General features: G+C 52.0%; 1 protein-coding gene and 1 long non-coding RNA gene across 5 annotated transcripts; one reads left to right on the plus strand and one right to left on the minus strand.

Annotated features, from left to right (window-relative positions):
• Nucleotides 1-18,781: 18,781 nt before the first annotated feature.
• Nucleotides 18,782-67,812, minus strand: SIGLEC1 (sialic acid binding Ig like lectin 1). Of its 4 annotated transcripts, none has more exons than XM_039542632.1 (22): nucleotides 67,690-67,733; nucleotides 55,836-55,917; nucleotides 53,914-54,273; nucleotides 53,370-53,666; nucleotides 50,778-51,044; nucleotides 49,276-49,530; nucleotides 46,436-46,735; nucleotides 42,796-43,050; nucleotides 41,293-41,595; nucleotides 39,263-39,517; nucleotides 37,523-37,822; nucleotides 35,838-36,098; nucleotides 32,368-32,670; nucleotides 31,448-31,702; nucleotides 28,660-28,965; nucleotides 27,948-28,199; nucleotides 25,794-26,102; nucleotides 24,104-24,358; nucleotides 22,912-23,214; nucleotides 21,355-21,454; nucleotides 20,235-20,307; nucleotides 18,782-19,128 (listed from the first exon to the last, which is right to left on the minus strand). In XM_039542632.1, exons 2-22 carry the CDS (start codon nucleotides 55,882-55,884, stop codon nucleotides 19,099-19,101), a joined length of 5,088 nt encoding a protein of 1,695 aa, XP_039398566.1. In that variant the 5' UTR covers nucleotides 55,885-55,917; nucleotides 67,690-67,733; the 3' UTR covers nucleotides 18,782-19,098. The 4 variants fall into 4 exon arrangements, with proteins under 4 accessions (XP_039398566.1, XP_039398565.1, XP_039398567.1 ...); XM_039542631.1 differs by lacking the exon at nucleotides 67,690-67,733 and adding an exon at nucleotides 66,205-66,350; XM_039542633.1 differs by lacking the exons at nucleotides 24,104-24,358; nucleotides 67,690-67,733 and adding an exon at nucleotides 66,205-66,350.
• Nucleotides 19,532-32,614, plus strand: LOC120407163. Its single transcript, XR_005599822.1, has 3 exons — nucleotides 19,532-19,661; nucleotides 31,600-31,720; nucleotides 32,458-32,614. It is a non-coding gene; the product is annotated as an uncharacterized LOC120407163 (long non-coding RNA).
• Nucleotides 67,813-110,699: the final 42,887 nt, after the last annotated feature.

The raw sequence follows: 110,699 nt of genomic DNA on the forward strand, positions 1-110,699 counted from the left end.
CGGAGGGTTGGGCTGCAGGAGCGGCAGCCCATTGAAGAACCAGAATGGCAGATAATCGAGGGTGCGAGAGGAGAAGGTGGCCTGTAATGCTGAGTCCCGGCATGAGGAGGTGGTGAGGCGTTACCCTTTATGGTCTTGTGAACATGGTTGGTTTTTTTTTTTTTGATGGAAAAACCGAAGTGGGGACTTGAAAAATCAAATCTCTGGCAAACGGATGGTTTTTGTTGTTTTCAGTTTTTTCTCCTCTCCCTCCCCCCCCATTTGTCCTTTCTCCTCCTTTGGAAACAGAGGAGAAATGTGTGTGTGTGGGGGGGTAACGAAAGGGGGAGGGAAAGCAAACAGGAAAAAAAATCAGGTTTGGTTTGATTTGTTCCTCAAACCGGAAAATTTCAAAAGAGAAAGTTTCATTGGGGCGGGGCGGGGGTCTGTTTTCAGTTGAGAAATATTTTTGATGGGGAAATTTTCTACCAGTTCCAGATTTGAAGTGAAATAGTCCTTAACTGGTACCAGTTAAACCCTCTGTTCCTGTCAGGCACAGTGTGCCCATGCCTGCTCAGCTCGTAGGGGGTAGACACTAACTCAGACAAGCGAAAACACCAGGAGAAGGGAACCAAGCCACAATCCCCACAGCTACCGCTAAAGCGTAAAGCGCAGTGTGTGCATCACGGCTTGCCACTGGGGGAATAGACAAAGGTTTCTAACCATCAGAGGCAGGGCCGCCCAGAGGATTCTGGGGGCCCGGGGTCTTCCGCGGCAGGGGGGCCCTTCCGTTCCGGGACCCGCTGCCGAAGTGCCCCGAAGACCCGCGGCGGGGGCCCCCCCGCCGCCGAATTACCGCCGAAGCGGGACCCGCCTCCGAAGTGCAGCCAGGTCTTCGGCGGTAATTTGGCGGAGGGGGGCCCCGCCGCGGGTCTTCGGGGCACTTCGGCGGCGGGTCCCGGAACGGAAGGCCCCCCCGCCGCCGAATTACCGCCGAAGACGGAGCTGAACTTCGGCGGCGGGTCCCGCTCCGTCTTCGGCGGTAATTCGCCAGCGGGGGGTCCTTCTGCCCTGGAGCGGAAGGACCCCCCCGCCGGCGAAGACCGGGAGCGAAGAAGCTCCTGCGCCCGGCCCCGCAAGAGTTTTCTGGGGCCCCCGGAGCGAGTGAGGGACCCCGCTCCAGGGGCCCCGGAAAACTCTCGTGGGGGCCCCTGTGGGGCTCGGGGCCTGGGGCAAATTGCCCCTCTTGCCCCCCCCTCTGGGCGGCCCTGATCAGAGGAAGGAGGTTCTGGATCAGCCTCCAAATAGGAGCAGTGCGGGGCAAACAACCTAACTAGATTGTAGATGAAGCTTGATACATTTATTAATGGAATTGTAGGACTGGGTTGCCTGTAATAGCAGGAGACGGGACTCAGGGGCACACGAGGTTCCTTCCAGTCCTATTTGCCTATGATCCCGTCTGTTCAACTCTGTGTCAAATGTCCTTTACTTGTAGGAATTACTGAAGAGTCTCCTTTAGCTCCAATGGTTCGAAGTCAGTGGGTCTCAGACTTTTGTACTGGTGACCCCTTTCACATAGCAAGCCTCTAAGTGCAACCCTCCCATATGAGTTAAAAACACTTTTTTGAAATATATTTAACACCATTACAAATGCTGGAGGCAAAGCAGGGTTTGAAGTGGACGCTGACAGCTCATGACCCCCATGTAATAACCTCATGACCCTCTGAGGGTTCCTGACCCCCTGTTCTAAGTTCTATGCTATTACCTTGCTATTGTAACTCACTGTGTCTAGTCCACTAGAGGATAACAGCCTACTAGTGCTACCAGCTGCTGCAGTTATGACTTTAGCTCCAGTAGCAGAGGTCTGAACTGTAGCACTGAAATTCCTGGGTTCAAACCCCATTGTGCCCCCTGCCCCAGTGCGGTGGGTTGTGGTAGCACCACTGACATCTTGAGGGCCGCAGTGAAGGGCTAGCAGAGGGAGATTCTATTAGTTCTACCAAACAGTGTTGTCTGCAAGGCATTCTCCTGCAGTTACCTCTCTGAGGCCAGGAAAAAAGCATCAGTCTGAAATGATAACTCTTAAAGGGCTGTGTTAAAGAGATGCCAACTAATTTTTATTTTCCCCAATGATGAAAGAAAATAACCATTAGTCATTGTTCTGCTGTTGGCTTCAGTCATTTGGAGTGAAGATGCATGTGACGGTCTGAATCTATATTAGGGCTTTTGTGCAGGCTTTGCTGTTGGTTGACAAAATTGGAGAGGGCTCACAGAAGAGCCATGAGAATGATTAAAGGGCTGGAAAACCTGCTTTGTAGTGACAGACTCCAGGAACTCAATCTATTTAACTGAACAAAGAGAAGGTTCAGGGGCGACTTGATCCCAGTCCATAAGTACCTACTTGGGGAACAGAAATTCGATAAGGGGCTTTTCAGTCTAGCAGAGGAAGGTCTAACATGATCCAATGGCTGGAAGTTGAAGTGACACAAATTCCGACTGGAAATGAAGGTAAATTGTTAAGTGAGGGGATTTAACCATGGGAAGGGTTTAATAAGGGGTGTGGATTTTCCACTACGGGCTGTTTTAAAATTGAGATGGGCTGTTTTCCTAAAATCTCCTCTAGCTCACACAGGGATGAATTCAGGGAAGTTCTCTGGCCTGGGCTGTGGCTGAAGCTTCCCCTGGGGGAGGCTAGCTCCCTGTCCCTCTCTTCCGCCCACAGCCCTGCCACTGCCCCCGGCTGCGCCCCAGGCCCTGCCTCTGCTCCCGATCAGCCCCCTCCCCGCGATCCTCTCTTCCACCCACCCCTCCCTCCACGAGCTCCCTCACCACCTGCAGGGACATGGTGAGTGGCGGGAGGCTCATGGGGGTGGTGGTAGAGGGGAAGAGGGGCATGGTGGGCGGGGGGCCTTTGGAGAGGGAGGAGTGGAGGAGAGGAGGAACTCAGCAAGGCAGCAGTGGGTGGCGGGAGCTTCTGAGAAGGGGCAGAGCAGGTAGACAGGTGTTGGAACTAGGGGTGCCGGGGGTGCTGCAGCCCCCTGGCTGGAAGTGGTTTCCATCACAGACAGGGGTTACAGTCTGGTACAATAACTCTGAGCAGCCTCCATACACATTGTTCGAGCCCCCCCCCTCCCCCCCGTGAGAAGAGGCGGAGTGCAGATGGGCTGCCCAGGGGGCCGGCAGTGGCTGCGCTGGGGAGAACATAAGAACGGCCGTACCGGGTCACACCAAAGGTCCATCTAGCCCAGTATCTGTCTACCGACAGTGGCCAATGCCAGGTGCCCCAGAGGGAGTGAACCTAACAGGCAATGATCAAGTGATCCCTCTCCTGCCATCCATCTCCATCCTCTGACGAACAGAGGCCAGGGACACCATTCTTACCCAGCCTGGCTAACAGCCATTTATGGACTTAGCCACCATGAATTTATCCAGTTCCCTTTTAAACATTGTTATAGTCCTATAGAGGCCTATGATACCCACTGCCTGTGTTCTCTGGCCTGCGCTAGGCGGGAGGCCTCACTAGATGATCATTGGGGTCCTTCTGGCCTTGTACCCTATGGCTCCAGTCTTTGCTTTGGGGGATGGGGTTAACCTTAAAACTAATCACCATAAATGGACTGCAGCCCATCCATGAGCGCGCCATAGCGAGCGGCCATTAAAGTGCAGCACTCGGGAGAGGTTTCACGCTGTTCCAGGCAGAAAGGGAGGAAGAATTCCATATTCAGTTGCACCAGCAAGGGAGACACCAGGAGCAGGATGTAATTACCCAGGACACCTACAAAGAGGGTGGTGGGACCTTTAAGGACCTAAACCACTCAGGAATGTGGCTTCATGTTTCACCTGAAAGGCCCTGCCTCCAGCAGCACAGTGCTCAGGCTGGGCCATTGCTACCCTAATAGTAATCAGGCAGGGGGTTGGAGCAGCACCCAGCCGCCCCGTTGAGCTGGGGGCTACCCACTCGGGAAGACATTCCTGCCCATAGGAGCAGACAGTCTAAGGAGACAAGCAGCATGCAGAGGTTGGAGGACAGGGCTCAATCATACCTACCTACCTCCCCCTCGACCTGCTCTTCCTAGGAGAGATCTGGAGGGTGAGTGTCGTGACTGGGGTTGTGGGAAAAGTGGCCAGATCCTGACAGTCCCAACTGGCACTGTGGAAGGTGTGGGGGGGGAAATGGGGGTTCTCCACAGACCCGGAGAGAAAGGTGTCACATGCCGATGACCCTGCCTGACATCCATGGGTCTCCCAGCCAAGCGCTGACCTGTCTCTAGATGAATTATCCCTGTTGCCATGTTAGGCAGGCCAGGATGATCTTCCCTGTTGGACGGACGAGGCCCAGAAAGATGAAGTGACATGCCCAGGGTGGGTGAGACCTTTGACTCAAGCCTTGATCACAAGAGCTTCCGTTCTTAGCACAGCCCGAGCTGGGAGGGCAGCAGGAGGGGAAACCCAGTTTGTCAGCTGTGCTATGATGATTGTATTGCTATTGAGTCTAGAGGCCCCGCTTGAGATCGCGGCTCCATTGTGTCGGGTGCCTTATGAACGCTCAGTGAGAGACAGTCCCGGCCCCAGCATGCTGACCATCGAAACAGACAAGACAGATGAATAATTCTCCTCACTTTACAGCTGAGGAACTGCACACAGAGAGGCCAGCTTCCCCTGGGCAGAGCAGGGGACTGAACTCAGATGGCTTAAGTTCCCATTGAGCATCCTAACCACAGCTCTCTTACATCCAGAGAGATGGAAATCTGCCAAACAATCAGTCAGGCCGCTGGATGGTGGAGGTGCCAAAGGAGCACTCAAGGAACAGAAGGCTGTTTTGGAGAAGCTAAACGAATCCTTTGCATCTGTCTTCACTGCGGAGAATGTGACGGAGATTCCCATACCTGAGCTATTCTTTTAAGGAGGCAAATCTGAGGAACTGTCCCTGATTGAGGTGTCATTAGAGGAGGTTTTGGAGCAAATTGGTAAATTAAACAGAAAGGAGTCACCAGGACCAGATGGTATTCACCCGAGTTCTGAAGGAACTCACATATGAACCCGCAGAACTACTAACCCTGGTATGTAACCCATCATTTCCATCAGCCTCTGGAACAGATGACTGGAGGGCTGCTAATGTGATGCTGATCTTTAAAAAAGGCTCCAGAGGCAATCCTGGGAATTACAGACTGGTGAGCCTAACTTCATTGTATTTTCAGCCAATTAGCCTAGTACTAATGAACAAAATGATAAGACACCTAGATGAACATGATATGCTGGGGAAGGGTCAGTTTTGGTGAGGCGTGATTTCCCTTTACAAATCTACTAGAATTCTTTGAGGGGGGTCAACAAGCCTGTGGATAAGAGTGATCCAGTGGATATAGCGTACTGGGACTTTCAGAAAGCCTTTGACAAGGCCCCTCACCAAAGGCTCTTAAGCAAAGTAAGGAGTCCTGGGATAAGAGGAAAGGTTCTCTTATGAATTGGTAGCTGGTCAAAGATAGAAAACAAAGAGGAGTAAGGGGTCAGTTTTCACAATGGGGAGAGGTAAATGGTGGGATCCCCCAAGGATCTTTGTTAGGACCGATGGTGTTCAACACATAAATGATCTGGGAAAAGGGATCAATAGTCAAGCTGCACATGTGGCAGAAGATACAAAGTGGCTCAAGATAGTTAAATCCAGACCTGACTGTCAACAGTTGCAAAGGGATCTCGCAAAACTGAGTCTTGGGACAAGAAAATTGCATTTATGAACATTGAATTTCATCTGCCAAGTAATGCACATTGTATGCATAGCTGGGATTATGTTTTCCAAAATGGTGGGGTCTAAATTAGCTGTTGCCACTCAAGAAATAGATCTTGGAGTTGTGGCTAGTTGTGGCAGTCCAAAAAGCTAGCAATGTTAGGAGACATTAGGAAAAGGCTAGAAAATAAAACAGAAAATGTCTTAATATAAATCCGGAGTATGCTCACACTTGAATCCTGTGTGCAGTTCTGGTAACCTCATCTCAAAAAAAGATACAAGTTAAAAAAGTACAAAGAAGGGCAACAAAACTGATTGGGGATTGGAACAGCTTCTGTATGAGGAGAGATTAAAAGGACTAGGACTTCTCAGTTTGGAAAAGAGATGACTAAGGGGGAATACGCTAGAAGTCTATACAGTCATGACTGGTGTGGAGAAAGTGAATAAGGAAGTGTTATTTACCCCTGCACATAACACAAGAACCAGGCGCCACCCAACCAAATTAACAGGCAGTAGGTTTAAAACAAACACAAGGAAGTACTACCTTACTCAATGCACAATCAACCTGTGGAACTTGTTGCCAGGGGATGTTGTGAAGGCCAAAAGTATCACTGGGTTCAAAAAAGAATTGGACAAGTTCATGGAGGACAGGTTCAGCAATGGCTATTAGCCAAGATGGTCAGGGATGCAACCCCATGCTTTGGGTGTCCCTAATCCTACTGCCTGAAGCTGGGAGTGGACAAACATGGATTGCTCACCAATTGCCCTGGTCTGTTAATTCCGTCGGAAGCACCTTGCACCAGCCACTGTCGGCAGGCAGGATACTGGGTTAAATTTGCCATTGGTCTGACCCAGGCTGGCCGTTCTGATGTTCTTACACTCTGCTTAGTTTGTATTTGCTGTGGGAGTCCGAGCACACAGGGCCCAAGGACTCTGAGAAGCGGTGGAGGGACTGGGGGAATGGGGAAGACACTGGGATGCTCCAGAGGGACTGGAGAGAAGCTAGATGAATGGCTGTAGCTTTTATAAGATTTTTCTGGTCTATATTATTGTGGCTGAGGTCTCTGTTGGGCAGGGGTCGGCAACCTTTCAGAAGAGCTGTGCCGAGTCTTCATTTATTCACTCTGATTTAAGGTTTCACGTGCCAGTCATACATGTTAACATTTGTAGAAGGTCTCTTTCTATAAGTCTATAATATATAACAAAACTATTGTTGTATGTAAAGTAGATAAGGTTTTTAAAATGTTTAAAAAGCTTCATTTAAAATTAAATTAAAACGCAGAGCCTCCAGACTGGTGGCCAGGACCCGGGCAGTGTGAGTGCCACTGAAAATCAGCTTGTGTGCGGGCGTCGGCCCACGTGCCATAGGTTGCCTACCTCTGGGCTAAGGTCTTTAACTGCAAATCTTAGCTCCACTGCTGCCATCTACAGGTGGGAACTGGATCAGCACTCTACGCTAAGGCAGCTGATTCTCTGTTCCACCTGGCCTCACTAGCCAGAAAAGGAGGAAAAAACATCCAGAGGCCACCGTGGGAAACCAAGGGAATGGATGTGATGGTCACCTTGAGGAGCTGGCAGGAAGGCAGTTACTTGCCAGAGTCAAGAACAACTGTTCCCGCTCTACAACTAGCCACTTGCAGGGGTAATAATCAGCTTGGGGGGAAATAGACTCTTTCTGAACAGCCAGGCTGGGATTGCACTGGGACCCCTGTGTCCAGACTAAGATTTATGTAGCTTGTAGGCCCTGCCCCAAGGCGCTTGTCTTTGTTCCATGGTTGTACAGCACCTGGCACTGTGGAGTCCCGGTCCAGTAGATCTTCTGTCCACCCTGTCTTTGTATTGCAGTTGTAATGATCAAGGACTGAGGAGGCAAGACTGAAAAAGCCTGGCTATGGGCAGGGGTGTGTGCCATGCCAACATCCTACAACTTTGTGAGCTCTCTGGAGGGACAGGGATGAGTCCCTTGACCCAAGGAGGGTGTAACTAGGGGTGCTGGCATAGAAGTAAGATAGTCGTAGGCTGAAGCTCAGGAGAAGTGTCCTGCCAATGGGATGAACTTAGCTGGCCACCGGTTTCCCGAAGGGAAGAGATGGTAATCACCCAGTGTGGGCTATTTAAAACCAGCCTGGACAAACACGAGGCAGTGTCTCACAGGCAGTGTCTCACAGGCAGTCCTGCACTGCCTGGCAAGGAGTGTATGGGGATCTCGTAACTCTATTCTGGCTCTGATCTCTGTTCTATAAAATACATAATGTGAAACTACGGGAATGGGCTTTATGATACTGGCATATTAATATTGGCCTGTTTTTTCATGACTATTTTACACCAGGCATAATTCCAATAACAAATTAGCATGAACAGCCCAGCTCCCGTTAACAACACAGCAACAGCGTGTTGCCCGATTCATTTATGGTTATTGATTTATTAGTGATTCCCAATTAATTCCGATTGAAATAGCTGGGGGACTGCAGGGTTCTAATCCCAGAATCAGGCACAACAGATTGAAGGTTTTTAAATGCAATATCTAGCTGGGTATCCCAGCGTGCACCGTGAAGACACTCTCTGAGGGGAAAGCAAAACTCTGCAATTGTATTAGCACAATTAATGAAGACACCAAAGCTCGGAACCACGTACAGCTATAGCAGTAATACAAAGTGAATGTTCTTGTGCACCATTCCTCACACACATCCGCACACCCATTCCTGGGGATCTGGGGTACGAGACAGACACAGCCCTGGCCTGGCATACCAAATGCATCCGCTGGTGCAGATCAAGGCAAAGCAACCCTTCTTACATGGAACCCTGGTCTAGTGTAGATTGAGTTCCTTGAGTCTCTCGCTACAAGGCAGTTTTCTGATCCCTTCATCATTCTCATGGCTCTTCTCTGAACCCTTCTCCAATGTATCCACATCCTTCTTCAATTGTGGGCAGCAGAACTGGACACAGGATTCCAGCAGCGGTTGCACCAGTGCCAGATACAGAGGTAAAATCACCGCCCTACTCTATTTGCGAGTCCTCTGTCTGTGCATCCCAGGATTGCATTAGCTCTTTCAGCCACCGTGTTGCACTGGGAGCTTGTGTTCAGCTAATAATTCCTATCTGAATGCTGCTGGGGCTGTGTTGTAGCATTAATTATGTGTTAGGGCTCCTAGACCCTTGGACTGGGGTCTTTTTAATTAGTATTTCACTTGAAACAAATATAATAAGCGTTATCCCCATTTTATTTTAGTTATCTACGGCCGGGGGGAGGCAGGGTTGTGAGCTTTAATTAATGTATTACGTGAGAGATCATTGCAAGGCATATTGAGATGCTATCCTAGGATGAAAGGCTCCACATAAGGCAAAACCCAATTACAGCAATAACAATAATTAATAACATACTGTAGCAAGCCTAAGTCAGCTCTTAGGAGCAGCCCTGTGACCTCAAACCCGTGCACTTTATGCAATGGTCAGGAGCAACCCAAAACTCTGCCTCCAACAAATCAATGTGCATTTCAAACATCCCAGGGATTAGTATAAACAGTGAGTCAAATAGAATACTCTAGTGGATTTATCTGAGGAGGAAGGCCTGGTGCTTTTTTAGAAGATACTTGGCCAGATGGTAAATCCCTGCCCTCCAGTTTACCTTCTGACCTAATGTCAGCTACTCGCGTTGCCTTTAAACCGTGTTAGAGAAGGATTTGGTGTAAGACGCTTTGCTCCAGCCTGAAAGGAAAAGGAGAGAGCGAAGACAAGCTGAGAAATAGACTGTTGCAGCTCGTCTCTGCAGACGCAGTCACAGGTTTGCTTTCCGGGTGCGATCTAGGAGTTAAGGCTCAAAAGTAGCTGTGAGGAGACCACGGTTCTGTTCCTGTCTCTGCCGGTGACCGGCGGGCAGAGCTTGTGCCTCTGTTTCTCTTTAGCTGGCCGAGGCCTTGTCTACACGCAGTAATTAGGGTCTAGAATGGGAAGGGAAGGCCTGGGCCATTAAGTCCAGTCTCTGCTAACACAGCCTTCCCCGTCATATCATCCTGTTCCTAAACGTAGCATGCTCGGTCTTCAGATGAGTTCAGTTGTTTTCCCGCCCCCTGGACCCATTGCGAGGCTGAGCCAGAACCTCCCTCCTCCGATGGTTAGAAACCTTCTTCTCATTTCCAGCCTCAGTTTATTCCTGGCTGGTTTCTCCCCCTAGGTGGCGGCTATAATAGGCCAAGGGAGGCTAAGCCTCTCCTGGTGCAGCCGCTGCCGACCCGCCGCTGGATGCCTGGGCCGGGGTGGCCCCACCTGTTCTTCACCTCCTCCCCTTCCACAAGGTCCCCACTGCCTGGGGAGCCCCTCCTCCCCTCCAGCCCCCGTCTCCTGAGGTCCCTGCTGCTCGCTGCATCCCCCCTCCTCCATGAGACCCCACCCGCTCGCCGCATCCCTCCTCACCCCCACCCCCGCTCCATGGGTGGAGAGGAGGGACACAGAGAGTGGGAGTGGCGGGCGCCTTGGGGGGGCGCAGCAGGGTGAAGGAGAGGAGGGACCTTGGGAAGCTGTGGGGGAGGGGGCTGAGTGGGGGAGGGGAAGGGGCAGGGCCTGGGGCAGAGTGGGGGTGGAGTGTGGGCGGGGCCTCAGGCAGAAGAGGCAGGACAGGGCGCTAGCCTCCCCTTGGGTAAGCTTCACTTGCTGCCCATGTTTCTCCCCATGTGTTGTGGGCCACCATCGCTCTTCTCCCGCCCTGAGGTATTTACGGGGACAGGCAGAGCCCCGCTCACCCTGCAGACGAGCCAGGCTCTGTCTTGGCTCCTCGCTTACGCTCGGAGCTGCACGTCAAGCTGTCTGCAGTGACCCGAGAGCTCAAGGACCAGCCTCCGGCGAGGCTGTTAGGAAGCAGGGCATCCCCCCCCCCATGGGCTGTGAGTTCTGTACTTCGACTTCATCCACCGAGCATCAAGTGTGAACTCCTTGGGTATCGTCGCAGCCAGTCCCTGGGGTTCTCCGATCTGTCTCGCTGCCCGGTGAGCTGCCTTTGCGATGGATGGTCCCTCACGGCACTATTCAGGTTACTCCCAGTCCCGAAGGCCCAGTCATTTAACCCAAGTCAGTGGCAACTTAGACCTCACAGCAAAGACCACGCTTGTAGTCAATCCTACAATAACATATACAGATTTATTACACAGGAAAGGAGAGCGTTACTTACACGGTTAAAGCAGGTGAACAGAGACACACACAGGCGAGTTCCACTCTTACATTTCAAAAAGTCATAGACGCTTCACTGAGAAGCAATGTCTTTATGCCCTGCAGAGCTAACCCAGGCTAAGCACTGGGGATCTTCTGCGTATGCTCGGTAAGTCTTGCTCCACACCGCACAAAGCTACAATTCCTTCTTGCTAGGGGGATTTTATCCCTTCCCTGCTTCTGCTTTATTGATTTACACAGGCTGAGGGCTGAGTCCCATCACTGATCTTTTCCCAAGTCTGTTTTCCTTTTCCTTGTGGTCCTAGTTTATCCTTGGGCCACCTGCTTTGAGCCAGGGGCTACTGGCTCCAGAGGACGCTGGGCTCCGCAAAGCCATGGGGAGGGGGACTGAAGACCCAGGCCCCAAGACCCAGAGCCCATTCTTTCTCTGCAGAGCAGGATGGCGAGTTGCCAACAGCTCTGGGGACAACATGGCATTAGGCAGCGCTTTGCATGACAATGGAGGGGGAAAATCAGGGTCCCGGATGCCAGCGATAGGAGTGTCTGTGTGGCAGCACCCGATTTGCATGTGACAGAGCTGTGGAATTATGTGGGGTGTCTCCATTGTGCAGTGTGACACTTCCTGACAGAGATTGCTGCCACCTCGCCCAAACACGCGGGCTGGGATTTCTATGCTTGCCTGACACTAAGTGGTACGTTTGGGAACTGATTGAACGCAGCACGGTAAACAGTATTCTAATGCCATCGTGTCTGATTGCGCCGGGGTTGCCGTGGAGATGCCGCACGGCTTTGGTCTGGCTCTGGCCCACCCCCTCCAAAGAGCCGGTGGTGCAGGTAGCCAGGTGACTCTCACACCCACCCACCCACCCACCCACCAGTTCTGGGGTTATGCAGCCCCGCAGCGCTTGTAGGGTAGTCCGCAATTCCTCCCACGCACCAGGACAGAGGGAGACCCCTTGGGGTGACACTAAGCAGAACAGGCTGTGAGCTAGGGAGCCAGAGGGAACGGCAGGGTGTGTCTGTGTCCAACCGCCTCAAGAAAGAATTCCTCTTGGATTTGTCATGGCCCAGTCCTGTCCCTTCTCTGCCAGGTTCTGCTCTCAGCCACACCAGCGTATACCCAGAGTCACGGCGCTGCTTTCAAGGGGGCAGCCTTGGACACAGTGCGAGGAGCCAGCCAAAGCTCAGCTGGCACCAGTGGCAGAGGAACACCCGCGCCCTCTAATACAGAGCCCCAGAAGGAGTCTCTATCCCTCTGTATGAGGACTGCAGGAGAGCCTTGGCATTTTCCTTCTGGTCAGTGAGCTACGTCTCTCCCAAAGTCCCCAGGCCTGCCCGGTCATCAGTGGAGCCTGGGATGAGGGGGAATCCATCCTGCCACAGCCCCTGAGGGGCTCAGAGACAGAGTAGATACCGCCTCCGCTGGGGTGAATTGGGGAACCATCAACAGCTGGGAGAAGAGTCTAGGGAGCAGGCAGAAGGTCATAGCTAGATATTTAAAGGAGGAAGAAAGGTGGGAAATGGCTCCAGGGACAAAGCCCAGGAAAGAAGTGTGCTGGGAAGCAGCCGTGAGTCTGAGCACGCAGACCTTAGCTGAATCCCTGGCTGGAGGGCCTGGGTCCCCCTCTTGTCACCAGAGAAATGGATGTGAGAGCCCCCTCCCAATGCATGGAGGCCAAAGACTATTGAGTCCGGGGTGGGGGCAAAGACCTGGCATAAGGCCATTAGACTTGTTTGTTGGAGCCTTGGCTACCCAGGAAAGGATGGGAACCATAAGCCACCTGGCCAGAAGGTTGAGTTGTGAGAAGGGGCAAAGCACTGCTGGCTTGAGGGGGCTGTCAGCAGTGGGTGCCAGAGTCAATGGAGCAATGGCTCCAGGCTTAGCCATGGTGTGTGGTATTTCAAGGAGGGTACTTCTTGAAGTCACATGAATAAGCATAACAAGCCCCAGCACAGAATTTCAGGAGGTTTGAACCTGAAACCTTTAGCACCACAGGAGACACAGCACCCACCTGCGCTATAGGAGTAACCCCACTAGAAAGCAGTAGTAGGCTGTTATCCTCTGCGTTGGTGTCTCTCGGCCATCTGAGGTTGGCGATCCCTTATTCGAAGTCAAACATTTTCATGACCCCCAAAAGTAAGAGGTTGGGCAGGGAGTGGTGGTGGTGGAAATCTATTGACAACAGCAATGCTAAGCCCATAAAACTGATCAGTGTGGTTTTTGAGAAGCTGACAGAGAACACGTGACCTTGATGGGTTGGGAAGTGGGGGAGTGAGATTTTCTTTGCCTCGTGTTGCAATAACATTTTCCCAACACCTCACACTGCCCCCCATTGCCTTTCATGATCCCCCTGGCAACCCACCAGTTGCAAAACGGACTCTGTGTGACAGCAGTGCCCTGTCTTGTTTTTGGGTCACCAAGAAGGGTTTTGCTCCTGGTGGACCCTTCCCCTGCAGTGTGGGGGCAGCTCAAGGCCCAGAGTGTGGGGCTAGCACGGGGCACTCTGGGAAGCACAGCGTGGCTGTTCGTGGTGAACCCATGGCAGGCAGGAGCCTTAGTGTGAAAAGTGAACAAGCGGCGTAATGCTCTTTCAGTTGTGACTTTTCACCCCTGGTTACCACGAGCTGGACCATTAAATCCATACTTGGGCACTTTTAATAAGTGACTTGATTTGTCAGGGGAGCCCAGGTCTAGCCGGGAGCTGCTGGGTGCTCAGCACCTTGGAATGATCAGACCCCTTAGCAAAGTAACTGAGTAAGGGTCTCGGTGCCTAAGGCTGTGAGAGGCCAGTTGTAGTTGTCTCCCTGGTGCTCTGCAGTGGTGTGGCGTGCCATGCTCACGTTCTCCAGCTGGCGACTTTCACCTTTGTGAAGGAGGCCGTGCCCATGGCATGCCAGGAATACGGACGGTCACTACCACGGAAGATCCTCTCACATGAGCCTGGGGTGGATGCCTCCTTTAACACACCAGCCAGCGGTACGTGACCATTTTTCACAGACACGGAGGGATCACTTTAACCCTTGCATGTCTAATCCCATTTATGGGTCAAGATGCTGAACCAGTGTTAACCAAGGCCAGGTCTATATTTTTGCTCGAATCCCAGCCAGGCGGAGTCGTCTGGGAATTTCTGGGACAGAGAAATATGAATGGCTCTTAGTCTCCAAGAAAAGAGCCTCTTTGTGTGAGTTAGTGTCGTGAGTATCAAAGTGCATTAGGAATAACATAGATTATAAAGACAGAAGGGAGCAGTATGATCATGTAATCTGACCTTCTGCATAACACAGAGAGATTAACATACTTTTCCTTTAGAACATTCCTCCCAGCAGGATAAGTGACGGTACATTATTTCAGGACAGTAAATAAGCAGGAGAAAATAGCAGCCATCTAGATCAAGACACGCTGTAAGGCCCATGCGAGCAAAACAAACCCATGGGGAAATTTCAATCTGGTTTAGAAAAGATCCCAACGTCCTTACACAAAATACAGCCCCTTTCTCCCACACAGTGCTGTGCAAGTTCAACCCCCCCACCCATGGGTGAATTCCTGCTGGCTCCGATTTCAATGGCAGCCGTGTTAGTCTGTATCAGCAAAAAAACCGAGGAGTCCTTGTGGCACCTTAGAGACTAACAAATTTATCTGGGCATAAGCTTTCATGGGCTAGAACCCGCTTCATCAGATGTATAAAGTAAAAGATACAGGAGCAGGTATAAATACATCAAAGGGTGGGGGTTGCGTTACCAAGTGTTGGGTCAGTCTAACGAGATACATCAATTAGCAGCAGGATACCAAGGGAGGAAAAATAACTTTTGAGGCGGTACGAGAGAGGCCCATTACAGGCAGTTGACAAGAAGGTGGGAGGAACAGTAGGGAGAAATTAGTGTTGGGGAAATTAAGTTTAGGTTTTGTGATGACGCAGCCTCACAGCGCCACCTATTGTTCATGCCGACGAAGGCTCGATCCAAGTAACCCTGGCGGGGGGCTGGGAGCACTTAGAAGACTTGAGCTTTAAACAGAAAGTTGGTCTAAACCTTAATGACAGCAGCCCTGGTGGGCCACTCGAATGGATTAGCTCACTGGGCATCTATGGGGATAGACAGATTCATAGAGAATCTCATTTTATGCTGTAAACTATGACAGATTATGCCATTTGGGGGGAGCAGTGGGAGTCAGGAGACTGGCCATGGGGGAATGCAGTCCCTCCCCTGGAGATCACGGGGTCCATGCTGGCCATGGCTGGCAGGGAACCAGAACTGTTGCCATTTGCTGGCTCATTAGCGACCTGCACGACACGGAGAGAGGGAATCTCAGCTGCTGTGAACAGGGGTCTGTTGCAGCAGCCACACATGTAATTAGCATCATCAGGAACATCTGTGTGGGGAGTGAATGGAAATAGTTCGGGGGAGGGGTGACTCTTACCACTAGGCAATGCAGCCCAATGGCCCAAGGTCCTTACGGCATCCAGCCCCTCCGGATACAAGCCCCCCTTGACTTCCACTGCAGCTCAGCATAAGTCAGGAACGTGTAACTGCCAAGTGTGGAGCTCAGGATTTGGCCGTAGGCCTGTGGCAGCCAAAGGAAGTTACCATCTGATGGCTCGTCAGTGGTCCGGTGCAAGATGAGTTTGCTAGGTCTGTGCAGCCAGGAACGCACGCTGCAGCCAGTAGCACCCGGCACCGCTCGACAGCCACCAAGGGCTGAAGCGGGCATAGACAATGGGCAGCCCTCTCCACATGCAGGCAGGCTGTGGGGCGGGGTGGGGGTGTGGAGCTTATCCCGCCACTGACCCTGCTCTGAGGACTCCAGGCCCTCCCCTTGGGAGCCTGATGATCTGTATTTGCAAGACTGGGAGCCTGGGATTATAAGCAATGGGATCAGCAGCAGAGAGGAGGCAGCACTTAAAGCCCCCAGCCGAGATCAGGCTCCATGGGCTAGGTGCTGTACATACCCCAACGAGAGACAGGCCCCGCCCCCAGGAGCTCACAGTAGAGACAGACAAAGTATGAGAAGGGAACAGAAGTACGGATGGGAGAAGTGACTTGCTCAAGGTCACACCGTAGCTCAGTGGCAGAGCCAGGAATGAAGCCCAGGTCTCCTGACTTCTGCCCACTGGGGCCCGCCGCCTCCCCGACCTAGCTGGCGAGCAGTGAGCGTTGTGTTTCCGGAAGGAGGCCCACTTTGGAAGTGGTCACATGATGAATAACTGCTGTGGGATCTGGCTGGGGAGCCAGAATCCCGCCGAGGTGGCAGGTGCGTCTACACTGCAGTGCGGGCGGGATTTGTGGCTCCCATCCACTAGCTGCGCTCTAGCGACCTTGCTAAAAATAGAAGTGAGAGTGCCGCCCTATGGGCTCCAGCACCGGCTGCACAAACGAGGACACACCGAGAGGGGCCTGGGGAGCTAGGATGACATGGGGAAGGGACTAGGAGAGGAGTTGCTGCCTATGGTGGTGGTGGGTGGAGCCAGGACAGGGAGATTGGAGGATCAAATTCTTGGAGAAGGGAGCCAAGAGGGGGGCTGGCTTTCTTAGGGGAGAGGTACCTCTCTGTGCCTGTCTCCTTGCTAGCTAAGCCCCCACCAAGCAGGCACATGAAATGGGCCTGGTCTATGCTGCAGAGTTAGCTCGACGCAAGGCAGCCCATGTCAACCTAACCAAGGAAGTGTCTACACTTCAATTTCACTCCCGCCGACGCGCCAGCTACCCCATTCTCCAGCTGGGCAGGGGCAAGGTTGCTGTCGTTAGGTCGACGCAGGGTCAGTGTGGACCCCACGGTGCTTATGTCGCCTGTTGCTGGCTTTCAGGAGCCTTCCCGCAATGCCCCGCACTGACAGTACAACCGATACAAGGGGAGGATGCACAGAGCCAACCCAAGGAGCGGCACAGGGGCGCGCACAAGCGAGGGAACCACTGTGGCGGCTGTCCGCCGCTATACATTTGTTGGGTTTAATTTTGTAGGGTAGACGTGTATGGACTATTTGTGCTGCGTGTTCGCCTTAAGGAATCTTCTGCGTCACTTGCCCACCCCGCCTCTCCGATCTGCCCCTGCCCTCTCTGCAGACTGTGGCTGACCCCCCTCGGATGCAGATGGGAGCAGCCTGCCCAGCTGTGGAGTTGAATCTCCCTGCAGGAGGCAGGTCTTTCTTCCGCTTTATCATCAGTCTGGTCAATCACAGGCCAGGAGTGTCGCAGGGAGAGGGGGGAGTGGAGCACCGGGCAGCTGGAATCAGAGCAGACGCTGCAGTTCTGATACCAGGCCCTGTGGTGAATTGGATTGTCCATGGGGCTGCAGGCAAAGGAGTCAGACCAGAGGGCTGGCTGCACAACTAGGGGGGAGCTGATGGGCGGGGAGTGAGTGGTTAAGGCAGGAGACCGGGATCACAGAAGTGTGGGGTCAGGTCCTAGCTCCTCCGCAGATGCTGTGTGTAGGAGCAGGCAAGTCACACTCTGTGCCCCAGTTCCAGGACCGCCCAGAGGATTCAGGGGGCCTGGGGCAAAGCAACGTTGGGGGCCGCTTCCATAAAAAAAAGTTGCAATACTATAGAATACTATATCCTTGTGGAGGGCCCTGTGGGGCCCGGGGCCTGGGGCAAATTGCCCCACTTGCCCCCCGGTCTGGGCGGCCCTGCTCAGTTCCCCAGCCGCTGCTGTGTGCTGTCTCTCACGGCTGTTTAGACTGTAATCTCTCTGGGGACGGGTTGGCCTTCAATGTGTCTGTGTGACACCCAGCACCAGGAGGCCCTGACTTGATGGTTTTTGTGGGCCTCGAATTGCAAGTGACCAGGCAGGAAGAGAAGGGTGGGGGAAGGAGATGAGGGGAGGGCCACAGGCTGAGAACCTCCACTGAAGTCAACCCTGAGAAACAAGCTGCTTCCCCTGCCCCCCCATGCTCAGGGCAGTGCCTGCTCCCAGCCCCATGGGACCCAGCAGACTGAGCTGTAGGACCCTAAGAGGAATCCTCTGCTAGGCAACTCCCCCTGCTCAGGAGCAGAGCCTCTTCAGAGGGACCAGTGGCTACTCCACCTCGTGGGGGAGGGATAGCTCAGTGGTTTGAGCATTGGCCTGCTAAACCCAGGGTTGTGAGTTCAGTCCTTGAGGGGGCTATTGAGGGATCTGGGGCAACAAATCTGTCAGGGATGGTACTTGGTCCTGCTGTGAATGCTGTGTCTGCTGCATGCATTTCCCTAACTTCACCACCAGGTGTCACCCTGGCCAATTCATGGACAGACCCTATAGTACAGAACAGGCCTTTGGCCCTTAGTGTTCTCCGGGGGGGGGATGCAGGCAGGGTATTCCCAGGGCGGGCGCGTAGCTCCTCAGAGATCTGCACAGGTCTGGGAAGATCACAAGTGGCCCAGGAGGTGTCTCCGCTGGGGGTCTCTTGCGGCTGCCTCCTAGGAGTGACAGTCGCTTGAAAGATGCTTCAGGACAAACATAGGAACAGCCATAGTGGGTCAGACCAAAGGTCCATCCAGCCCAGTGTCCTGTCTGCGGACAGTGGCCAGTGCCAGGTGCCCCAGAGGGAGTGAACAGAACAGGGAGTCATCAAGTGATCCAGCCCCCGTCGCCCATTCCCAGCTGTATAATCTACGAATTCCCATCCTGGGCACATGCGTAGGGCATTACACAGGTATGGACTCTCTCCCATAGCAGCCCTTGGATAAATCAGATACATGAGGGCTGAGTCTGTATTGCTGGGCACACCTCACCTGAGAGCCAAGATCCACCTGTAGCACCCCTCAATGGTTAGATACCGAGGGCTCCCCCAGCTTCCCCCCCAGGAAGGTTGAATAGGCTTTGAGAATGACTAGGGTTAAGGGCCTGATCCTGCATCTGTGCTATCAAGGGGGAGCTGATGCTCACACGGGATCAGGCCCAGAGGGGTTGTACTTTTCAACATTTGTGACATCACACTTTGGTTTATTTTGTGACTGATGAGATGCTCGGCAGCACGCCCGGAGGTTATTGCAAACGTGGGGGCTTGGCGGAGACACAGGGCGCAGATGAGGGTGCTCATGGAGGGTTTGTGGAGGGAGACAGCCTGGGATTTTTCACAGCCCGGGCTCAGTTCTGGGTATTGACAGCAGTCCTGCATTTGACACATGCGACGTACCAAGTATGGCGAGCACTAAAAATGTGCCACTGGGTGAGAACAACTTCGCTGCCCGGGTCCAGCCGGGTGGGAGGGGTCTCAGTGTGGCTGCCGTGCAGGCGGCTCTGGGTGCTGCCAGGCGGTGTGGTTAGCTGCTGGTCATGGAGGTGTCGTCAACCTGGAAAAGTTACACAATCCCTCCTGGTTGGAATTTGCTGGGAAAACCCCCAGAGCCCCAAATCAGCCCGTGGGAGAAGCCCCCAAGTGCACGATCCCTGGCCACGCACCAAACACGGGGCTCTGTTAACTTTGGTACCAGAAGCGGACCAGGGGCCATAGACAGTAGCACTGACTTGCTGAGCTAAAATCCTGCCCCCTGCCTATCTTTGACCCTCCTGCAGGGGTCGCTCCGCTCTTCTATTCTGAGCACTCCCTCTGCCCAGTGCCCGGCCCTGGACCCATCCGCCCTCAGCTCTGCCAGCCCAGGGAATGGGAGTGTGATTTCCCACCCTCGCCCAGCACTCTTCCTAGCCAGCGGGGTTAAATTATCAACATCCAGCTGGCGCCCGTCCGCAGAGCTCCATGGATGTCAGCAGGCTGGATCCCCAGCGATCGGCAGAGATCCACCACCGTCAACGGGCCAGTCAATGCCCACAGGTGCCCTGAAGCTAATGGAGCTAAGTCGAGTTGTACCAGCTGAGGATCTAGTCCGTAAGTAACCCCTGCACCCCAGCATGGATTGCATCTTCCCGTATGCGCCAGGCACAAAGAAGTACCCTCCTAGGTGAGGGGTGCGCGTAGCAGGGGGAAATGGGGAGACAGGCCCACAGAGAAGGTTCTCCATACCTCATCGGACCTGGAGGGTGAGAGAGAAGCTTGAAGGGGGAAGGACAGAGATGGGGGAGGCTGTGAGGAGCCTGCAGTTTTCATGCCCAGGCCTTTTTGATAGGCCAGCATATGCAGGGCAGGGTGGGCTGGAAAAAATTCAAGCCAGATCCTGTTTGATACCAACGCTGGCCCAGGATTTCAGCTCCTTACGCACCCCAGTGCATTAACCCCTCTTCCCGCTCCATCCCCATCAGTCCCACTCTCCTGAACTCATGTCCCCAGTATCCAACCCAAGGCCTGCTCTGTAGACAACAGCAAAGCAGCCAGAGCCTCCCAGTTCAGCTGGCCCCACTGTCTTTTACACCTTTGAGCAGCTGAGGGCCTGAGCTCCAGCTCTGGTGACCCCAGGCCAAACCCCAAACACGGCACCAACCCAGCCACACTGCGGAATCGCACCTGCGATTGGTCCCTTGTGCCGGTCAGTTCCATGGAGCTTTCGTCTTTTAGCGGCTTCACCAGCTTCATTATCCTAGGCAGGGGAGGAGGCGAGGGTGGTTAGCACTTAAGAGAAGATATTTTAGGAGCAGAAAAAGCCCAACGCGGCAGGCCCGCTATTCTGTCTGTCCGCCTACATCGCAAACCCTTGCTTGGATCACCAGCAGGATCTGAACCCAGAGCTGAAGAGCAGACCTCTGCTGCTTGAGTTAAAGGAACAATCCTGTTAGTAGTAGGCTGTTTTCCTGTGGTGGACCCACCACTAGTGAGGGGTCTGACACACAGTTTGCCAGTGTGTTATTCTCATGTGCCCATCATTGTGGTGTCTGATCACCAATGCCCCCCTCCATCAGCTACGACTCCTGAATACACATGCTCAATACAAGAGGGGCTGCCATTCTCTAGGGCCATTCAGTCATTGGCCTCTCCACTTAGACTGCCAGGGAGGGGTGTGACGAAGTGGGACTGGTCTTACTGGGGGCTGGGTACACATCCTAAGTATCTAGCAGCAAAAGTCCATGCAGCAAATGCCTGACACTCCGTCTCCTAGCAACTGATGGCCCGAGCACCTTCCCTGCAAAGGTGCTGGCTAAAGGTGTTGGAGACAAAGGGGTCAGGTGACCTCCTGGCCCGGGGAAAGAAGCTGAGCAGAGGGGAGGGGCCGGAGGGGGTTGGGCAGATTGGAGCTGGCTGGGAACAGAGGGGAAGCAGAGAGAGAGGGCTCTGATCCCCGAGGGGGGCTGTGGGGCCCCAAGATGGACCAAACTGGGGGGATCCTGTTATCTGTGCCTGCAAGACCTGTGTCGGACTGTATTTCTGTCGTCTAAATAAACCTTCTGCTTTACTGGCTGGCTGAGAGTCCTGGTGAATCGGCAGGGAGCCCGGGGGTGCAGGGCCTGACTCCCCCACACTCCGTGACAGGGGGCCAGTTGTGATGCCAACACCTGGAACTGGCCTGAGACCTGGCGAGGCATTGTGCACAAAGTGCTCAAAAACTCTCAAACTCCCAGCCCCTGTGAGCCAGCCCGATTGGACACCCCTAAGCTGCTTCTACGAACTAAAGCAGCAAGAGCCAAGTTACCTGGGCCACAACAGAACCACTGCAATGGCCAGAACAATAGCCCCCAGTGCGGCGATGAACATCCCGGCCAGGATCTTGTACAAGCGCAGGTCAGCGAGAGCTGAGGAGGGGAGAGGAGAGGAGGGTTATTCCGGCCAGTGTAAAAACCACAAACAGCTGCCCGCCCAGTAATTTTCCAGACACTGCTGTGACTCAAGTCACTCCAACAGGGGCAAAACATGGGTACGGGGCAGGAGGCGATGAATTTTGGAAAGGTGAAGTTGGCTCCCTGATGTATTGGATTTAAACTCTCCCTTGCCAGCCCCCTTCCTGGAGGGGCAGTGACGTGAGTTTGTCCGGTCTGACAATACACCCAGCACTCAAAGCCAGGAGGCTGTGTTCTTCTACCGCAACGTCCGAGTCTGCATGTCATCAATATGTTGTTTCAGTCATCGCATTGTGGCTATTGTCTGTGCTCCTTCACCTCCCGACGGACAGGGTCCGACCTGCGTGTGCGTCCCACTGCCCCCTGCTGGGTAGGATCAGAGCTCCAAGAGATCTCGGCGTTATTGTGGATGGTTCTCTGAAAACCTCCGCTCACTGTGCAGCGGCCGTCAAACGTGCGAACAGAATGTTGGGAACCATTAGGAAAGGGAGAGATACTAAGACAGTAAAAATCATATTGCCTCTATATAAATCCAGTTCTATATGCAGTTCTGGTCGCCCCATCTCAAAAAAGCTACATTAGAATTGGAAAAGATACAGAGAAGGGCAACAAAAATGATGAGGGGGATGGAACAGCTTCCGTATGAGGAGAGATTCAAAAGGCTGGGACTGTTCAGAATGGGAAAGAGACGACTAAGGGGGATATGACTGAGGTCTATAAAATCATGACTGGTGTGGAGAAAGTAAATAAGGAGGTGTTATTTACTCCTTCATATAACACAAGAACCAGGGGTCACCTGCTGATAGGCAGCAGGTTTAAAACAAACCAAAGGAAGTGTTTCTTCACACAACGCACAGTCACCCTGTGGAAGTCGTTGCCAAGGGATGTTGTGAAGGCCAAAACTATAACTGGGTTCAAAAAAGAATCAGATACTTTCATGGAGGACAGGTCCATCGATGGCTATTCACCAAGATAGTCAGAGATGCAAACCCCATGCTCAGGCTGCCCCTCAGCCTCTGACTGCCAGATGCTGGGACTGGACAATAGGGGATGGATCACTTGATAATCACCCTGTTCTGTTCACTCCCTCTGGGGCACCTGGCACTGGCCACTGTCGGCAGACAGAACACTGGGCTGGATGGACCATTGGTCAGACCCAGTGTGGCTGTTCGTGTGTGTGTGTGGGGGGGTGGTGTGTGTGTGTGTTTGCACATGTGCCTCACTGCCCCCTGCTGGATGGATTCAGATCTGCTCCTCGGAGGGTCTGTGCCCCCTGCTGGGTACAACGGTACTGGATGGCGGACACGCTGTAGGGAACAATCCTACGTTGTCTGTGGGGATGGATTAGATGGGACGTGGCAGAGGCTGATAGCTCTGCCTCTGTCTCACATCCCCCTCGCAGTCTGACTCACTTTGCGCACTGAAGTAGGAGGTGGCTGTCACGTTTCCCAGGGCATTGCTGGCCACGCACGTGTATTCTGCTGAATCCGCTGATGTGACATCCCAGATCTCCACTCTCAAGGTGTTGTAGGATGGAAACACACTGACCCTCTGGCTGGCTGCTGAGCGTGGGCCTTGGCTGGAAGCCACTAGTTGATCCTCTCTGTACAGGGCTAATTCAGCCCGTGGGTTGCTATCAGCTGTGCATCGGATGAGGCCCACCCTTGCATTGCGGTTCTCCAGGAAGGCGTTCATTGATGGGTTCCTTGGAGCATCTGCATGGAGGAGACAATATTACTGTTAAATCAGATGGCTGGACTTCTTCAACTGACAAAGAGGAGGTGACTGGTTAAGAGTAGCCAGTGGTGGTCTACAGTTATTTACTAGAACAGATCACAAAACAGACTTTCCATCCCATGAGAAATTCCAAGATTTCAAAATTTCATTTGTCCTGCTTTGAAATCTCGTAATTTTTTGCATAATGGAATATTTCTTCTCAACCTTATCCAAAAATTTCTTTTGGATACCATCAGAATGTTTCATTTCGACTTTGTAGTGTTCACTCTTCTGTTATATTAAGGAAATGAAGCATTTCAGCCTTATTGGAACAAAACATTTGGATCTTTTCACAACAAAACGTTTTACTGATTTCCCCCTTGAAAAATTCAATGAAATGGATACATTCCAGGGAAATGTTTCAGTGTTGTCAAATCAGCATTTTCCAAAGGAAAACTGTCCCCTTGTAAATTGTTCGACTCACTCTATTATTGACCTTCAAAGTGTATCTGAAAACAGTGCTACACAAGCACCAAGAAATCACGTTAGCCAGGCTTTTAGTATCCAAAGGGTGAGAGGCGAAAGGACAGGGGAGAGAGGAGGAGGGGAGACTGCAGGAGAAGAAAGAGGTTGTTTCAATCATTGTTTGGTTTGGTTCATTTAAAGGGAGGGGACGTTTGCGTCTTGATTTTGGATTCTAGATGCTCGCCTAGTTCAGAGCGGGTTGGGTCTGGGGCTCTGCCTTGGGCCTTTGTCTTAATTTTACTCTCATAGAGCACAGGGCACATCTATGGCTCTATGGAAATAACAGATAACAACAACAATGAGATCCCAAGTTGCCTTTATTTAGTGTGAACAAATCAACCCCCAAATCCCCTTGACACTCACAGAGCACATCCAAGCTGACCAGGGCAGAGGTGGCACTTCCTCTCCTCCCCTCTGCCCGACAGTGGTATGACCCCGTGTCGGTGCTGGAGACCCTATCAAGGTGGAGCGACCTAACAGGACCATCCTGCAGCCACTTGCTGTTCTTATACCAGGTGTAGTTGGTCTCGCCCCCGAGCCAATCGGCAACCAGGCAGGTCACGTTGACTGTGACTCCTTCGTGTATTTCCTGAGATGGTTCAATCACGATTCTGACAGCTGATGGGGAGAAGAGATCAGGAAAATCAGCCAAATGTATTCTAGTGGGAACCGGCAGAGCTCCATGTTTCATGAGATTAGCTACTCATCAGCAGAGCTGTTTAAAAATTTTCATCCGAACTCTTTTTTTCAGATTTTTTTTTGACAGAATGGAAATTTTTGCAAGAAAATTTCCATTTTTGCTGATTTTGGAGGGCTTTGTGTGTGCGTGTATGTGTGTTTAAAAATAATGACTTTTTTTTAGTTTTCAACAACTTTTGAGGTTTTGGTTTTTCAACGAAAACCAGAAAAATTCTGCAAAAAATGTCCACAAAAACAAAAAATGTTACTCTTTGTTAACATTTTCGACAGAAAATAATATCCATTTTCCAACCAGTGCTAGTCATCTCGGATTCCAGTTCCAATCTAGCCCAAGGTTAGACCCTTCTGATGGCTGTTTGGTGTGTCTTAGTCCAGATGCCTCCTCCACAAAACCCACCACCATAATTGGCACTGATCGGACCCCTTGTTGGCTCCCTTTGAATGGACCAAAGAAACGAACTATCTACTCATTGCAAGAGGTGGTCCCTCCAGGCCAGAGTTGGGGCATGGAGAAGCATGTGTTGGGTATATGACACCACCATGGCTTGTGAAGATAAAGATAGCATTGGGGGAACGTGATTTTCAAAGCAGTCTAGGGGATTTTGACACATATCTCCCTGTGACATTATTGTATGCAGTCTTATTGTAGCTACGTCAGTCCCGGGATATTAGAGAGACAAGGGGGTGATGTAATATCTTCTATTGAACCAACTTCTGTAAAGATATTACCTCACTCACCTTGTCTCAGTGACATTATTGGCAGCTATGTGTCTAAATCCCCTAGACCGGGGTTCTCAACCTTTTTTCTTTCTGAAGCCGCCCCCAGCATGCTATAAAAACTCCACTGCCCACCTGGCGTTAGTGCAGGGCAATTGCCTGGGGTCCCACACCACAGGGGTTCCCACGAAGCTCCATTGCTCAGGCTTCAGCTTCAGCCCTGGGTGGTGGGGCTCAGGGCCCTGGGCTTCCCCCCCATGCGCTGCGGCTTCGGCTTTCTGCCCTGGGCCCCAGCTAACCATGCTTGGAGGGACCCCCTGAAACCTGCTCGCGGAACCCAAGGGGCCCCAGACCCCTGGTTGAGAACCACTGCCCTAGATCACTTGGCAAATCTCAGTCTCAGCCTCGAGCATTGTCAGCCTAGCACCAGCTGCTAGCACTGAGCATTCCCCCCAAATCTGCTGCGATGCTCAGATCAAGATTTAAACCTGAGTTTCCCCAGAGATTGCAGGTGCACAAGATCCAGATCCTGCTTTGGCCCCACCTCGTGGGATCTGAATCCAAATCCCCTCATAGCCTGTGGGTGCCCTTGGGAGAGAGCACGGCATGGAAGGGTTAAAAAGACACCTGCACTCACTCTCCACACCGAAGCGCACAGATGCTGCGGCACTGCCATAGGTGTTGTTAGCTGAGCAGACGTACTGGCCTGCGTCCTCCAGCACGACATCCTTCATCTCCACCTTCAGGGAGTTGTGGGACACGTGAACGCTCAGCCGCTGGTTGGATGAGCCCTGAGAACCCTGGGTGGAAGCCATGGGTGTGCGCTCAGCCCCTCTGTACAAGGCTATATCTGACGGTGGGTGGCTGTCGACAGTGCATTGGATGATGGCCTGGCGCCCATCCTGGGCATCTAGGAAGGAGCTGAGTGAGGGCTTCCTTGGGGCGTCTGAAGGGACAAGAACATGTACTTGAGTTAAAAAACAAAGACAGTGACTTTCTTCTGGAAGGGGGTTGCACAGTTTGGCCAGATGGCTCTGGGGACGGGCAGGGGGTAGGGAGTAGCTCTAGAAAGGAAATGGTTTTCCTGCTCTTTGAGCATTTTTGAGATTTAAAAAACTCTCCCTGTCCCAAATCAGGATGGAAAATCGAAATCTCAAGAACTTTCGCAAACCAAAAATCTGAAATTTGTTTTTGAACATCACAATCAGAACATTTTGTTTCAATAATTTTGGATACATTTTGTTTCAATGTTGACCAATTCATATTTTTTACATGTTTTGTATTTTCAGTTAACTTTCATAGGGGGAGCCGTGTTAGTCTGGATCTGTAAAAAGCGACACAGAGTCCTGTGGCACCTTATAGACTAACAGATGTATTGGATAGGGTGACCAGACAGCAAATGTGAAAAATTGGGACAGGGGGTGGGGGATAATAGGAGCCTATATAAGAAAAAGACCCAAAAATCGGGACTGTCCCTATAAAATCGGGACATCTGGTCACCCTACTATTGGAGCACAAGCTTTTGTGGGTGAATACCCATTTCGTCAGACACAGTGAGTATTCACCCACGAAAGCTTATGCTCCAATACGTCTGTTAGTCTATAAGGTACCACAGGACTCTTTGTCGCTTTTTTGAGTTAACTTAAATTTCTAAATGGGAAATTGGTTTGAACCAAAATACATTTAGAAAATGTCGAAATGGGATGCTTCGATGACTTAGAATCTCTCTTTTCCAGAAAGGTTTGAAATGGGAAATTAATTGAAACTGACCCTTTCCTATGAAGCGTTTAGGCTCTGAGGAATCAGTGTTTTCCAATGAAAAAACGTTTTGTTACAAAATTCCCAGTCGGTTCTAGCGTGACGCTTATAACACTAGGCCCCTGGTCAACTCTCTGACTAGCTCAGTGGTGACTGGACATCACCGGCACTTGATGACTATCCACCGATCTGTGTGACGTGACCCAGAGCCTGACCCGAGTTGTTAGGGAGCAGCCACCACAACTGGTGCCGACTGCCTCCCGTCGGCAGTCACAGCAGAGAGGCCGAAGGTGGAATGGGCCACAGCGAATGGGCTTCTCCTCTGTCTCCAGGCCAGGCCGAGGCACAGGCAGGCAGCAATGCGGGGAAAGCCCGTGGGGCTGTGCCCACTGGTAACAATGCTAGGGCAGATCCAGTGCACCCCATGCCGATGTCCGTTACACTGGGGTAAACACAGAGTAGCTCTGCTGGAGTCAATCTCTTCCTATCTCAGGTATTTTGAAGGCCCTGAATCACTGGTCCCTGAATCACTGTGGGGTAGCTTTGCTTTGGAGAAACTCTGTTCCTCTGGATTTAGGCTGCCACCACTGAAAGCAGGTTCTGGCCCAGTATGTTTCTATAACTGACCCCATCTGAGCCAATAGCAGGATTTGACCCGAGGGTTTACAGAGCTAAACGCGTGAGTGAAAGGACGAAGCCCGTTCATTAGCTGGCAGCAACGGCAGACTTATTAACCTCTGATGTGGAGCAGCCACTAGAGGGGGACAAAGACCTTCCCTTTCTAGTGTGGGTAATGTTTCCACTTAAGATATTTAAAGCTAAATACATTTCAAGAATTTGACCCATTTGGGTTGTGTCCAGCAGGGAAATGTCACCCGTTCCCCAGAGAAACAATGATCTCTTGTCCCTGGAGCCAGCCCTGGCAGGCAGCCAACAAGACTTGGTTTTGTGATTGGCGTCACCTGCACTGGGAATTGGGTTGCATGCCTCCATCTGAGAGGACGTAACATTATCTAAACCACAGGCAACTTACAGAGCACGCGCAAGGTGGTGGGCAGAGATGTCCTCCTTCCCCTGTCATTGTGAGCCGTGCAGGAGTACGAGCCAGCATCAGTGCCCGCCGCACCACGGATCGTGAGGGAACTGCCAGGGCCCTCTGCCAGCCATTTGGTGTTCTTGTACCAGGTGTAAATGGTGCTCGGCCGGGCACTGGCATCCTCACAGGTCAGTGTGATGTGGTCCCCCTCACGTACATCGGGACCCGGTTGGATCACAACCCTCACAGCTGTGGAAGAAACCAGAGCAAAGCTGGAATGGATACAGCTGGAGCAGCCCTTTGAAACCAACAACTAACAATCGGAGTCAGCTTGGTAGAGTGTTACAGATCTCTGATCCTCTGCCCCGTTCTATCCCAGGCCTGGCATAAGTTAGAGAAGCATGGGGGCTGCTCTAACCTACACACCTGGCAATGATCTACGTTCACCAGCCAGGGATAGCTGGAGCGCAGCATGTTTCAGCCATATCCGCTTCCTTGTCTCTACACACCCCCTATGCTTGGGTCAGATGGCTCTGTGGCTTCTTTGTCCACTTAGTTAGCAGTCTCCTGGCCAGGAGAATCCCCAGCAGAATAGACAGGAAGATTTCACTCCCTGCTGCAGCGGGAGGGCAGTGGGGGAGAGAATCTGCCCCGAATTCCCTTCTAAGCGACACTGGAGTGCAATGGGAGTGACAAACTCCATACTCACTCTCGATGGTGAAGTATACAGAGGTGCTGGCTTCGCCGATCGCATTGTTTGCAGAGCACACATATGTCCCTTCATCCTCCAAGGTGACGCTTCTGATCTCCAGTTTCAAGGTGTTAGGAGAGGATGAGACGCGTAACCTCTGTCTGGATGCTCCGTCACCTCGGGAGGAACCAGAAGCAACCAGCTCATCAGCTCTGCGCAGGGCCAGTTCTGACTGCGGGTTACTATCAACAGCACAGATGATGATGGCTAGCTTCCCATCTTGAGTCTCCAGGAAGGACTTCACCCAGAGATTCCTGGGAGGATCTACAAGGAAGGAGGATTTAATTTGACTTCAGAACTTTAATGTGACATCAGCGACTCACAAATTATTGGGTACCTGGATGAAATTCCCTGCCCTGTGCTATAGAGGTGATTGGACTGGATAATTGAATGGCTTCTTCTAGCTTGGGACTGTGTGAATCTGTGAACTAGAACCAGGAAGGTTTCATGAAGGATCCATTATTAGAGCTGGACAAGCAATTTGTCACAGCTCATGGAGGGGAGGGATAGCTCAATGGTTTGAGCATTGGCCTGCTAAATCCAGGGTTGTGAGTTCAATCCTTGAGGGGGCCATTTAGGGATCTGGGGCAAAAATCTGTCTGGGGATTGGTCCTGCTTTGAGCAGGGGGTTGGACTAGATACCTCCTGAGGTCCCTTCCAACCCTGATATTCTATGATTTATTCAGTGAACTTTGCCTCTTTTTTTCTTGAGTTCCATCGTTATTCAAAATTACTTGGCAGGGGATTTCTATGACTGACTCTTGGCCTGTCGCTCGTTCACAATGAGCTGTTCGTGATGAGTATTCAATACAAAAATTCAAGCTGCATTGATTGAACACGTTGGTGTCACATGGTGTGTCACTGTTCCCTGATTGGATGAGTGTGACTCTAAGACTCAGGTTTCTGGGGGGAAAAAATTGCAAACTCGCTTTTCATCAGTATTCTCTGGAATCAGCTGCAGATTCTCCACTTTTGGCAACTTCTTTCCTGGGAACACTAATACTCATGGAAAATAAACACAAACAGGGCAGTGTGAATGTAGGCAGTGTGAACTCAGTTCAAAATTCAGACCCATTGGCATGTGCCATATTTAGCAATGTTCACTCCACTTTCTTGCCTCAGCACTTGATACTCAGGATAAGGAGCGTGAGGAGGACCCCTGGACTTGTTGGCTGAGTTTTGGGGGAACCCTAGGGTTGGGTGTTAAGTAGTGCTGGTCACCAGACTCAAGGAGATCAATTTGTTTTACTCAACAAAGAGAAGCTTAGGAAGTGATTTGATCACAGTTGATACGTGCCTACACAGGGAACAAATATTTAATAATGGGCTCTTCAATCTAGCAGACAAAGGTCTAACACAATCCAAAGGCTGGAAGTTGAAGCTAGACAAATTCAGACTTGAAATAAGAGATGCATTTTTAACAGTGAGAGTAATTAACCCTCGGAACAACTTAACAAGGATCATGGTGGATTCTCCATCATTAGCAATTTTTAAATTAGGTTGGGCTGGTTTTCTAAAAGCTCAGCTCTAGGGATTATTGGGGGGCAGATCTCCGGCTGTGTTATACAGGAGAGCAGACTGGATGATCACAGTGGTCCCTTCTGGCCTTGGAATCTATGAACCTCTGAAAAATATTTTTAATTGAAACTTTTTTTAATGAACATAGAAAAACCGGAAACCAAAAATGTTTCCGTAAAATGTTTTTTTTGGCTTTCGTTTAAAAAAAATGGTTTCCAATAAAAATAAATCAATTTTTCGTTTTCAAAAATCAGAAAATGTTTAATAAAAACAGTTTTTGAAAATGGACCACTTTTCCGTTTCCTTTTTTTGTAAATTTTTCTTGGGGAATTTTGAAAAATGTGAAAAAATATCAACACTTTCTGCCAAAAAATGCTTGGTATTTTTTACCCACATCTAGTTCCAGGTGAGGCTGTGGCTGGTGGTAACAGGGAGGGCCGTGGTTCTGGCTTGAGATGAGATTTGGCAAATTCTGAATTTACCTGGTTTCCGGCTGAAACTAGCTCAGTTTGAACCACTGTCCATCCCCTTCCACACCTAGACGTGACCCTTTGCAGCCGCCTTACTTCCCCACAATGAGCTCCGCCCACCCTTCTCCCTGCTGCCCACGCCCTCCACAGCGACCCATTGACATGTCCTCTAACAGCTGACTCCTAAACTGATGGCCAGGTTGGGAACCAGCTGGGAGCACATGCCCAGTATCACGGGCAGATTTCCACTCTAGGGAGTCAGGATGGGACAAGGAAACCTTCCCTGAGCCCCACCCTTTACCTGACACAATTCCCAGATCCTTCGAACCCCCAGTTCCCAAGGGATGGCTCAATATTTTTAGGCTCAATCCAAACACGTCTCTTGCTAATGTTTGGATGCCTTTTCTCCCCTGTGTGGTTTGAGTGGGCACAAACCATGGAGCATTGTCTGCTTTCTAAAGACCGGGGGGCAGGGGGAAGACCACACTATGCTCCTACAATGGGGTTCCTCTAAAGACATAGGCTTTGCCTTGCAGATCAGGCCATAGGTCCACCAGCTCTGGGGTCTTGTCTCCAGCAGTAGCCAAAGCAGGATGCTTCGGCAGAAGTGCAGCCCTCCCCTCCCCACTAATGTATGGAGGGGTCCCTTATCTAGCCCCCCTGTCTAGGCCAGTGGGCTGGGGGCTCTGGGCTGCGCTGGTGGATACAGAGGCATTTTTCTCTGAACCTTGCACAATTCAACTGTGCAAAGAACTTACAGAGGACGTTCAAAGTGCCTGGGGAAGAGCTTCTAACCCTCTCCTGGGTCTTCACCGTGCAGTGGTAGGATGCAGCATCAGCGGTGGTGACCTTGGGAAACACGAGTGACCTGCCAGGGCCCTCGCTGAACCATATGTTGTTCTTATACCAGGTGTAGTGCGGCATCCCCGGGGCATCACTGTCAACTGCACAGGTCAGGTTAACAGCAGCCCCCTCGTGGACATCCGGTGAAGGAGAGATCCAGACCCTTGCAGCTGGGAGGAAAGACTAATGTGAGAAAATGTTTATATACTATGGGTGTGGATGGATGGATGGATGGATAGATAAGGGGTATGTATGGAGATGGACAGATGGATATGACAGTTATGTAGAGGGATGGATGGATGGATACAGCGATATGTATGGGGATGCAAGGATTAGAGAGAGAGAGAGAGAGAGAGATACAGGGATAAGTATGGGGAAGGATGGACAGATAGATACAGGGGTATGTAAGGGGATTGATGGATGGATGGATGGATATAGGGGTATGTATGGGGATGGATGGACAGATGGATAGATACAGGGGGTATTAGGTGGATGGATGGATATAGGGGTATGTATGGGGATGGATGAACAGATGGATAGATACAGGGGGTATTTAGGTGGATGGATGGATATGGGGTATGTATGGATGGATAGATACAGGGGGTATTTAGGTGGATGGATGGATATGGGGTATGTATGGGGATGGATGGATGGATAGGTAGATACAGGGGATATTTAGGTGGATGGTTGGATACAGGGGTATGCATGGCTGGATCTATAGCTATAAGAGGTATGTAGGGAGGTGGCTGGCTGGCTGGATACAGCAGTATGTAGGGGGATAGATGGATCCAATTCCCATGGCAGTAGATGGATCCAATTCCCATGTTGCACTCACTCTCTGCAGTGAAGTTCAGTGAGGTGGTGGCGTTGCCATACGCGTTACTAGCGGAACACACATACTCTCCTTCATCCTCCATTACCACAGCCTGGATCTCCACCTTCAAGCTGTTGTGTGATGAGGAGACACTGACTCGCTGTCCGGCTGCAGGGTGGGAGCCCGTGGTGGAAGCCACAAGTTCGCCTCCTCTGAACAGAGATACCTCTGACTGTGGGTCACTATCAACAGTGCACTGGAGAATGCCCAGCTGCCCATCCGGTGTCTCCAGGAAGGAGGTCAGCTGGGGCTCCCGGGGCGGATCTGTTGGGGTGAGACACTCGCATTAAGGCACAGTGAACATGCTCTTCATCTGCCTCATCTTGAGCCTTTAATGCCACGATTCCTTCTTCGATCAGCAAAGCCTTGTTTCTGGGGCTGCCGGCCTATTTCACCCGCCCAACATTCACAGTCAGCTGCTGGAAACGTCTGTGCTGGATCCCTTCTCCCCTCTCTTAAGTCAGCAGTTCTCAAACTGGGGGTCAGGACCCCATTTTAATGGGGTCACCAGGGCTGACTCAGACACGCTGGGGCCCAGGACCAAAGCCTGAGCTCCATCCCCGGGACCGAAGCTGAAGCCTGAGCCCCACCACCCAGGGCTCCAGCCCCCAGGTGGTGGGGCTCAGGTTACAGGCCCCCTGCCTGGGGCTGAAGCTCTTGGGTTTCAGCTTTGGACCCCCTGCCTGGAGCAGTGGGGCTCAGGTTTTGCCCCCACACCCAGGGCAGTGGGGCTCGAGCAGGCTCAGGCTTCTGTCCCCCCTCCTGGGGTCATGTAGTAATTTTTGTTGTCAGCAGGGGGTCACGGTACAATGAAGTGTGAGACCCCCTGTCTTAAGTCCCTTTATCCTGTAAGTTCTCCATTGCAGACACTACCACACTATAAATAATAGAAGGAGAAGAAGGAAAGGCAGATCCACCCAGAAGAATCTGATCAGACCAGCCCATTCCCATTTGAAAATCTAAATTAAAGAGTCCACTGCAAATACATTTTAATTTATATTTGTGGTTCGCTTCTGTTCCTAGAGCTGGTTGGGAATTTTCGATGCAATTTTTTGGGGGTCAAAAATTTTTGATTCATTGAAAATGAAACTGCTTGTGAAACAGTCGGTTTCAACAAATCTCTGGCCTTGAAAAACGTTTGGAAAAAAAGTTGCAAAAGATTTGAAATGAAAAAACAGCAGTTTTCGAGTTCAAAATGACTTTGTTTTGAAAAGTCAGTCAGTTAAACCTTTAAAAAAGGTTAACAACGAAAGAAAAGTTCAAAATCAAAACAAAATGGTTTTGAAATGATCAAAACAAAATATTTCCATTGATCTGGACCTGAAGTTTGGTTTTGTTGTTTTTGTTTTTTCAGTTTGCAGAAAATTTTTGAGATTTTGGTGTTTGATCCAGATTCAGGATGGGAAAATTTTTCCAACTCCTGAACATTTTCACAGGATGGGAAAAACTTTTCCCTCTTGGCTCTGCCTCCTACAGTGTAAATGCCATGATACAGGTGGGCAGCCCTATATATGCTTATTGCTGAGCATTCCTGATGAATAGTCATTGATATTTCTTCCTGTGTGTTGATGAGGGCAGCCCGGAGGGTCCAACGAGATTCCTTATTTAAGCAAAGGCCCAAAAGTGCAAGTGATGACACTTTAACAGAAGGGCGACGCACAGGGGTGCTGGGAAGAGGCTGGAATTGATTCCAGCTGCCTGGTTACAAAGGTCACCGCTGGCCTGGCACAGCGGGGAGACATGTCCATTAGCTGCTTCCTTGTGCTATCCACTGCACAGCCGTTAGCGGATTCATTCTCACAACATGCCTCGGAGGCAAGGGGTCTGTAAGACCTCCATGTTATGGTTGTGGGACTAAGGCACAGAGAAACTATGGCCCAGACCTTCAAAGCCTAACTCCCACTGAAATGGGTCATAAGAACATTAGAACGGCCGTACCGGGTCAGACCAAAGGTCCATCTAGCCCAGTATCTGTCTACCGACAGTGGCCAATGCCAGGTGCCCCTGAGGGAGTGAACCTAACAGGCAATGATCAAGTGATCTCTCTCCTGCCATCCATCTCCATCCTCTGCTGAACAGAGGCTAGGGACACCATTCTTACCCATCCTGGCTAATAGCCATTTATGGACTTAGCCACCATGAATTTATCCAGTCCCCTTTTAAACATTGTTATAGTCCTAGCCTTCACAACCTCCTCAGGTAAGGAGTTCCACAAGTTGACTGTGCGCTGCGTGAAGAAGAACTTCCTTTTATTTGTTTTAAACCTGCTGCCTATTAATTTCATTTGGTGACCCCTAGTTCTTGTATTATGGGAATAAGTAAATAACTTTTCCTTATCCACTTTCTCAACATCACTCATGATTTTATATACCTCTATCATGTCCCCCCTTAGTCTCCTCTTTTCCAAACTGAAGAGTCCTAGCCTCTTTAATCTTTCCTCATATGGGACCCTCTCTAAACCCCTAATCATTTAGGGTCCTGGCCTGACTCTTTCTCCAGGATGCGTGGCCCGCACCGTCTCCTGCTCTGCTCAATAAGCCTTTGATACAACATTGGCAAGGGGCAGGGTGAAACCTGTGCCCCTTCCATGGTCCCTGTTCCTTCTCTGCTCAGGCAAATTCCTACTGAGGTCAGCGTGAATGTTACCAAGCAATACGGGCTCCTGCCTCTGGCTCGTCATGATCAGTGCCAGAACCTCTCTCTCTAGAGCCATCAGAAGTGATAGGCTGTCCTGGAGCAGGGCCCTGGTTCATGGAATCTCGGCCAGCCATGGCCTGTGGCAGTCGCAGAGCTGTGCAGAAACTGCCATCTTCAGTTCAGGGGGAGATTCGTGATTTGGAAATGTCTTTGGTTCCAGAATGGAACAAAATCAAATAATTCTGAAATTTCCTGCTAGCCAAAATTCTGAAGAAAAAAATAAATAAAATTTCAGGTCAATCAAAATGTTTCGTTTTGACAACATTGAAACCTTTCGTCCCAATTTTGTCTTTTTGTTTTCATTTGATGTGATGTTTTATAATAAAAAGGGAAAAAATCAGAAACCAAAAGTCATGTCGAAACGGAAAAGTGAAACGTGCTGGTCCGAGAAGGCTGCAATGGAACATTGGACCCGATTGAAATGCTCTTTTCACCTTTTGATTTCAAAACAAATTTTCACGAAAGATGATGCATTTCTGCGAAACGTTTTGCTTTAGGTGAATCAGCATTTCCTGCCAGGAAAATCTCCCTTTGGAAAATTTCCAACCAGCTCCGGGAATAGCCATCCTCCAGCAGGGGCTCTGGAGAAAAGCAATGCACCCAGCCCAGGGCGTAGTTAAGCAGCGATGCAATGCAACGGTCTGCTCCAATATCCACTGACATCAATGGGACGCTGTCCACAGACCTCCATAAGAACTGGCTCAGCCTCCACCTGGATAAACAATGTCACTTACAAGAGACGTGTAAGCTGACGGCTGGGGAGATGCTGCTGCTGGTTCCCTCGGGGTTGTGAGCTTTGCAGTGGTAAGAGCCAGTATCCCCACTGGTTATGTGTGGAAAGGCGAGGGAGCTGTCTGAGCTCTCTTGAAGCCGGTGGCTGTTTTTGTACCAGGTGTAGATGGCGCCCTCTGGAGCATTTCCTGTCACGTCACATGTCAGGGAGACGACATCCCCTTCCTGCACATCCGTGGAGGGCGTAATTAGAACTCTGGCCGCTACAGGATGGAGACAAAGCACCACAAAGAGAGAGAACAACAGCCTGGATCTCAGAAGCAAGTTGAATCCTACCTCTGGCCCCACCCTAGATGGCCCCAACATGCCAAGTTTGGATTTGAATCCAAAATACAGGGGCTGCTATTCGGGCAGTTCTCATTCAGCCTTTTATATCCAAGATGGGAAATCCAGATCTGGAAATGGTTCTAAAGCTCCCACAAAATCCAGGGGGACAGAAGTTGCATTCAGTGTGTCAGCTCATTACAGACACAGGCTTGAATTGCAGACTCTGGATCCAGATCCAAACTTCCCTGAAACTCAAGCTTTGGGTCTGGGGTTCTGATTTTGGCCTAACCCTAATTTCCATCACCATCCGTCAAGGCCTTTTCCTCTCCTCCTTCAAGAATCCCCACCTGCCTCAGTTTACACCACTCCAGTGCACTTCACCGCCCTCCCCATGCTGGCTCAGGTCTTGGCAGCGGCATTCGAGCCTCACTCACTACAAAGTCAATGACTGTTTGCCTGAGGAAGGACTGAGCAAGGACATCAAGATCTAGTCTGTGGTTTATAAGCTTCTTGGGGCAGGGATCTTTATCTGCCTGCCTGGGCGGGACTGTGCACGCCTCTCGGTGCTACATCAATAACAGAGCCCCAAATGCTCCTGCTGGTGCTTTACAATCAGGATCACCCACCATTACTATGCTGCCGCCTCTGCAGTGGAACATGGCAACTGTTTCTGCAGCAATGCTACATAACAGGTTAGGATAGGAAGTGAAGGCTTCGGTGTCCAATAAACACACCAGAGAGGACTTAGGCCAAGTACTCATTAAAATACCCCTGAATGCAGAGAGGGCTCTTCCTCTCCTAGGGTGATGGGCAAGTCCCACCCGAACACTCCCGGGAGTTATTCATCTAGGGGCAGCTCCCCTGCTTAACGGGTCTCAGATGCTCAGCTACATTCCTCCTCATCCCCTTCATTACAGGTCATTTCCCTGCATATCCTCTGCCCTTCCCAGCTACACACAGAAGACCCAGGGCCAACCCCTCCCCCATCTCGTGGTATTTCTAGGTGGGTGCGTACTAGGACTCTCCATTCTCACCACGTTTCCAGCCTCATTTTGTAGCCTGGGAAACCTGGTCCAAGATTCGGAGAAGTAGCCAAATTTGAAGGTGTTTCTCCAGACAGACCCTATGAAACCTGTAGCCAATCACCTGTCTCTAGTGCAGGGACCCCGCCTGTGCCAGGGCTTCCTAGGAGGTCCTCGTCCCCGTGGAACTTCACGGTGAGAGCAGGGATCGAACTCAGATCCCGCTGCTCCTGAGGCCCTAGCAGCACGGGATCTAGGACACACAGATGAGCAGTTCTGCGTGCACCCAGCAGAGGGCAGTGCTGCACACGCCCGCTAACCGTTTCCTCCATACTCACTTTGCACACGGAAGTACAGGCGGCCGGAAGATGTGCCATAGGCATTGCTAGCAGTGAAGTGATAGTTCCCTTCGTCCTCCAGCGTGATGTCCCGGATCTCCACCCTGAGGGAGTTCGGGGAGGCAGTGATGCCGATCCGTTGGGCAGCTGCAGTCCTGGAGCCGGGGGAGGCCACGAGTTTGTCTCCTTTATACAGGGTCAGCTGGGCCGGGGGGTTGCTGTCCACCACACACCGGATGATGGCCAGTCTGCCCATCTCCGCCTCCAGGAACGAGGTCATTCGGGGATTCCTGGGGGCATCTGAAGAGATGGGAGCAAAGATTGTCCTTGAGTTATAAATGTCTTGAGGCTTGTTTAAATACCCCTCCTATCCCTCTTGGACCATCCCATAGCCACCTAGATCCTCACCATCATCATCACTCTGCTGCATACCACAGCCACTAGAAACCTTACAGGGGACACAGCAATGGAACTCAAACTCCTCGACTGATTGAGCTAGCAGAGAATCGCCATTAGCTGTGAGCTGTACTGGGGCTATGACACACAGAAGAAAAGCTCTGACTCCATAGAGTAGAGAGAATCTCACACACGAAGGCACATGATCACATGCTAAAATACACACACTCTCACACATTCTAACACACACATGCTCACTTGCCTGCTAAAATACACACACATGCTCATGTGTGTTCTAACACACACACACAGTCTCACCAACACCCACACTAGCCGGTTAATTACAGACAGGCTATTTATTGTCAGTTCTGCTCAGGTTTTAGCTTCCTATGGTGACCCCTGAAAAGAATAAGTTATTATTAATTACAAAAAATACAGCCTGGCCCCAAATCTACTCTTGCTGGCCGTTCCAGCTGGCAGATCTTCAGCGGAGGAGGCAGTCTCTCATCAGCAGTGACCAAGTGGAGGGCAGAGCGGAAGCTGGTACTAATGACCGGAAGCAGGAGAATGAGTTTCTGAGGTTTTGAGACTGACATGAAGAAACCGACAGTGAATTTTAAAAAGCCAGGCGAGCAGTTTGGATCCTAAAGCAAACAGCCCGGCTGTGCGAGGACAGGAGGGGTTAGACGACAGCACAGGGTCTGCATGCGGGCTGGTCGCCAGAGTTCTATAAGTCACATCTGATCACAATGTTTCACAGGTAGCTTCTCTCCGGAACAGACGCACGTGTCACCCATTCGTACTCAGGGTGGCGCATGGTCCCCCTCTAGCGGTTGGATCACCTGGAGGTCGGTGGGCTGGCTCCAGCCTTGAGCTCACAGCCCTGGGTATTTTAGCACAGGCAGCGGGAGCTCGTGCTTTTAGAGACAGGTCCCTGTTTGGGGCATAACAGGGTCTTCAGCTTCCATGTGATTCGGCCACTACTGGGGCCAGAGCATCAGCCTGAGTAAGCCTGGGTTACATGTGCCCATACGTGTTGGCACACACGCATGCTCCTGCATGTACGCAAGAGCCCAGATGCACACAAACAATGCACACAGGTGCACATACACTCACACATGCACACACCCACACAATCATACACGTGCACACTACATGAACCCACGTGCAGCCACCGACATGTAGCCAAATGCACCCTCACGTGTACACACCCGTGACGCGCACCTGCAAGTGCAGTTAGGTGTGTTGGTTGGGACAGGACTGACCTCACCACTGGGGCCCATGCGTACGTGCTCCTGTGGGAACCTGCCACTGCCATGAAGATTCAAAGTGTCTGGAACTTACACAGCACATTCAGCGAGACCAAGGCGGAGCTTCTGCTTCTTCCGTTATTCGTTGCCTTGCAGTAATAGACCCCGGCGTCTGCACTGGCCACCTGCTGGAACACCAGGGAATTGGCCAGGCCCTCGGACAGCAACTGGCCATTTCTGAACCAGCTGTAGTTAGTCACGGCCGATGAGTTGCTGCTCACGTGGCAGGTCAGGTTGACGCTCTGGCCTTCCTGCACCTCTGAGGCCGGCGTGGCGATGACCCTCGCCGCTGAGGGGGGAGGAGAGAAAACAGGATTCAGGGACTGAGCGACGGGGGAAGAGCAAAGCAATGAAAGATGCGTCTCTTTGGGTACATTACGGGGCACGACATAACGGCCTGCTAGGGCTGGAGGGCCCAGGGGGCAGGTGGTTGTTAAGGGCAGCCCATGGGGGTATATGAAGGAGCAAGGGGATGGGCTTAGCCCAAGGGGGAGTTAGTCTGTGTATCCTAGACTACATTTCCTGCCAGTGCAATCTGTCCCCAAGAGACGGCCTGGAGCCCCATTGCATGGGACATTTAAAATTAGACTTGACAGAGCTCTAGAAAATGTTCTGGAGGGAGCAGTCCTGCCCTTTGGTGCTAGGAGCATAGAAGAGGGTCTTTTCCGTCACTAGATTCTGTGATTCGATTAGGCTGGGGAACAGGTTCTCAAGAGAAGCGGTGGTAGCTGTAACGGACAGTTAAAACTGGACTAGGCAAAGTCCTGGAGAATGCACAGCAGAAGGTGCGTGTGAGGTTTTCCGTGTGTGTGGGGGGGGAGTACCTTGGGGGCGGCACACATTAGATGAGCTTGTACATCGGAGTTGTATGATGCTTTGAGAGGGGGATTTTGAACACAAAGCCAGATTCTGATCTCAGTTACACCAGTGTAAATGCGTAATAATTCTATCGCTTTCAGCGGAGTGACTCTGGATTTACCTTGGTGTTCCTGAGAGCAGAATCTGGCCCACAGATGGGAATCGTTGCCTCTTGGAGTATCGCCAGCTTTGTGCGACTTTGGAAACATTTGCAAATTTCACAATTGTCTTTTTTTTAGCAGCAAATGAATCAATCGTTTCAAATGTCACAAATGGGCCATTATGCTGCCCTCAGTTGGCAGCCATTTTCCTACAGCTATCCTCGAGTTCTGTCAAATGGCCAGTGCTTGGCAAAATGTGCATGGCCTAAAGTCATTTGTGATATGTCGTATTTATCCAGTATTGCATCTCCATGCACAGAAGCTTGGTTTTATGTAGCAAACTCTGTCAAAAGGCCCAAATTGGACACTTACATTTCAGGCAGTTTCCTCCCTTCATGATGGAGTAGATGACCTCTTGAGGTCTCGTCCAGCCCTAGGTTTCTATGAATCTATGATATTTAATATTCAGTGGTTCCATAGGGTACTGCGGAATCTCCCCTTTAACTTGTTCCCTTTATGGATCCCATCCCACTAACTTGGATGCCATCCTAGGAAGCAATGAGGCCTCCCCTACAGGAGTTAATAGGGTGGGATCAGTAGTGAATCACCCATAGATTCCAAGCCCAGAAGGGACCACTGTGATCTAGGATGACGTCCTGCATAGCCCAGGCCGGAGATCTGCTCCACAATAATCCCTAGAGCCGAGCTGTTAGACAAACATCCCACCTCGATTCAAAACTTGCCAGTGATGGAGAATCCACCTCAACGTTTGGGAAATTGTTCCAGTGGTGAATGACGCTCAGGGTGACCAAACGATATGATACTTATTTGATCCCTCACAACAGCCATTTCGCTAAGGATTCAATCCAGGGCTGTGACAGGAGTCGGTGGGATGCGACCCGCCCCTCCAGTGAATCCCCCTTGCGATCAATGGAATTGCTGGGTTGTTAGTTTTTTTTATAACAGCAGAAGGATTAGCTTGAATCATCCCTTACCGCCAACACAGAGGCCTGGCCCCCTCCCTGCCTGCCTGGGTCTCTCTCCCACCACACGCGGTTGGAAAGGCCAGTTCCCTTTGACAAGAGGAACCCAGCTGGGGACTCACTCTCTGCACTGAAGACCATGGAGGTACTTGCATTGCCATAGGCATTCCTAGCCGAGCACACGTAGGTCCCTTCGTCCTCCAGCACCACCTCACGGATCTCCACCTTCAGGCTGTTGTACGATGGCGTCGCACTGAGCCTCTGGCCGGCCAACGAGCGGGACCCACTGGTGGAAGCTACTAATTCATCTCCTCTGTACAGGGCTAATTCGGACTGCGGGTCGCTGTCGGTGGTGCACAGGATGATGCCCAGGTGCCTGTTCTGCGTCTCTAGTAGGGAGGTCATCTGGGGCCGTCTCGGTGGGACTGCAGGGTTAAAATGTTATTGGCCGATATGTTATTTGACATATGATTGTTTACTAGATTAGGAGAAACCCTCGCAACCCCCACTCCCCCTTCCCCAGCGCTCTAATGGGTCCTTCTGATGGCACCAGCAGCCAGGCTGTTGCTTCAGTCTCTTTCTTTGCTCAAACAGGCCTGGGCCAATAAAGACAAGACAGGAATCTGGCCAGAATTGGAATCTGGAGCAACTGAAGGTCCCTGAGCCGCCAGCCTCACTTTGATATGATGGACCGTATGTTCTGGGGCAGAACTTTGGGAGTTTAGATGATAACAATGGGCCAGACCCTCAGCTGGTGTCAATCCGCAGAGCTCTGTTTCCTTCAGTGGAACTACTCCGATTGACACCCATTCATGAGCTGGCCCAAGGATCTTGCATTTTTATGGAGTCTTGGATCCCGATAGAGTCCAGAAATTTAGACTCATACACAAGCTATGGGTAGGGAGCACAGCATCCACCTCTGAAATGCACCTGCAGCTCTGGGGTGGAACATAGCAGCTGTTTTACAGTGCACAGCAACTCTACACTCATGTTAAGGGCAGGAAGCGAAAACAACGGTTTCCTCCTAAAACAGGGAGAAGTGACTGGCAGGACGAACAGCAGTTACTGCAGGCGGAATTTGGGCCTGGCACCAGAGTTAATACTCTTATGAAGAATGCCAGCCTGGGCCTGTTTTTCCTGACCATGAATGGTCAGGATACTAGTTCTACTCTACATCTCACCTGCAAGATGACAACTCCACCAGCACCACACCAGTTTAGCACCCTGCTGTGGAATCTGGATTGTGAACTCAGCTAGAAAGTTGCTGGGTCCTGGAGGCTAGCTAAGTCGCATCAGCTGCAGGACCAGGACGGTATTGCCAGATTGATCCGATTAACTGACTTGCATCTTACTTTAATAAAGGCTCTCAGGGCCAGATTCTGCTCTCAGACAGGCTTATGTAAATCTGGAGTCACTCTGGTGTAAATTTGGAGTCACTCCATTGATTCAGGGATCACTTTAGTTTCATGATGGGGCAGCTGAGGGCAGAACTTGGCCATTAGTATGTGAATTGTGGCCTCCCCAAGATGTCCCCCAGCTGATCTAAGGATTAGCCAGTTCCCTAATCACAAAGAATTCCCCCTTTTGCCTTATCCCGGGACCTGTGGAAGGGAGGTCATACTTACACAGCACCCGCAGGGTGACAGCCGGAGAGGTGCTGCTGCCTCTCTTATTCTGGGCCTTACACTGGAAAGCGCCGGCGTCCCTGCTGCTCGCAGCTGGGAGGACCAGGGTGTTCTCGGAGCTCTCCTTCAGCCACCTGGCGTTCTTATACCAGGTGTAGCTGGTCCCTTCCTCTGCGCTTCGGGTGGCGACGCACGTCAGGGTGACTGCATCTCCTTCGCGCACCTCCGGGGAGGGACTGATCAACACTCTCGCCACTGAACGAGGGAGGGAAGGAAACACAGTGAAGCAGGGGAGTGAAATCTTTGTCATGGTAGGGCAGTGACCCAAGGTTTGCCCTCTGGGCCTCACATGAGATGTGTGAGCCTGAGCAGCCTCCGTAGTCCCCGCTGGACACTGGCCCATGTTGCCAAGCCAAATATATGCTTTGGTGCTAAGGGCTGTGTGAGTCCCGTGATGTACGGCGAGATGTAATGAAGCCAGGGACATGAAATCAAGCCTCTAGTCCAGCTGCTGCGTGGAGATTCAGCGCCCTGCTTGTTTGGGTTTGCCTATACCGCAGTATTATGGGCTTGGGAAAGGGGATAGGTTGAGGTTCTTTATTGTTTGCTGTTCTTTTTTACTGTGTCCGGTTTGGGGGAGGGAGGGAGAGGAGGAATACAGGCCATTTATAAGACTGGCAGGATGGCTTTCAGCCTCTCCTACCACAGAGGATGGATCTAGACTGTTCTCAGTGGCAGAAGATGACAGAACAAGGCGTAATGGTCTCAAGTTGCAGTGGGGGAGGTTTAGGTTGGATATTAGGAAAAACTTTTTCACTAGTAGGGTGGTGAAGAACTGGAATGGGTTACCTAGGGAGGTGGTGGTGGAATCTCCTTCCTTAGAGGTTTTTAAGGTCAGGCTTGACAAAGCCCTGGCTGGGATGATTTAGTTGGGAATTGGTCCTGCTCTGAGCAGGGAGTTGGACTAGATACCTCCTGAGGTCCCTTCCAACCCTGAGATTCTATGATTCTATGATTGGGATAGCTGGCCCAAAGGAGGAAGGGGGGTTGAAAAAATCCTGTTGAAACTGTTTTTCAACAGAAAAATTGCTTTTTTTTTTTTTTGGCAAAACAAAATATTCCACAAAAGAATTCTGGTTTCTGCGTGGAAAAAATGACTTTGTCACAAAACCCAAACACCCAAAACCAGAAACGTTTTTGGCTTTTGGCTCAAAGCTGAAACACTGCAGTTTGGGAATACTGCTGCAGTGCTTCATGGGAGTTGTAGTTCAGGTGCATACCGCCTGCACTCTTCTCTATGGGCTGACTAGTCAAACTACATTTGCCATGATGCACTGCACCAGGGAGTCCCTTGATGCACCTGTGGTGGCTTAACAAGAAGGAAGCCATGGTGCATCATGGGAATTGTGGTTTGGCCTGGGATTTGGGACTATAGAGGAAAAAGGGAATATGAGGACCCTAAACTACAATTCCCATGAAGTACCATCACTGCATTTCCAAATTGAAATATTTTTGGTTTCCAGTTGAAATTTTTCTGTCACAAATTTGGGATTTTCAATATTTTGCTAAGAAGTCTAAAAATGTTGGTGAAAACTCAAAATTTCCAAAAAGGAAAAAAACCCTGAAAAACATTTTCTGATTAGCTCTATTAGAGAGGCTCCTGGCTTCTCCAATCAAAGAAACAATTTCCTTCCAGAGAAAGCTTAAAAACAAAGAGTCCTCATAAAGATACACCAGGCCTATATGAAACTTCACAGAACTTCAGCACCGGAACAACACGCTCTCTTCATCCCGAGCATCTGCATTACTAATCAGCTGTAGCTTCTTCAAGGCACAATCCAGAAGACGGGAGAAAAGTGAGTTGAAATCAGCAGTCCCTGAGCTGTCTATAGTTACAGCTGGTCAAAAAAAAAATAACCAAAAAATTTTCCCACTGCAAAAATGGGATTTGTCAAAAAGGATTTTTTTGTTTTTGTTGTTTGTTGTGGGAAAATGTCATTTTCAATGGAATTTTTCTCAGGCAGAAATTTCTAACTGGAATTAAATTTTTCAGTTTGTTCTCATTGAAATGTTTGTTTCATTTTGGTTTTCAAAAATCTAAAAATTACTTAAATTTTGAAACTATAGATTTTTTGGTTTTTCTCCTTTCTCATCATTCCCTCCCTCTCACTGAATCCAACTGGATGAGCAAACTGGCAAGGTTGTTTCTCTCCCCGCCACCCTCCACTTTACTCTCCTTTTTTCCCTTTTGCCGCTCTGTAACTGGTCTGAAACGGGAGAAGATCTGAAAAGTCACTGAGTGGAAAAAGGAAAAACAAGGAAAAGAAAAGGTATGGGGGCGGGGGGGACATTATCCACATGATTTCACTGACTAGCCAAAAGGGGCCAAAAGAAGGAAGAGAGATGAAATGTTGAAATGTGTTGAAAAAATATGTAATGAAAATTTTTGAAAAAATATGAAAAATGGGTCCAATTGTGCCACCAACTCTGAAACGTCAAAATGTTCAGTGAACTTGTTCTGTTTTGTCAGCCAGCTCTGCCTGTATCAGAATGTTAAATAGCATCTCCATAACTTCTTTATTGAGTGTAGGTCTGTGACTGGGTGTAACAGGCCCCCGGGTGATTTCTGGAGGGGTGTCAGGCGTAACTGGTTACCCAGCCCAGCTGGGGAGGAGACAGGTGCTCATAAAGGAAGGAGCACAGAGCAGAAGAAGGGAGGAGATCCGGGTGAGAGATAGCTGAGAGTTTCCTTGGGCTAAAGGATGAGAGAAGCCTGGGAGCCAGAGGGCCCAGAGCCAGGAGGAAACCTGGAGGCCGGGGGCAGTGAAGCTGGGGCCAGAGGCACATTGTCCCTAGAGGAGGTTGGGTGTTTCCTCTCTCTGGGAAGGGCCAGGGGGAGGCAGACTGAAGAAAGCCGCAGGAATGGAATTACTCCCTCCAAGGCACGGAGAGGCAGTCCTGAGGAGTCAGCGTTCCAGCAGAGAAAGAAGGCCCTGGGAGGACCGAGGGAGACGCCTGGGGACCAGCAGAGAGGCTGTGCTAAGTGCAGGCTGCAGGGAAGGAGAACGGACCAGGGTTCCCCTCCCAGCCCTGAGGAAGGGGCGTACATGCTTCATGTCAGGACTGTTGAGCCCAGGATGGGGCTGAAGACGGAGCCTCGAGGACAAGCTGAGCAATAGCACCCGAGGGGGCCGAGGAATCTCTTGTGTTGGGAGACAATTTGGAATGTTTTGTCGTACGTTTGTTACCCCAGCTGGGGAGAGACGTAAAGCGAGCTGGGCAGAGTCATGAGACGAGGCAGACCACTGCTGTTGGCGGGGGGCGGATAGATGAGGAGGGCCTGCTAGGCTGCACCCAGACATGAGGGTGCCCCAGCAGTCAGCCGACCTTTCTGTAAGGCCTTAATCTAAGGATGGTGCAGCTATGGCAGAGAGGACAGTTGTGAAATGCTCCTCAAATGGAGTGACGAGAGAGACCCCATTGCCCAGGGTTTCCACTGTGAAGGTGGCAGAAGAATGTTGGTATTATTAAACATGATGCTCGGAGAAGGCGTCATGCCCAAAAATCTGTCCGGGGGCCTGGGAGTCCCGATTGGTGGCAGCCCCTTACCCCGTGTGGTAATCACAAATCATTTACTCACTTTGGGCATGGAACAGCTTAGCAGCAGTTGCATTCCCGTATGCGTTGCTTGCCGTGCACTGGTATTGGCCGTCGTCCTCCGGCAGCACGTTCCGGATCTCCAGTTTCAAGGAGTTGCGGGAAGCTGTGATGCTGAGCCGCTGGCTGGGGGCCGCATGGGAGCTGGTGGTGGCGACGAGGGCCTCATTGCGGTAAAGGGCCAGCACAGACAGGGGGTGGCTATCCACGGTGCAGTGAATGAGAGCCAGTTTTCCTTCCTGCGTCTCCTGGAACAAAGTGATTGCAAGGCCCCTAGGGGGATCTGTGCGGTGGAAGGGAGACAATGACAGAGCATTGGTGGTGTGATGAGCCAGGTATTGAAGAACCCAGGGGAGAGTTGGTGGGGGTGGGGAGGGAGGAATAACAACTGGATTTATGATTAGAGTAAGAGGTTAAAAGGTGACGGCCAGATTAGAATCACCTAGCTTTAGAAAACAGATGTGCCTGCTGGGTTTGAATAGCATCCAGGAGATTTTTAGAAATATTATAATTTTGGGGTTTCTTTTATTCCTTCCAGTTTTTGAGTCACTAGAGCACACTCAGGTCACGTTTACAAGCTTTTCCCCCAGCTAGCAGTGCTAGAAACTTGCCCTTTTTTAAAAAAAAGAAAAGAAAAGAAAGCCAAGATTTTTTTTTTAACTTAATCCCTTGACTCCAGTAGTTGGAGCTTTAAGAACACTGCGAAGTCTCAGTGGCCTCACAGACACAGCCCTTTCCTGGGTTTCCCAATACATTGTAACTCGGGTCTGGTGTTTCATTGCTACACTAATAACTGGGATGACACTCCCAACTCCAGGCCAGCACACAGCCGTTAGGTGGGAATGGCTTCTGGACATTGCAGGCCTGGGTGGGATCCAGCCAGCACCCTACAGGTGAAAAGAGCTGTGGCCCAGATACTCAGAGGCAACCAGGCACCTAACTCCCAGTGAAATCAATGGGAGTTGGGGGTAGGGTGGCCATATTTCTTAAAGTAAAAATGGGACGGCTGGGGGCTCGCCAGAGTTGCCTCCCCATGCGCTGGGGCTGACCCCCGGAGCTCCGCTCTGCTTTGCAGCTGGGGCAAATGCTCACTTTTGGCAAACAAGTAGGGATGGCCAGGACAGAGCTGAAAAAGGGGACTGTTCCGGCCAAAATGGGACATACGGGGACCCTAGTTTAGGTGCCTAAATAGCTTTGAGAATCTGGGCCTGTGTCCCTTTCCCAGGGCCCTGACCGGCTGTTTCCTCTAGGGGCGCCGGATCTTACTGTGACAGGGTCCAGTGGTTCTCAACCTGTTTCCCACTGTGGACCATATATGTGGCCCATGATGTGTTATGTGGGCCGCATGCAATACTACCTGTATGGCCCTGAGGATGTTACATGGGCCGCAGCCAGGGCCGGCGCAACCCATTAGGTGACCTAGGCAGTCGCCTAGGGCACTAACATTTGGGGAGCCGCGACCGCAGTGGCCGGACCTTCCACCGCCTCTGTCGGAGGCGGCATTTCGGGGGCGGGACCTTCCACTGCCTCTGTCGGAGGCGGCATTTCGGGGGCGGGACCTTCCACTGCCTCTGTCGGAGGCGGCATTTCGGGGGCGGGACCTTCCACTGCCTCTGTCGGAGGCGGCATTTCGGGGGCGGGACCTTCCACTGCCTCTGTCGGAGGCGGCATTTCGGGGGCGGGACCTTCTGCCACCTAGGGTGGCAAAAAAGCAGGTGGCGCTCCTGACCGCAGCTCTGTGCTGATAGGGGCCACAGGTGGCCCACGGGCTCCAGGGTGAGAACCACTGGGGGAGACCCCAGCTCAGGTCAGGACTGGCTGGGAGGGAGAGCAAACTCCGTGAAGGAGAGGCCTGGCTGGGCGCAGCCACTGACTAAACATGCTGCCTGCAGAGTGACTCCGGGACTATCGGTTTGGATTTGCTAGCACTGATGCAGCTGCTGTTGCTGAGTGAGGCTGCTGCAGGTAATCTCTGTCGGTTGCACCTGACCGGGGAGACAGCTGTGGTTGTGAGCCAAGGAGCAACCCGGTCACATTTACCCAAGTACCAGAACTCCATTAATGCTGCAAGCCTTGCTGCATCAAACCTCCCGTGATCCCCTGGCAGATATTTGTGGGGCAGCTGATATTTCCTGGAGCAGGGACGGTTTCCCCAGTTTTTACTGACAAACATGTCAAGGCAAAACTCCCTAAATATTTATCTTCCCCAAACCTGCAAAACTGTGATTCCCCTTCCCCCCCTGCTGTATTACTCAGAGGCTGTCAAACTGGGGGAGGGGCCGCTCTGCCATGTCCCTGAAAGTCTCCTCGGTTCACCTTTCTGTCTCCCTTTGCTCCTCCCGTTCAGCCACTCTGGTCTCCAGAGCCGCTCCTCGGTCTGTGAAGACCAGGAGCTGTTTGCACTGAATGCACATGTTTGCCACCTGCCCACAACCGTACATGCTGCATTCAGTGCAGTAAACTGGATATCCTCCCCCGCCCCCACTCAGCTGCTTCTGCCGGCGTTCTTTTTACTCTTGTAGGATTTTGTGGTTTGTGCTTTGCTTTGGTGGGAGTGGGGGGTTAAGTTTAGAGAATGGTTGTTAGGTGTATCTGCCTCTCGCTCCCCCTCTCTAAACTCCCTTGTAAAACTCCCCTGTTCACTAGCTCCTCTGGTCACTTAGGAGCTGGCTTTTTAAACCCCTCTTCTCCCTGAGCAGCCCTCCCCCTCGCCCCTCCCTGCCCCCGGCTCAGCACACAACCCCCCTTAAAAACCTTAACCCTTTAAAAACCTCAGATCAAGGTGCCCTGCAGTAGTAGGTGTGAGTTTTGTGCTACACTTACAGAACACGGTCAGGCTGATGGCCTGGGACATCTCACTCCCTTTGTTGTTCTGCACCTTGCACGAATAATAGCCGGTGTCGCTGCTGGTGACTTCGTGAAACACCAGGGAGCGGGCCGTGCCTTCCTTGATCCAGACGTTGTTCTTGTACCAGGTGTAGCTGAGATCCTGGTTCTCCTCGCCGGGAATGGCGCACGTCAAAGTGACCATCTCGCCTTCCTGTATCTCTGCAGAAGGGTTCACCGAGACCACGGCAGCTGAAGGAGATGACAGCAGATTGAGTCAGAGAGATTAAGACTAGATGGGACCACCAGATCATCCAGGCTGACCTTCTGTATAGAAGAGGCCACTAAGCACCACCCAGCCACCCCCTAGCCAGCCCATCCACCAGAATTAGACCAAAAAGTTACAGCCCTTGGGATACTCAATTACTTTGTGCCATGGGCAGAGATTGAGGGGGAAGGAGATGTACCAGGGCTCCAGTCCCCTGGAGTGGCAGGAAACTGAGTATGTGAGATACACCCACATGATCCTAGCAAATAACCTGCACCCAGGATGGGGTGAAGCCAGATTTCAAAGGCGACTGATCTTCGAGCTTCAAGACATGACTGGGACACCCTCTGGGTTGAAGAAGACTCCCCCGCCCACCATCTCTCTGGGATGCAAGAGTGAAGGGGGAGGAAGACTGGGTTTGTGATTAAAGCACTGCACTAGGACTTGGGAACTTTGGGATTCAATTTCTACCACACTGGCAGACTTGCTGTGTTTGGGCAAGTCATTTAGTCACTCTGTGCCTCAGTTTCCCCATGTGTAAAACAGAGCTAGCAATATTTCCTTATCCCAAAGGGCAGATTCAGTAGTGCTTGTGAGGCACTCAGACATGAGGGTGATCAATCAAGCTGAGTAGGAAACCATTTTCCCATCTTATAAAATAAATCGGAGACACTGAAAAATGTTCCTGTCCAGAAGTGGGACGAAAAGTCAAAATCTCAAATTTTTGTGAATGCAAAAAAAAAATTGGTTTGGGTCAATGGCATGTTTCAGTTTGATTTTGACCTTTTTTCTTTAACTATTTTTTTAGGCAAAATTGACTAACATTTCTAAACAAAAAGTCATTTTGACTTGAAAAGTGGAAACATTAAAATGTCAAAACCGGCCAGCTTGACAATTTCAAAAAAGTTTTCTGATCATTTTTTGAGTCGGGAGAGACCTTGAAACCCGCCCCTGCTTTGCAAACTGTTTGGGTTTTGACAAATCAGCATTTAAAAAAAAAACATTCCTTGAAGAATTCCCAGCCCGCTCTAATGACAAATACTGAGGCAGACAGTCAGTTGCATTAGGGTGGAGGGAACGTTATTGTTTTGCTGAAGCATCCACCTTTGGCCATCCTGGCCTAGATGGAGGACTGGTTTTATTTCTTTACTGCACATGGTCCCCATGAAGCATTGGTGCTACAGTGCTATTGGCTGGTGATTCATCTGAGGCCCCCGTCCTCCATACTTACAAAAAACATAGAGAACAGCTGCTTCCGCCACCCCGGTGCCGACGGAATTTTCCGCTTCACAGTGGTATGGGCCATAATCTTCGCGAGCAACGCTCTGGAGAGTCAGAATCTGTTGGCTCCCCCCCAAGGCGGTCCCGCCCTTGTACCACTTGTAGGTGGTGACCTCGGGGAAGGTGCTGTTCACGCTGCACGTGAGAGACACAGCGTCGCCCACCCGGATGTTCTTTGTGGAGGGGTTGATTACCACTTTTGCGCCTTTCGGGGAATCTGCAGGGGAGTCAGAGGAAGAAAGGACACGCAATGAATGGAGGTGGCATCCAGTGGGCACCACCACAGCCAGGAATCGCTGGCTGAGGCTGAAGCCAGCGGTCCTGACTTAGGGAAGTCAGGTTAGCTCAGAACCGTTCGTCGCTGTCTCCAGTCTGGTCCGTGCTGCTCATGACCCTCTGACAGCTCTTCTCTCTGTGGGCTCTTGGAAATGACGTTGGCACAAGTCCTGCATCTTGGCGGGGGGTTAGACTAGATGCCCTTGCGGTCCCTTCTCACCCTACGGGTCTAGGAGTCTGTATATCCGACACATCCCTACAGGGCACAAGACCCCCCCCCACCTCAGCTAGCCCCCTTGCCAGTGTCAGAGACCAAAGCCTGAGTGGGCAAAAGGACCTGAACCAGCTTCTCATCCTTAGAGATGGTTCCCTGCAAGCCAGGAAGCCAGATCCAGGACTTAGGGCTGCTTCCTAACCACGTTCCCTGGGCAGCATAGCCTGGGGCTTCTCTGCTTTCGGAAAAGGAGGCAGCTCCGCAGGTAGAAGCTGGAAAGGTCTTGGCCCATGGTCAAGCTAATGACATGGGCAGAAGGTGGCTGCTGGCAGGAGTCTGTGAGCAGAAGAACAAGGCATCCTGGGTAGAGTTCTCGGGCTGAAAAGTGTGTGCGGGCAGGCGGTGCTGCGCTCCATGGATCACTGGAGTTCGTCGACACACGGCAGGGTCTGGCTACCAGCTATCTCAGCGTCCCCATCGGGGCTGGGAGGAGAGTCCCGTTTGCCAGGCAGACGGTGGGTGGGGAGGAAGGGCTGGGCACACTGCACAGGGGCCGTGCTGAGAGGAAAGTGGGGAGCTGTCATGAGCCGGTGGTGGGTGGAGAAGGAAGAAGTGATATTAGAAGGGCAGCTGGCAGTTGGCCTTAATGAGAAACGTATCTGGAGCTGACAGTAGCACCACCAAGTGGTAAGAGGCAGTCGGGGGGGAGGGTCTGTACAGCAGTGAGAGAAGTCGGTCCAGGAGAACGAGAGGAACTAGGAAATTGTTGGCCAGACGCAGCTTCCAGGAGACATCTGGAGTGACTGCACCAGGGATTGACACCAGCCCCTGGGATCTCTGGCCACTTTTACCAAGCTGGCTAGGTGCTGTCTTGTTTTAGGCTGCTGAGTCTGCGCATGTCAGCACAGCTGCTCCAGGGTGAGGGCCACAGACTGTTTCTAAGGGGTAACAGGTTCTGCGTTTGTACAGCCGCTATCTTCTCACAGAGCTTTACAAATGATATTCACCGGGGTCCCCAGCCTGCCTTCCACTCCCGCGCTCTGCCAGCGATAGCATGCAGATGTCTAACTCTGCAGGTTGTCAGACCTCTGCATCCTCTCACTTGCATCCACAATTAATTGCACCCAGCATCAAATCAACCAGAGGAGGTTTTTTTTTCCCAAGTGTGGCTCTATAAGGGTATGGCTACACTTGAGAGTTGCAGCGCTGGTGGAGGCTTTCCAGCGCTGAACTGTCCACATCTGCAGGGCACATCCATCAGCAACTGCAACTCCTGGCTGGCTGGCTGGCTGCCACCTGGGTCTGCTGGGGAATAAGCATTGCAGTGCTGGTCTGTGTGTGTACACACACACGCCTGTATTTGGCTCAGGGGTATTAGGAGTATCCCAGAATGCTTTAACTTTTATTTAAATTATTTTTTTTGTTTTGTTATGCAGCCTGTCTTGTTTTTGTTGTGAATCTGGGCACCTGCTGGCTATCTAAAAAAAAACAAAGCTGCTGTGATCAATCTGTGAACAATCAAATGAGATATCCCCCCCCTCGTGATTCACAGGGGTTATGTTTGCTTTTGGCTTGACCAGCGCAGAAGAAAGAAGTCGGCAGCTGCTTATCTGGTCTGCAGGCTTTTGCAGTTAAAGAAAGGGGTCGAAAGTTTCTGTTTCTTTTTGCAGTCAGAGGCCGACACAGTTGGCTCCAAAAATCATCCTCTCCTAAGACACAAGACCCAATTCGCTCCCCACAGGAATGCAGCTGCCTCTGGGGTGGAACAGGGCAGCTGCTGAAGCAGCACCCAGCACTGCCACAGAGCAGGATAGGGCTGCAAGGCGAGACGAAGTCTTTGTTCAGTGAAAATCACAGAGGAGAATTTAGGGAAGCCAGATTTCCGTGGGAATCTGGCCATGAATTTCTGGCCGGGTGTCAGAGATCACATGGCAGACCTGGAAGCATTGTGGGCTGGAAAGACATGACTTGGGCAATGCAGAAACAGAGGCCGTAGTTGCTGGTCCTCGCTCCAGTCAGCAAGGGCAGTGTTTGAAAAGCAGCACTACTCACATTTCACCCTCAGAGCGATTTCCCCGTTTGCCTGCTTGGAGCCAACAGACACTTCGCAGAACAGCTTTTTGGAGTGGTCCTGCCACGACAAGGAGGTAACGAGGATCTGCTGGCTGAGCACTCCAGTGGTGTCCAGTTGCACTGTCCCAGTCACGGTCGAGAGCAGGGCATTGTAGCCCCTCCACTGCAGAGCGGTGCCATCGTATGGGCAGGCATATGGACTGGAGCAGGTGAAGTTCACTCTCATACCCTCCCTTAGATCTTCCGGGGCAGCAATGGCTGGGCTGGTGGGGGCATCTAGGGATGGAAAGAACAGAGAGATTCTGGGGAATCTGCGATGGGATAATAGCGATTCCAGTTTATTCCTCCATCACGGCACGGTACCCTTGGACATTCATGGCAGCAGTGCGGATAGAACTCAGCTGCTGCACAAGCACTTGAGCTACAGGAGACTCACCTGTGGCTGGCAGCACTACAGGGCCCATGACACACAGTGGAGTAGTTGTGATTTTACACGCTCTGGCTAGCTCGTCTCCATACTCACCGGTAACCGTCACCATCACCCCACGCAGGTCTGACCACCGGTCGCCCTGGTTGATCTCGAACCTGAAGTTGTACTTGCCGCTGTCCTCACTCCTCACGCCCCTCAGCAGCAGGGTGCAGTTGTGCCCGGCCAGGTCGCCCAGCAGCTCGGTCCGGCCCTGGAACCTGCCATCGACCTCGCTGGGAGTGGCCGAGTGGTAAATCACAATGCGCTGGCTATCGTAATCCTTGTACCAGATGGCCACAATGCTGCCCGTGGAGGTCACTGTGCTGGGGTAGCTGAAGGTGCAGGGTATCAGGACGCAGGAGTCCTTTACACTGTGCAGGCTTAGGGGGTAGGTGACGCCCCACGAGCCAAAGGCTGTATTAGACAGAGGGGAACAGAGAGAGGGGGAGGGGAACAGACAGAGGGAGCAAGGTACAAGCAGAAACCTCAGTCAGGACAGAGCTAATCTGCTGACTCCATCAGCAACATGCTTCTCTCCTCTCCGCCAGCCAGCGGGGCCTGGCTCCTGGGCAGAGCTCTCTTCCCTTCTGGCCTTGCTACTGATCTGTTGTGTCTGTGTGTGGAGCTGGGGAGAGGGGGAAGGGGCTTGAGCATCTCACTTAGGCCCAGATTTTCAGAAGTGCCGACCAGATGCAATTCCCATTAAAGTCAATGAACCCAACTGGTCTCTGGGGTAACTCCATTCAAGTTGGTGGAGTCATCCCAGAGCAGAATTTGTCCTATTGCGAGCAGCTGGTGCATGTTACCACTGTAAATTGGGCCCTCAAGCTGGGCATCCAAAATCAGGGTCCATGCTGGAAATTTGGGCTGCTGTCTTAGTGCCTCAGTTTACCTGCGTGTAAAATGGGGATAATGCTGCACTGCCTGTGTTTTGTGTCCGAGGCATCACCGAAATACAAATAAATAATGTCACCTGCTGCCAAGGGATTGGCCAATTGGTTTTTGTACTGTGACTTAGGACCAGTAAACGCTCAGTGTCTGATCCTACTCCCACTCCTACTGGTGTAAAACAGGAGCGTGCACTGCCCTGGGAGAATATACAGGGGTCGGTTAGAGATTGCTCCTGAACCTAGGAGAGAGAATCCTCCAGGCTCTGGGTAAGAACATAAGAACAACCAGACTGGGTCAGACCAGTGGTCCATCTAGCCCAGTATCCTGTCTGCCGACAGTAGCCAGTGCCAGGTATTCAGAGGGAATGAACAGAACAGGTAATCAAGTGATCCATCCCTGTCGCCCATTCCCAGGTTCTGTCAAACAGAGGGTAGTGACCCCCGGAGCATGGGGTTGAATCCCTGCCCATCTTGGCTAATAGGTCCATCAATGGCTATCTTCCATGAACTTATCTAGTTCTTTTCTGACCCCTGCTTCACAACATCCCCTGGCAATGAGTTCCACAGGTTGACTGTGCGTTGTGTGAAGAAATACTTCCTTTCGTTTGTTTTAAACCTGCTGCCTATTAATGTCATTGGGTGTTCTTGTGTTATGTGAAGGAGAAAACAACACTTCCTTATTCACTTTCTCCACCCCAGTCATGATTGTATAGACCTCAGTCATATCCCCCCTTAGTCATCTCTTTTCCAAGCTGCACAGTCCCAGTCTTTTGAATCTCTCCTCATACGGAAGCTGTTCCATACCCCTAATCATTTTTGTTCCCCTTCTCTGAACCTTTTCGTATTCTAATATAGGGTTTTTTTTGAGATGGGACGACCAGAACTGCATGCAGTATTCAAGGTGCAGGTGTGCCATGGATTTATGTAGTGGCATTGTGATATTTTCTGTCTTATTCTCTATCCATTTCCTAATGGTCCAAACCCTTTGCCATGCTGAAGGGAGGCAGTGGAGGGAGTGTTGCATGCAGGCAGAAGCTAATAGAACACCACTGATCATTATTATTAGGATTAAACATGGCACCGTACCTTGCTGGGCATGACTGGCCAGGAAGATGAGCTGAAATAAGATGGGCATGACAGCTCCCACTGGATAACGTTATGGGAGATCCTGGTGGAAGAGAAAAGAGGATCATGCAATAAGCTCTTGCAGGATGGTTAGTCTTTATAGTAAGTGTTTGGAAAAGGAAGCTGTGCTGGCGAAAGGAGCTGAGTCAAAGGCCCTGCAGACTAGAGGCCTCTGTTTAACCAAAGATCTGAGGCAGGATGAGTAGCAGTAGAGCAGGCTTCCTCCATATTGACCTGCCAATGTGCTGCAAACTAGGGTGGAAGATGAGTGCAGTCTGCACGGCCCAGCGAGTCCTTGGCTCCTCTGCTCGGACTGGTGGTCATTTACCACTAGGCATCGGGCCGGGACCCTGCTCATCTCACCTAGATTATGCTGAGCGTCCATCAGATGAAAACAGCTTTTGATTGCTATGGGATAAATTTCGCTCTCAACTGAGCCAGTATCACGGTGAAATAACCCCATTGGTGTTACTTGCTGACTCCTTTGGTGTTACTCCGGATTTACACTAGTGCAGCTAGTGCACCCGATTCTGTACAATGATGTGGTTGCTGCTGCAAAAACATGTACCTGGTGTCCCCAGGGTTCAGGGACAGGGGCATGGGACATTGGGATGAGTGTAGCCTAGCTCCATAGCATTGTTAAACCAGACACCTCTACAGAAAGTGTTGGTTGGAGACCCCGTCTAGTTGCCTGCTGGTTGGAGATGATCCACTCTTGATTGGATAACCCACTAGTTCTGGGCAGCCAATGAGGGACCTTAGTCAAAACCACCATTCTGCTTGGCTTGTTTGGAAGCTCTGATGTCTCTGGGTTAAGGACTCCAGCTGTGGGACCATGTCCTGGCCCCACAGACTCAGACACTGGGAATATTTAGATCTTTTTATTTTTTTGGAAGGGGAGGTGTGACGAGGCAGTTCTGGCGGGACCCAACTGAGAGTGCCAATTCAGGACCAATTGCTCAAACAGGGCAGTCACAGCCCTAGGCTGGGGTTTTTCCACCTCTAAGGCAAACCAAACCAGCCAGACAAAAGGGACTTTGGTCTCACCCCACTGGCTAACCACAAGTCACACAAGCAATTTCCTTAGACACTCCAGTCTCCCAGTATCACCACCAGTTCCACTCGTCCTGGGGATGAATGGTTATGAAAACCAACACCCCAATAAAAGAAAAAGGTTCCCTCGATCCCAAAGGACCAAGCCCCAGACCCAGGTCAATATACACATCAGATCTTACCCACAAATCACACTGTTGCCAATTCTTTAGAATCTAAAATCTAAAGGTTTATTCATAAAGGGAAAAAGGTAGAGATAAGAGCTAGAATTGGTAAATGGAATCAATTACATACAGCAATGGCAAAGTTCTTAGTTCAGGCTTGCAGCAGTGATGGCATAAACTGCAGGTTCAAATCAAGTCTCTGGAACATCCCCCGCTGGGATGGGTCATTCAGTCCTTTGTGCAGAGCTTCAGGTTGTAGCAAAGTCCCTCCAGAGGTAAGAAGCAGGATTGAAGACAAGATGGAGATGAGGCATTAGCCTTATATAGGCTTTTCCAGGTGTAAGAATCTCTTTGTCCTTACCGTGGAAAATTACAGCAAAATGGAGTCTGGAGTCCAGTCCCTGCATACTTCGCTGAGTCATAAGGCATATCTGCCTTCTTTCCATGGGTCAATTGTGTAGCTGATGGTCCTTAATGGACCATCAAGCAGGCTAAGCAGAGCTAACACCAACTTGTCTGGGAGATCACCCAGAAGCACATCACCAACTTGAAATACAGACAGTATAGAGCCAATATACATAACTTCAACTAAAAATGATACATGCACACAGACAGCATAATCATAACCAGCAACCCATAACCTGGTCTTAGACACCTTATATGACCCCCTTTACCCAAGATTTGGTGCCACTACAGGACCTTGGTTGCAACCTATGTTCTATATGGTCCCAATTTATATCAATAACGTCACAGGAGGGGATTAGAAGGCTGCCCCCCCCCAGTCCCCAAAAAGTCAAAGACATCCCTTCAAACTCTTCACAATGTGGTAACCTACAGCTGGTTGTGGGGAAAGGAAGAAAGCCCATACCTGAGATTAAAAACTCCCAGATTAACAGGAAAATTTGCAAGCCAACTTGGCAAGACTGAGGCCCAAATATCTTCTGCAAAGCATGTGGGCACTGGGCATGCCGGTGTACAAGTGTAAATGCATTTCTGGATTTTCCAGGTGTCATCTCTCAGCGGCCTCTGCCTGGGAGCAAGGGCACTTGGGTTCAGCCAGGTGAGCCCAGCTCAGACCTACACAATGGCTTGACGGGGCAATGCAGAGAGTTTGTTATGTGGTGTTCGGTAGCAGAGGGTCATGGGATGTCCCCGAGCTGGGTGCAAGCCCCACCATTACATTGGGCCCCCTGTTTGGAGGCGTTCAGATCCGGAGTGTTGGTGCAGATTGCAACGACAGATGAGATCCAAGATCTGGATCCAAATTTCCCTGCAGCTGAGCTCCAGGATTCTGGTTTGGCCATGTGTAGAGATCAGCTCCAGGCTGATTAAACGAGCACCCACCCCCAAACTGCCCTGGAGTGCAGGGGAGTGGTGATGGGCCCTTTGTGGAGATAAGGGGTATGGTGGACCTGACATAACCCCTCTGTGAGTGAAGAGAAGCCTGAGAGTCTGGAAGGACGCTTGAGTATAGACAGATGATAGTCACGGTGTATTCCATCGCAGAGTCTTGAATAGCAGCCTCCTTGTGGATGAGAAGAGACCCACCCCTCGGTGTCAATCCAGTGTCAATCTAGAGTAGCCCTGTTGGAGTCAGTGGAGTTATTCCACCATGACACTGGTGAAGCCAGAGCAAAATTTTCCCCACAGTGGCCAGTTTTGATCTGGTGGACGTTCAGCATAAGCTCGGTGAAACCACAACATGGGCAGAAGGTGAGAGGCTATCTACTGGCCCTCTCCTGTTGAACATACTGTGGGGATGGGATCCCCAGCTGTAAGCCCTTCTAGGCAGGAACCATGCCATGGGAAATGTCTGCGGTAGGAGCCCAGTGTATAAAGGGTGCTATCGGGGAGGCTGTGTATCAGTGTCTCTCAGCCTGAGGCTCTTCAATGTGTCTCCTGCGGCTCTTTGCAGTACGTGATATTAAAACACTGTGTGATGTAACTAGTAACCAATCAAAGTTATTAACCAATCAGGATGCTTTTACAATGTTATTAACCAATGAAGTTATTAACTTGCACTAAGTTATTAATTTCAGAGGAGCAGCCGTGTTAGTCTGTATCAGCAAAAAGAGCGCGGAGTCCTTGTGGCACCTTAGGGACTAACACATTTATTTGGGCATGTTATTAATGTATTTGCTGTGAGAATAATGGATACAGAATAATACACTAACTGTTTCCCTGGCATACTGTTTAAATCTGACTAGCGCTCTAGTAAACGAATCGGTGAATTCACACTATCGTTTCGGCAACGCTGATCACAAATTTGGCTCCGGAGCCACTGAGGTCGGAGTATCACTGGTGTACGTAGTTAGTCTGTCAAAAGAGCACCACCTAGTGCATGCAAGAAGACTAGCACCTGTTGTGTTACTCCTAAGTTTGTAGGTCCAACCATAGAAATGTAGGGGTGGAAGCAGGGCCGGCTCCAGGCACCAGCTTAGCAAGTGGGTGCTTGGGGCGGCCACTCCGGAGAGGGGAGGCACGTCCAGCTATTCAGCGGTCAGAGCAAAGGACCTCCCGCTGAATTGCCGCAGATCACGATCGCAGCTTTTTTTTTTTTTTTTTGGCTGCTTGGGGCAGCAAAACCCCTGGAGCCGGCCCTGGGTGGAAGGGGCCTAGAGAGCACAGTTGCCAACTTTGATGCGGTAAATAAGCACCTGACTTTCACAATATGCCAAAAATCAAGCTAATCCCATTTCAAAACAAGGCCAAAACAGGACAATCCCTAAAAACTCCAACACTCTGTGTGACTAGATTCCCCCTGGTCTGCAGAGAAAGAACTGACAGGGATTCGAAGGGGATTTCAATGCATGACAGTCTCTTAGCAAGAGTCGGGCTAGCTGTAACCCTAATAACGCGAGACTTGTAGAAGCGAGGCGAGTGGGAAAGAACTGTGGGAGAAGTTGTTGCCACCTTGTGTCGATAAATATGGAATGTAGACTGGAGTCTAAATAGAAGCAAGAAAAATAAGATACCAAGATGACCTATGTATAAACAAAATGCAGCTGTTGCTTATTATTGTATGTAACAAATGGTATAAATGCTGCAATTGTTTACCTGTAGAGAGACCTGCCAAGGAGAGGGGAACCCTGTGTCCTAGTGCACTCTCTCCCTCTCTGCAATTGCTTGCGAAATAAAGTATCTGACTTTGCTGCACCCAACCAGAAAGTGAGAACTGTGTTTTTCTCCGACAGCAGCCTGGGACTGTGGTGCGCCCGCTGTGCACCCCTGACTCTCTCCCTCCCTTGCCTCTGCTTGCCGGAAGCTGATCCAAAAAAAAAGATGCTACAAGCCCAACAGGCTACAAGCTAAAAACAAGCCAACAAGCAACTCACAAGCCAGTTAAGCCAAAAACAAGCCCGATTTCTGCGTTTTTCGTGGGTTTGGCATGTCTGCTAGACAGGTCTAGTCCAGCCCCTTGGGCTGAGGCAGGACCCAAGGGGGGAGGGATAGCTCAGTGGTTTGAGCATTGGCCTGCTCAACCCAGGGTTGTGAGTTCAATCCTTGAAGGGGGGGAGGGGGGGGGGGGGTAAAAAAAAGTCCCAGTGAGGGCTGGGGGCTCAATGACTTTTCACTTCCCTTCTTCAGTTCTGAGGAATTCCCAGTTATTACCTTATGTTGTTGGGGGAAGGATGTTCTAGAAGTTAGGTGAGTTAGTCTGACATGGGAGAGCTAGGTGCAAGTCCCTGCTTTGCCTCCCGTTTCCTGTGTTGTGGGGATAGATACAGAAAGGAGGTGAGATGTTCAGAGGCTATGGTAATGGCAGCAGTATCAGTCCTGTAGCTAGATTAGTCTACATGGCAAATGGCCTCCTGTGGGCAGCTACCATTAAATACCCTCCACTCTGGGACCCTACCAAAGACAGACCCCGAGATCGTCAGTGAAGGCTTTTATCTGTTGTGCAGGCTAACCGCTTGCAGAGGACAAGAACGCATGCTTCCATCCAGTGCTTGAAAAATGCAGCTGGTCAAAAATGTTACCAATTTTCACACTTTTTATTATTTTTTTTCTGGAAAATTTTCATGATTTTTGTTTTTATTTTATTTTTTGCAGGCCAGAAATTTCCAAAAATGTGAAATTTTGATGAACACTTTTGCAACAAATTTCACAACTGTTTTCCAACAGTGTCTGCATTTCCCAGCTATCTCCAGTGTGCAAACTTGCAGTGCTTGGGTTGGGAAGAGCCCATTCCCATTATCACTTTGTTCTCCTGGGGCTCCCATCTACAAAATGGTCCACTCTCTCCTGGATCTAGCAAGTCTCAATGGAAGATCCCCTCCAGCACATGGCATCCCACTGGGAACAGCATGCTGAGGTCCTAGGGCTGGACATCTTTGCCCCAACTTGGCTCCAAAGATATCCAGCAAATTACAGAACTAAAACAGGTTGGTGGTGTGCCAGAGAGCCTAAAATAACTGCTAAACTCTGGTGACTGCAAGCCTTCAGGGCTGAGAAGGAAGTTAACATCCCCGTGTCTCTCTGCAATGTCCCATCTGTTTCCTGGGGTCACTTTTCCACACATGGTTCCCCACTAAGTTTCGTTTCTCCTGCACTTCTGCCCTGGTTTCACAGTTTTGTTGTCACTGTGTGAAGTGATGGATCCTGGACAGAGGTGAAAGTAAGCCGGTCCGGTCCAGTCCGGTGTACCGGCAAGAGCCAGTATGCCATGCTGGACCGCACTGGTTTCCACGGCAGGGATTAAAGGGCAGCACAGAGCCCTTTAAATCCCAACAGCGGCTTGAGCGGCCAGGCTGGGGCCGGGATTTAAAGGGCTCAGAGCTCCTCGTGGCTGCAGGCAGCCCAGAGCCCTTTAAATCCCGGCCCCAGCACGGCAAAGCTCCGGGTTCCCCCCGGCGGCCGGAGCCCCAGGCCCTTTAATTTTCCCCTGAGCCCCGGGGGGCTCCCAGCCACCTCTTCAGCTGAGAGCCTCTGGTTGATTTAAAGGCCCTGGGTCTCCCAGCCACAGCTGGTGCCCCAGGGCCTTTAAATCTTGAGAGGCCCCGCCTCTTCTGGATGAGGCCACACACCCCTCAGGACTCCGGCAGTACCGGTAAGTCCTGTAAGTTACTTTCACCCCTGATCTGGATCAGGTTTCTGAGGCACACCCCAGGCCTGGGGTATGTAGTGAGAGGAGCTGTTTCTGACATTCAGATCTGGATGTGGGTTTGAACATGCCCAAGGTTCCGGGGTGTTTCGACCTGGGGTTCTGGTTCTGACCCATCTCTAGTTTTGATGGCTGTGATCCAGGGGATAGGGCATTAGTCTGAGATGCAGGAGACCTGGGCACTACTCCTAGTTCTGCCAATAACGTTCTGTGTGACCCTGGACAATTCCCTTGACCTCTGCTTCCTGCCTTCTCTTTAGTTTTACATCTAGCGCTTGCTTCTATAGTGCTTTTCATCCAAAGCTCTAAAGGCTCTTTACAAAGGAGGGCAGTGCCAATATTCCCATTTTACAGATGGGGAAACTGAGGCACAGACTTGCCTGAGGTCACCCAGCAGACCAGCAACAGAATCCTGGTCTCCTGAGTTCCAAGCCAGGCTCTGTCCACTGGGCTGCACAGCCTTAGATTATGAGCAGAATGGGGCAGGGTCTGTCTCTCTGTTTGTGTCTGTGTGGCGCCCCGCACAATGGGCCCCGATCTGGGTTAGGGTCTCTCGGTGCTGCTGTGACATAATAGAGACTGGCCAATGCAAACCCACAGGTCCGAGCCTGATTTGATAGGTTGAGTTCTTCTCTCTGGCCGAGCTCAGAGCGCTGCTAGCAGTTGCTATGCTGCTGGAGGTGCAGTGATTGGAGAGGATGTGAAACCTCGGTTTCCCTGATCTCTCGTGGCCGTTACAGGTCACAGGGCATATTCACCAGCAAAGTCCTGGCGATCTGACCACGTTCTAGTGCGGGATCGTGGCTACAGGGCTGGGCACGGAGTAAGAAGGAGGGCTGGTTGGAAACGTTCTGTCAAAATTGGGTTTTGATGGAAAATTGGGGTTTTCAACTAACCAGAGTGGGCGGGGTGGGAAGAGTGTGTGTGTTTGTGTGGGGGGGTGTCTGCTTTCCAGGGAAAACTAAAAATCTGGGCTCTGGAAAAACATCCATTTTGGAAATGCTGTCGCAGTGCATCCTGGGGGTTGTAGTTCAGGTGCCTCGCTTCCCCATTCACCTCTATGGGATGGGTTCCCCAGCTGGACTACGTCTGCCATGATGCATCACTATGGCCCTGGAGCCACCGGGGAGGTGAGTACGACTGACCCGCTCCCAGGCAGCCCATTCCTTCGGGAGAGGGGGCACTGCCGGTTCTCAGCCCCACGCCTGAGCCAGTCGTGGGCTGAGCAGCCAGTCTCCAAGCTGCTCTGTGGTTTACGAGGCAATGACTAGCCAGTGGTCTCCTGGGTCACACCGAGGACCTGACCCAAAGCGCAGCAAAGTCATTGGAAAGACCCCCTACCCCAATGCCCTCAATGGGCTCTAGGCTGGACCCTGAGCTGGGACCCTCTGGCAACAGCTCCCCTCCCACCGACCAAGTAAAGGGCTCCCCAGGGGAGAACAGCAGGGAGGTGCAAACCATATCTACAGTCGCCCAAAGACTGGCTTCCTAAAGGTGGCAGATACTCAGGCCATTTGAAAATTGTCCAGTGCCCATCCCTGCAGCAGGGAGTCCCACAGGTTAGTCACACCTTGCATATGGAAGTTGGATGCCAGATGCCCTCTCGGCTGACGCACCTGGCATTGAACCTGGAACCTCTAGAGCTAAAAAGCATGAGCTAAAGGCTAAGCCGGTGCAGTCACTCATCACCGCTAGCTATTGGCACTGGGGAGGGGGCACCTGTAACACACACTCCCCGGTGGATTACAGCAAATCAGTTTCATTGCCTTTTAAATTCACCAAGCTCCCTCCTGTCCAATCATCCACCCTGGTCTCACTGTCCAGCTGGCCAAGCAGTGCCCTCAACAATGCAACAAAGAGACAACCTGGTTTTTTTGGAAGAGGGCAGAAGGATGAGCCTGATTTTCGACAGGATCCTATATTGAGTCAGACAGGGGAGGACCCATCTCCTTCCTTCCGCATCTGGGGACACTTCCTCTCCATGGTCCTGGCAAAGATGCCCAGTGGGCCTGTCATTGGATGCACATAGACCAGGGGTGGGCAGACTATGGCCTGCGGGATTTGGATCCAGCCTGCAGGATTGTCAGCCCCATGGTGCAGTGGGGCTAGGACAGGCTCCCTGCCTGCCTTGGCCCCCCGCCACTGCCAGAAGAAGCCAGCACCATGTCCCTGCAGCCCCTGGGGCAGAGGTGGGCAGAGGGCTCCATGCGCTTCACTCACCAGCAGGCAAGGGCGGCTCCAGGCAAGGTTGCCTTCCGCGGGGACGGCAGGCAGGCTGCTTCCGCGGCTTGCCTGCGGAGGGTCTGCTGGTCCCGTGGCTTCGGCGGACCTCCCGCAGGCACGCCGCTGAATCCGCGGGACCGGGGACCTCCCGCAGGCACGCCGCTGAATCCGCGGGACCGGGGACCTCCCGCAGGCGCGCCGCTGAATCCGTGGGACCGGGGACCTCCCGCAGGCGTGCCGTTGAATCCGCGGGACCAGGGACCTCCCGCAGGCGCGCCATCAAAGGCAGCCTGCCTGCCGTGCTTGGGGCTGCAAAATGCCTAGAGCCGCCCCTGCCAGCAGGCACCACCCCCCACAGCTCCCATTGGCCAGGAACGGGGAACTGCTGCCAATGGGAGCTTCGGAGGAGGTACCCGCAGGCGAGGGCAGCACGCAGAGCTCCCGGGGGCCATGGGGACATGGTGCTGGCTGCTTCCGGGAGCGGCGCGGGGCCAGGGCAGGCAGGGAGCCTGCCTTAACCCTGCTGTGCGCCGCTGCCATCCCAGAGCTGCTCAAGGTAAGCGGTGCTGGGCCAGAGCCCGCACCCCAAACCCCTCCTGCACCCTGTACCCCAATCCCCTGCTGCACCCCTCTTTCACCCCAATCCCCTGTCCTGAGCCCCCTCCCACACTCCGCACCCCTTTCTGCACCAACCCCCTGCCCTGAGCCCCCTCCCACACCCCTCCCTGCACCCCAACCCCCTGTCCTGAGCCCCTTCCTGTGCCCCGCACTCCTCCCACACCCCAACCCCCTGCCCCAGCCCTTCATTCATGGCTCTGGATGCAATTTCCTCACCCAGATGTGGCCCTCGGGCCAAAAAGTTTGCTCACCCCTGACCTAGACCTTTCTGACTGCAGAGGCAGCGAAGGTATCAGGGGCCAGAGGACGTGCTCTGCTCTAGGGAAGGTGGCACCCAGCTGCTGACTCTCTTGACCCAGGCTCTACTCCTGTGCCTGGTGTCATTTGCTCTAGGAGCTCCCCAGAAGGTGCGCATCTCCCTGCCCCGTACAAAGCTAATAGCTAACCAGACCCTTCCCACTCGCCTGGCTACATCCAGCGCCATCCTCACTGAGCCAGACCCTGGGGGGGTTGTGGGCTCCCCACCGACCTTCCTGCGTCCCACCAGTGTGCTGTAGTCCTGCAGGTGTCTGTGTGGGGTGGGGTCCCTTACCTGCCCCAGATGTCTGCCTCAGCCTGCCCCACCCCTCGCATCCTTTCCAGAGGCCTGTGTCATCTAACCACAATCTCATGTCTTATCGACACCTTTCTTTGGCTCTGGCTCCAGCCTGGAATGCCACATCTGGTCACGTCCCCTGGTGGGGCAGGAGGAGCCCGTTTGGGTTTGAAACCCTGGGTCTGATCCCAACCCTGGGGTTTTGGTTCTGGATCAGGTCTGGGAGACTGTTTCCTGGGTCTGGGTTGGGTGGGAGGTGGAAATCACATCTTGTTTGAGTTCTGCACCGGCAGATCCAAACCTGAGCCTACGCCATATCCAGATGTGAATGCCATCCCCTCAGCTCAGCTCTGGATGGGATCCGTATTGTCCTGGAATCTATGTATCTACCCCGGCAGCTAGGTACCAGTCAGCATCCAACCTGTGCAAGATGGCCACGGCGCATTTTAAACCCCCTTTACCCAGGCCACCAGCCCCGAGACCCAGGTGTGTCCCCTGCCTTTGCCACTCAGGACACTACATCCCCCGCAGCCAGGGGTCTCAGGCATGGCCTGGAGAAGCAGGAAATGTTACCTTCTCGTGGAATGGTCCCCAGGAGAGAGCTGCTCCCTTAGGAAATCCCCAGCCAGAGGACCAGAGCCCCGGACCTAGGAGATGGTGTCTGCCCACGCTGGCTCCAGGAGAGCTATTTAATCCCAGAGCTGGAGAAGAATCCAGGAGAGCGTGTCACTTCCCCTTGCTGGGTTTGTAATGACTCTGGTTTGGGGGAAGTGGCTGATGCCGTCAGCTGTTTTGTTACTTTCGCCCTTTGCATGTTTAGCAATATTTTAATGCAGGGATCAGGATGGTACCAGTGTGATGGCCTTGGCAAGCACCCAACCTCCCCTTAGCCACAGCAGGGCTTGAATGGCTCCAGACTGGCCCCGCTGTGCCCAGAGAAGATTGAGCAGAGGCAGTTCCAGCTTCCAGGCTGGAGGGGTGGCATGTGAACTGGCCATGTGGCACATGCCAAATTTCTTGGTCTTCCTAACGAACTCCATCACTATCTGAGCACCACGCACTTCAGTGGATTTATCCTCACAACCCCCCATGGGAGGTAGGGCACTGCTATTCCTCCCATTGTACAGAGGGGAAACTGAGGCACAGAGCCGGTCAGTGACTTGCCCAAAGTCACACAGGAAATCGCCTCTAGCCACTGGACCATCCCTTGTCTCTGTCAGTGGCCCCTAGACACTGTTGTGGCTGCATTACACACACATACCTCTCCTTAGATTCCATCAGACGCACTTAGATGCAGTTATACCCCCTTCCACACCCCGTCGGGAGTCCTGTCCCAGCTCTCGGCATGGCTGCAGCCCCAGGAAAATACTAAGCACTAACTCAGCTAAGGGAAGAGTGCTCAATATACACCTGGTCACTGCAATTCAAGGAGCCTTTTTGCCAGGGCGAATTAGACATGGGGGTTAGACTAGATGACCCTTGCGGTCCCTTCTAACCCTATGGTATGATTCTGCGTGTTGGGCTCTGTCAGAGAGGAGCATGACATGCCCAGCACAGGGTCATGGTGAGAGGGGTGGGGGCTGATCCCCTGGGCCTATGGTCTTTCCTGGGGGGGTAGCAGGTCACTCCATGGTCGGGGGCAGTTGTTTCTCCTTGCTCTTTGATGCGCCTGTATTCCCCCTCCATGGTTCACCAAGGGCACTCACTTCCGGCTTCTGGTTCCCAGCCGGCACCTCTCCTGGACGGAGCTCCGCACCTCCCTCCAACCGGGGATTTTAAAGCGGAACACCTCCCTGCCTTGCGCCGTGATATCCCCAGCAAGCCAGACTGCTGCCTGTGCTTTGCTTTCTCTTTAAGGGTTATACTCAGCGTATCGCCCACAGCTGCAAGTTACAGCCCAACGGCTTCTAAGCAAGCACATTCGTTCGTAAGGTAAAAGCACTGCAGAGAAAGCATATTGAAACAATAAAAGAACCCACACACGTGCCAGAAAGCTCCCCCAAGGTCACCCCCAAACCCGGCCTAGGGTATAGCAGGTATTAGTCCTTCCAAACCTACCCCTGGGTTTTCCCCATTCATCCGACTTAGATCCGGAACCAGGGCAGACTGGGCAGATCAGCTGTCTCTTCATACAGCTCAGGCCTTTGGTCTTGGCCTTTGGTAACAGCTGATTGGCAGACAATGACCATCTCCTCAGAGCGTAGCTTCAATAGGCTGGGTTTTCGCATACCTGGAGTAGGGGAATTGGCATTAACTTCTCCTGCGGGATTCCCTAGGAAATCCACATACTACTGGACTCTATGGCTCAACTTCACTTCTAAATCCAGTGCAAATGGGATGGGTGTCTGGGAAATCCCCCTTTTCAAGCCCCAAACTGTAGCAAGTAACTTACAACATCCTGGGCAGCTCCACTGCTTGGCGTCGGGTGTGAATCAAACCTGAGTCAGCTGATTTCACGGGCCAGGAGTGCTGAGCCAGCATTAAAAGAAGAAGCTGCTGGCTCCAGAGTTTGATGTGAAAATCCAGAGTTAGGATATTCATTTATTAAACGATACTGAATGAAGCTGCATCCCAGGACTGCAGAGGCCAGGAGCGATGCTGTTCCTGACTTTAGGATGACAGTGTGCTCTAGTGGGCGGTGCTCTGGCTTGGCATTCAGAACACCCAAGTTCCATTTTTGGTTCTGTTACTGCTCTGCTCTGTGACCTTGCATAAATCTCTTAATTTGTCTCTGCCTGTGGTTCCCCGCCGGCTCTTCATTTGTTTAGACTGTGATCTTTCTGGGGCAGGGACTGTCCCTTACACTGTGTTTGCACAACATCCAGTGCAAGAGCGGGAGGACGATCTCAGTTGAGCTGCAGTCTTGCATGATTGGCGTGCAAGATTTCAGGGCAGCTGGGGTCTGAACTTGATCCCCATTCATAATCTTCATTCTCCGGGGGCTCTCAATCCTGAACCACAAACTACAGCCAGGCTGCAGCCAAACGCCAATCTCTACCTGAGCCGCTCGGGAGGAGAGCTGGCCGAAACACGAGGATTTGGGGTCCCCTCAAGTTTCAGTATTTTCTTATTTGCTTTTGTCTTGATTCAGAAGAATAATGTCAATTTCACCTAGCAGCTCAGTGGCAAGGAGCCTGCCACCTCCTGCAGCGCCCCCCCCCCCCCCGGAGCTGGCTCTCTCAGGCCTGCCCTAGCTGCTCCCTGCTCCAGCTGGGCCTCTGAGGACTTGCAGAACATTTGCCGGGGAGTCTAGCAGCCCCGAGGGTGTCTCTACACCGCATTATAAACCTGGGTTCAGATTTGAGCCCACCCCCCCAGAGCGTCTACACATGAATCTTTCTGAATCAGGTCTGCAAGCCTTCAGGACCCGGATCCTAGGATCCACCCGGAGGGCTGGGTCCAAGCCCAAGTTCTTGTGGGACCAAGAACCATCAAGACTTGGGTACAAGCCCCGTCATTTTGCAGTGTGAATGCAGCTCAAGCCTGCTCGTGTCCAGAAATTCCTCCAATGTCCCACAGTCCTCTGGGCCTGTGTATCTGAGCCCTTCCACCCCAAAACTTGCCATTTGATTCCCAGGAACCAGTCCAGAAGCAAGCCCACTTGGTTCAAATATAGCTGCTGTGCATTTAACTCTTCCTTTCCATGCCGATCCCCTCACCGGAAAATCCACTGATCAGTTTCCTGTGTCAGCTATACCCACGGACAGACAGATGCCCGACCCTAATGCACTGCTCCCTGGCCATAGGAACACAGCCAAATTCTGGTAAATCTGAGTGCGAGACAAGCAAGACATTTGACTCCAGTAAGAGTGCAAGAAATGATTGGGTGTACAAAGAAATCTTGCAGGAGCTTGCGGCGTTGGGAATCCACCGGGCCGCCCATCAGTGCAGAGAGCGAATCAAGCAGCTTGAAATCAAGTACTGCACAGGCAGAGTGAGTAACCGCACCTCCGGGAACTCCCCTTCCACCTGCCTCTTCTATGAACAATGTGAGGAGGTTCGGGGGGCTTCAGCGAGCCCTGAGCCCACGGCGGTGCGTGACCATTGGCTCAGCGGGGACAGCACCTTTAGAACAGGAACCGCCAAAGGAAAGCCAGCAGCCCCGGGATGAAACGGGGGAAGTGACCCTGGGGAAGTGCCTTATTGTATGAGTAAAGGGGAGCAGAACTGCACTTAGCCGGTCCTGATGGAGGGGGCTGCCCTCAACTGAAATGAATTTGCTGAGTAGGGGGCTTGGATGCCAGACCCGTGTGAAGGGTAAGAGGGGGTGGGGACAGGTGTCCCTGCCAGGAGGCGTGGGCTCTACCTAAGGGTACATCCACACTACCCGCCAGATCGATTTATCGCATCTCGTCTAGACACGATAAATCGATCCCCGAACGCGCTCCCCTCGACTCCGGAACTCCACCAGGGCGAGTGGCGGAAGCAGAGTCGATGGAGGAGCCGCGGCCGTCGATCCCGCGCCGTGAGGACGGGAGGTAAGTCGAAATAAGATACGTCGACTTCAGCTATTCCCGTAGCTGAAGTTGCGTATCTTACATCGACCCCACCCCCTCCCGCCCCGCCAGTGTAGACCAGCCCTAAGAGTCCCAGGCATGGGTTAACCTTCCCCTTGTCTTGTTTTGCTCAGTGCTCACTGGAGCTGAAATCGCCTGGTGTGGGACAGCCTTTCCTCCCAGCCTGCTTCAGCAAAGTTCCCCCACTAAGAGCTGACAGTCGCTGAGAGCTGGGGGGGACCGCGAGAGACGGACCCCCAGAGGTCACAGTGGAGAAGCAGGTGGTAGCAGGAGGTGACCGGGTGCAGCACAGCGGCTGGCAGGGCGGCCAGCGGAGCGGAGCAGCGGCTGGTCAGCAGGGCGGTGACACCAGAGCAAGTACTCGGATGGCAGAAGAAGCAAGGTGCCTCCCTCTCTCCCGAGGGGAACTCACCCAGCTGCACCTCTGAACCCCGGGACCTCACTGACCCAGGACACCCACTACGAGTGGGGTGTGGAGAGGGAGCCGAGAGGGGCACAGAAAAGGAACTTTTGGTTGTGGAACTCAAGGACAGGAGGCGGAAAGCTCTGCCCCACGCACTCTGGGGTGGGCGTAGGGTGACCAGACAGCAAATGTGAAAAATTGGGACACAGAGTGGGGGGTAATAGGAACCTATATAGGTAATAGGAACCAAAAATCGGGACTGTCCCTATAAAATCGGGACATCTGGTCACCCTAGGTGGGCGTCCTGCTCAGTTTTATGTTTATAAATCCTGCTTGTGGCATTTTCCCTAATGAATGTCAGCTGACTTCCCTCCTTTCATTCAAAGTTTCTTTTCCACACTCAGACTCTGTGCTTGCGAAAGGGGAAGTGTTGCCTCTCCGAGGCGCCCGGGGTGATGTGTAAATTTCCCAGGTTACTGGGTGGTTCTGGGCTCGAGCTGGTTCTGTGTGGTACTGTTGAAAGGGACCCCCGAGATATTGAACCCGGCCGCTGAATCCACTTGGCAGAAGTGTTCCATTAATTGACTGTGGTCAAGTCAGGGCCGCCCCAAGCAGCGAAGTTAAAAAAAAAAGCTGCCACCGAAGAGGGAGCCGGAGGAGCTGCCGCCGGCGTGCAACCCCAGTGCTGCCCTAAGGCCACGTTTCCCCTTTGTCGCCCCAGGCACCTGCTTGCTAGGCTGGTGCCTAGAGCCGGCCCTGGATCAGGTCACCCCTTAACTTTCTTTTTTGTTGAGCAAAATGGCCTGAGCTCTTTGGGTCCATCAGTGGAAGGGACGGTTTCGAATACTCTCTCCGATTTATCAACGTCCTTCTTGAATTGTGGCCACCAGAACTGGATGCAGGATTCCAGCCGTGGTCACACCAGTGCCAAATAGAGGAAAAGTACCTCTCTGCTCCTACTGGAGAGTCCCATGTATCTATCCAGGGATCTCATTCGCTCTGTTGGCCACAGTGTCAGCTCCTGTTCAGCTCATTATCTGCCATGACCTCCAACGCTTTCCCAGGCCCTGCTCCCCAGGATCGAGCCCCCCATCCTGTAAGTGAGGCCGTCAGTCTTTGGCCAGATGGAGACATTTACATTTAGTTATATTAAAATGCGTGTGGTTTGCTGGTGCCAATGTACCAAGCGATCCAGATCACTCGAAAGCAGTGACCGGCCCTCTTCTTTATTTACCACTCCTCCAGTTTTTGTGTTATCTGCAAACTCTGTCAGTGATGATTTTATATTTTTTTTCCAGGTCCTTGATAAAAATGTTAACTAGCAAAGGGCCAAGAACTGATCCCGGAAGGACTCCTCTGGAAGCACAGCCATGAAATGATGATTCACTATTTACAGTGACATTTTGAGACCCGCTTTTAATCCATTTCCTGTGGGCCATGTTAACTTTATATTGGTCTAGTTTTTTCATCAAAATGTCATGCGGTACCAAGTCAAACACCTCACAGAACTCTAAGTGTACGATGCGAACACCATTTTAGTGGGTGCTTAGCACCCATCAGCAGCCAGTTTCCCCTGCTCCCCAGCAGTCCCTCCAGCCCACTGCAATCAGCTGTTCTGGGGGTGCAGTAGGTGCTGGGAGGGTGGGGGAGGAGTGGAGATGGGGTGCACTTGGGGGAGGGAGCGGAACTGGGAGGGAAGAGGTGGGGTTGGGGCGGGGCCTGGGGTGGAACGGGGGTGGGAAGAGGCCAGGCGTGGGTGGGGCTTGCGGGAAGGGGTGGAGTGTGGTGTGTCGTGAGGCTAAGCGGGGGTTGAGCCCCCCCCCGGGGAAAGGGGAAGCTGGTGCCTGTGGTGAACACTATTGTACCTAACTTGTACCTAAGCCACCGTTCATATTTGGTTCTGTGACCAGTTCCTCTTTACCTGTCAAGACGAGGGCTGATAAAGATTTCCCCTGGGTTGGCAGCAACACCCCTTCCTGCCCTTGACATTTGGAAGTTAATATTCAGGCAAAAGATGGGAAAGTACAGGGAGGCACCGAAGACAAAGCTGGCACAAGCCGGCTAGTTAGGTTGAAAGTGACGTAAACGGTGCTTTGTAAATACCTGGTGGCTAGTTTAAGGGGGCCTTTGGGAAACACACCTGGGGCAGGTGAAGGAAAGACACGGGGAGGCTGCACTGCCTGGGAGGCGTCGGCGACGTCACTGATCGTGGTTATCTGAGTCTCGTGAACATTCCTGATATCGAACCGCAAGTGCGGTCAGCTCGCTGGCTGTGCCGTTTAATCACCAACCGGCTGCTCGTGCTCATGGAGACGAGCCTGGAGGCTCCAGCTGCCCCAGGCCCGCGCTGCCATGTCCTGCAGCCCACACATCTGTCAGGAGCCTCAGACGCCTGGCGCCTCGACGAGCACAGCTGGCCCTGAGAGAAGCTGGCTGGTTGTCTGCACCGGACAGCCTGATGGGCTGAAGGAATCAGCGGGTTGATACTGGCTGCTCAATGCTCTGTAGCCTGCAGCTGGGCCGGGGCCTGTCGCTGCCTCCACCATCTCTAGCATTGCTCTTGCTCCATCCAGCGTCAGCCTGCACCTGCTCCGGCCCCCAGCTCCTTCCTGACCTCTGTCCTCAGCTCTGACCCTCCGCTATGCCTGCTGACTGAAGCCCGGTTAACCCTTCGACTGAGGCCTGACTCTTGCTCCAACCACTGGGCCAGACTGCCCGCGACTCAGTTGCTGACAGCACCTGTTGGGCACTATGGGGTTGGGTGGCCTGTGTCGCAAGGAAAGGACAGTAGTTGGAATTGCTCAGTCTCACCTGAGTGGCCTCCGGGCTTCAGCAGCACCCGGTTCCTCTTCCTAGAGCCCTCTGGGCACATTCCAGAGGGGACTTTTCCAGCTGCAAAGAGGAAGTTCTGGGGAAAGGGAATGAACACGACAGGGCAGAGCCTGCCAGACATGGGGGACCACACCCGCTGCACCACAACAGAGCGACTGGCAGCTGTGATTCAAGGCGGCGGGAATTCCAGCAAGCGGCTAAATCCCAGGAGCAAAGCTCCCATTCGTCTTGGGCTGCTGGGCCTCAACCCAGGCATTGGGTTTCCTGGTGCAGATCCTGCAAGCACAGCGCTGCATGGGGAGTGGGACTGGGGCCTAGAACGCCACGCTTGGATCTGGGAGGCCTGAGTGCTGGTCCTTCCTCTGCCACTGACTTGCTAAGTAGCCCTGGGTAACTCACTTTGCTTCCTCATGCGCCTGTTTCTCCATCTGTAAAATGAGGATAGCAGCGTTGCTAACCCCAAGTGCTCAAAATCCTGAGTCCGTTCCCCACCCCACAAATCAGAAGACTGGCTTAAAATCACGAGGTTTAAAAAATGAGAGTTTGGGGGTCTCTTTATTTACCTTCAGGTTTCTGAGCCTTATGGGGCACTTGGATCACGTTTTCCACCTTTGCTCCACAACGGGCAGGGCTAGGAAATTATTTTTCCTTTTACGGGGGAATCTCAGCTTTCATTGAACTCTCCTGATTCCAGGAGCTGGGGCTTTAAGGAAAAAAATCCCACCAAATACGGCAAGACTCGTGATAAATTCATGCACGTAGGCAACGCAGGCATTGCCAGACTGGCTCACACCCACGGGCCGTCTACTCCAGTAGCCCATCTCGGACAGTGCCCCACACACGATGCTGCAGAGGAAGGTATAACAGGGTGATTAGTTACACCAGGGTAACGCACTTGCAGTGCTTGGAAAATACCAGACACTGAGATGAAACCAACAACCAAACCCTGGTGCCATTTCTAGCCCAGTCATTAAACATGTGCTGCCTTGCGATGTTGCCCATGAATATTTGTGCAGGGTTTTTTTTAATGCGCTGCAGACTCTCTGTTGTCCAGTGGGCTTTGGATTCTGGGTCTGAGCAACATCTGGTGGCAGGTCTTCAGAGATGTACCAGGGGAAGGTGGGCAGGCTGTGGTGGTGATGCGGTGGCTGGAGCAGGGAGCTGAGAGCCCTGAGTTACAACCCCAGTTCTACCACTGGCTTGGCTAAGGTCCCACTGTGAGTCATGGAACCTCGGGCTGGAGGAGAAAGAGACTGGCTCCAGCGATGCTATGCGGGGAGGGCCGGGCTGGATTAGCTGCTGGTGGAGTCAGTGTGTCTGTGTTTCGTCGAAGGTGGCCAGCAGCACGCTGCCTACGCCGGAGCCTGGGAAGCTGGGGTTTGGGGCAGCCCGAGAGAAAGTGGCCCAGATACCGCGGTAAGCAGCAGGGTGCCGGTACTGTGAACTGACGGGAGGTGCCGTGACAGTTCATGCAGGAGGGTTCATGAAGCCCTTTAGGAGAAGACACCACGGCTAGTGGAGACTCCCAGTCTATTGCTGCAATAAGAGCAGTGGGGAGATGTGGCTGCTTTCTGCTGATTCCCGGGTGGACTTTGGAATGGTTTGCATTCCGCGGCGATAAGGGGAGCGTCTCAGGAATTCAGGGGAGGGAATCTGTGCTGGAGAAGAGCAAGAATCCACCAGAGCTTCCATCCTGCATGGCAGAAATGCCCCTGGTCCCCTCCCTCTGTGGGAATTCTCTGCTGAAGAGGGAATAACTGGTAGCTTAGAAACCTGGCTCCTCTCGGGCGGGACACAAATCCCGAGGCCCTGATCGCCTACAGTGGAGGAGAATAATAACAACGACACTGTTTGGAGGCCACTCGGATGCCTTCACCTGGGATGCTGTGTCCCCTTCCAGCCACCCTGTCTCAAAGGGCCAGAGCAGAAATGAAGGTGGTTTCCAGACCAGCGATGAAAACTATTAGAGACCATTATTAGTTACTAGGTACAAACCCAGGGCAAAAAGACAGTCTCCGCCCCAAAGCGCTCACAGTCTAATCCGGAGAGTCTGGGCCCAGTTTGCTCTGGCTGGTCGGGAATTTTTCGGCAGAATGTCCTTTCATTGGAAAAAGATGATTCGTCAGAACTGGGACTTTTATGGAAACCCAGAGGTTTGGATGAAACTTTTGTTTCTCAGGTCCAGGATGGAGTCTCTGGTCAACGGCAGTGAGGGAGAAGAAGTTCCTGAAGAATGGCCACTAGTCTGGTGGCTCGGGCATGCTCAGGGTCTGTGGGGACCCACGTTCAACCCCCTGCTTGGTCTGATTCTCTTTCCCTTGCCCAGTGGCTAGCTAATTATTTCTACAAGGTGCAGCAGCTCCAGCAGGTGAAAATGACTAATAGCTCAGTGATCAGTGTAGGGATGGGGGATCCCCAGAATTCTTGCTTCCTGGCCAGCCCTGCTGTTTACCTCTGGCCTTGTCTGCTCTGAAAAGCTTTGCTGCTTTCGCTATCCTGCTCTAGTTAAAGCAGCCAGCCACCCTCCTGGCAGTGGAGAGAGCGACATCCCGTAAAGCAGCTGTAAGAGCTGTGCCAGGCTGCCCAAACCCTGCACTAGACAGGAAGGAGCTGTGGGCTGGAGCCATCCCGCCCTGCTGCAGCTGCAAGGCATATTGGGATCGGAGGAAGGGTTCAAACGGGGGAATCCCAGGCCAGCTCAATAGGAGGGGGCTCTGGGAGGACTGACCCTTGGTTCTCCAGCTCCAGAGGAGAAGCCCACCAGAGCCGACTCGCTGAGGGAAAGGCCGGCCAGGCTGTCAGTGATTACCAAGCCGCTTGGTGGTGGTGGCCAGAGGAGTGGGGCCGGCCTGTGGCTTGCCGAAGGGAGAGGGGCGGATGGCTCAGTTGGGGCTGGTTGTTCACTCCCTTGTCCTCAGGTGTAACTCCAGAGACGCTGGTGACAGTGTAAAGGGACCGTGGTGAAGTTTCATTTACTGCTGTGAACTGTCTTTACTGGCTGGTTTATTGAAGTGCCGCTCCTGATTCCCAGTGGCTGGGACATTTTCATTGCTCTCATGTTTTTCTAAGGTAGGTCAAGGCGTGTGAATGCTCAGCCAAGAGGCCCTGGGCTGTAGATTGGTTCTTTTCATTTAGACCCATAGCACAGATCAGCTCAGGTTTATTCCCCCCCAGTGCACAGGGCCCAGCCAGGTGGAGGCACTGCCACGGTTAATTTCCTTTATAAAAGTAAAGGGACTGCGGCAAAGGGGGGGGGGGTAGAGGATTCCCACCTATCCAACTTCGCCACTGGGATCCTCTGGAGCTCCGTCAGGTGCCTGGGCACCCAGGTGAGCGGTGCCTGCTCCCCAGTAACCCAGGAAGGAGGGGGGAGCGGGGCAGGGGGGTACATTTCTGGAATAAATCGGTAGACATTCTGTAGTGTTGATTTGAATAATAAGGGATAGGGCTGCAGCTGCACACTAAGGTACTTTGGAGCCTTTTGCTTTTTCGCCTGCTGGCAAATAGGAAACAAATATTAAATCTTGACATTAGAAGCATCGCTATTGCTGTAAACATGGATGTTTATATCCTTTGGGCTCCGAAATGGTGTGTAAACAGACCTGACCTGACTTTCTCAGGCAGCTACAGAAGAAACTCATGTTTCTAGAGAAAAAGCTCGGAAAATCAGCGTCCGAATAATGTAGTTAACAGAGCGCACTATTATGGACCAACAGTAAATGCAGGTATATAGCCAAACTTTTGAGTAGCCACACCAGACTCTTTAACAGTGCTTTGTCATCAGACAAAGTGCTGTAACTGCAGTCAAAACTAGCCCTCTCACATAACATAAGAGCGGCCAGACCAAAGGCCCATCTAGCCCAGTGTCCTGTCTGCCGACAGTGACCAATACAAGGTGCCCCAGAGGGAATGAACAGAACAGGGAATCATCCAGTGATCCATCCCGTCGCCCACTCCCAGCTTAATATAACTGAAAGTTACAAATGTATTCTTGGAAATGCTAGCCTAGCTGAAGCTTTTCCTTCTTTTCTTCCTCTTTCATTGCTCATTTGGAGAGAAAATAGTTCACAGAGCAGTTTCTTTTCAGCTTCCCCCCAAATTTCCAATTTTGGGGGGCCTTGTAAAAACACAGAAAAAAATTTTCCCCCCACAAATTTGCAGTTTTTTTTCCAGGACCTTCACATCTCTGCACACAGCCCCCACCCTCACGTGTATGAACATACACAAGCACCCTCATGGATGTGCAGACTCCCACACAACACACACTCCCACAAAGTATTGCCAAGCAGCCAGCTTCCCCATGGCATCCACATCTCTGCCTCTGGGCTCCGGTACTCTAATGATGTGAATATAGACAGACAGATGGACATAAAAGGTTGTTACAAGGAGGAGGGTGAAAAATTGTTCTTCTTAACCTCTGAGGACAGGACAAGAAGCAATGGGCTTAAATTGCAGCCAGGGAGGTTTAGGTTGGACATTAGGAAAAACTTCCTGTCAGGGTGGTTAAGCACTGGAATAAATTGTCTAGGGAGGTTGTGGCATCTCCATCACTGGGGATTTTTAAGAGCCGGTTGGACAAACCCCTGTCAGGGATGGTCTAGATAATGCTTAGTCCTGCCACAAGGAGACTGAACAAGACTAGATCAGTGGTTCTCAACAAGAGGTACAGGGGCAGGCAGAGCTCTTCCAGGGGGACATCAACTCATCTAGAGATTTGCCTAGTTTTACAACAGGCTACATCACAAGCACCAGCGAATTCAGTACAAACTACAATTTCACACAATGACTTGTTTATACGGCTCTATGTACTATACACTGAAATGTAAGTACAAGATTTATATTCCAATGGATTTATTTTATAATTATACGGTTACAAATGCGAAAGTCGGCAATATTTCAGTAACGATGCGCTGGACACGTTGGTATTTTTATGTCTGATTTTGTAAGCAAGTCGTTTTGAAGTGAGGTGGAACTTGGGGTACCCAAGACAAATCAGGCTCCTGAAAGGGGGACAGTCTGGAAAGGTTGAGAGCCGCTGGACTAGATGACCTCTCAAGGTCCTTTCCATTCCTACGGTTCTAGGTTCCTTCCCCTAAACGTGCTTTGCTATTTAAAGCCGTGTCACTGCACATCTTATTTTTCCAGGGATTCCCAAGCTCACCTGGGCTGCGCCAGGGGTTCCACACAAAACCAGCTGGAACTTGGTGGCTCTGAAGCTTTTGTTTTGAGCTTTTCAAAGCTGAAACTCACAATGAAGCTGTAGGAATGTGACCTCCCCTCCATGCACACCCCCCACCCCGCAGGGGCTGGGAAGGGCAGCGCAGCCTGGAGAGCTCTGAGGGTGGGTAAATATTTTTCTTGGCAGCCAAATGGCTGGGAGCCCTCCCGTGCGCTCGGCAGAGGAACCCTGGGAGGTTTGCATGCAGTACGGTTTTGGAGAGAGCGGAGGGCGTGCTGAATCGCAACTCTCTGGGGGAAAGTTGTGCTGAGAAATCAGGGCCCCTGGTGCGCTGATCCCAAGCCCAGCACAGGCAGGAAGGATAATTCCACCCTGCTTCTCCCTCCTTATTGCAAAAGGCTTTTCATCACCTGCGTGTCTCTGGAATGGACCTGTATCTCCGAACCTGCAGCTGGTAGGAGAGGCTGTAGCCTTCCCATCAGTGCACAGACCCCACGGCACACCACAGGGGGGGCTCATGGCACACCACAGCCTGGCGCTGCTGCCCACTGTGGGTGCTGAGGAGACGGGAAGTGGATAGATCCCTAGACAAAACCTACCTGTCCCGACAGCCCAGAAAAAGTGGTTCTTGAGCCTCTTCCTTTTGAGGCCTGGGCAGAAGTGACGGCAGCTCTCCTGGCTCCAGGACAGGAGCAGTCTTCGTAGCAGGAGGGTTGTGGGCTGGATTGAGGGGCATCTGCAGAGGTGTTGGGGGTGGGGGGAGCCCAGGATTGGGAGAGTGGGGGTGGGAGGGGCAGACCAAGCTTGCAATGCTTTGCCAGAGCTGCCCATAGGCAGAGCTTACACACGGCCTGGACCTGACATACTCAGCTGTGAATAGCCGCTCTGCGGGTGGCAGGCGACTGGCGCTGGCAGCTGGGCAGATCCCGGTCTCTGGGAGGCTGCCGAGCTGACCAAGTGTCGCTCAAGCTCGTTGGTTAATTAGCTGAAGGGACAGCTGGGGCCTGGCCCCTGAGCAGTGAAGACTTGTCTGAGTAATTCTTCACTTGTTCTTTCCCTGTTTTAGCCTCCGCTCCTACCCCGGTTACACTGATGTTCACTACGTTCGTCGTCCGATCGCTGCTAAGCTGTTTGGTGAAAACTGAACCAAAAAGGGCATTTCACACTTTGGCCATTGCTGCATTGCGTGTTATGGTTTTCCCCTCCTCGCGAGAAGGGAAAATGATGTGATCTGAGCACAGGGCCGGGAGGCAGGACTCCTGAGTTCTGATGGTGGCTCTTACACACTGTCCTCTGGCAAGTCACCTGGACCCAGGTTTTGAAAGGTGTCCGGTAATCTGAGCTGTTCAGGGTTTGGATCCATCACTTGACATGCTTAGGGCTTGATTTTCAGGAGTGCTGGGCTCTCGGAACTCAACAGGCGTGGGCAGGGGTGTCAGGGATGGTCTAGATAATACCTAGTCCTGCTTCCGTGCAGGGGTGGGGACTTGATGACCTGTTGAGGGCCCTTCCAACCCTACGATTCTGTGATTTCTATGATTCTGCTGGGAGGTTATTGCTGAGCTGGTTCTTCAGGCGAGTGACCAATGTGACATCAACACGCTGCCTGAGAGCAGCCAGCTTCAGCAATTCCTTTTCAGTTTATCTACACGTGAACTGGGATTCCTCGCTCCCCCGCTCTGGCCTTTCCTGCACAAATGGAGCCTCCTGCACGACTCCCCTGGGTCGAGCCTGCTCGCCGCTGAAGGAATAAGGTCTAAAGTCAACAGGTAGTTGCAAGTGTCGCTCCAAGACGAAGGGCGTCACTGGACAACAACATGGTTGACTCTCCAAAAGTGCCGCTGTGAGTGGAGGCGCGTGTGTCTGAAGAAGGGGGGGACCTAGACTGAAGCTGAAGCCACCTGTGGGGCAAAGTCATAGACTCATAGACTTTAAGGTCAGAAGGGACCATCATGATCATCTAGTCTGACCTCCTGCACAATGCAGGCCCCAGAATCTCACCCACCCGCTCCTGTAACAAACCCCTGACCTGTGTCTGAGCTACTGAAGTCCTCAAATGGTGGTTTAAAGACTTCAAGGTGCAGAGAATCCTCCAGCAAGCCCAGGGTCACACAGGGAGTCTGTGGCAGAGGTGGGAGTTTTAACCAGGCCTACCAAGAGCAGGTTCGGGCCCTGGTGAAAATCTTTTTTCGCCCCCTCCCCACCTGCAAGGGCGGACGGGCTAAACAAGGCCGATGAAGCTAGGCCCCAGGCCCTCTTCTGGATCGCCAGGCCCTGGTAATTTGTACCGGCTTCCCCCCAATGTCGTCAGCCCTGGGCCTACCAAGTCCCAGACTAGCACCCTCATTACCAGACTCTCCTCCTCCTTGATCCATATGCCTCGTCTTCTGAAATCCACTTCTTGTCCTTTCCCCCAGAGACTGAACTCCGCTAGCTAGTCACAGATAAACGTAACTTCTCTCCCGCCCAGCACAGGAGCCTGCCAACATGCCTTCATTCTGACCCAGCCCAATGAGCATTGCAACTCTCCTTCACCTCCTCCCATCTGCAGCGCTAAAGGAAGGGACACCCTCCGTCGCCAGACTGCCCCCCGTCCCCTCCCCCCACTCCGGACACGCTCACCCTCGAGAGCTGAAAACGACTAGAACGAGGCACTGATGCCGACGGGACTGGCTTTCTCGTTCCTTTCAAGAGACGGTCGCAAAACCCCTCTCGATCCCAAATGGCTTTTTGACACAGTGGAAATTGTCACAAACATTTTCATTTTGGGGGTAATTTACTGGGGTTTCATCCAACTTGCCAAACCTGAAAGCTTTTCAGTTGTGGAACACCAGAAGTGTTTGATTTTGGCACCCCAAACCTCAAAATATTTTCTGTTTTCCTATGGTCAGAAACACGTTTTGATTTTTGTTGTTGTGGTAGAGGGCGGGTTGAGTTTAACAAACACCTTTAAATATTCTGCCATGTTGTTGTTGATTAAAAATGAAAAACATATGTTTGTCTTTAACACTTTTTGCAGGCAATAAGACACTTCCCCAAGCAGCTCTGTTAGTTTCCCGGGAAAGCGGCGTGGAATGCAAAGCTCTCTTTCTCAAAGACACATTGGTTGAGCCACAAGATGTTAGGCTGGATGCAGGGATCACGGGGTGAAGTCTCTGGCCTGGATCAAGCAGGCGGTCGGGCTGGATGATCAGAATGGGACCTTCTGGCCTTAAATCTAGGAATGACTGAAAATGAACAGCAGAAATTGCAACATGTCCATTGATTCCTTCTTTTGTGGTTAAGGCACTGAGCTGGGATCCAGCAGACCCAGGGGCAAGGCCTCACTTTGCCACAGACTTCCTATGGGACCTTGGGCAAGTCACTTAAACTCTCTGCCTCTGTTCCCCATCTGTAAGAGGGGATGAGACTGTTTCCTTTGCCAAGAACACTGAGAATCCAGTCTGGGTTGGGGCTAGAAACTACTGTAATAATTACTAATAATCTAAAGAGCTGTTAATAACATAGGAAGAAAATGGGTTATTAAACTAGTATAGTTTCTTGGGCCTCTGTCATTAAGGGTCTATACAGATTTCTTGTCTCCGCTCTCTTGTGGCCTCCAAACATTCTCCTTTTGTGCTGGAATTTGCCTGTTTGGTCTCAGTCCACAGGGCAATTATGGGGAGTGAAATCCATCCAGCTGTTCTTGAGTTATATGGGTTTGATCTTGACAGGGTCCCTTTAAAAGAAATAACCCCAGAAGCCAGCGCATGGCAGTGGGAGAGGAAATCTGCGGTCGGCTGGGTCCAGAGCTGAGGAGGGGGGCTGGGGATGAGAGAGGCCCACAGGCTGAGGAATCCAGGGAGTATAACACTTACAGTAAGAATCTGAAGGCTAAACATTCTGCTTGGAAGGAGGCGTCTGACCCAGGCTGAAATCCATCTCTCCTCCTCCGCTGGAAAAATAGATGCTGTTACAGACACATTTGCCTTCGCTGGCGCTTGCTGTGCGGGGAATCTGAGCAAGCAGAGGGGAAGGGGAAATACTTTCTAGGGGTCACAGGGCTGGGAAAGAGATGCACATCGGGGGTGTCTGGAGGGAATTCAGGGCTTGTGACAAGCCTGGTGCTGGGATACACGCTCCCTCATTGGTCACGGGGAGTATCAGAGCCAGATTTCCTCGTGCCACCCTGCAATCCTGACCCAGAGGGGCCACCGCTAATGGGGGAGGAAGGAGTCCAGTTTTTGGCATCCCTGGTGGAGCATCCCAAAAGACAAGCCAGTACGGGGGTGGGGGTTTTGCCACACGGTCACCTTTTCCCTAGGAGATCCCCAATCTCCTCTCATGCAGAGCACCCAAGAGCCACCTGTGACACACCAGGGTAAAATCCAGAGAAATGGGCAGCTGTGTCAGCTCTGTCCTGCATCCTTAGCTGCCTGACCATGCCTTGCTGAAGTGGCTCCCACCTGGGCCACTCACATAACATAAGAACATAAGAACGGCCCTACTGGGTCAGAGCAAAGGTCCATCCAGCCCAGGATCCTGTCTGCCGACAGTGGCCAGTGCCAGGTGCCCCAGAGGGAGTGAACAGAACAGGGAATCATCAAGTGATCCAGCCCCTGTCGCCCATTCCCAGCTTCTGGCAAACAGAGACCAGGGACACCATCCCTGCCCATCCTGGCTAAGAGCCATTGATGGACCTACCCTCCATGAACTTATCTAGTTCTTTTTTGAACCCTGTTATGGTCTTGGCCTTCACAACATCTTCCGGCAAGGAGTTCCCCAGGTTGACTGAGTTGTGTGAAGAAATACTTCCTTTTGTTTGTTTTAAACCTGCTGCCTATTAATTTCATTGGGTGACCCCTAGTTCTTGTGTTATGAGAAGTAGTAAATAACACTTCCTTATCTACTTTCTCTACACCACTCATGATTTTACAGACCTCAGTCATATCCCCCCTTAGTTGTCTCTTTTCCAAGCTGAAAAGTCCCAGTTTTATTCATCTCTCCTCATACGGAACAACCAAGCAGCCTGCAAACCACAACCTGAGTGTCTGTGTAACTGCCAGCCACCCTGGGGTTCCACGCTGGTTCTCACCAGCCTGGGTTATTCTGCAGAGTGACCCCTGCACCTGCCCAGTCCCAGATTTCCCCCCAGAAATGTAGGCCCGGTACTGCCCAGCCTTCTCCTGGACAGCACAGAATAGTTTAACTCCATCATTCCTTACAGGGAATAATATGCCAGCTCTTTAGCTCAAATAGTAATTCAGACACACCAGTTTAAACACACTGGATTAGGTAAAACAAGTTTCTTAACTATAACGAGATGGATTTTAAGTGAGTACAGGTAACGAGGCATAAACATCAGAAATGGTTACAAGACAAATAACGATAAGACGGTTACTAATACCGAACTTAACAAACAATAACAGATTCAAGCAACATGCCCTCAGCAGCTGACCAAACCCTATAGGTCAGGATCAATCTCCCAGAGTCCAGTGAGTTCCTGCTTTGTCACTTCAGGTGCAGTGAATGCGATGGGGGGGGGTGTGTGCACCTTGGGGTGTTTGTCTCTCCTTTTTAGAGTTTCAGCCTCTCTCTTGAAAGACATTTCCAGCTGGGCACTAGGAGATGAAGAGTCTGTGGGGAAGGATGTTCCCTGCAGACTTTTCTCACCAGTTTGTTCCCCTTCTGACCACTGTGTTTGCTGATTAACTGCAAATGAAGCAGAGCCCACGTTCCTTTGGGTAGGACAGACCTGTCTGCTGACCTCAGTCTGGGCAGGGCGGTGGGGTTTGGAACAGGGGTTAACACCACCATACAGGGACATCTTACTGATTTACATACAGTGTTGCCACGCGCATTTTATCAGGATGATGCTGACCAGCAAATTATGAGTTTGCCGATGGTAACCAGACTAATGGATCTAGACTGTTCTCAGTGGTGGCAGATGACAGAACAAGGAGCAATGGTCTCAAGTTTCAATGGGGGAAGTTTAGGATGGATATTAGGAAAAACTTTTTCACTAGGAGGGTGGTGAAGCACTGGAATGGGTTCCCTAGGGAGGTGGTGGAACCTCCATCCTTAGAGGTTTTTAAGGTCAGGCTTGACAAAGCCCTGGCTGGGATGATTTAGTTGGGGATCGGTCCTGCTTTGAGCAGGGGGTTGGACTAGTCCTCAGGTCCCTTCCAACTCTGATATTCTATGATTCTGTGATAACTTACAAGACATGCTTGGTACAACAAATATTACAGTTGTGTGTAGGGTGTGAACACAGGGGTCCATTCTATCCCACCGTCCTAGTGCAAGGTCTTAGTAGATGGAAAAGACTGACCACGGTACATAAAGGTTGGGAGATCTTGAGACGGGAAGCAGCCCATGCTGCTATTATTCGATATTTGTATTACAGTCGCTCCCAGGGCCGGCGCTTCCATTAGGCGACCCTAGGCGGTCGCCTAGGGCGCCAGGATTTGGGGGGCAGCATTTTGTGCACTCCCCATGGGGCACGCGGGAGCTTCCGGTTCCACTCCCATCAAGCCGCCGAAGAAGAACCTTCTGCCGACGTGCCGCGGAAAACAGCGGCAGGCAATTGAGCAGCTCAATGACTGCCGCTGTCGCCTGCGGCATTTCGGCACAGGGTCCTTCTTCGGCGGCGCGACGGGAGCGGAACCAGAAGCTCTCGCGCGCCCTGTGGGGAGCGCAGAAAATGCCGTCCCCCAAATTCTGCCTGGGGCGCCAGAAACCCTGGCACTGCTCCTGGTCGCTCCTAGAGGGCCCCAACCAAGATGGGGGGCCCATTGGGCTGAAAGACAGGCCCTGTGCTGAAGAGACACAAGCAGTTAGTGCAGCACTGAAGGGATGGAGGGCAAGGATAACACTGGCCAAGCCTCTAGCTAGGAAGAGCAAGGTGGCCCTTGGGCGCAGAGCCAGGGCCTTGAGTCAGAAAGCCTGTGTTCTAGTCCCAGCTCTGCTGTCTGATCTCTCGCTAGCTGACTGGGTCTATGTTCTGAATGGGGCCCTGACCAGCTGTGGGGCAGCCAGTCTGCTGGGAGTTGTGTAGCCTCAGTTTCCCCCCAGGCCAGAGCCCTTGGTCACTCTCTAAGCTGGCTTGCTCATCACAAGGAACCTTTCTGGGGCTAACTTTTCCTGTGGAAATAGCATGATCCTGCTGGCCAGTCTCTCTCCCAGCTAGCTGTGGGATCTGGCACCATTACAGAGGCTGAGCAAATGGTGGTTTATTAAGAGAATTCATACTTTCTCCGAGCAGGAAAATCCCCCTCCTGTCCCTTGTTTAAAGCCCCCGAGACCTCCCCCGCTTGCCAAAGCGCGTGGATGGGGGTTAAAGCATTTTCCATGTAATAAAGGCTCAGAACTGGGCGAGCGCTGGGCTCCTGATATGCAAACAACCGAGCTGAAACCTAATCCGCCTCCAGGAGGCCGTCAGCCCGGCTAATGTGTCTGCAGCTGAGATTTCCAGGGCTAAAAGCTTTCTTGTCCTTGGCAGATTGATTACACCTGCACCTTGTTATTGCTCAAGTCGCTGCACTCCTGAAGGCCTGTAACAGTGCCAGAGACAGACATGGCCTGCTCCTCGGCGGGAACAAAGGAGTGGAGAGGTGGGGGGAGAGACGCAGAGCAAGAGAATCAGGGCAAGACAGAAAGAGAAAGGAGGCATCTTAGCTTCATTCCTCTCAGGCCAGGCGTTTCCAGGAGCACAGAGCTGTTCCCAACCCCTATGCCCCAAACAGGACCCACCGGCTTTATCAACCCTTTAAAGCAAGGCACCCTGACAAACTCCTCGGAGGGCAGGGGGAAGAGTCTCTGGGGCCTGACCAGGAATTGCAGCCGTTTAAAGGTGGGAGTTTTTAAATCCAGTTTCATTCCCGTGCAAGCTCTGTGGGGCTGCTCTGGTTTGAGGTTAAAAGCAGCTCATTTCAGATTAGCTTAAACCTGATTCCACTCGACTTAAAATGAAACCCAAATCAGCCTGGTGTAAATGGAAATCAGAGCAGCCACTCAGGGGCTTGCCACTCTGAGCGTAGACAAGGATTTGGAATGGGCTTTTGGCAGCTGGAAGCAAGGGTTACATTAGGCATATGCTAAGCAGGTGGGGCCCATCTGTCTAGGTAGTTATATTGTTGCCCTTTCTACCGATACCAGTGTCCTGTTCTCATACCAGGGTTGCCCTGCTGGTGAGCAGTAGCAGATGTCCAGGGCCTTCCTCCTCAACTTCCCAGCAGAGGAGAAATCAGTGAGGAGGAGTCTGGGTATGTTCTAAGCGTTCCTTACTTTATTTATACACACACTAGTCCTGGAACAGAGCTGGTCAAACAGCATGCAGGGCAATCCCTTCTCCTGGGAATCTCAGCCTAACATCTATTTCTCCAGGAGCAACTCTGCCTCAAGAACTTACTCTAATCAGAGCCTACAGCGGGTAGCAAATCCTCCTTCTGCTCACACAGCTCCCTCCCTCCCCCAACTGCCAAAATGTAGACATTTATATACCCCAAACTAACAACTGCACAGCATGTCTTCCCAGGTGTCAAAACTTGCTTGCATGCTAAGAAAAATAAGCTGGAATATTGTGTGTAACAGTGCCACCTGATGACACCTGTCATCACAATACCCTGCCCATTGTTGGGGTTATCGAAGTGCCTGACAAACACGTATGTATAATAATCCCCACCAGAGGGGATTCTCCAGGATCTCTAACACCAATGTACCTCTTTCCATCACCTGAGCTAAGGGAGGAACTCCATTAGCTGCTGGCAATAGTAGGGTGTCATCCTGTGGGAATGGTCCACTAGAGGGGACTGGACACACCTAGCCAGGGTGCTGCTGGATATATAAATTACATACGGTCAAAAGATTTTTTTTCTCAATGAAAAATGGCTTTTTAACCAACGTGAGCATTTTTGTAAAAAAAAAAATGTTCCTTTTGGTCAAAATGTTCTGGGGTTTTTGGTTTGTTCTTTTCATTTCAGTAAAAAACTAAAAATCAGTTTCCGACAGTGGCCAATGACAGGTGCTTCGCGGGGAGTGAGCAGAACAGGGCAGTTACTGTGCGATCCATCCTCTCACAGGCAGGGAAGGGCTTTGAACCCCCAGGGTATTTGGGGCCAGCCTCTAAGGCAGGGGCAGGCAAACTTTTTGGCCTGAGGGCTGCCTCGGGTTTCAGAAATTGTATGGAGAGCCGGTTGGGGGAGCTGTGCCGCCCCAAACAGCCAGGCATGGCCCGGCCCCTGCCCCCTAGCTGACCCCCCTGATGCCCCCCCGGGACCCCTGCCCCATCCACCCCCCCCGCTCTCTGTCCCCAGATGCCCCGCCACCCCATCCAACCTCTCTTCCCCTTCCTGACTGCCCCCCCCACTGCCCCATCCAACCACCCCTTCTCCCTGACCGCCCCTGGAACTCCCACATCCATTCAACCCCCCCTGTTCCCCATCCTCTGACTGCCCCCACCCCTATCCACACCCCCGGCCCCTGACCTGCCCTCTATTCAACACCCACTGCTCCCTTACCATGCTGCCTGGAGCACTGGGGGCTGGCGGCACGGCTGCACCAGGACAAGCAGCCACGGCGCAGCACAGAGACTGGGTCAGGCCGGGCTCTGCAGCTGCGCTACCCCAGGAGCTCACAGCCCCACCACCCAGAGCCTTGCGCCCGCAGCAGAGCAAGCGAGCTGAGGCTGCGGGGGAGGGAGGACAGCAGGGGAGGGGCCGGGGACAAGCCTCCCGGGACACGAGCTCAGGGGCCGGATGTGGCCCGCGGGCCGTAGTTTGCCCACCTCTGCTCTAAGGCATTTCCTTCCGCAGCCTGTGCAGAAGATCTGGGGTGAATTCCAGGACAGAAGATCATGGGGACCTGGTGGAGAGAGGGGATCAGGGAATGACAACTGGGGATGGTGGGCACCTAAGGCCAGTCCTGGATGGATGTGAGGGGCGGGGTGGGACTCTTGGTCAGAGCAAGAGCAGCCCCATTTCTCCACTGCTTGAACCGGTTCTTCCTCTTCAGACAGGCTAGTTATTGAGACTCGCTCTGCCGGGGCGCCGGGCCGGGCCGGCCGCTCTGGGGGAACTGAATTTCTTGGGGGAGTTCCTCCGAGTTTCACTCTGATCCTTTCATACAGCCCCAGCATTCAAGGCAAACTAAGGACACATGAAAAGTGCCCAGGCTTTGCACAGGCCTGCTCTGTTGGAAAATCCTCCCTCCCCCGTCTGACCGTCCCTTCTGCTCCGGCTGATAGCTCAGAATAACATGAAGGCTGAAGCGGAGTAAGTGAGCTTGAGCGAAGACACCCGAGAAGCACTCAGTGTGCATGATATTGTCAAAGAGCCTTGCTGCGACATGAGCTGCCTTAATAGCTACACCACATCCATTTATGCAGCTGGCAGAGCTGAGACACAGCAAAGCAGGGACTTGTATCTCCCCAGCTCTCAAAGCCCCGGAGCCTAAACCTCTGTGACAGCAACACAAGGAGCAATAACTCATCCCTGCTCGGCTCAGTCTCCTGGCATTTAGCCGCCTTCATTTCTCCTCGCCCAGGAGTGACGCGCCCTCCGCAGCAAGCACAGGGGATAATGTTCTGCCTAAAAGGAGCCTTGTGTTTGAAAGCGCCATTGGAGGGCAGCTGTCAAGGCGATGTCTCAGACACAGTTCTCGCCTTCTTTGCCTCGCTAATAGCGCCCGAGATTGCTAAGAAACCAAAAGAATTGTAATAAATGTCCAGTTCGCTCAGCTCCTGCTACAGCCGGTTTGTCGGGTCACTTTGCCTTTCCCTTGCCTTTTGTTTTCAAAAAGAAAGTACGTCTCTAGCTTTCCAGGGGGCAGAGAAAAGCTTGGAAACATGAACCTCAAAGGCTCCAGCACCGGGGGGCAGATAAAAAGACCCCCTCCCCATTGATTAGCTTCCAAATCTTATGATTTTTAAGCCAGTCTCATGATTTCCAAGGGCCTGACTCGTAAAGGGCAGGGCAAAAAGTCAGTTTCAATGTCTTGGTCTTGTTAATTTCACTTCTTGGTCAGCGCCCTAGCGCTAAACTTCGTCTCGGCAGAATTTGATTTTGGTTTTGTTTCATTTTGACGGATCATATTGAGGTGTGTTTTTCAGCCTTTTTTAGCTATTTAAATTTTCACAGTTGCTGGAAATTAATGGGGGGAGGGGAGACAATAACTTAATGAGAGTCGAGGTTGAGATTCAAAAAGTTAAAGCTTTGTGAACCGTTAAAACACAGATTGTAAGTGTTGTAGGAGCAGCAGTGATCTGTATGCTCTGTATGAGACTATAAGAATGGCCAGACTGGGTCAGACCAAAGGTCCATCTAGCCCAGTATCTGTCTGCCGACAGTGGCCAATGCCAGGTGCCCCAGAGGGAGTGAACCTAACAGGCAATGATCAAGTGATCTCTCTCCTGCCATCCATCTCCATCCTCTGACAAACAGAGGCTAGGGACACCATTCCTCACCCAGCCTGGCTAAAAGAATGACTCTGCTCTGTATAGAATCATAGAATCTCAGGGTTGGAAGGGACCTCAGGAGGTATCTAGTCCAAGCCCCTGCTCTGTCACACCTTTCCCCCCCTTTTTGTCTCTTCACCCTCTTTGAATACCTCTGAAGAGGCTTTCCCCCTCCCGGAATGCTTGTGGGATGGAGGGGCTGCTTGAGCAGCTGGAAGCTCCCAAGGTAGACAAGGTGTCTGGGACTCTGATTAGGCAGCGATCACACGCCCAATGCATGGACACTGCCTGAGGTGGAGTGTGGCCAACCAGACGCGGCCAAGTCATCTCTAGTCGCAGGCCATGAGGAGCCGGCCCTTAAAAGGGGAAGGGGCCATGTGCTCGGCAGTGCACTCACAAGCTTGTACCTCCCGTGAAGGCCCTTCGCCCGGACCGCCTGGCCAGTGGTTCGCCACGTTGCAATCCATCGCGCCTCGGGAAGACTTACCTCCATCGCTGCGCTGTGGGACACTTACCTTGAATGATCCTGACATCTCCAGTGCTGTGCCTGTCCTGGGAGCGTGAGTATGGGAGTGTATGTGACACCCCCACACCCCCTTCTTTTGAGCTTAGCTCTCAGTATAATAAACGTGCTGCTTTCTGCCAAACTCTGGTGGGTCATTAGTCCTCCCTAAGCTCACTAGCTGGCCCACTTTCAGGTAACAGTAAACAGCACACTGTAAAGTAGGCAAAGTAAATATCTTTAAATCAACAAGGCCTCTCCCTTTGATGGTTCATTTGTAACGAGCCTGGTTAATAGTTGCAAATCACCACGTTTGGCGTCTAGCAAGTTTTCAAGCAGCATTTTTCTTACTTTGCCTATCTGTGCATTTTGATTTATTATCAATGGAATTATTTTTTTGTCAGTCTGTGCGTGTAGCGTGAAATTGACGCTACTAATACAATTCTGACCCTTCTTCACCTGGCTAAACTCTTGGCTGCAATTCTGGGGGTAGCTGAGTAGAGCTGGTCAGGGGAGGTGACTTTAAGCCACCTCTGAACTCTGTCAGTTCTGGATTGGCCTGGGACCACCTGGCGTAATTTCGAGCAGCCTACAGGGTTTGGGGGCATAAGCAGCACAGTGGTCTCTATGGGACGGCAGCAATCTCACACAGATCCCTGTGCTGGCCAAGGACTGTGCACTGTCCGGCCTCTTCCTGCATCCTCCACTCCCTCTACACAGAGCTGGAGAAGCAGGTGGCTCTCCAAGGAGTCTCCGTCAGGGGGATCCTGGCTGCCTCTTTAGGGCAGTTTAGTGCTGCTGAGGCTGGGGCAAAGCGGTTAGAGCCACAGATTGAGACCACGTGTCTCTGTTTCCGCTGCTGCAGGGGAAGGGTTAAACTGGGGCCGTCTAATAAAACCAGCAGCTTATTTCCTGGCTATAACAGGTTCCTCCGGAGCTCCCTGTCTGAGGTAGGGGCAGTGTTCCCTCTGACGCAGGCCCGGATTGTGCAGCTGGAGCCACATGGGCAGATCCTTGCTCCACACTGGGCCAGGCCCCCCGAGACCCATCAGTTAAGGTTCTATGGGCTCTCGCAGCCTGGGTGTTCTGACTCCAGCGGGACCCGGATTCTGGTGGAGCAGGGCTGACAGGGCCGGCTCCTGGCACCAGCGAAGGAAGCAGGTGCCTGGGGTGGCCAATAGCAAGGGGCGGCACATCCATCCGTTCTTGGGGCGTCATGTCCGGGTCTTCGGCGGCAATTCGGTGGCGGGTCCTTCACTCCCCTTTTTCTTCTTCGGCGGCACTTTGGCAGCAGCTCAATCAGTTTTTTTTTTCCCTTCGTCGCTTGGGGTGGCAAAAAAGCTGGAGCCGGCCCTGAGGGCTGAGATGATCTTTTTGCATTGAAGGGAGTGTGGAACAGCTTGGATGACCTGCATGAGCCCATGATCGGTGACAAGGCCACATGGAGGGGCGTGGGGCTGGAGTACAGGGAACAGGCTGCGGGACAAGCAATGTACAGAGGCTTTGAGTGCACTCAGAGATTTTCAGGCACCTAACTCCCTTTGGAATCAGCTCCTTTGGGGATCTGAGCCTGGGAGATGTGCACAACGATCTGTGGCAGAGCAGAGAATTGAACTTCAATCTCCGAGCCAGGGCTGGAACCACGGGTCCCTCGTTCCTTAACAGACCTCCAGGTAAGGGTAGTTCGCTGACGTGTTGGTAGAAGCTCTCCGCAAGCATTTGTTCCTGAGCAAGCCGGCTTGCGGTGAGCCCTGTTAATTGAAACTGGCAATCAGTGAGTTAAAAACCCTAGGATGGCCCTTCCCAAACCTGGGTGGGGACAGATGCTCCTGGGCAGGTACAAGGGGGGTCACCTGCCTGCAGTCACCCTGCTTTTTCCATCCTGGGATCTGGCTGGCAAGGGCAGGATGGTGACTCATCCTTCTGTTCCCATCTCAGCTGTATCTCCTGTGAGTGGAATCCTATCTGAGGGGTAGATTAGATAAATGAGGACCTGTCCCTCACATCGCAGATTGTCTTTGGGGCAGGGCCTGGCTTCTGGGTTGCGTTTGTACATTGCCGAGCCTCAGTGCAGCTCTTAGACGCTGCTGCAGCAGTGATGATACTTAATAGGAATAATTACTGTGGTTCCAGAGGGATAACTAGAGAGATGGTCTGGAGATAAATGAGCCTTACAAGTTATATAACACTCTGAGTATTGAAAAAGCTCGACAGCGCCCAGTCTTGTAATCCTCGTTTTACCGGGGTGGGGAGGAACTGAGGCACAAAGTCGTTTAAGTGACTTGCCCGAGCGAGCCTGGGGCCTGGCTAGGAACGGAGCCCAGCTGGGTGGAGAGACACCAGCCCTTCACACCAGTCATTCTGCAGCGACGTAACACAGCAGTTCTAGCCTGGAAACGGCAGCAGCCCAGGGGCCCCTTGCACCGGCCCTGCCACACGACCTGCTCCTTCGCTCTGTGCAGCGCGCTTGCCAGCGGAGTGGTTTTGCCCCAGAGATGAGGTGCTGTCTCTGTGGTGCTAGTCTCTAATCTGCCCCCAGGCATTGGCTGCCCCGAAGACCTCGTGCTGGTCAGAATCACAGGTCAGTTCAGTGCGGCTGAGCGAAGAGGGACGCGTTTCCAATCGATTCACAAGTGGTTGCTGGGCTGTGACTGGTGGAGGAAGGACGGTTACTGGCTCTGCCAATGGCTTGCGGTGCACTCTTGGTCCCCAGCTGAATGGGACATGGACACGTATTTACCCTCCCCCAAGTAGGGCCACGAGGCTCCATTTCCCTGGTGGCTATTGTGGGCTGAGCACCATAGGAATGTCTGTCAAAACGGTGGCCAATGTACCGGGGGAAGCAGCATGGTGTGGTGGGTCAGGCACTGGGCTGGGACTCAGGAGCCCTGGGTTCCCATCTAGCTCAGCTGGTGACCTCTGGCAAGTCAATTCTTCTCTCTGAATTTTCCCTCCCACTCTGCATCTGTCAAGTCTATTTAGATCTTTGGGCCTCTCTCAATGTGCACATACAGCCCCTTGCACAATAGGCCCTGATCTCAGTTGGAGCAGCCAGTGCCACCACAACACAAAGCAATGAAGTGAGAATTTTCCTTGTCCCACAGACCCAGATTGGCAGGAAGGGCAAATTCCATCCCTCGAGACCTGGTCTGGCTCAAATATTAGGAAAAACTTTTTCACTCAGAGAGTGGTGAAGCACTGGAATGGGTTACCTAGGGAGGTGGTGGAATCTCCATCCTTAGAGGTTTTTAAGGTCAGGCTTGACAAAGCCCTGGCTGGGATGATTTAGTTGGGGTTGGTCCTGCTTTGAGCAGGGGGTTGGACTAGATACCTCCTGAGGTCCCTTCCAACCCTGAGATTCTATGATTCTAAGTGCCAGTTCAGTTCCCATGGAGTGGCACAGTCCATCCCCAGAGTCCTGGGCTGGGGTAACTCATGGGTATGAAGGTGCAACCCCTTGATCTTTGGATCTCATTCACTTCTGCTCTCCTCATCTGCTACTGAAAGGCCCTGCTGAGATAGAGGTGTCAGGAGATGGGGGTGAGAAGGGGGCTTCCATACAGGGTATAAATATTTACCATCTAAATAGACAGGGCAGGTGGGGATGGGGTTGAACACATGAGCAGAGTGAACTGTGGGATGGCAGCCAACTCTAAGTTAGAACCACAGTTTTGGGGGTGGTGGGGAGTGAAGCTGAGGTGAAGAGACGGAGGGAGGGGAAGGGCTGGATCAAACCGCCAATCAGCACAGGGCAGAGAAAGTCCAATCCAAACCGTAGAAAGTTCTCTGAACATCCCAGGGTCCAGGCTTTGACCACTTCTACTCTAGTTCAAACAGGGATTAATCTGGGGAAGTCCTATGGCCTGTGTTAGACAGGAGGTCATTCTAGAGAATCACAATGGTCCCTTCTGACATTATAATGATCAGTGTAGACAGCACCTACACCAATAGATGGTGCCGTAGCTTTACCTTAGAGTTAAGTTGTTGTCTTGTATGTCATGTTAATATATTACGGGTGGTTATAAAGAGGGTGGTGATCAATTATTCTTCAAGTCCTCTGAAGGTAGGACAAGAAGTAATGGGCTTAATCTGCAGCAAGGGACATTTAGGACAAACTTTCTAGCTCTAAGGGTTGTCAAGCTCTGGAATAGGCTTCCAAAGCAGGTTGTGGAGTGTCTCCATCATTGGAAGTGTTTAAAAACAAGTTGGATGGTCCAGGTTTACTTGGTCCTGCTGCAGTGCAGGGGGCTGGACTTGATGACTTCTCAGCGTCCCTTCCAGCCTGGTATTTCTATGATTATGTGATGATGTTGGTTGACCGAGCTCCTGGAAGAACCATGCACCATGGAAGATCTTGCCAGAGCTACCGACTGGGCCATATCATATGATAGTGGGAAAGGACACGAGAAGATTTGGAGGATAGGACTAAAATTCAAAATGATCTGGGCAAACTGGAGAAATGGTCTGAAGTAAATAGGATGAAATTCAATAAGAACAAATGCAAAGTTCTCCACTTAGGAAGGAACAATCAGTTGCACACATACAAACTGGGCAATGACTGCCTAGGAAGGAGCACGGCGGAAAGGGATCTGGGGGTCATAGTGGATCACAAGCTAAAGATGAGTCAACAATGTAACACTGTTGCAAACAAAGCGAACATCATTCTGGGCTGTATTAGCAGGAGTGTTGTAAGCAAGACACGAGAAGTAATTCTTCCACTCTGCTCCATGCTGATACGGCCTCAGCTGGAGTATTGTGTCCAGTTCTGGGCACCACATTTCAGGAAAGATGTGGACAAATTGGAGAAAGCCCAGAGAAGAGCAACAAAAATGATTAGAGGTCTAGAAAACATGACCGGTGAGGGAAGATTGAAAAAACTGGGTTTGTTTAGTCTGGAGAAGAGAAGACTGAGAGGGGACATGATGACCATTTTCAAGTACATAAAAGGTTGTTACAAGGAGGAGGATGAAAAAGGTTGTTACAAGGAGGAGGATGAAAAATTGTTCTTCTTAACCTCTGAGGTAGCACAAGAAGCAATGGGCTTAAATTGCAGGAAGGGCGGTTTAGGTCGGACATTAGGAAAAAACTTCCTAACTGTCAGGGTGGTTAAGCACTGGAATAAATTGCCTAGGGAGGTTGTGGCATCTCCATCATTGGGGATTTTTAAGAGCAGGTTGGACAAACCCCTGTCAGGGATGGTCTAGATCAGTGCTTCCCAAACTGGGGTTTGTGAAATGCTACAGGGGGTTCTCAGGAAAAAATTCCCTGATGGCGGACAGAGCTGTCCCTAGGGACCCTGGGCAGTATGGGGCCAGCAGCCTGGAGCCCCTGGACTCCCAAGAGCTAAGCAGATCAAAGCCAGCATCTCTATCACCGTGAGGAGATCTACACTTCAAGACTCCCTATAAGAAACGGAAAGGGAGGTGGATATTTTTTGCTGTTTTTAAAATTGAATAGGCAGCTAGTATTGTTTTTTTTAAATTATTATGAAGAACACGTTTAAGCTTTGTTGTAATGTGCATTGTTTGCCTGGACTGCTGAAGACCTGAATGCTTGTGTAGGAGGAACTTTGAGTTGGCTTCTTAAATCCCTTCCTGCTGTTTCACATCTGATACTCCCTGATGACACATAGGAGCCTTGTCTTCTAACAGGCTTCTTCCAAGTGATACAAGCCAAGACAGTGAGATCTTGGAAGAATGTTGCCATTTTCATAATGTAATAAAAATACTGTAATGATAAATAATAATAAATAGTGTGTAATATGAATGTCATAAAAACAAATATTATATTTCCAAGATCGCTGCTTTTATCATTTCTACTCAGGTAAAGGAGAAGATCCCTGGGAATATTCATTTTGTGGAGGGGGTTCACGAGACTTGACATTTTAGTGAAAGGGGTTCACAGGTTATTGAAGTTTGGGAACCACTGGTCTAGAGAATATTTAGTCCTGCCTTGAGGGCAGGGGACTGGACTACACGACCTCTCGAGGTCCCTTCCAGTTCTCTGATTCTATGAGAAGAAAACCCGCTAAGAAAAACGTGAGTAACAGCGCCATCTGCTGACACCTGCCACATCAGTATAATAAACCTGTGGAACTCACCACTGCAGGACATTAATGAGGCAGATATTTTATTAAGACTCAGAAGAGGATTGGACATGTGAATAAGGAACTGCAGTAACTGGCTTAGGGAAAACATTACAAGGGCCATTGGCCCATGTTTCAGGACATAAACTAAGAACTAGATGGGGTCAGGAAGGAAATGTTCTTCTCCCCTGTGGGAGAAGTGTTGCATTACTGTCCAGCTGCCTTTTTGAGCAGGGACATGGAGAGGGGCTTTGTACTTCATTCTGGAAGGAGGAAAAGGCCCTGGCTGAAGTCAGAGGTAGGACACCAAGTTAAATACCAACCCCCTGTGTTTCTATAGCAGCTTCCCTCTGAGAGCTCCCTGCACTCCTGAGAGGTGGGACATGCTATTATCTCCATGATAGAGACAGGGAAATCCAGATACAGTGAGACGGAGGGACTTGGCCGAGGTCACATGCCGAGACAGCGAACCCAGGAGTTCTGATTCCCAGTCCCATAATCGAAAGCACCAGGCTGTATGTGTCTCAGACGTGAGAGCCATTCTGATGTTCCTAACCCATCTCCCCAACACTGTTCCTCTCCCTGGGTTTATTTTCGTTTCCAGAGAGAACTCCGGATGAACCAGTTCAGCAAATATTTACCGACCTGTCACTCAAGCCGCGGAGAACGAAGAGGGAACCGAGGTAGGTTTTAATGCAAGCCCAGCTCTGGTTTTGAAGTCTCCGCGCTGGAGAGCAGAGCTCACATGTTCTCTTCATTAATGTCTAATGCATAATGCCATTCGGATAATGCTTTCCAGACACGCAGCCTGATCTGGCTTGGAAATATGACAGGCAGAGTGTGCGTGTAATATACCACCACACACAAAAATGAGAGCACTAATGTTAACCTTCTGCAGCAAACAAACCTCAGCTGCTCCCCCCGCCCCCAGCCTTTGCCACTGCAAAACCGCCTTCAGTCCCTTTGTACAAGGCCTCATCGCCGGGACGGGGAAGAGCTGCTGTTTGTTTCCGGGGGACCTGCTTTGAGTTTGGCAGCTGATTTCCCCCTCCCCCAGCTTTGGTGGGGATGGAGTTGTTCTTCAAATCATTTCCATGAGCATCTTCTAGGCCAGAAGGACCTTTGGGCAGTTCCGGCTGTCGGCTGCTAATCTGAGAGACAAGGTGGGGGAGGTCATCTCTTTTCACAGGCGCCGACTTCCCAATGTGCTGGGGGGCACTCGACCCCTGGCTCTGCCCCAGGCCCTGCCCCCACTCCACCCCTTCCCCCAAGACCCCACCCCCACCCGCCTCTTCCTGCCCCGGCCCTTGCCCCGCCCCCTCCCTCCAGCATGCCGCATCCTCGCTCCTCCCCACTCCCTCCCAGCCTCCTGCATGCCGCCAAACAGCTGATGGTGGAGGCGCTGATCCGCAGGGCCCAGCCAGCGGGCAGGAGGCTCTGGAGGGAGGGGGAGTTTCTGATAGGGGGGCTGCTGGTGGGTGCTCAGCCCCCACCATTTCCCCCCCATGGGAGCTCCAGCCACGGAGCACCTACAGAGTTGGCACCTATGTATCTTTTGTTGGACCAACTTGTGTTGGTGAGAGAATCAAGCTTTCGAGCTCGGTCAGGTCTGGGAAAGGTACTCCGGGTGTCGCAGCTAAATGCAAGATCCAACAGATAGTTTAGCATAACTAGTTAGCATATATCCTAAGGGATCACTGAAGGTGAAGTGGTCCGTTAACACTCCTGTAGTCACAGGACAAAAAGAGGGGGTTACAGATTGTTGTAATGAGCCATAAATCCAGTGTCTCTGGTCAGCCTGTGATTTTTAGCATCTAGCAGAGTAATGAATTTAAGCTCCCAGGCTCGTCTTTGGAAAGTGCTGTGCAGGTTTCCTTTTGCAGATGAGGACTGAGAGGTCAGATACGGAGTGATCGCTTGGTGAAAAGTGTTCGCCCTCGTGCGATAGGTTGTTTTTGTTTTTTATCATTTCCCTGTGAGAGTTCATTCGAGAGTGCAGTGATTGTCCGGTTTCACCCACATAGTGGTTATTGGGGCATTTAGTGCACTGGATAGGGTACGCCACATGTAGTGATGGGCATCCCATGGATCTTGAAAGGTGTTTTGTGGGGGGTGTTGATCATTGTAGCAATGAAGATACGGCTGCAAGTTTTGCATCTATTGTTCTGGCAGGGTCTGGCGCTGCTTTGAGTTGGCGTGTCCTGGTCTGTGGGGAGCTATGATGAGACTTGGAGAGATTGGGGAGTTGTTTGAAGGCCAGAAGAGGGGGGCTCAGGAAATATTTCTTTCAGGATGGGGTCCCCATCGAGTATGGGTCGTAGTTGTTTGATGATACCCCTGTGTGGGTTCCAGTGGGGGGCGGGGTAGGAGACAGCTAGGGGTGCGCAGTCTGGGGGGGGGGCGTTATTTCTGTACTGAAGCAGGTTCTCTCAGGGTATTTAGGTCGCCTGTTCAAAGATGTGATCTGCTTCTTTGGTGGAGTGTCCTTGTTTGGTGAAGGCGGTTTTGATCGCTAATCAGTTTCTTACACCAAAGGTTTAAGAACAGCTGGTGGCAATAGTGGCATGAAATGAGTTGGTGGGTTCTCCGAGCATGGCTTAGTCGCCGTGCATCCACACCACGAGACCACCACTACCAGCCACGCTCTTGGCAGTCTCAGCAGAGAGGCCAATGATTGAATGGGTGTTAAAGACTCATCTGCCCTCTAGAAAGGGGTCCCTTCAGGACAGGATTAAGATATCATGGCAAGGGGGTTGGGTTGGGAGAAGCTTGCCCCCATGCCAATGGCCATGCTGGTCCTGTTCTTTTGTTCAAGAGAGGTCTCCAGGGTAATCAGTGCAGAGCTGTTTGGGACATGACTTTTTTTTTTCCTTTTCCCGCTAAAAGTTAGTGGGTTTCCTTAAAACCCTGGAAGCCACCAATACTTTCCATTTTTGGCAGCTGCAACATTTCACTTTTGGGGCCAAGAACTGCATCGGTTTAATTTTTTTGGCACAAACCCCAAACTCTTTGAGAAAAATGAGATTTTTTTTCAAAAAATGTTGTTTTATCCAAAAAGGCCATTTTAAAAAATGTGATTTGAAGGGGAGGGTTTCAGCCGGCTCTGCGGCTGTCCTTGAGCTCACACATTAAACAGAAACCCAGTAAGACTAAGGTTGTTGTATATCCTCAATCATCTTCCTATAACTTACTGTTCAGTGCACATTCCAGGTCTCCCACGCTGCCTGGGCCACAGAGGAAAGGGGTCTGCTAAAATGCGAGGCTCTGGGTGCGGGGCTGTGAGCTCCTGGGGCAGTGCAGCTGCACAGCCCGGCCTGACCCGGTCTCTGAGCTGCGTGGTGGCGGCCGTGTGGCCCGGCTGTTGCAGCACCAGCCACCGGTGCTCCAGGCAGCGCAGTAAGGGGGCAGGGAGCGGGGGGGTTGGATAGAGGACAGGGGAGTTTGGGGTGGTGGTCAGGGGGCGGGAGTGTGAATAGGGGTCAGTGTGATCGGGAACGGGGGGGGTTGAATGGGGCAGGGGTCCTGGGGGCATCAGGAAGGAGGGGGTTGGATGGGGCAGGGGTCCTGGGAGGGGCCATCAGGAATGAGAGAGGTTGGATGGAGTGGCGGGGGGAGGCGGGGATGGGGGCCCGGGGGCGGTCAGGGAATAGGGAGCGGGGCTGTGTGGATGGGGCAGGGGTCCTGGGGGGGGCCGTCAGGAATGAGAGGAGGGGTTGGATGGGGCAGCGGGGGGCAGTCGGGGCGGGGGTCTGGGGGCAGTCAGGGGACGGGGAGCGGGGCTGTGTGGATGGGGCAGGGGTCCTGGGGGGGCCATCAGGAATGAGAGGAGGGGTTGGATGGGGTGGAGGTCTGGGGGCAGTCAGGGGACAGGGAGCGGGGTGTGTGGATGGGGCAGGGGTCCTGGGGGGGGGCCGTCAGGAATGAGAGGAGGGGTTGGATGGGGCAGCGGGGGGCAGTCGGGGCGGGGGTCTGGGGGCGGTCAGGGGACAGGGAGCGGGGCTGTGTGGATGGGGCAGGGGTTCTGGGGGGCTGTCAGGAATGAGAGGAGGGGTTGAATGGGGCAGTAGGGATCCGGGGGCAGTCAGGGAGCAGGGAGTGTGTGAATGGGGCAGGGGTCCCAGGGGGCTGTCAGGGAACAGGGTGGGTTGGATGGGGCAGGAGTCCTGGGGGTGGGGGCAGATAGGAGGTAGGGGCTGGGCCATGACCCCCTCCCCTAACCAACCCTCCATACAATTTACTAAACCCGATGCGGCCCTCAGGCCAAAAAGTTTGCCAGCCCCTGAGCTAACCCCTCCCCTGAGCTAACCCCTCCCCCAAATTGTTACTTTCTTTGCACCTTAATAACAATCCAGATGTTAGTGTCTGGAACTGAGCTCTGATGAGCTCCAGCTACCACCGCTACAGACTCATTAATCACTCACTGTCAGTGTTACTCCCTGACGCCTCCCGCCCACGCTGCGCTCTGGCCCCACCGTGCGATGCTGGATCCAGCACCGCTGCGACATTCGGCGCTGGTTGAAAAACAGGGACGTGGGTTTGAATGTTTGTTCGCAGAATTGTTGCCATTTTTTTTTTAATTGAAATTGTCACGGACCTTTTTCACTTAGTGCAAAGCAGGGTTTCCTGCTCAAAACTAGCTTTTCTGCAAATGAAAACTTTTAAAAACTATTTTGATAAAAAATGTCAATTAATGTCATGGAAAATGTTGTGAAAAACAGAAACTTTTGAAAAAGCCAACAAAGCCTCCGTACCCTAGGTAGTGGCAACATCTGTTCTCTCTGCCCTTTGGATACTGGTAATCCGAGGATACAAAAGCACTTTATAAACATTAAGCCTCTCATTGTCTGTGTCATGTAGTTAAACGCAGGATAAATCCATTAATTGACAGGAGGGTAAACTGAGGTTCAGAGAAGGTAAGTGCCTTGACCAAGGTGACCCAGCAAGTGAGAGGTGAAGCTGGGAATAGAACCCAGCGGTCCTGATTTCCATGCTCCTGAGCTAACCACTAGACAACACTGTCTCCTGTTTTAGAACGCTGAGCAGTTCGGCTGCTCTATTTATGTCTGTCCAATCAGCCTTGGGGAACGTGGCTGAAGACCGACGAGTGTCTGTTCAGAGCCCTCCCTCACTTGGCTAAATGCCCAGCCATCCACACTCATTGTTGCAGTGTTGGCTCAAGAGGGGAAGAGGTGAGGCCGGGGGAAGGAAGCTGGCATCATGCTGCTGGTGCTGGGGACAATAGCACGCTCAGAGTGGCCAGGGGAGATTAAAGGTCCCGTGACTGAAGAAGGCAGGTCAGCGGCGATTTCCTGGGGAAGTCAGGAGTGAGTGGGTGTGTCTGTGTGAGAGGGCTGTGGGCGTGTGCAGTATGTGAGCTGAGCGACTGGTGTGTAACTGTAAAAGGGGGATGTTTATGGGGATGTCAGGGCTTGAATGATGGGGGGGGGAGTCAGGGCCCCCTGAATGTCCAGTGTCCTGCTTTCATTTAAGCCATGGGGAGAAGTACCGAGGCCCAGCAGACAGACATGAGGGAGCCCCTAATAGAGATGCAGCCACCTCTGGCCCCTCCCTCGTCAGAGCCCCGGGGATGCCCCAGGCTGCAGTTGGGAACGTGTTTCCCAGCCCAGAGAAACACAGGCTTGAGCCAGCAGCACTCAACTCACGTGGTAAAACTAGTGGTGTGGACACGGCTTAGAAATGCAGCCTGAGTCTAACCCCCTCGCCGACCTGGGTCTGAGCTCAGGTGGCCAGCCCGTGCCGCAGCGTCCAGGCTGTTATTTGTAGCGGGCTAGATCGAGGGATGCTAACGCACGGGACTCTGCCTGGGCTGGGACACATGGTTCTAGCCAGTGTGGATGCACACACGCCCCCTAGTGGACACAGAGCCATGGGGGGTGACACAGAGGGAGAAGGGTTAGGAGAGCACGTGCCAAAGCGCAGGTTGTGTATCTGCCGGGGTAGCGTGCAGTGGATGGAGGACAGGGAGTGTATTGCACACGGGTGGGATCGAGTGGACCGTGTATGGACGGGTGAACGCACCAGCGTCTGCCGTGGGCTGGTGGCTGAGTGTGCCGCGGGGGCGTCTGGCTCAGATCTAGCTTCTGATGACATCAACAGCTTGATTGGAAGTCAGGCTGAGTACGGGTTGAAATCATTTCCTGGGGCCTGCCTGGCTCCATCATGCCTGACAGACCCTTTCCCTTCAGAATCAGGCCCAGCTCAGTAGCACCCCCGAGCTGTCCCCATTTGCTGCCTGCCTGGGGGGGTGGGGCCCTGTTTGCAACGAACGGGAGGGTCTCAAACCCCGGCCTGTGTCCGCAGCATAAGAACTTCCCCCATATCTGAGCCGCCTCCTTCAACGGTCACCAGGGGAGCTAGATCCTGGACTGGCCACAGATAAAGACTATTTGCCATGAGAAAGAGTCATGGGGAGGAGGCGGGAAGGTTGTCTGAGAGGGACGTGCTCTGTGGAGAGAAGCTTCAGTCCAGCACCAAACCTCAGAGATGAATGTGAGCCCAGGACCATCCAAGGAGAACATGCTGGAGACCTGTGACCTGCCTGCTGCTTCTGTATCTGCCAAGGCTTTCTTCACCTGCGAGAAGGGGCTGTGTAGTAACGAACGGCCTTTCTCCCTCGATCACCCATTCCGTTCGTTGGAACCTGGTGTGGGGACCTGGGGAGGCTACAGACCCATTTCCCTGCGGTTCATACCAGTGGCTAAGCAAAGGACGAGTCTCTTAAATTCGCCCACCTCTCCCGTCCAGCAGATCACACCTCTCCGGGCTGTGTGCGATCCCATCAGGCAGACAGAGGATGTGTTCCCTGCCCCTCCCTGCCACGCGGCAGGACGAAGGAGCCTTGAACTAAACCACGGAGTCAAAAATACAGCGATAGCAAGGCCAGGGCACCCCGCCACCTAAAAGCATTCCTGAGCCTTTCAGAACTGCCGCGACCTCTTTGTCTATTACCTGGCTGAGGAGAGGGGCTGGAGCAGATCTGGCGAGGGGGGAGGAATGAGAGAATGAGAGCAAGCAGAAGGAGGATGAGTGGGGGAGAGACAAAGAAGAAATGACAGAGAGGAAAAAGAGAGGGATAAATGGGAGATATTGCGAGAGAAAGTAAATCCTGTTATTCAGGCCTTTACGCAGGGAGGCTGGGGAAATTCCATCGGCCTGGAGGATGATAATAAGTATTAATAAACAACCCTTCCAGGGCGCTTTTCACCCACTTTACAAAGGAAGGCAGTGTCATAATCCTAATTTTCCAGATCAGGAAACTGAGGCACAAATGACTCTGCTGTGGGCATGGACGGCATTTTAAAAGTCTTGGGCTGATCTTACTCGTGCATCAGCCCCAGTGTCTTCCCAACCAGGTGACGCTGATATGCAAACCAGGTGACGCTGATATGCAAACCAGGCACCAGAAGTGCTTTTTCTGCCACAGAAATGCAGCCACCTCTGGAGTGGAGTTTGGCAGCTGTTTAGCAGCATGCAGCAACACGACACAGATGGACGGATCTAAATGAGAGCCAGGGGAATATTAGGGAAGTCCCATTACACTCTCAGGGCATGGCATAGATGGGCTTTCGCAGGACAGAAAATCAGCCCCCAGACTATTTTTAAAAGCACAATATTTGTCCAACAGGGAACAAAGTTCTAATCCGGCTGTGCAAGAAACGCACATGGCCGAGGAATTCTTACAAACAAGGGGAAGCTTTAAAAATGTGGCTCTAAAACTGTCCCCACCCACCGTGGTGACGGCGACCTTCTTATGCAAATGTCTGGCCTTTGGTTATTTGTCCTAGTTCAGCAAAAGTCCATTCGGTGTGGCTTGTAAACACTAGGCTCTATTGTGAGACAGGAAGAGAAACAGCCCTGCCCAGGCCGGGTGTGTTCCAGGCTGCACCCTGTGTGCTGGCTTTGAAAAAGGGGGGAGACTGGCAAACAAAAATATCCGCTGCTGGGGAGGGCACCAGGCTGCCGATAAGCAGGGGGTTCCGGCCCGCTCGGCTCTGGGCTCAGAATTCACGTACGCTGGCAGCGTGAGGCCCAGCGCTGGGGCTCAGGAAACCTGGCTCGGGGGGTCAGCGGCTGGAATTTATGGCCCAGCCATGTGGGCATTACGCCCACAGTCACTGTAGCGCTTCCCAGGTCTCCCAGCAGGGACCTGCCAGGCAGGTCAAGCACACGACTCCCACCAGTCCCCTGAGCTTCCAGCCCGTGGAATCCTCCCTGCTCCTTTTGGCCTTTTCCCCCCCAACACGTGTTTTTAGCAGGGAAAAGAAAGGCAACAGGAGCGCTGGGACTGGGCGTGGAGCCGACGAGCGATTGAGGGGGCATTCAAGGCTGGGGAAATAGTGGGAACGGGAAACTCTGTGGCTAGCAAATGAGACAGAGTGAGTCCCGACCTTTATAGAGCAGAGGCGTCGCTGCCTCCGCTATCATGCAACGCTACCCCCAAAAGCTGCTCTGCAAGACAATACTGCTGACACACACATACCCCGGGCCACTCAGTGCGATGCTGCTACCAGTGGCCACCCCAAAATGCAGCACTGCTGACCAGAGACCTAAGAACTGCCGCCCTGCTGAGCCGAGATGCTCTGGATGTAGGTGGATTACAGGCGGCTCCCCAGGATGGTAGGGCACGGCGGGGGGGGGCTTTGTTTATTGAATGTTCCCAGAAGGCGAAAGCTCATGAATCCCCGCGCAGCACTCACACAAAGTCGGTGAGTCAGGTAACAAACCCCACAACATCGGCTACAAATAGTCTGTGATGGCGTTGAATGGTTTGCCACCAACCTGTAGGCTGGACAATGTTTGCACGGGGAGGGAGGATGGTCCAGTTTTTGGTTCGGGCACTGGCACCGGTCAATTTCTTACTCTGCCATGGATTTCCTGTGTGCCCATGGGCAAGTCCCTTAGTCCTGCTCTCGGCCTCAGTTTCCCCACCTGTACAATGGGGATGATAGTACTGCCCCGCCTCCCAGGCGTGTGCAGAGATCAAGCCATTTAAAACAGGTTGTAAAGTGTGTTAAGGTTGACAGCTGAAAAGCACTAGATGAGAAACGGGCGTGGGTTTTATTGTATTATTGATTTACTAGGCCATTCCCCCTCCCCCCATGCAATGGCTCCATTATCTATCTAGTCATCAAGTTGTCAGGGAGGAGCAGTTGCCTTCTCCCGGCCCATGCTCGATACTGCACGAGTGGGTAGGTGCATCATGGAGGATTTTGCCTTCCTTGGAAGTATCAGCTATTGGCCACTGCTAGATGCAGGAGGCTGTGGGTCAACAGTCTGACCCAGGGTAGCAGCCCCAGGCTCCCAATGATGCTATCCCGCCCCTGGCTGCACTGGGGGTATGCAGAGATCTGCTGACAAGCGCTTAGTACATGGGACTGGGGCGGGGGGGGGGGAGGTGTCAGTACAAGGCTGTCAGCATCTGTGTGACCATGTTTGATTGGTTTTTAACTTTGCATCCTTCAATATGAGCCTTCCAGGCTGGCGATCTGCGTTCACTCTTCAATTCTTCATTCTCCTTGTGCATTTCCTCTCTCACCAAGTCATTTCTATGGGGCTTTCATCACCTCCCGGAAGATGCTACATCACTTCTTGACAAGACGCCAGGGCAGAAAGCATAGGCGTAATCTCCAGATGGAAGCCTCCCTCCAGCTCAGGGTCAGTGATACAATCACAGAGAGAAAACTGGGAGTGGGTGTGAAATCTTTCTGCCCTTAATGACCCCCCAGCTGTCTCAGAGCCACAGGTCACCCAAGCACTGCCCAGGTAACGGGACCCCGGACGGTGACCACAATCCTGCAGGTAAATTGAATCTCTAAGATCACCCCTGAACTTGATCCATCAAATCCACACACCCTTCTTGGCGATGGGTTTTTTTAAAGTTCTACGTTGCAGTCCTAAGTAATGGAGCAGAATCGGTGTGTGCACATACGAGGTCATTTCCTACTCACAGGCACGTTCTGGGATCCATCTGAAAGTTTGGTCAATGCCTTGTGAACTTGCCAGAGCCTGAATTCTTAGCAAACTCCCCCGGCAGTCCAGGGAATGCAAACCCCATTCCTCTCTAGTCCTCTCTCCCGTCTCACCTGCAGTCGTGTCCTTTGCTCTGAGCCTCCACTAATGGAATCTTGCCTCCCTTGAAGCCACTCAGCCCTTGTAGCTGCTGCAAAGATCATTTTCCTAGCCCATTGCTTTGCCTCTCTTTGAGTCCCACCACGGGCTCCCCGCTCTCTGTCACATCCAATGCAAGCTGCCCATCTTTACGTTCAAGGGCCTTCGCGTTCTATCCCCAGCCGACCTCCCGTCTCTCATTCGCTATCAAGCTGTCTGCTCCCGCCTCCGATCAGCCCCTGGCTGCAGCCTCCATCACCCACTTGTTACATTTGCAAACAAGCCCCTTCGTGGTTTCTCCCCTGCTCCACACAAACAGCCACAAATCCTTCCAATTCCCTCCTTAAAACCCTCCTTTGCCGTGATGTCTCCAAACCCCTTTGCCACAGCTGGTGCGCAGAGACCACTGCCTGTCCCATTGACCGATATGGTTCCGTCATTTCCTTGTGCTCCCCCATCGGGCTGGATCTATTTGTTAAAAGAACAGGGGTACTTGTGGCACCTTAGAGACTAACACATTTATTTGAGCATAAGCTTTCGTGGGCTACAGCCCACTTCATCGGATGCACAGAATGGAACATATAGTGAGGAGATAGATACACATACAGAGAGCATGAAAAGGTGGGAGTTGCCCAACCAACTCTAAGAGGCTAATTCATTAAGATGAACTGTTGTCAGCAGGAGAAAAAAAACTTTTGTAGTGCTAATCAAATAGCCCATTACAGACAGTTTGACAAGAAGGTGTGGGGATACTTAACATGGGGAAATCGATTCAATGTGTGTAATGGCTCAGCCATTCCCAGTCTCTATTCAAGCCTAAGTTGATTGTATCTAGTTTGCATATTAATTCAAGTTCAGCAGTTTCTAGTTGGAGTCTGTTTTTGAAGTTTTTCTGTTGCAAAATTGCCACCTTGAAGTCTGTCACTGAGTGGTTAGAGAGGTTGAAGTGTTCTCCCACTGGTTTTTGAATGTTATGATTCCTGGTGTCAGATTTGTGTCCATTTATTCTTTTGCGTAGACACTGTCCGGTTTGGCCAATGTACATGTTGTCTCTTGTCTTATGCTGAAATTTCAAGCTCTCTGGGACAGGGACCATCTCCTGTTCTGCCCAGCACTAGGGAGTCCCGGTCCAGGGCTGGGACTCCTCGGTGCGATGGGAATTCAAACAATACTAGTCAGTCAGCAGTAATCTCCACTGGAAACTCTGGGATTCTGTCCTTATCGGCTCCCCCTGGGAGTCAGTCCGAGGATATCTTCAACAAAGACGTGGTCCTTGTCAATTTCAACCACTGACCTTAGCCGGGGGCGAAGGTGCCAGCGAGGAGACGTGCCCGCGCTGGTGCTGAACCAGCTACAGAAGCGTAGCCATGGCAGCGCAAGGAGTGGGAGGGGCTAGCCCCCGAGGCCATCCAAGATCCTAGCACATGCTCGGGGGGGGGGCAGCCCCTCCAGCCCTTGCCACCGCCCCAGCTGCATGCTATTTTTAGCGCGCTAGCGCGCTCGGAGCCAGCCTGGGGTAGGTCTCCAAACCTCCCGCGGGAGGGGTCGTTAGGAACTGTTGCTGGCTGTTCCTCGGAAGGCCTGGCAGGAAACCTGGGTTTCCGGCACACGTTCATTAGGTTCAACAGCTGAAAGGCATCAGAGTCGAGCAGGTGATGTCGTGCCAATGAAGCCCACAGACCACAGCCGCCTTCTCTGATCAGGCCAGGACTAAATGTCCCTTGTCAAGAGAGTCCAGCCAGGTCATTCAGGAGCCAACCCCACCGGGAGTGGAGCATCCTCAGGGCTGGTCCCATTGACTTCTAGCCATCAAGAGGTGCTCAGCACCCTCCTGGATTGGGCCCTTGCTGAACCAATCAGGCCACCATGTAAAACGCCACCAAAGTTCCTGACTTTGCTCTGCTACTATCCTGTAAACTGGGCGGTATCTTGGAGCCAGTCCTCTCCCTAGATCCTCACATCCAGGCTATGGTTAAATCTTACCAATTAGTCCTGCCTACCACCGCTAAGATCCAGCCTTTCCTCTCCATCCACACGGCAAAAACGGGCATCCACGCCCTCATCGTCTTGTGTCTGGAATGTCTGCTCCAGAGACCCGATCTCGCCACCACCACGAGAATCGGGGAACTTATGAGCACCAACGTCTATAGGCCACCACGTTGCACCCAGCCCACGCTGGCTCCACCAAATTGCAGCAACCCTCCCATAAGGGTTGGCGACGTTGCTAGCCGTCAGACATCTTGGAATTACGACAACGGCTGCATGGAAACCGGGGTGTGCCGAATACCTACAAACATAACCAACTACAAGAGGCATCAGCCTCCTCAAAGTGGCCATGAAAAGGAACATCCCTGCTGCTACAGCTGCACACCTGGAATCACTGAACGCCGATGGATAAAAGCTTTGCAGGGCCTCGATTTCACCCACTCAAGCAGGAAGGCCTGGAGGCCGCTCCGTAATCTGGGCGATGCTCACCCTGCCCAAAGCAGAGTGCCACGTGTCCCAGCCACCGCCATCGCCACCCAAACCTTCCGGAATTCCAAGGCTCAAGCAGGTCGTCATCACAAAAGGAAAGTGAAGAAAAAGCTGCATCGCTCCCTGTCCGACCTCCCAACAACGTCGAACCCGTCGAAGCCGTTCACTAGACAAGATGCAGACAAGGCCAAAGGGTGCACCAACTTGGCCAGACTACAGGTGCGGCTGGCATCTTCCCAAAGATTCCCGAAAACCTAGGTCAGCTTATTGTCTGACCTGCTTCCTTACCAGTGTGCCTGTCTTTGGCCAAATGGCCAAGAAACGGGACAACGGGCAAAAATCACCACTGTCCTGAAACCAGGGAAAGCAGCCAAGAATCAGAAAGCCTCCCAGCTGATATCATTACTACGTGTAAAGTACACAGCCTTGGAAAGGATGCTGCTCCAGAGACTCACATCCACCTCTGAGGACTGTACCCCGAAAGAACAAGTTGGATTTGAACTGGGGCAATGCACCTGTGATTAGGTAATCAGACCGATGAGCTACATCGGAGCCGGCTACTAACCCAGGCTCAGAACAGCAGCCGCCTTTGTGGACCTGTCCTCAGAATAAGACATGGTTTGGCAGGATGGCCTGCTTCTGAAAATGTCAAAAATGGCATGTTGCAGAACCACATTGCACGGACTGCCACCAGCTGTAAGTTTTGCAGACGTATAATGGAACAGACCAACAGACATTCATCTATTGAACAATAGGCTTCCACAGGGATCTGTCTTGGTACCATCACTCTTCAATATTTATATCAGCGACATGTGATCAACCCAGGCACGATCCTTGGTAAGTTGTTCCAATGGTTATTCACTCTCACTGTTAAAAATGCATCTCTTATTTCCGGTCTGAATTTGTCTAGCTTCAACTTCCAGCCACTGGCTCATGTCAGACCTTCCTCTGCTGGACTGAAGAGCCCATTGTTAAAGATTTGTTCCCCATGTAGATACTTGTAGACTGTGATCGAGTCACCCCGTAACCTTCTCTGTGTTCAACCAAATAGATTGAGCTCCTTGGATGGATGGATAGAAGGGCGTGGGGATAGAGGTGCGTGGGGATGAAGGGGTAGAGATGGATGGAGGGATGGTGATAGAGGTGCATGGGGATGAAGGGATAGAGAGAGGGATGGAGGGATGGATCGAGGTGCGTGGGGATGAAGGGATAGAGATGGATGGAGGGATGGGGATAGAGGTGCGTGGGGATAAAGGGATAGAGAGGGATGGAGGGATGGATAGAGGTGCATGGGGATGAAGGAATAGAGAGAGGGATGGAGGGATGGGGATAGAGGTGCATGGGGATGAAGGGATAGATGGAGGGATGGATCGAGGTGTGTGGGGATGAAGGGATAGAGAGAGGGATGAAGGGATGGATAGAGGTACATGGGGATGAAGGGATAGAGAGAGGGATGGAGGGATGGATAGAGGTGCATGGGGATGTAGGGATAGAGATTTATGGCGGGATGGATCGT

This window comes from Mauremys reevesii, linkage group 5 (genome assembly GCF_016161935.1).
Source record: "Mauremys reevesii isolate NIE-2019 linkage group 5, ASM1616193v1, whole genome shotgun sequence".
Lineage (NCBI taxonomy): Eukaryota > Metazoa > Chordata > Testudines > Geoemydidae > Mauremys > Mauremys reevesii.

Excerpts from the sequence above, each read along its gene's own strand:
- SIGLEC1 (XM_039542632.1), bottom strand. The coding sequence starts at position 55,884 with ATGCCCATCTTATTTCAGCTCATCTTCCTGGCCAGTCATGCCCAGCAA. Across the intron at positions 51,045-53,369 it reads AATCGCTCTGAGGGTGAAAT|ATTCCCCGAAAGGCGCAAAA; the intron begins GTGAGTAGTGCT and ends ACTCCCCTGCAG. Across the intron at positions 41,596-42,795 it reads TGTCACCCTGCGGGTGCTGT|TCCCACCGAGACGGCCCCAG; the intron begins GTAAGTATGACC and ends TTAACCCTGCAG.